Raw genomic sequence first — 106072 nt, 5'->3', positions numbered from 1 at the left:
AGAGAGCTTGGAAGTGGATCCTCCCCCAGTCTAGCTGTCCGACGAGCAACCAGCCCTAGCCAGCACCTTGCCTGCAGGCTTCATGAGCTAAGCTGTGCCCAGATTTCTGACCTCCAGAAACCGTGAGACAGTGTTTGTTGTTTCAGATCTCTACGTTTTGGGGTAACCTGTTATATAGAGCAGCTATCTAATACACAGATATATGTACGTGCACCACATCACGAGCAAGACATACACTCCCCTCCCCCCCAGAAAAACCCCACGTATGAGTACAGATGTCTACATCAAATCTTCAGGGTTAATTGTTGCATTGTCATTAATATTAAAACCTTCCAGGGGCAACCGGGTGGCTGAGTCTGTTGAGCGGCTGCCTTCAGCTCAGGTCCTGATCCAGGGGTCTTGCTCAGCAGAAAGCCTGCTTCTCTCCCTCTCCCTCTGCTCTCTCTCTAATAAATAAATAAGATCTTTTTAAAAAATATTAAAACCTTCCAAATTCTTCCAAAGTCAGAGGGAATCACTTGGCCTGAGGCAAGAGGAAAGGAGGGGTAAAGGCAGATGTCCTTCACTTTCAGATTTCTGAAGCCAGGAAGCTTGGCTTGTCCAACTCACCTCTGATGACTCTCCGTCTCCTCCCTAAAACTTAGCCTGTCTGGGGGAACTTTAAGTAACAGCCAAAGAGGTCTCTACCCTGCCTACTGTGGGACATATCATTTCTATTTCTAATTTAAGCTTTTAAGGATAATTTGAATTTGAATATCTTAAATGCATGAGAAGAATCAGCCTGCAAAACAGACTCCTCAATATTTCATTAACTCAGATCCAAGCCAAATTCCCCTGGACAATGCTTGCCTCCCCTTAGCCAGGCAAGTTGCAGGCATCAACGTGGAGAGGGGAGAGCTGGCCTCATCCTCTCCGCCCAGACCCAAAGCAATTACCCCTGCACCAGGTCCCACTAGCTTTAGGATTAACTCCATACCTCTGGTGATACATTTGAGTGTTCACTATCCTGAAGGCAATTAAAAAAAAAAAAAAAAAAAAGGACAAAAGCATTACCATAACTACAGTTTGTCTTTTTTTTTTTTTTTAGATCTTATTTATAACAGAGAGACAGAGAAAGCACAGCAGGCAAAGGGAGAAGCACGCTCCAAGCTGAGCAAGGACCCTGATGCGGGGCTTGACCCAAGACCCGAGGATCATGACCCAAGCTGAAGGCAGACACTTAACTCACTGAGCCACCCAGGTGCCCAACTAGAGTTTGTCTTAAAAAGAGCCCCACCATCCAAGGAAAAACCTGTATGGGTGCTGGTTCACCATAGGCACCTGGGCTCACCTTGGCTAAGTGTGGATCTCAGACAAGCTTGGAAACTGAGTGTGGGGAAGGGAGCATGAAAACAGTAGACCCTGAAGGGAGGGCCAGCAGCCTTGAAAGAGAAACTGGCCTCGGCGGAGCCAAGGGTCTGAGAGCCTGGGGTGAAGCTAAAGGGGTGAATGAAGGGGGCACACGGGAGGGGGCCGATTGGGAGGACAGCCTGCGTGGGGAGGACAGCCCAGCTCATCTGGAGCATCAGTTTCGGGACCGAAGGGGCCACCCTAGAGATTCGGAACGGTGTCCCCGGCCCTTCCCAGCACCGACACTGCCTGAAGTGGCCGGCATTGCTGGGGAGGGGGCTGCCCGGCCTGGCCCTACAGCTCCCACGTATGCAGCAGCACAGAAGCACAATGTGGCTGCACGTGGACAACAGTCACGAAAACTCACGCTGATCCTCCACAGCCAGACGACGGGGCATCGCACAAATGCCCCTGAGCACCCAGGTGCACACGGCCCAGAAGCCCGTGGGGACCCGCACCCGCATCCAGATCTGCGCTGGGTGCCCCAGAGCCTGGCTGGGGTGACAGCTGAGCCCCCAGGACCTCCCTGGAAAGGTGGGCCCTCTCGGAATAAGACAGAAAGGAACAGGAGGCTCCGTGGGAGGGACTTTCTAAAGAGCTCCCCTGTTGACCGCCCGGGAAGGGCATTTCCCTTCCAGCTTTAAGGATTAAGCACATCTCTGATGATACAAAGGAGTATCCCTGAGGCTTCCCGAAATGAAGCTGTTCAAAGCCTCTGAAGGGACCAGCTACTCACCTCCGCCCCCGCCCGACCCCAAACCCCAGGCTTGGAGCAGCACCCCCAAAAGAAAGGCTCTGGGACATCAAGAATAAGAACCCCGCAATGATTGTTTGCTCCCCTGGAAGCTGGTAAATAATTCAGGAGAAATGCTTTCTCCCGTTTTAATTAATCCACACAGAATTTCATCGGCAGACATGCACATTCACCCCGGCCAGGAAACAGCAGGTGCCGAGCCTCATTACCCAGCGCTTGATGCCGGGCTTGCAAATAGAGACTTCACAGGAAGAAACCCTCCATCGCACTGAAAGGATGAGGCTGCCCTGAGCAGGAGATCTGGGGGCTTCGGAAACACTGGGCCTCACTCCCCACCCCCTGTCTCACCCTCAGAGCAGAGTGGGGAGAGAAGGAAAGTCTCGCTCCCCTTCACCTGCAGAAGAGGCAAGGCGCACCTGCTGGTTCAATCCCCCCACCGCACCCCAGTCTGCGATCGTGGTGCAGCTGAGCCCAGAGAAGACATGCCTCGCTCAGCGTCGTTAGGCAGCTAGTAGGGGTAGAGCCAAGACCCACCCAGGTCTGTTTGCCACTGCAGATGTGAGAAAGGATGCCAGGCACTTGGTCAGGCCACCTTTTAGGGATTCCTGGTGATGTGGGACACAAAAGCAGAAGAGAAATTATGAAATTTCCTCACTATCTACAGCCCATGGACAAGTCCTTGAAACAGGCAGAGTGACCTTCCTCTAGGGACTCAGCTGCCTCGATGTTCATACTTTGCTGAGGGCAAAAGGCAATCCTAGCCCAACCCCCAGGACCCTGTAAGTCCATTTTAACCTATAAAAATTCCTTTGGAAACTTCTTTTATCTCTAACCCACCGAGATACATGTTGACAATCATCCCCCAAGCACATGACCCACCGATGTACATCTGAAGGGTCTCATGACTCTGGTTTTATTAGATGGTAATAAATGACCCTTTCCCCCACAGCAGCTTGCCCCCCTCAAGGTCCTGGGAACCTTGCTTCCAAAATTCCTTAAAGATTTACCCTCTCCCTAACCCCCTCCCAACTTGGAAGGATATGATGTTCCACTCCTCACGACCCCAGGGCAACTCTTTCTGCCCACGGGTTTTGTCCCTGTGCTTTAATAAAACCACCTTTTTGTACCAAAGATGTCTCCAGAATTCCTTCCTGGCCATCGGCGTCGAACCCTAACGTCTTCCCTACATCACTGGGAAGGTGCTGGCAAAGGTCATCCAAAAAAGTGACTGCCGAGTAACCCCTGAACTGAACCCAGGCACTCAGAAGCTCCTCCTGCCCCTCCTGTCCGTGGAATGTGGGTTCTGCTTCCCTCTCCTGCTCCCAGAGGCTTCTCCAAGGATAGTCTTGAGATCCAGATGTGGTGTTGAGGACATCTGTACACTATATATGACTGAACCCAGTTAAATATGGCAGGTGGGTACAGGGACCCATTCATCTTGCTGCCACCCAAGACAAACCTCTTATGGAGTTCCCTTTGCTTATTAAAACTGCCCCCTACCAACCTGGAGTGGCCTGCTTCTCTTTGGTTTCTCCCTGCCCTCCACATACAGGATGGCTTCAGATTACACCCCACAAGCTCCCTAGAGGGTTTCAGATCAACAAAGCGAAGGACAGCTCAGAAACAGCAGTGGCTGCTCACCAAGCACATTCACTCTCTGAATGGTGACCGCCCCCAAATGTATCCACTCCCTGAAACCTGTGCGTGGGTCCTTATTTGGAAAAAGAGTCTTTGCAGATGTCATTAAGCCAAGGTCTCAAGCTAATCCTAAATGATCCAGTTGGGCTTACATCCAACAAGCGTCCTTATAAGAGAAAGGCAGAGGGAGATTTGGGAGGGGGAAAGAGCCACGAGAAGACAGAGGCAGAGACTAGAGGGACTCAGCCACAGGCCAAGGACCACCTGGAGCCACCAGAGGCTGGAAGAAGCAGGAAAGGACCTCCCGGAGTCTTCAGATGGAGCGTGCCTCTACTGGCATGTTGCTTTGATGCCTGCCTTCCAGAACTGTGAGAGAATAAATTGCTGTTTCTTTAGGCCACGCAGGTTGGGATACTTCTTTATTGCAGCCCCAGGACAATAATGAGCCTCCCAGGCTCAGCCTCGTGAGAGGCCAGGAACGGCTGGACCCATGGTCATCCAATGGCGTGGGCGAGGGGCCCGCCTCGGCTGGGCAGCACCGAGAGAGAGGAGCCCACCAAGGGAAGGCAGGCTGGTGCTGAGCTCGGGGAAACGGAGAGGGGGACCCCTTTGAGGGGGTGCCAGGAGGCTGGAGGCAATGCTGCAGGGAACCGACCGGAACCCAGAAGGCCAGTGAGGCTGGATAAAATTTAGATGGGGTGGGAGCAAATCAGCCCAATTTCAGGATGGGCTGCTGCCATGCTCCACCATCTGGGAGCCACAGAGAGGGAACAGCAGGGACAGGCAGGTGTGCTCACGCATGCACGCACCTGTGTGACCACCTGCATGTGTGTGCGCATACACATGCAAGGAGGGCAGGGTACAGAATATCAGGGTATTAGGGGAAAGTCACCAAAAGAGTAATTTGACCTTCTTCTGGCACTTTGCCAAATGTACTTGATTTTTCTCACTTTTTTTTTTTAAGATTTATGTATTTGAGAGAGAGAGATCATGAGCAGGAAAGGGTAGAGGGAGAAGCAGACTCCCCACTGAGCAGGGAGCCAGATGGGGGACTCGATCCCAGGACCCCGGGATCATGACCTGAGCCGAAGGCAGCCGCTTAACTGACCGAGCCCCGCAGGCACCCCTTTGTCATATATTTTTGACAAAATATACAATTTTTGAATACTTTCAAAATTTTCTGAATCGAAATATGCAATTTCAGTCTATGGGAAACATTATGACAGTTCGCCCCTAAATATATCAGCGTACAAAATATAAGGACACCTTCATATACATAATCAATTATAAAGATAGTTTCATACATAATCAAAACGCTGTAATCATGCATTAGAGGGTTAACAATAATTTCATAATGTCGTCCAACGATCTACAGAATCATCTAATACTTCATCCATAGCCAAACGTTTAAAATTTCCCAAAAATATCTGTTACAACTACCTATTTTCAAACTGCTGTCTATTCCGGGTTTATGAATTTCATTTGATTACTCTTTAATCTCCTTTAGTCTGTAATAACATCCTCCCGTGTTTTAAAAAAAAAAAATGTTTTTGTTGAGCTGCGATTCACACAGCATTAACAATTTTAAAGTGTTCCATCCAGTGGCATTTAGTACATTCGCAACACTGTGCAATCATTTGACTTTTAAAATAAAAATTTTTTAATCGAGGGATTTTTTTTTCATCTTAAAAGTACTATGTACTCAATTAAAAATGCAATATATGCAAGCAGCATCAAGGGCAGGGTGTTTGACCCTGAAATCATTGAGACTGGAAGCCCCTGGAGCCCCCCACCCCCCACAGAAGCCCAGCCCCCCAGAATGTAGACAGCACCTTGCCCTAGATCCTTCTGCCTTCCTCTCTGGAAAACCCACTAGCCTTTGTCCCAAGCCGAGAATGCCACTGGGTAAAGATACGGTGAAGGAGCTCCTCAAACAACTCACTTAAAATATAAACGTCCTCGGGGCACCTGGGTGGCTCAGTGGTTGAGCATCTGTCTTCTGCTCAGGTCGTGATCCCAGGGTCCTGGGATCGAGTCCCACATCCCTGCAGGGAGCCTGCTTCTCCCTCTGCCTGTGTCTCTGCCTCTCTCTGTGTGTCTCTCATGAATAAATAAATTTAAAAATCTTAAAAAAAAAATATATATATATATATAAACGTCCTCAAAAGCCCTTAAGGCATGGAGGTGGGAATTCCAGTTTCCCCAAAGCTTTCCAGCCACATCCTCTGATGTTCCCTTGTCCTAATATCCAGGCTCGTACCCCAGCTGGGGGCATCCGGCTATGCTTGCATCCCTAGGACTCAGACCCAGCTGGTCCTTACCCCGAGCACCAGGTCTGCAGCAGCAAGAAATAGGAGGCTGAAATGGGTGGCTTCAAAGGTCCTGTGCAGCTGTGACATAATGTCGTCTGGTCTTAGACAGTGAAGTGCCCTGAACACCACGGGGTTTGAACGTCGCTGGAAAGGATGCCCAGTGGGAGGTCCGCTGTTCCCAGCACCAGAAAATGAGGCAGGATAGGGACAGACCCTTTGGCAGCTCACCTGCTGGATCCAGAGCTTGGGGGCCACAGGCCGGGGTGACCCCACCACCTTTCCCATCCCGACCCAGCCCTTCCAGACCCATCATCTCGGGATCCAGTGGCAAAATCCACTGTCAGGAAAGATCAGCAGCGGGTCAGTCTTGGTGTGCATTTACCCACGTGCTCCCTCTCCTGGGAGGGGAAGGCGAACGTGAGATTTCGTGCAAAGTGGCCTCCCCCCCCCCCCATTTCAGCCTCACTAAACAATGGGCATAATGACCCCGTGTAGGGGCCACTCTCTAGTGCTACAGAGAAAACTGAGGCTCCCCTCCCCAAAAGTTAAACTGCTTGCCCAGGATGTCATCTAGGAAGTGGCAGAGTATAATGTGAAGCCAGGTCTGCCTGTGTCTGAGTCCCCACAACCAAGTGGTGGTGAAGGAGCGCATCAGCCACCTCCATTCTGACTTTAGTCTGTATTTCCTGATCAAGTTCTCCTCTCCAGCTGATCTCCTAACTCAGGCAAAAGGCCCTGTGGGCAAAGTATCCAGTGGTGGGTGGGAAAGATAAAATCTATTCCCAGGAAATCAACAGAGGACTGAGCACCAAGTAGGAGCAAACAGCACTCAAACAGAAACTCAAGCCACAAGGATGGCCCAAGCCAGCAAGACCCCCGTGACTGTCCCCAAGACAACGATCAACCTGACTTTCACCGCCCGCCTGCACGTCCCCACTCACCTTGGTCCCGCACCGTCCTTATATAAACCTAGAAGTGTTTTCAGCACTTTGGGCACCGTCTTTGAGACGCTGTGCTCATGTGGGGGAGGCCTCACTGGAATAAATTCTTGTTTCCCCACGACTTGTCTCTCTGCCTGTGGATTTTGTCAGCGGCAAGAGGCGGAGCTCGGTCTGCCTGGGACCCCCCAGGGCCAGGTGCTCATGCTACAGTGGCACAAGGTGAGGGTCATCCCCTCAGCGGCCCTGAATGGCCACACCCCTTCCCACCCTGCTCCTGGACAAGGGACCCTCCCCACATCTGCTCCAGCAACAGGTGTCCCAGGAAACCTGGCGCCCCAGGGACTACGGGCCGAATGGTTTGCTGGAGAAGCAGCTCTGGAGCAAGGGCAGGTGGATGTGAGCAAGCTGATTTTCTCAGCTTATTGCTGATTCCATTCTGTCCTTATATCCTTCTGGATGCCCCACTGCCCCCTGCACGTCAGGAAGCTGCCCTCCACCTCAATAAAATCAACCCCCATCCTACCAAGTGAGAGAAGTCAGAGAGAGACCATATCCAACAGGACAGTTAATCTTAGAATCTTAAAAAAAAAAAAAAAAAAAAAAACTTAGAATCTTGGGTAAGAAGAGTCCACTGCAAGGTCAGTGCCCCTTATGCCCTCACCCACCCACCTGAGTGCAGACACTGGAGGGTGTTCAGGGAGGAACTGGTCTCCTCACTGCAGCGAAGAGGAAGAGACTTCCGGGCGCCTTTGTCTTTCGCATGTGGAGCTCCCAGGGGAAGCTTGGGAGACCGAGGTAGGATGGTAAGCCTCCCAAGACCCTCACCTGGGGCTTTTCAGTCCCCTCTGTCTGGCCCTATCATTCTCCACCCAGAGGAGGCATCTCAGAGCAGAAGGGATCTCTGTTGCCTCAGAACTCGGCCCCAGGTTAGGGCAGAAGAACTGAAGTCTCTCCTTCGGAGTGGGGCTCACCTGTGCCGGAGGACCCCCTGCCAAAGCCAGCCAGCGGCCTGCGGGATGAAGCTGCAGCAGTCACGGTCTCCCACAGGAGGAAGTAGGAGCCCCCAGCCTCTCTCCCTAACCGTCTGGGACCAAGCAGTTCTGCAATTATGGCAAGATGAGAAGTTATCAAAAGATAAAATCTATTCCCAGGAAATCAACAGAGGACTGAGCACCAAGTAGGAGCAAACCGCACAGAGCCTCGGGGACTCTCCAGCTAATGACATTATGTCATCAGCCCTCGGGGTGTAAGCAGCCCAGTCCAGAGAAGGCGGGAGGAAAGGCCCACACGGGGCCGGGGCCGGGGCGGTCACCGGTCACCGGAGCGGAGCCGATGCGCAGGCTCACTGCAAGGGCTCGGGGAGAGGTGTATGAATTTTTCTGGGTCAACCATAACAAATTAGAGGGCTTCAAACAACAGAAATGTGTCCTAACATGGTTCTGGGGGCCGGAAGTCTGAGATCAACGTGTCCACCAGGACCGGTTCCTTTGGGAGCACCAAGGGAGCATCTCTTCCCGGCCTCTCTCCTGGCTCCTAGGCGTCATTGGCAATCCTGGGCGTTTCCGTGGCTTGTGGCTCCATCACTCCCCCTCCCACTCCCGTCTCCGTCTTCGCACACCTTTCCCCTCTGTGTCTCCGTCTCAGATTCTCCTCCTTCCTCTTAGAAGAAACAGCCATCGGATTGGTGACCTCATCCTGAGATCCTCAAATTCATCTGCCAAGACCCTGTTTCCAAGCGAGGTCACATTCTCAGCTTCCAGGGGCCAGGATATGGAATATCTGAGGGGGAGGGAGGGACACCATTCAACCCACTCCAGAAAGGTAATAGGCTCATCCTGGAAAAGAGAGCAGGGAAATTCACCTAAGTCGCAGTGAGGACGGCCCAAGCTGGTTGGCAGCCGAGTCCTTCTGCGGCCAGGTGTTGAGGGAAGCCGTCACGCAGGTGCGGGGAGGGTCAAAGGACCTGGGTTCCCATGCTGTGTTCACGTAAGAAAACCCAGGGGAGGGAACCCTGGGTGGCACAGCAGTTTAGCGCCTGCCTTTGGCCCAGGGCGCGATCCTGGAGACCCGGGATCGAATCCCACGTCGGGCTCCCGGTGCATGGAGCCTGCTTCTCCCTCTGCCTGTGTCTCTGCCTCTCTCTCTCTCTCTCTCTCTCTCCCTCTCTGTGACTATCATAAATAAATAAAAATTTTAAAAAATTAAAAAAAAAAAAAAAAGAAAACCCAGGGGACCTCGGAGAGCACGCAGGGCCAGGAAAAGCCCCTGAATTCCTCCTCGGGCTAAGTGCTCTGCCGTATGGGGGGTGGCAGTGGATCAGGGCCCCTCCTTTGAGCCTATGTTTGGCCCTGTCGCCTCCTCGAGGCAACGTGCAGCCATGGTAAACATGCCCAGGCAAAAGTACACACATTCTTGTTCTCCCGCACTCTCTAGGAATAGTAGAGTTCGGGGGAAAACACAGACCCTTGGTTTCAAATGAGTTCGTGTATTGGTTTCAACTGTTACTTTCCAGCCTTCCTGTTTGTGTTTTCTTCTTAGGTCAAGGACAACAAGAGCTAAATGAATCATCCCTCCTGGAGCTTGTACGTTATTATGTTCTTAGGCAAAACCACTTTCAAAAGAGTAATATCTGGAAAGGTTTTCAATTTTCCACAAATTGAGTTATCAGTGCCTTCCAAGGAGGGAATGAAAGACAATCTGTGAACTCGGGGATTTAAATAGGAACATCTGAAAACGGCCACAAGCCACAGGCCCATGACAGATGCCTCGCACCAGCGCAGAGGAGATCGCGCAGAGGGAGCCAGGAGAGCCCAGCAGAAGCTTCGTGGCAAGGCAGAGGGGAAGTTCACAGTGCATTTGCATCTCCTCCCCCAGCTCAATTCCTCTTCCATCCGGGCCCCCTCAGCACCCGCCACACCAAAGGAGGCACCCACCTCCGGAGCGGGCCATCCAGAGCAGGGTGCCAAAGGACAGGAGCCCCATTTCCACACCTGCACATCTCTTTTCCTGCACGATTGCCAACAGCACAGTAATCCCTACGCACCCCCAGGCCGGAAAGAGACCGGGTCTGCCCGGTGCTTGTTAATCTTGCAAGTAGTGCAGGATTGGAAGGTTGGAGGCCTTGGCTGAAACTTTTGCTCAAGCCTTGGAACTTAATTTGAAGCTACTGGCTAAGGGCTTCTGGTGTTTGGTGACCAGGGACATGGAAACAAACAGAGGTGGACCTGGTCCAGCGGGGCCTCCACCTGCAGAGGAACCAGAGTCTGTCCTGGCTCACAGAAACCCTCCCCACCATCCTGTGCAATCGCACCCTATTTTCAGATGAGGAAATTCGGTCTCAAGAGAGTCCATGTGCTGCTTCCAGGCCCCCAGCAGGGACCAGAGCCCCGGTTCCTCCTCTGCCTGTAAGACTAAGCAAAAATCCCAGGAGGAAAGAAAGGAATTAATGAAGAGGGCGCCTGGCTCATGCTCCAGCACCCAGAGCTTTGCCTGGCCTTGGGCGATGTAGGACCTGCTAGATAGGACCTGCACCCCAGCTGTAGCCGATCCTAAATCCTGTTGGGTCATTAGGCAGATGCCACCTTATTCCACCTCAGCAGACCACGTTTGTATCCAACATTTGTCAAGCTCCCTGAGGTTCTGGGAGGGCAGGGCTCAACCACCTTTGCTCCCTAATGTATCACAGCTGCTTGGTATTTGCTGAATTTATCCCAGTGAGCGTGTCTTAAACCTATATTCATAGAGTTGGGAGGATTTTCCAATGACCTGGTTGCACTCCTTCACCTGTTCCTCCTTCTAACAAACAATGTACATTTAACAGGTAACTGTCCAAAGTTACAGGTGCCAGGTGAGGCTTCATGGGAATGACACCTGATATCTACCAAGCCACATGTCCGGTCTGCGGTCTGCGTTAGAAAGGAACTGTACGATGCCGTGGTGACGGACACGTGCCGTTGTGCGTTTGTCCAGACCCACAGATTCTTCAGCACCCAGCGAGCCCTGATGTTAACTGTGGGCTTCAGGCAGTGATGACGAGCCACGGCAGGTTCATCGATTGTAACAGATGTACCCCCAGGTGGGGAGGTTGATGGTGGGGAAGGTTGTGTATGGGAGGGGGCAGGGCAAGGAATATATAAGAACTCTCCACTCGGGACGCCTGGGTGGCTCAGCGGTTGAGCACCTGCCCCTGACTCAGGGCATGATCCTCCATCTCAGGATCAAGTCCCACATCGGGCTCCCTGCCTGGAGCCTGCTTCTCCCTCTGCCTATGTCTCTGTCTTTCATGAATAAATAAATATAATCTTTAAAAAAAAAAAAAGCACTCAATTTTGCTATCAACCTAAACTGCTCCAAAAAATTAACTTTTTTTTTTTAAGATTTTATTTATTTATTCATGAGAGACAGAGAAAGGCAGAGACATAGGCAGATGGAGAGGCAGGGGCCATGCAAGGAGCCCGATGAGGGACTTGATCCCGGAACCTCGGGATCATGCACTGAGCCAAAGGCTGATGCTCAACCACTGAGCCAGTCAGGCGTCCCATAAAAAATTAACTTGATTAAAATATTTTTTAAAATTTAAAGTAGGGCAGCCCGGGTATCTCAGCAGTTTAGGGCCGCCTTCAGCCCAGGGCCTGATCCTGGAGACCTGGGATCGAGTCCCACGTCGGGCTCCCTGCATGGAGCCTGCTTCTCCCTCTGCCTCTCTCTCTGTGTCTCTCATGAATAAATAAATGAAATCTTTTTAAAAAATTTTAAGTAAAACTTAATAAATTTATGAAATCAGTGAGTTTTTGTACAACCCGATTCTCGTGGTAGATGGGAGGACTCCCACATTTATGCCGTCCAACCTGCATTTGACAGACCCCCGTAGCACAAATCCTCAGGAAGAAAAGTCCAAGGGGCTCCAGGAGAGATGCACCAGGTGCTGGCTGGGGTGCTCGTGGTCAGGGTGCCAGGAAGGGGGTGCAGATACAAGGTGGGCGCCCAGGGCCCTTGCATTACTTTGCAGCCTGACTTCCGGTACCACAATCGTATGAGCCAATGGATTGGAAGTTACATCAAAATCCAGGCCATCAGCTTCACGTGGGCCCCTCCAGGAAGGAGTTTAGTAGAAAGCCCTGGCTCTGTCAGGACATAACCTTCTCCGCCAACAAACAACTGGGAGGGATGCCGACAACCAGGGCGTGCTCCCACCCTCAGAAGCCACAGCCCAGGGGTGCCTGGGGGGCTCAGCCGGTGAAGCATCTACCTTCGGCTCCAGTCATGATCCCAGGGTCCTGGGATCAAGTCCCATGTCGGGGTCCCTGCTCAGCGGAGAGTCTGCTTCTCCCTCTCCCTCTGCCCCCCACTCATGCTCGCTCTGTCTCTCTAGTGCTCTTCCTCTCTCAAATAAACAAGTAAAATATTTTAAAAAGAAGAAGAAGCCATAGTCCAGTTGAGGAAGAACAAGGAATTCCCGCTGGATCCACGTCTAGGGCTGCTGTGACAAACTGCCGCAAACCCACCGGCTTCCAACAACACAGATTTATTCTCCCGGAGCTCCGGCGGTCAGAAGTCTGAATTGGGTTTCACGGGGCTGACTCCAAGGTGTTGGCCAGGCTGTGTTCCTTCTGGAGGCTCTGAGGAGACGGTCTGTTCCTTGCCTTTTCCAGCTTCTAGAGGCCGTTTCTGGGCTCAGGGCCCCTTCTTGCGTCTTCAGCATCAGCAGTGCGAACTCCTACCCCTCTCTTCCCACCCCCTCCTTGCCTGGCTCTGAGCCTCCTGCCTCCCTCTGACAAGGACCCTGTGATTATGGGGGGCCCACCCAGATCCCCCAGGACGATCTTCGCATCTCAAGATCCTTAAACCTCATCACAGCTATGGAATCCCTTTCACAGGTCCTGGGATTTAGGACCACGGACGTTTTGGGGGGCCGTTATTCTGTGTACCACCTCCACCAACCTGACAGATTATATGGAGATGATTAATCTGACCCATTCTCAGCAAGGCCAAAAGGCCTCACAAGCCTTCAGCCTCAGCTGATTTTTGGCACCTCCTAGAACAGAGGCTCTCAGTGGGAGGGGGTAGGGACCATTTTGCCCCACAGGGGACATGTGACAATGTCTGGAGATACTTTTGGTTGTCACAACTTGGGTTGGGGGCAGTGGGGGTGCTTCTGACACCCAGCAGGGAGAGGCCAGGGATGCTCCAGGACACAGAATGATCCAGCCCAGATGGATCAAAGGGGCCAGGGCTGAGAAAACCTGCTCTAGAAATCAAGAAAAGGACACATTTGAAGGCAAGGCTCTAGGCCACGGGAGGGCAAGAGGCATCCCATGGCTCCGGGCCGGTCCCCAGAGCTCCCCTCCCGGGAAGGCACAGTGCTTGCACACTGCAGACACTCAAAGGCACGAAGGTACAAAGGTACGTTGTTGCTTTGAAAGATTTGTAATCTCGCTTTTTCCTTTGCATGAAATGAAATCCACTCTGGAGCACCCCGCCCCTCCTGCCCCTACCTCGGCGTCATTTGTCATCCTCACCCCCTGGGACACTGGCAGGGAGGGCAGTCAGATCTTCCATCAGCAGCCTCTATCATTTTTCCCCCTGTTTCCAAGCCCAAGTGTTAATACTCGCAGGCTTGACTGGTTTTAAATTGGCTTTACTGTGGATAGCTTGCCGTTTCCAATAACACAGAGAGACAAGTGGTAAAAAAAAAAAAAAATCTGCACAGAAGACCATAATTTGGGAGATGAAGCTGGACAAGACTTGAGTCAGCACATGCTGGACCCGCAGGCCCTCTGCACCTGCTCAGTGCCCCAGCCCTACGCTTAATTTCAGAGGCACCTGGGAAGTTTAAATAATTTACTCCTTCCTCGATGCTTCTGAAAGCTTCCTAGCCCACTCATTTGGTGATTAACATGAATCCCAAGTTCTACTGGACCGTCAATAAAACCGGGCTTCACGTGGGGCTATACTCCCCATATCCCAATAAGGCAATGTTTCCACAGGCTTCTCTGAGATGCTAAGCAATTAAATTCTGTTGGACTGGATCAAAGAAAAGAGATGCCATATGCTCTCAATTCAGCTTCTAGAATCCTGGTTAACCCAACAATGGAGTGGGCACCCAGACAAAGGCTATGGTGAGAGGTACCCAGGCCAAGCCTACCAGAGAGAAGCCTGTCCTGAGCTTGCTGTACCCCTACCTGCCCTCCTAGATGGGAGCCCCCACCTCTCTGTGCTTAGTTCTGATCCATAATATGGGGATACCTATCCCTCTCTCCAAACTCCTGTGCTGAGCTCTTGGGAGGCTCATTTCAGAATGCACTGGAAAAGGTCCTACAAATTGAGGTTATATAAATGTGAAGTCTTATTCCACAGATAAGGCAGGGCCTGGGGGCCTGACCCACACAGAATTTTAAGGAGAAAATGCAGCTCAAACCTGAACTTTTTTTTTTTAAGATTTTATTTTTTTATTTATTCATGAGAGACCCACAGAAAGAAGCAGAGACATAGGCAGAGGGAGAAGAAGGCTCCCCACAAGGAGCCCGACGTGGGACTCGATCCCAGGGTCCTGGGATCACAACCTGAGCCAAAGGCAGAGGCTCAATCACTGAGCCATCCAAGTGCCCCTCCTAACTGCAATTTTGTGACTTGCTCTTGCCATGGTATAAAACTTAACCTTGCCATTTTGCATCTTTGCATGATAGCGGGAATAAGCTTTGCTCCTTGGGGTGTGGGAAACAAAAGCAGAAGAGAAATTATGAAATTTCCTTACTACCTACAGCCCATGGACAAGTCCTTGAAACAGGCAGAGTGACTTGCCTCTAGGGACTCAGCTGCCTCGATGTTCATACTTTGCTGAGGGCAAAAGGCAATCCTAGCCCAACCCCCAGGACCCTATAAGTCCACTTTAACCTATAAAAATTCCTTTGGAAACTTCCTTTATCTCTAACCCACCAAGATACATGTTGACAATCATCCCCCAAGCATTTGACCCCGCATCTGAAGGGTCTCATGACTCCAGTTTTATTAGACGGTAATAAATGACCTTTCCCCAGACAGCTCGCCCCCTCAAGGTCCTGGGAGCCTTGCTTCCAAAATTCCTTAGAGACTTACCCTCTCCCTAACCCCCTCCCAACTTGAAAAGATATTATGGACCATGCCTCACGACCCCAGGGCAACTCTTTCTGCCCATGGTCTTGTCCCTGTGCTTTAATAAAACCACCTTTTTGTACCAAAGAGGTCTCGAGAATTCTTTCTTGGCCATTGGCTTCGAACCCTAACGTCTTTCCTACGTCACTTGCACTTGGGGTAAGGCACGTGTGTCTTAGCAAAGATAAAGCACAACGCCAATGTAAGCAGGAATGTCCCCCATATCTAACCAGTCAAAACCTAAGTCCTGGGATCCCTGGGTGGCACAGCGGTTTAGCGCCTGCCTTTGGCCCAGGGCGCGATCCTGGAGACCCGGGATCGAATCCCACATCGGGCTCCCGGTGCATGGAGCCTGCTTCTCCCTCTCCCTCTGCCTGTGTCTCTGCCTCTCTCTCTCTCTCTCTCTCTCCCTGTGACTATCATAAATAAATAAAAATTAAAAAAAAAAAAAAAACCTAAGTCCTGCCACCTTCCCCTGTGGCTGTGTGGTGCTCACACTGTAAGGGAGCAACGCCTTACCATCCCTTCATTACCAATATCTGCGTGAGTCAGAGCTGATGTCCAAATTTTCCCCAGGTTACCCTTGGTTGGGATTGGGAAGTGATGCATGTTTATAGGCGTGAGTTTAAAGGGGCCAATGAAAAGAAAACAAACCTGAAGATAGGAACAGAGGCTGGACAGGCCCACTATCTTGAAAACAAGTCACATCTGTATTCATAGATCAATACTTAATAGCCCAGCATGAATTCCATCAATAAATGCCCTATTCATTCGCTCCCCGCTGTGCTCCAGGGAATAGATCTTCTCGTGGTGTCCGGAATTTCATTTTCTGTAAACATTCTAAGACGTAAGACAGGAGTGGCTGTGTAAAACAACCTATCAGCGGCAGTCATGAAAGTATCTCAAATTTCAAAGTTCATCTCTTTTGCATGTGGCTATCCGACTGTCCCAGCGCCGCTTGTGGGAAAGACTATCCTTTCCCCGCTTGAATTGTCTTGGTACCTTTGTCAATTGACCAATAAATATAAGGATTTTTGGACTCCCTATTTACCATAAAGATAAGGATTTTTGGACTCTCAATTATTTTACATGGATCCACCCTTCTGCCATCACTGTACTGTCTTGATAACAGTTTCTTCAGTGTTAAGTCTCAAATAAAAAGGCAAAGTACCTCCAACTTTGTTTTCAAAACTGTTTTTGCTGATTCCAGGTTCTTTGTATTTCCCCACAAATCTTAAAGTCAACTTGTTGATTTCCACAAAAAATGTCCTGCTGAGATTTTGAGAGTGATTGCACTGAATTTTTAGATCGATGTGGTGAGAGTTGCCTTCTTGATGAGCCCAAATCTTCCAACCCATGAACGTGGAGATTTTTCCCATTTATTTACACCTTTAATTTCTCTCAAAACACCTGATAGTTTTCAGCAAATAAGAATTGCATTTTTTGTTAAATATATTACTGTTTTATTCCTTTTGATGGTATTGTGAATGAAATTGTATTACTTTCATCTGCAGATTGTCCAATATTAGTATACAAAATATATTTAGTTTCTACATAGTGATCTTGTATCCCAACCTTGCTAAATCCATTCCTTCTAGTAGCTTTATGCATCTCTGTGTGTGTTCTTGGTATTATTTATATATAAGATTATGTTAACTGTGGTAGTTTTGACAATCTGGATGTCCTTTTGGGGGAGAGGTCTTATTGCAGAAATGGCAAAGTGTACATTTTGCCTTGATCCTAATCTTAGAAAAAGAGCTTTCAATCTTTCGAATTAAGCATGACGTCAGTTGTGGGTTTTTCCATTGATGCCTCTATTAAGTTGAAGACACTCTTTATTCCTACTTCAATGAAAGTAATTTAGTTTTTGTCTCTTTGTTTTTAATCATGGTGTTGGATTTTGTCAAGTGCTTTTTATGTAATGTGAATGATCATGCAGTTTCTGTCCTTTATTTCTACGGTGTATTACTGTGGTATAATGAAAAATACATATAGGGGAGGGGGCTCCTGGCTGGCTCAGTTGGTGGAGCATGAAACTCTTGATCTTGGAGTTGTGAGTTCAAGCCCCACATTGGGTGCAGAGATTGGTTTAAAATCGTTTTTTTTTTTTTAAAGATTTTATTTATTTATTCACGAAAGAGAGAGAGAGAGAGGCAGAGACACAGGCAGAGGGAGAAGCAGACTCCATGCAGGGAACCCAACATGGGACTCGATCGCAGGTCTCCCGGATCAGGCCCTGGGTTGAAGGCGGTGCTAAACCACTGAGCCATCCGGGCTGCCCCTAGTTTAAAAATCTTTTTAAAAATACCTATATAGGTATATACATATACATATACATATACATATACATACACACACACACACAGCCTTTGTTCCTTGTTCCCAGCACAGAACTCCTAAAACCCTTGGAATTTCCTGAGTGCTAAGAATGTCTATCATTACCATAATGAGCCTCTTCAGATCATACCTGACATTATGCTAATGAGGTGACTCTAGGTGGGCCCCTTGCATAGCTTTAAGATGGAGGCTGGTTGCCAGAAGAACCAGCCACTTGATTAGATGATTGGAACTTCAGCCCTACCTCTTGCGCCTCCAACAGGGGTAGAGGAGCTGGAGGTTGATTAATCACCAATGCCAGTGACTTAGCCATGTCTACATAATAAAATCTTGATAAAAAACTCTTGTACAAAGTTCAGGGGGCTTCCAGGCTGGTGAACACATTGATGTCTAAGAGGGTAGCATGCCCGCCCGTGCCCACCTCTGCCCAGGAGGATGGGCACTGCCTCTCCCTGACAATCCCTCCCACCTTTGGGGGTTCTGAGTGCCCCACCTGGCAGAGGGCCCCAGAAAGGCCAAATCTACCAGCCCAACTACTGCCCCCCCCATCCCGGCTGTCTGGGAGTCGGGGAGCTGCCTTGTATGGCTTGGGGCAGGAAGGTGGGTCAGGGAGCCAGGTCACCAGGTCTTTGTGATGCCAAAAGAAAAGTGGAGGTGGGGTCGTCTTCTGCCTCAGCTCTTGGTGGAAGCCAGCCAGCAGGTGTGGCCGCTCCCTTGGTCCTGTTGCCTTGATGGCAGGGGAGCCCAGGCTTACCGAGGGGTGGGCCTGCCAGACCTCCAGCCCCCTAGCCCCTCATCCTCCTCGCCAAATAGAAAGAGATGGCTTTTGTACGTCTGAATCCATTTCAACAGCGTGCCTTTGGGGACAGATGCGTGTCCAGGACCTTGTCAGGGGTTCTCCAGGTGCAGCTTCTCCGTCTCCTGCGTGGTGGCCACACGGGGCGGCGGCCGGAGGGTGCCCATCTTGGCAGACCTGAGGGCTGAGAGTCCCAGACAACCAGGCTCAAACTGGAATGCGGGCAGTAAAGGGGAGAACTGCCCCAGGAGGCGGGAAGAGCTTGCAGGTGACTGCACAGTCTGGAAGAAGGCACCCAGCACACTGGGCCACAGACGCCGGCTCCCCGTCCAGCTCTAGACACCCAGATGCACCCTGGCAGTGGAGATGGGGGCTCCTGTGGGCTGCCCCCGCCAGGCGGCCAGGTTCTGCGACTCCCCTTCTGCCTTAGGCTGCAGAGCCAGGCCCACAGCAGCTCCCCGAGCCCCGCGGGCTAAGCCTGGGCTCCTGCGGGCCTCTGGACACAGGTGTCAGCGCCGACCTGCCGCCCTCAGCAGCCGGGTCTCCGAACCCCCACGCGGTGCCTTTCTGTTTACCAGCTCTTTCAATCCCAAAGTTGAATCTGCAAACACCTTACTCCAGCCACTTTGCCTTCTCGCTGTGTTGTGGTTTCTTTGGTGCTTGGGACTCCATGTGGTTTCTGTTTAAAAGGGTGTGTGTGAGCGTGTGTGTGTGTGCATGTGTGTGTGTGTGTGTGCACGCATGTGTGTGACTGCCTTTGCTGAAGAGTTGAATGTCATGTTTACCAATAAAAGTAGTACTTTTTTTATTTGCTGCTATGTGTGTGTGTGTGTGTGTGTGTGTGTGTGTGTGTGTGTCGCTGGGCATCAGCCACATCGGAGACCCTGGTCTGTTCTGCGGGGTTACCCACATGGACTGCATCACGGTGTATACCGAATGGGTGTGTGAATCCTGTCGTGTCTTTGTTTGCTTGCAACGGATAGGAAGAAGTGGCCAGCCAGGCCGTCCTTTTCTTAAGAGGGTTGGACATATTTATATATATATTTTTTGGTACCAAAAAGAGTGTACCTTGATCTGGTTACACTCAAAATTCTGACCTGACTAAGAAGGCTCTGGGCCTGGAAGTTTCATGAGGGGGGGATGGGGAGGAGAAACGGGGAGGACAAGAGCTTTGGACCAGTGCCAATGGCTGGCTTGATTTGTGTTTTTTAAATAAAAAGAAAAAAATCAAAAAAAAAAAAAAAATAAGAGGGTAGCATGCCCAGGTAGGACATGGAAGCTCCAAGCTTCTGTCCCATCTCACTCTTGTATATCGCTCCTATATGGCTATTCCTGAGTTGGGTCCTTTATAATAAAACTGCAATATTAAGTATAGCGTTGTACTGATCTTATGAGTGATTTCTAGTGAATTATCAAACCTGAGGGATGGGTTGTGGGAACCTCTGAATCTGTGCTCAGCAAGGCAGAAGTGTGGGAGCCTTGGGGACAGCCAAGACTTATGGCTGGGATCTGAAGTGGGGGCCATTTGGGACTGAGCCTTTAACTTATGGGGTCTGTGCTAACTCTGGGTACTTAGAGTCAGAATTGATTTGACTGTATGACATCCAGTTGATGTTGGAAAATTATTAGTGTTGGAAAATGACACACATTGATTTTTGGATGTTAAACTAATCTCGCATTCCTAGGATAAATCCCACTGGCCTATGGTGTGTAATCTTTCTTATATGTTTGTTTTACCTGGAGTCAGTCTGTTAGTATGTTGGCCTTTATGTTCATGAGGAATACTTAACTGTAGTTTTCTTGTGATGTCTTTGGGTTTGGTATCAGGGACATTGCGGCCCCATGGAATGAGTTGGATTCCAAATTATATTCTATTTATATTCTATATTATATTCCAATTTATATTCTATATTCTAAAATAATTTGATAATTTAAAGAGTTGATAAAATTCACAGATGAAATCGTCTGGGCCTGGAGATTTCTTTGTGGGAAGAGTTTTAATTAATTAAATTTCTTTATTTGCTATTGGTCCTTTCACATTTCCTAATTCTTCTTGAGTCAGTTACAGTGTCTTTCTAGGAGTTTGTTCTTTTTACCTGAGTGGTCAAATTCTCCTTCTCCTTCTAAGGTTAACTTTCATTCATATGCCATATATTTCAGGGGTGCCTGGGTGGCTCCAGTGGGTTAGGTGGGTTAAGTGGGGCTCTTCCTGAACCTGATGGGTTTTGATTGCTTTCAACTCAAAATAGTCTTCATACCAAAGTGGCTCATCTTGGGGAGACCTGCCCTTGGCCCCTACATCTATCACCCTATCATACATTTGAGATGGGTTTGGTATTTATAGAGGTACAAATAGAGGAAACTCTACGTATGCATACCTCTGCCCTGGAACATACAACACACTTCAGGTTACCTCACTGCAGTGGATTGGCTCTGTAGCAATAAGAAAAGTTTATAGACAGCTAAACATTGCATTCATTGTTCTACAGCCAGAAAACAAATAATGATGTACCACTAATGCGTTTCTTTTTCAAAGATTTATTTATTTATTTACTTATTTAATTATGATAAACAGAGAGAGAGAGAGAGAGAGAGAGAGGCAGAGACACAGGAGGAGGAAGAAGCAGGCTCCACGCCGGGAGCCCGACACGGGACTTGATCCTGGGACCCCAGGATCGTGCCTTGGGCCAAGGCAAGCGCCAAACCGCTGAGCCACCCAGGGATTCCCCCAGTAGTGTGCTTTTTAAAACAGGTTATTATGTGTGTAATTTTCTTTCTTACAAAAAGAAAAAAAAGAAAGGAAAGGAAGAAAGAAAGACAGACAGACAGACAGACAAAACTGGGGCACCTGGCTGGTTCAGTCAGTAGAGCACATGACTCTTGCTCTCAGGGCCATGAGTTCAAGCCCCACACTGGTGATAGAGCTTACTTAAAAAAAAATTAATAGTGTGAAAATTCATAACGGGAAACCTCACTAAAATGGAGTCAGGTTGTCCATTGTAGACCCAATAGGAAAGGATGAACAGGAGTGCAGGGTGGCTCAGTCAGTGAAGCATCTGCCTTCAGCTCAGGTCATGATCTCAGGGTCCTGGCATGGAGCCCTGAATTGGACTCCCTTGCTCGGTGGGGAAGTCCACTTCTCCCTCTGACTCTGGCTCCCCCTTATGCCCTCAATAGTTCTCTCTCAATTACTAAGTAAAATTTAAAAAGAAAAGGAAAGAAGAAAGAAAGGAAAGGAAAGGAAAGGAAAGGAAAGGAAAGGAAAGGAAAGGAAAGGAAAGGAAAGGAAAGGAAAGGAAAGGAAGAAAGAAAGAAAGAAAGAAGAAAGAAAGAAAGAAAGAAAGAAAGAAAGAAAGAAAGAAAAGAAAGAAAGAAAAGGAAAGGAAGAGTAGCACAAGTCCTCAGGAGAGTCAGCTACTACTTTATCAGGACCCCCCAGGAGGAAGGTTTCCTCCTCACCCAGCAACAACCCAGCCAATGAGAGACAGATACAGCCCAGCCAATGAGAGATCGTCACACCTCAGCCAATGAGAAGCCCCCATACATCTAATTCCCAGTTTACGCCAATGGACTTTTTGTTTACAACAGCCCTCCCAACGACCCCCTCTCCTCTATAAAAGAGCCTCCTCTCCTCTGTTCCGTGGACCTGCCTGTGGTACTGCTGGGCCTCGTGTGTCCTGTAAAGCAATTCTTTGCTCTTCCCAAATAAACCTGTCTTTTGCTGGTTAAAATGACTGGTTTTATTTATTTTTAAGGTTAACAAGAGCAGCAACAATCCATTGTGAGCTGGCTACTACTTATACATGAATGGCCCAGCCCAGAGACCACAGTACAAAGGCTGCTTAATTAGAAAGGATTTCATAGGTGACCATTATCAAGGCAATTCTTCCCTCTCTGTGCCAGAACGAGTGGTTTCTTACACTTTTAAGTGTAAAGCATGCTTTTGGACCTTTTTGCCTCCTTTAAGGACGTGGCTTCCGTCCTTTGATTCCAAGGAAATCCTTTTAGCAAGAAACTTGGCAAGAAGAGAAAACAAAACTTAAGGCTGCAGGAGTGGCTGGAATAGAAAGAAGGCAGGCGAGAGAAATTATGGGACATGGGGTGTGAAATGATGCATCTGATCAGATAATAAAATGGACTGGGGTCCTGTACCCCCAACAGATTTAGGTGAGTTAGCTTTGGGCAGAGTTGGGGTGGGGATCAGTTTGCACCAACATTTAGGACACAGAGGTGTGTTTCTGTGCTATAATTGGGAATTATGAAGATTTTCCCATCCGTGTCCTGCCTTTTAAATATTCTCTGAGGTTCCAGGCAGCCCCGGTGGTGCAGCGGTTTAGTGCTGCCTGCAGCCCAGGGCGTGATCCTGGAGACCCTGGGTCGAGTCCCACGTCGGGCTCCCTGCATGGAGCCTGCTTCTCCCTCTTCCTGTGTCTCTGCCTCTCTCTCTCTCTGCATCTCTATGAATAAATACATAAATAAATCTTTAAAAATAAATAAATATTCTCTGAGGTTCCTTCCATGTCTGCACCTTAGGATTCCAGGACTGCCCTCTGAATCTGCTGTTTCCATATTTTCAAAAGCATAATAGGACAATAACTATTCAGTCGCTAACTACTTACCCAGAGTCAGCTTATAGCTCAGATCTATACTAGTTGTAATATAATAAGAAATATATTTGGCCTTTGTTCCCAGTTGTAACACAGAGCTTGGAGATCCCCTAGGATATCCTGGGTGATAGAAGTGTCTTTTGTTATTCATATGAGCCCCTTTGAGCACTTCTGAGTTTATGGTAATGAGGATAATTAGGATGGGGTCCCTAGGTAGCCTTAGGATAGGCTGCTATCTGAAAGACCAAGTACTTACAACATGTGCCTGGTATGGTTAAGCACTTGGTATATAGTAGCGAAGTCTGTAAACAAAATTAGTCTTGGAAAGTCCAGTCTTGGAGGGCATGATGGCACTGTGTGAACATGCTGGAGCCCATCGAGGATATCAGTATTTAACATGAATAGATGCGAATAATCATGCCCTGTTTTTGCTATTTACCTTTCACTATTTACACTTTCTCTTTCAATGATTACCCTGATGTAAAAAGGAATTAAATGACAAAGCAGATCTCTCAGGAAAGGAAACAGACTGTATACCAAACACAGCGCACCTTATTTATTCTGCAAAGTAACGAGACAGGCCAAAACGGTGCCTAAGTCAGAGAGAGGGTTTGCTGGTGCCAAGGTGATGGCTGTAGAAGCTGCTTTTAGGCAACAGACTTGAGCGTTGGAAAGTTGAACAAGGCAAAAAGACCCATGGCGACCACCATGCTGACGACAAACAGGCTCATTATGCCATAGGCCCTAACTGACCAATGGGCTACTTACAACCAGGCACAGTTCCTGAGATTACCAAAAAAGGGAAAATCCCATTCATCCCCATCACATCCCCTCACTCCACCCTATAACTATAGCCCCTCACCACCTCCTCCTGGCAGTCTCTCCTCTGCTATCCTGCTTGCTGCTCCCTTGCTGTGTATTCAATACATTTCTATCTCTTTTGTTCTGCTTGGCGGAATTCTTTAGCTGGCACCACGGGTCCCCATCCAATCAGGATGCCCCATGATGACCTCCAGTCTAAAGCAAGTTCTGGATGCAGAATAAATCATTTCTCACAGAATAGAGCACACACAGTGTGGCTTTGGGTCCAGCTACCTTCAGGAGGAAAGAGAGTCCAGAAGCCCCTGCCTGGCTCCCTCTGACAGCCATATCAATTCGACAGACTACTTACCCAACATGCCAGCTGACAGCATTTGCTGTACTCCTCTTTTATTTGAATGGTTGTAACAACATAAAAGAAGTAGAGAAAAAAACATCTGCTTTTTTCTCAATATGCTCTCGCAGTGTCTACAAGATGAGTCATCAAAAGATTTTGCTTTCAGTTCATGTGACAATTATCCCAAAAGATCCCTTTTAAAATGTAAAATAGAAGGGGGAAAAAAGTCAAACAAGCTTAGAATATAAACAAAGAAGATTGAAGAATTGGGAATATCTGACAACATTTTAAAGAAGAAAAGAAAATAAGAGGACCTATGAATTGAAACGCAGTCAAAAAGAAATGCCCAAATGAGTCTCTTTTGGATTTGATGTCTCTAAAACGGCAATCAGTTTTTTCTTTAAATTATCTGTCTCTCTTCTCACAGAATTAGGGCAGAACTACTCCAGATAAAAACATCAAACCTTCCAGATTGAACAGTAGCTCAGAAAACCAGCAGTCACAACCAATGACACCAGTGGTCACAGACTGTCCAGACTATTTGTATACAAAGTTGAAAATCATGTCGTTTGAAAGCCACTGTAAAACATTATAGTTTCTTGGCCTACCAAATTAACAAAAACATACTTCCTAGTATTGAAATTTAATATATTATGGATCAACAGGAAGAAATCACACTCAAGAGAAGAATAAATGATAGATAATTGGGAGAAAATATTTGCAAAAGAAACATCTGGTAAAGGACTGTATTCAAAATATATTTTAAAAAACCCAAAAAACCAAAGACCCTACCGACACTTCACCAAAGAAGACAACAGATGGAAAATACAAAGATGAAAAGGTGCTCCTCATACTGTGTCCTCAGGGAAATGCAGTTTAATCTGCATTTAATCAACAATGAGATGCTGGTACACACCTAGCAGAATAGCCAAAACCCACAACACTGACACCACCAAATGCAGCTGAGGATGAGGAGCAGCAGGAACTTTGGTGCTGGTAGAGACTGCAAAATGGCGCAGCCACTTTGGAAGACAGTTGGTCACTTTCTTACAAAACTAACACACTCTTACCATATATTCCGGCAACTGTGCTTGTTGGGATTTAGCAAAGGAGTTGAAAATTTATGTCTACACGAAAACCTTCATAAGGATGTTTACAGAAGCTTTATTCATAATTTCAAAACCTAAGGTGCATACACCATGCTGGCAGGTAAACTGAGGCATAATAAATATGTTAAGAGTTTAACAAAAATCTGCTTGAACCCAGCAGCATCCGATCTAGCAGATAGAAAGGTGCTCTGAGGAGCTGTACAAAATGAAAGACTTTTATAGGCAGCAGGAAGCAGGAACAAGGGAGTTATAGCAAAAAAAAAAAAAAAAAAAAAGCAGGTTGGTTATTGCAAGGTTATTTTCCTTTAGGGGATGGTGCGGGTCCATCAGGCGATTCCTGATCGACTAGTTTAAGATTCCATTTCTGGGAGAGCTGAAACAGTAATGGTGAAGGTGACTTGGGACTTAGCATAAAGGAGTTCATTTGGGGCCTGGTCTGGTCTTGTTTTTAACAAACCAGACAAGGGAATATTATTCAGCGCTAAGAAGAAATGAGCTATCAAGCCATGAAAAGACATGGAGAAATCTTAAATGCATATGACTAGTTGAAGAAGCCAATAATGGAAAGGCTACAGACTGTGTGTTCCCAACTAACTACATGACATTCTGGAAAAGGCAGAAGTCTGAAGACAGTGAAAAGATCGGAGATTGCCAGCAGGGAGGATAAATAGGTTAGGGAAGGATAAAGAGGAGGAGCACAGGGGGTCTTTAGGACAGTGAAACTACTCCATGAAACTACTCCATATGACACTATGATGGTGGACACATGGTACATTTGCCCAAACCCACAGAATGTACAGGAAGGTGAACCCTCATGTGAACAATGGACTCTGGATGATGATGATGTATCAGTGGAGGTTCATTGATGGTAGCCAATGTGCCACTCCGGTGGCAATGTTGCTAGTGGGGACACGACGCATGAGTGGGGCGGGGTGTATGGGAAATCTCTGTACCTTCCTCTCAATTTTTTTTCTGAACCCAAATTAGGCTAGAAATTAAAGTCTATTTTTTATATCCAAAAATTAATACTAACCATCTATTTCTTAATTCAATAAAGTAAAACACTGTTAAAGAAACAAGCAAAAAGGAAATCACATAAAATTTTAAGAGTCAGAGTATTTCCATGGAACACGTTTCCATATTTCTTTAAGAAAATATAGACAGTTCTCTTCTTCAGAAATTGGAGTTGTAGAAAAGAGTTGTCTGTATATTACTTGCTGGGAACCTACCCAAAAGAACCCAGCCAAACAAGCCAAAGTAGTTATAGTTTAATGAGACATTAACTTTTCAAACCTAATTATCTCTTCTGTGTCCCACTCTATGGCTGGAATTTGATCCACTTTGCCCAAGACTCCCTTTTCTTGGAGGACCAGAAGTAACAGAAGTGGATACTTAGGTCATATTGATGAGGGAGCAGAAGGCAAGCTGAGGACAAAGCACAAGGTGACAGACACCCCGCAACCTCTCTCCCCCTCCCCACCCTGGGTGGGATAGGTGTGAAGTTCCTCCAGGAAAATCCCAACCGTCTTAATGCTTTGCTAGAGGGAAAAACAACCTTAGCTTGATAATAGTATCCTGAGGATCATCCTTAGCATATCAAAGTCCTTTTGGACACTTCCCTTTTTCCTCACCTCCTCCAACTCCCAGGTATATAATCAGCCATATCTCACAACCCCAGGGCAGCGCCTCTTTCTGCCCATGGGTCCTGTCCCCGTGTTTTAATAAAATCACCTTTCTGCACCAAAGATGTCTAAAGAATTTTCTTGGCCATTGGCTCCAGACCTCACTGATATTCCAAAGCTGCATCAATATTACAAAGAATATTTTTTTCAATTACAAAATGAGTGTCCCAAAGGGCGCCTGGCTGGCTCAGTTGGTAGAGCATGTGACTCTTGATCTCGGGGTCATGAGTTTGAGCCTCACATTGGGTGCAGACTTGACTTAAAAAAAAAAGGTGGGGTGCCTGGGTGGCTCAGTAGTTGAGCATCTGCCTTTGGCTCAGGTCGTGATCGAGTCCCACATCAGGCTCCCTATAGGGAGCCTGCTTCTCCCTCTGCCTATGTCTCTGCCTCTCTCTCTGTGTCTTTCATGAATAAATTTTTAAAATCTTAAAAAAAAAAAAAAAAGAAAAGAAAGAATAAAAAGGTGTTGGGGCACCTGGCTGGCTCAGTTGGTTAAGCGTCAGACTCTTGATTTTTGGCTCAGGTCGTGATCTCAGGGTTCTGGGATCAAGCCTTGCATTGGGCTCTGCACTTAGTGCAGTCTGCTTGGGCTTCTCTCTCTTCCTCTGCTCTGCCCCTCTCCTTGATCATACTCTCTCTAAAATTAAAAAATTAAATTTTAAAAAGGCGTTAAAAACGTGTTAAAAACAAAATAAAAAACCACAAATCAGTGTCTCAATTCGAGGAAATAAGACACACATAGTCTGTTTAAATGCTTTGATTTGTAATTAAACATGATTCAAGAACAGCAGTGAGGTTTCTAGAATCATTCAAATCCTTGCTATCCTGTTTTTTGACATTTGTTCAAATGAGGCAGGCCTAGAAACGGGTTCAGGACAGATCATCGTTCTTGAGGACAATTCTAAAGTCCCCTGATACGAAGCCTTCCTGGGAAGTGTCAGGATGGGGGAAATTTGGAGAGTCCCACCTATTAAAGTCAGGCTTATAGTTACTTCTCAAGTACAAGCAAGGCAGAGCGATTCTAAGGATTGTGACCCTAAAAGAAACGTCTGACATTAAACCGGGGGGCCAGTTCATTTCAAGACCTTTCCCACTGTAGGCTTTCCTCTATCATTAGTGAGGAAGAAAAACTATCCCAACCCTGTGTATAAGACCCTTCTGAACACTGCTTTGGGCTTACACGTGACAGGATTAGCACAGCAGGCCTGAGACCACTGTCCCTGGAAGGCCGCCTGCAGACTTGCACGCAGGCTCTCGGAGCATTTCTAGCCACCGGTTAACTGGTAAGGGCGGCTCCCTGTGCCCCGTTGGGGCAAACCATGTGGTCTCTCTGAGGGTCTGGCATCTCCAGATGTGCCAGGCGGAGAGAGCCCGTGTGACCTGCACCCAGTGGAAACCTGGGGGGCTGTGTTGCTGGTGGGCTCCGGGGCAGGAACACTGCACACGTTCTTGCTGCTGGAAGAGGGAGCTCTTTGCGTTCCCTCAGGGGGAGAGGGCATCAGCCACCTCCATTCTGACTTTATTCTGTACTTTCTAATTAAGTTCTCCTCTCCAGCTGATCTAACTCGGGCTAAAGGCCCTGTGGGCAAAGCATCCCACAGAGGAACTGGAACTACCTGCCCTGAGCCAGCAAGACCTCCCTTGACTGACCCTAAGACAAGGATCAACCTGACCTTCACCGCCCACCTGCACATCCCCACCCACCTTTGTCCCACACCATCCTTATATAAACCTAGAAGTGTTTTCAGCACTTTGGGCACAGTCTTTGAGACGTTGTCTTCATGTGGGGGAGGCCTCATTGGAATAAATTCCTTTCTTGTTTCCCACCACTCATCTCTCTGGCTTTGGGTTTTGTCAGTGGCAAGAGGCTGAGCCTGGTCTGTTTGGGACCCCCCAGGGCCAGGTGCTCGTGCACCCCTGCACCCTGCTACAAGGCGAAGGAGAGTGTAAGGAAGCCTGTGCCTGGGTTCCTCCAGAGTCTGCCTGGCTCTTTGTCCCGTGATCCATCCTTATCATGTCACCATAATTAACCCGAGCCATGAGTACACTGATAAGCTAAATCCCGTAATTCCTTCCAGTAAATCTTCCAATTTAGGGGTGGCCCTGCGGTCCTCCAAAACACAAGCACTTATGCAGTTCCCCTCAGTTTTTCATTATTTTTAATTGTAGTAAAACACACATAAGAGGATCCCTGGGTAGCTCAGCAGTTTGGCGCCTGCCTTTGGCCCAGGGCGCGATCCTGGAGTCCGGGATCGAGTCCCACGTCAGGCTCCCGGCATGGAGCCTGCTTCTCCCTCCTCCTGTGTCTGACTCTCTCTCTCTATGTCTATCATAAATAAATAAATAAATAAATAAATAAATAAATAAATAAATCTTTTTAAAAAACTACACACACACACATAAAATGTACCACGTTAACCATTTTGATGTGCATAGTTCAGCGGCATTAAGTACATTTACATTGTGCAACCATCACCACTGTCCAAACACAGAACTCTTACCTTCCCCAGAGGACACACTATACACATTGTCAAAAAAACAAAACAAAAACAAAATTCAACGAGTGAATTTGAAGATCCACTTGGCTTTATTAAGAGATGCACGAATCAAGCAGCATCTTGTCGCCATACCAAGTAGAGAGTTGCACAAAGGAAGATTTGTATAGGAAGGAGGGTAGGAAAAGAAAGTTGTTAGAGGAAAAAAAAAAAAGGAAAGGACTGTTTGAGGCAAGATCACCTTCCCTTAACGGAGGGGCAGTGGGTCTTACCACGCAGATTCCCTTATCTTCTTCTGTGGTTTGGAGAAGGCCCACGTAATGGATCACCTCACTGATGCTGATCAGAAAATTCCTGACCGTTCAAACGACACTGCAAGGAACTTAGGTACTAAGTCCAGATTTGGTGACTTGGCTTAAGTGACACCATTTTGGGCCTATGGTTTTCTAACACCGTTAAACACATTTCCTTGTTCCTCTACCCACCCAGGCCCTGGCAACTACTATTCTTTCTGTCTCTATGAATTTGACTGTTTTAGGTATTTGACGCACATGGAATTATACAGTATTTATCTTTTGTGACAGGCATGTCTCACTTAGCCTGGGGTTCTCGAGGTGCATCCGTGCTGTAGGTGTCAGCGCTTCACACCTTTGCATGACTGGATAATACTCCACTGCGTGAACAGACCAATTTTGTTTATTCACTCATCTGCCGATGGGCACCTGGGATGCTGCCACCTTTCGGCAACTGTAAAAAATACTGCTATTAACGTGATAGTACAAGTATCCCTTTAAGTTCATGCTTCCAATAGTTTTGGGTACATTCCCCAAAATGGAACTGCTGGATCATACAGTAAATTCTAGTTTTAGTTTTTTCTGTAACCACCTTGTTTTCCATAGAGGCTGAGCTATTTTATGTTGTCAAAAGTATGGGTATGAGAAGACTCTGGGGTGTGGAAAATTCTTCATGCTAGTGGAGAAGACATTTGTGATTCAGTCAAGGTCGTTCAAGGTCCCACCAAATTTCAATATATACCTTATTAAATTTTCGATTAAAGAGCAGTACACCCATATTTATGCACACACACCCCCATGTGAAAGCAAGCTAATACTTTTACTTTGCACAGATAAGAAGATAAAATTATTTGACAGAGTGTACAAGTATAAAAATTAAACTCTTTATTTCATTGTCACATTTTAACTCAAATATGAAAAAAACTTAAAAGATGAGCTTATTGTTACCCATCATCTAAAGATCCCGCCAAGATCAACACTATTTAGAGACATTAAAAAAAAAAAAAAAACTGAGTAAAACCAAAATTCTGGGAAACACAATGTGAGTACAGAACTTTGAGTATGATTGTATGTATCTGTGGGATGCAGTCATGTTTTTGACTATGAATCTCATCCTATTTCATTTCCTTCTTGACAGAGTTACCAGGAATCCTCCTAGTGGAGACAATATGCTACAGCTTTCTTGGAGGATAGTATGCTGTGTCATTAACAGAAGCTACTTAACCTCTTGCCAGCCTCGTTTTGCAGATCCATTATGAGCAAATGGAGCAAGAGCCCAGGAGAAGGAGTGATGTGGGAATGCAGGGCCCACTGTGAGCTTAAATATAAGAGAGTTTAAGCCTGGTATGATAAGCAGCCTCGTAAGATGGTCCAGAGAGGATCCCTGACTCCTGGTGCTAACCCCTTGTGTAATCCCATCCAGAACTAGTGACTTGCATCTAACAAAGAGAATATAGCAAAAGTGATGGGATGTCACTTTTGAGATTAAGTTACAAAAGACTGTGACTTCTGTCTTGCTAGCATTCTCTGGCTTTTCTTGCTTGCTTTCTTTGACGAAGACAGCTTTTATGTTGTGAGCTGCCCTGTAACAAGGAACAGAGGGTGGCCTTTGGCCAACAGCCACAAGAAACGGAGATCCTTAACCAGCAGCCTGCGAGGAGCTGACTCCCGCCAACAACTGCAAGAGTGAGCTGAGAAGTGGGTCCTTTCCCAGTTGAGCCCAGCCCAGCTTTGGGACATATCCTGACCCGAGGATCTAGCCTAGTGACACTGATTCCTGACTCATGGAACTGTGAGAGTGTTTGTCATTTTAAATAGCTAAGTGTTGGGGTCATCTGTTATACCATGATAGAAAACACACCTGGGTAAGCAGTCATGTGCTTACAGAGACAATAAAACCACTTGTATTAATTCTGCAATAGCATTTACAAATTATTTATACAGGATCAACAACAACTGAGTTTATCTATCTCAACTTTGAAAAAGAAAACCAAAACTTTATACTACCTGGAACAAGAGTTTGGTGCTCCACACAAACTAAATTTCTCTAAGGAGTCTAGGTAACTACAGTTTCCTGACTCCCTGCAGTACATGCCATCAAGTCTGAAAATCACATGCTACTGAATTTCTTCAGATTTGTAGGCCAACTATAAAAATCTCCAAATTTCTATTAGGTTTAAAAAAAAAGGGATCCCTGGGTGGCACAGCGGTTTGGCACCTGCCTTTGGCCCAGGGCGCGATCCTGGAGACCCGGGATCAAATCCCACGTCGGGCTCCCGGTGCATGGAGCCTGCTTCTCCCTCTGCCTGTGTCTCTACCTCTCTCTCTCTCTCTCTGTGTGACTATCATAAATAAATAAAAATAAAAAAATAAAAAAAAATTAAAAAAAAAATAGAAAACAAGGTATTAGCTGTCCTCCTGGCTGAATTTACCTTGCCGTAAAACTCATCATTTGTACAGGTAAATATCTTAGGTAAAAGTGAGCTCTCCCATTCATAAGAAATGTCCAAATAGGCAAATCCAGAGACAGACAGGAGAGTAGTGTTTGCTAGTGCCAGGCCAGACAACGGGGGATGACTGCTAAAAGGCAGGGGTTTCTTTCTGGGGTGATGAAAATGTTCTAGAATTAGATCATGGTGATGGCAGTACAATCCTGTGAATATACTTAAGAAGAAACATTAAATTGTACACTTCAAAATGGTGAATTTCATGGTTTCTGAATTATATGTCGATTAGAAAGAATTTGTAAAGCAAGCTCCTACAGAGGAAAGTGAACATGTCCATTTAAACATCCCCCCAGACAGTTATGCTGCATCCCCAGACACACATGAGGAATGGTGTCTGCTCTGTGACAGACAGCAACCTGCAACCACGCAACAGCTTACATGTACCCCTTCCCCTTTTTTTGCATTGCATCTTCTAGGAAAATACTAGCAAAAATCCTCTCTGGTAAATATGTGTTGTTGTTATTGTTTTAAAAGAGTTTTTGTTCGTTTACATGTTAGATTCATTTTTAAAACTTTAGACAATTTTTAACTCATTTTATAATAATTAGCTACTCCTTGCTACAAATGACAAGGTAGGAAAACTCATCAAACCAAAATGTTAAAGAAGGAAGAAAGTGCAAACCTTTTCAAAGATTCCACTAAGGCATCTCACAATTTATTGAAATGTCGTTCACAGACACATACGTGGGGTGGGCATATGCTCCCTATTACTACATAGTAGCACACACCCCATGCCCAGCAAGAATCTTCATCTGCCATACGGCCTAGTGTTCTGAATCAGGGCAGGATCTTTCAATGAGAACAGGAGGGCGAAGAAAACATTTACACTCTAGAACATGATTATAAGGAACTCGACACATAGGAATCGAAAAACATTATCTCTGAACGATTATAACTGACAGAACAAGTTTCCCTTATTCTGCTTGTTTTAAATAGATAATATCTGTAAACTTGAACACCAACCCTGGCAGATTGAGCAGTCTTAATTCTCTGATCTTCCTTCCTGAACAACATCCAACACTCCGCGGAAAGGAAAGGTGGCTTCTTCAGCCGAGTTTTCGCTCCGTCACGCCACCAGAAGCTGCGCCCCACCTCTTGGGCGCCCCGGGGTCAAATGCTTCGGTAGTCAGAGCCCCGGGCCACGATGGCGGCGGCGGCCCACTCCACGGAGAAAAACGAAATGGTCCCAAAGAACCCAAATATCACCATAACCAGGAGTTGCCAGTGAAGGAGAAGGTAGTTACTGTAGAAGAATGCCACGGCCGCACAGATGGACTGAGAAGAAACAAAACAGGTCAGAAGATGCGCACAGAGGACCCCACCGTGCCCCAGCGAGCCCTGCCACCCTCGGCACCGCCCAGAGGGAACTCTGTCAGTCACCAGCTCACAAACGTGCAAAGGCCAGCAACCATCAAGCAAGCGGCAATCTGATATTGAAAACAGTATTTTGTGGGGCGCCTGGGGGGCTCAATCAGTTAAGCATCTGACTTTGGCTCAGGTCCTGATCTCAGGGTCTTGGGATCGAGCCCCACATCAGGCTCCCTGCTCAGCAGGGGGAGTCTGCTTCTCCCTCTGTCCCTCCCCCAGGTCATGCATGCCCACTTGCTCTCTGTCTCAAATAAATAAAATCTTTAAAAATAAATAGATCAAATAGGATTTTGTGAGAAACTCGGTAATGAAATAACATCACCCGGCCAGAAACCTGCTTATCTACAGGACGAAGGGACTCTGGTACTTAGACAGGAAGGCTCTAATCTGAGCACTGAGACCAGAATGGAAAATCTCTTACACAGCAGGGGAAAGAAAATCACACCCCTCACTGCTTCTGAAGTCCAATCAGAAACGCTTTAAAGGATGCCCCGACTCTCATTTGGGAACAATCAAGAACACAATGTTGGCGTACCTGCACAAATTTGAAGACTGCAAAGGCTGGCGCACTGTCTTCAGAGTAGAGAAACCCTAAGATACTAAGCAGCTGGGTATTGAAGCAGCTGTCCCCAAGGCCCAACAAGAAGCTGCAGAAGATGGCAACTTCTTTGCTGCAGAAGAGGAAAATGAACTTAGAAAGAGTACTCTTAACAATATTTGTTAGAGCCATCTCAAATATAAAAGCAACTCCCCCATGAGAGCATTTCACTCACACGTTATAAACACTAAGAAACAAGAAGAAATACCAGACTCCATGGAGTAACAATTTATGCTCAAACGCACTCACCGTGACAGTCTGAGCAAACTCTGGTCTATGAACTATCTGGGAGCAGACAATGGGTTCGGGCAGGGCCACCCTTGCATGGTGGATCTGGACATAAATTCTACATCTATAATGAATTGGAGTGGAGTGCAAGAAAGTAAGATCCTCAAAACGGACATAACCAACTGTGAATGGACGGGACGGCCTACCCTCTCCTCACTGTTCTTCACTGCTCAGAATGCAGACCTATAAAATCTGCTCATCAGATACTTATATGCTCTGTCATAGATCAACAAAAAACACTCAGTGGGCTGAAAGGTTAAAATCGACAATTACAAAAATAACTTGGGATTCTCTATGAGCTCCTACTTAAACTAATTCTGGCTTATTCATTTAACATTTGACAGATGACCTTATAGAGAGAACAGACTTTCAGAAAATGATTAACTGCTCCATTCTGAATATCTAGCCACCCATTACCTCCCACCCTTCTTTAAATTACTAGAAAAATGACAGTCACTATACCTGGATTTGATGTAAGCACTGCTATCAGTTCCTTCAACAGGAGCAATAGGGGCATCCCCAGGCATATTGAGAAATATCAAATAAAAAGCTACAAAATGCACCAGGATGCCCAACAACACAACTGGATTTCTACCAAAACGATTATTCTTGCTCAGCAGGCCAAAGAGGCTTCCACCTACAGAACCAACGAAGTAGAGAAGAGAAAAACCCAAGGCCAGATTAATAAATCAAAATTTTGGTTCTCTGAAAAAAAAAAAATTTATTTTTTTTATTTTTTTTTTGAAAAAAAAAATTAAAATGGAAAAGCCAACAATTAATTTAATCAAGGGATATTAAAAATAAAAAATAACCATTGAAGCAGAAGAAATGTTAAAAATCAGAACAGACTTCTGGGTCAGAGGGGTAACAAGGAATGGATTTACCACCTGCCAAAAAAAGTTATACCAAAAATCTGAAGCAGTAATTTTGAAGATACAAGATACCAGACAACAAAGGGCAATAATCTCTCAGAGAGGAAGTGAAGGAGGTGAGCCCAGCTGCAGGTCTAGAGAGAAGTTGAGCTGGGCTGAAGGTGGGCAGGTGGACCCATAGGCCCTGAGTGGAGGACATGGGGCTGAGAGTCCAAGGATACCTAGGTGGCTACAGAGTTCCAGAATGGGCTATCAGAAAGGAAAGCTGCACAGAGACAATTCTAGAAATCTACAGCTCTGAGGCTTCCCTAAGTGCTGATTGGCACATACTGTGAGTAAATTAACAGAGGCCCGAGAAAGAACAGTCCAGCAGGATTAGATGTATTAGTGCCACGCTCTGGGCTGGGAAAAGTGCCTCATCCCCCTGGCCAGACAGGAAATCTTATGACTCACAGGCACTGTGCACAGAACGGTCTTCCCTCAACAGCAAGGAAGATTTAGCCCTCGTCTGAGCACTTCTCTGGTCCTGTCCAACAAACCTTAAAAGCAAGCCCTGAAAGAGTCATACTGTTTCCAAGTAAATGAACTGTAGCCAAGAATAAAGCTCACGAATATTTATAAGAATACAAAAATGTCCAGCACCCCACTAGGTGAAGTTCACAAAGTCTGGTATCTCAAAGTACCTTCTTTGCCTAGTACCTCAGGCAAAGAAGCAGGAAAGCAGGCTCCGTTATGAGGAGAAAAAGCAGGCAAATGTGGAGTTATTATATGACCCAGCAATTCCAGTGCTAGTTATATATCCAAAGGAAGTGAACACACACCTTCACATAAAAAAAATATATATATACATATGTGTTCACAGCAGCATTATTTATAATGGCCAAAAAGTGGAAACAACCCAAATGTTCATCAAATGATGGACGGATAAATAAAATGTAATATATCTGTACAATTAAATATTGTCTACTGATAAAAAAAATGTATTTTTTAAAGTATGTTTTAAAGAAATGAACATTTCTTTTTTTAAAGAAAGCACATTAGCAGTTGCCTGCAGAAGGGCAAGAAAAATGTACTAAAATTAGATTGTAGGGATGACTCACAACCTGTGACTATATTAAAAAACACTGACCCATACATACACTTTAAGGGGGTGATGTATATGGCATGTGAGTTACATTTCAATAAAGTTGTAAAAAATTTTAAAAACAACCCAGAACGATTACAGATACTAGAATGGGCAAAAACATCACAATAATTACTGTAACCATATTCTACATAAACACCTGGTACGGTTCCAGGTGTGGGCAATAAAGCAGGGAAAGAAAAGGCTGTCTGCTCTTGTCAACATGCTGATCACCGCGGGCCACTCCAAGGGTCCTAGGAGGGTTTATTGTCTATGTTCTCCCCTAAGGCCAGAAGCTCCATGTGGGCAGGGAGTCTCAGTTATACAATGGAGGCATAAGTATGTGATGAATTGGTAAGTTCCTCCTACAGGATGGTGTCCAACACACTGTTCCAGGGATCGAGCCAGTGTGGCTGAAGGATGAATACCTGCACGCATGGTGCTGAGCGCCATGAGTGGGACGAAATGTTCAATTACTACATTGTACACCCGAAACTAATATCATGCTGCATGTTAACTAACTGGAATTTGAAAAAAAAACATTAAAAAAAAAAAAAAGAATACCTAATGTGGTACAGTAAAAATCCATGTTGGTCTTTGCCTTGTCCCTCCTCCTCCCTGGCACAGAGCTCCTAGGACCCTGGGAATGTCCTCAGTGACAGGCGTGTCTTCTGTTTGTTCTCTATTACTCTTTCCCAACCATACCAGAGCTTATGCAAATGAGGTGATTGCTGAGGGGGTTTAGGGGTGGACTAGCTAGCTTCAGGATGGCTGCTGGTTGCCAGAAGGACCAAGATTTACTTAGAGGGTTGGAACCCTCAGTCCCAGCCCCTAAGCTCAGGGCAGGGGAGAGGGTTGGAGATTGAGTTCAATCGCCATTGGCCAATGATCTCATCAACTTTGCCTCTGTAATGAAATGTCCATAACAACCCCTAAATGATGGGTTTGGGAGAGCTACCCTGATTGGTTGGTTGAACATATCCACATACTGGGAGGGTAATATATCCTGACTCCACGGGGACACAGGTTCCTGTACTCGGGACCCTTCTGGACTCTGCCGTATGTGCCTCCATCTGGCTGTTCACTTGTATTCTTTATAATGAGCTTTAACAGTAAATATAGCATTTTCCTAGGGGTTTATGGGAACCTACAAATTCGTAGCCAAGTCAGACAGAAATGTAGGTAGCCTGGGGACCTGGGATTCTTGGCAAGTGGCATCTGAAGTGAGGGCATCTTTATGGGACTGAGAGACCTTGGGCCTATGAAGTCTGACAGAAACTCCAATACTTAGAAGTTCGAAGTGACTTGTCTCACTGGACCTCCAGCTTGTGTCAGAGATTCAGAAGATACTTTCCCTAAGTATTTTAAGAAAAATGCTGGAAGAGACTGTATGTTTTCCTATGTATGGTTTTGTCTGTGAATTATATGGCAAACATAGTTTTCTTAGAATGATGATCATAAAAAAAGACATACCTGTCTGGGTGAAAATAAGCAAGGTAATTAAAATTCAAGGGTAAAGAGGTGAAGTACACTTACAATATCTATAACTACAACAAAGTGATTTCATGCAAAAACGCTTTTTTAACAAACCTAAGATTTCTCCAATGCCAATGAAAATGCCAGAAAGTCCAATGAGGCTCTTCTCTTCTGTTCCAAATTTATTTACAGCACCAATACACGTTCCGTAGACACCAGAAAAGAAAGTCAATTCCAGACCTAAGGAAAAAAATCAGATTTAATTATACATTCACAATCTCCATTCCTGGTTTTTCCTCATGGCTAGCAGAATTATATATGTACACAATAAAATTCATTCAGCCTGACATGTTACTCCCCCCAAGCAGATCAGTTTTATGCTATCTAGCTGATGAAATGGAATTAACTTCAAGATGGCAGTTGCCATGTATTTCAGATAAAAATACACAACTCAAATAAGCAAAGACGGAAGAGTGTCTTTGCTCTCTGTCTTAACTCTTCTGTTAAGTCCTTTGGGCACCTGGGTGTCTTCAGTAGGTTAAGCACCCAACTCTTGATTTCAGCTCAGGTCATGATCTCAGGGTCCTGGGATCAAGCCCCACATGGAGCTCCACGCTTACTGTGGAGTCTGCTTGAGATATTCTCTCTCCCTGCCCCGCCCCCGTCCCCCTCCAGAGACACACACACATGCTGTCTCTTTCAAATACATAAATTAATCTTAAAAAACAAAAACGATTCTCTGCGTGGAGATGGGATGGACAGAGGGCAGTACATATGTAAAGTCTGTACTAGTGATTTCTAAAGTGTTTGTTGCCCTTATTAACAGCTCTCTAAGATTAATAGGAATGTAGGTTTGGCAAACCAACGCATACCATTCACCTTGCTCAAAGGCACAATGTTTTCGTTAAACTCTTTTTCCCAGAAAAATAAATTTTAAAAATTAGGGTTAAAAAATTAAGGCCAATCAGTATTAGATCTTCTACATTCCTCAAGGCTACAAAAACTTTCTGAATTTTAAAGATGTTTACCATTTTTTCTATTTCTCAAAAAAAGATGCTCATACCTATAAGGCAAATAAAGGCAAAAGTAATTGCTGGCACATTATAGCACTTTTTTCCCTTAACACTTATTTTTTAATTTACTTTTTTTTCTTAACACTTTTAAAAAAGAAACCAATCTCCTAATCATTCTGAAGATCTGAGAGTGCTCCAATGACCCAGGGTAAACCACAGAGCTCATTCCACTTCATTAGGAAGTATATGAATCTATAAAAACTTACAAGGTTACTCAGGATTATTTTCTGTAGTGTTCTATTTTGCCCTAAAGTCATCAGTTGTGCCTCCCAGGGTTCAACCCTTGTGCAGAATCCTCCTACACTGAACTTGGGCTGGCCCTGTGATGTGTTTTAACCAATGAAATGCAGAGTGATACTAGGCTCATGCCAGGGCTAAGCCTAAAGAAAATCTGGTAGTTTCTCCTTTTGCCCTTTCTCCTTTTGCACTTGGCCTCTAAGCCATCTGGCCTTCCCGCCAGGTTGGAAGGAAGGGATCATGTGGGAGGGGGTCATGCAGCCACAGAGACAACGTAGACACAGAGACAGAGAGACCCCCAGCCTTGCACTTGACCCCTTCAGACATGCAATTGGAACTATAGGGACATTGTGGCCCCAGCTGCCTCTAATAGCACCCATAAGAAACCTCGATTAAGACCATCAGAGCCACTCAGCTGAGCCCTGTCAGTACACAGAACTATGGGAAAGAATCATGCAGTGGTTGTTTTCCACCCTTTGTCATAAAGTAGCCACAGAAAACCCCATCATTAATCCCATTACCTGTATAAGCAGTTGTAATGCTAAGGAGGAGCATCTCCTTGGTGACACACAGCTTAAGAGATTTTCCTGTAAGAAAGAAAACAATTCAGGAGTGCTTAATTAGATCGTACTTAAACAAAAATCCTAAAACATTTACTTAACCCGGACACCCCTTGTCAGTAACGCCCGTAGACAAGTACAGTGGCACTGAGGTTAAGGATTCAGATGCTGAAGGGATGAACAAAATCTGCCCTGTAAATAATGTGTTTATTTCAACTGCTTCAATACATTCTAGAGTGGCCTTTCCCCCACCATATTCTCCAGCTTGAATTAAAAGAAAAACAAAAACTAAAAACCATGGAATAGAGAAAAGAAATAGAATCAAATAAAACATGACTCTTTCAACAGACTTGACCAAGGGTTAGCCTAAAGGAGTCCATGGCTGGCAAAGCAATAACATCTCAGAGGAACGAGAGGGCACAGAGCGACTTGAAGACTGGACTCCAGATCGTCACCGAGGGAGCTTGCTGACCGCACAGAGGCCGCCACACCATTTCCTGTGATTCTCAGTTCTCTGGATCTGAGGACCGAAACTTCAGTTCTGCATATTTGCTTATGACTACTTTAACATCTGTTTTTATGCTGTTCGATATGGTGGAAATCAGCAAAGGAAAATGCATGTCTAAAAACTGCACATTTTAACTGTCTCTTTGAACCTGCTTACATTTCATAATTTAAGGCCAGATTTAAACTACTCCTAAGTGAATAGTGGATCCAGGTTTTAGTTCTTGCTCAACTGCTGACTACAGAAGTTACACAAGACACAAATGCTCTGTCCTGAATTTCGCCACATGCAGAAGAGGGTATTTTTTTTATCTAACCTCACTGAAATGTAGTAAGACTAAATGCAGTATGACATTTTCACCATTTTCACGAAAAAATATATGACCAATATGAAGCTTATTTTTATTTTTTTAAAGATTCTATTTATTTATTTGAGAGAAAGAGAGTGAGAGAGAGCACAAGCAGGGGAAGGAGAAGCAGGCTCCCCACTGAGCAGGGACCCTGATGTCGGGCTCAATCCCAGGACTCTGGGATCATGATCTGAGCCAAAGGCACCTGACTGAGCCACCTAGGCACCCCTGGTCAATACAAAGTTTAAAACAATATTTTTAATTTTAAAAAATGACATTAGCAAACCATGTTTGTTTTTGGATAATCAGAAGATTTTGTTTTATAGATTTTATTTATTTATTCATGAGAGACAGAGAGAGAGAGAGAGAGAGGCAGAGACACAGGCAGAGGGAGAAGCAGGCTCCATGCAGGGAGCCTGACGTGGTACTTGATCCCAGGTCTCCAGGATCAGGCCCTGGGCTGAAGGCGGTGCTAAACCACTGAGCCACCTGGGCTGCCTGATAATGGGAAGATTTACAAAAAGAAATTTTAAAACAATCTAGAATAATACTATCATGGTGACTACCTATCGTCATACATTCATCCAAACCCATAAAATGTACACCAAGAGTGAACCCTCATGTTAAACTGTGGACTCTGGGTGGTGATGCGATGTGTGAATGTAGCAGGGACATCAACTGTAACAAATGCGCCACTCTGGTGGGGGAGGCTGTGCATGTGTGAGGGGCAAGGGAGCATTGGAGAACTCTCTTCCTCAATTTTGTTGTGAATCCACAACAGCTCTAAAAAGATGACAGAAACAACAACACAACATCATCTAGGTACAGAAATAGACAAAATGATCCTAAAATTCATACAGAAATTCAAGGGGCCCATCGTAGCCAAAACGATCTTGAAAAAGAACAAAGTTGGAAGGTCACACTTTCCAACTTCAAAGTTTGATAGTCATCAGCGGAGCATGGTACCAGCGTAAGGACAGACACATGCATCTAGAAATAAACTCTTACATTTACAGTCAATTGATTTTAGACAAGAGAATCAGCACAATTCAATGGGGAAGATCAGTCTTTTCAGCAGGACAACAAGGTGGCACGGGCAGAGGAATGCAGTTGGACTCCTACCTCACAACATACACAACAATGAACTCAGAATAGATCCCAGACCTAAATGTCAGAGTGGAAACTAAAACTCTTAGAAGAAAACAGGAGCAAATCTTTGTGATCCAGGGCCAAGCAGGACCTCAGGACAACAAAAACACATGCACAAGGTAAAAATCAAAAGGTAAATCAGTCTTCTTCAAAAATTTAGAACTTCTGTGTTTTAGGAGATACTATCCAGAAAATGAAAAGCCAACCTAAGGAATGAGAGAAAATATTTGCAAATCCTATATGAGACTCCTATCTAGAATATATAAAGAATGTTTACAACTCCATAATAAAATGACAACCCATAAAAAATGGGCAAAGGACTCGAGTAGATAGTTCTCTAGAGACATGATGCAGATGACCACAAGCACGTGAAAATCTCCACACCCTTATCCATCAGGAAAATGCCAATCAAAACCATGAGACACCACTTTACACCCACGGGGACAGCCAGAATCAGAAAGACAGATAAGGACTCAAGGAGGTGGAGAAACCGGAACCTTCAGACACGGCTGCTGGGAGCGTAAAATGGTGCAGCCACTCGGGAAAACATTTGCTGGTTCCTCAGAAGCTTAAACAGCGACCACAGACAGAGCAATCCCATGACTCCTGGATACACACACAGAGATGTGCAGATGTACATCCACACAAAAACCTGTACATGGATGTTCACAGCAGCATTATTCATGATGCCTACAAACACTCCATTCTTTGTAACATGCCATAACATGGATAAGCCTCAAAACCACGACCATAAAACCAAATCCTAAGAGGAACAAGTCACAAAAAAGCACGTATAGCACAATTCCATGTATATAAAATAATATCCAGGACAGGAGAGGCAAGTCAAAAGACAGAAAGTGGGTTAATGGATGCCTAGGGTGAGGGATCGGGGTAGTGGAGAAAATGGGAAGTGAATGTTAATGGGTATAGTAATCTCTTCTGGGGTGAAGAGCAAGTCCTATAATTGACTGTAGTGATGAATGCCCAACCCTGTGAATATACTAAATGCCAACGAGTTGTACACTTAGATTGTACAGTCTGTGAATTACATTCAATAAACCTATTCTATTAAGAGAAAAAGTATAATCTAACAGTTTAATGGATCTCCTTCCAGACTTAAAAAAAAACTTAATAGAAAAATTCATTATATATACTATTTTAAAATTTGTTTTCACATAATAAATATTTTCTAACATTCATCAAGATCATTTTAATGGCTAGAATAATCTCTTGTATAGATGCACTGATGCCTTGTTATGAAATATTTCAATTACTTTCAGTTTCTCACTAATACAGACATCTTAGCCATTAAATCTTGACAAAAATTCTTAATTATTTCCTGAGGATAATCCTATTAGTGGAATTGCCAGGATAAAGGCACAAACATTTCTAAGGCTTCTGATATTTGCTGACAGATTGCTCTTCAGAAAATAATATAAATATATCTTCCTATCAGAAATGTGGTCTTATGCCTGTAAGTACATACTCCTGATAACATGGCCAATTATTTTTATCTTTTAAAATTTGATGGAAAACTTTCAAATTTCCATTTCTCATTCTTAAGCAAATGTCTTCCCTATCATTTTAAGTCTATTAGGTTGTTGTTGTTAAGATTTTATTTATTTATTCATGAGAGACAGAGGCAGAGACACAGGCAGAAGAAGAAGCAGGCTCCCCACAGCGGGCCTGATGTGGAACTCGATCCCAGAAGCCTGGGATCACATCCTGAGCTGAAGATGCTCAACCGCTGAGCCATCCAGGTGTCCCCCATAGGTTGTTTTGACAGACGTTTTATATTTTAAGCAACCAAAGGGCACCTTTTCTCTTAATGTTTGCGTAAGTTGCTTTTACAAGGCTTTTCTCTAACCGGTTTCTTGGATTACTTTTCTAGTTTCATTTTTACATTGAATCCACTTGGAATGCAAGAAGATATAACGTTCGAGTCTATTTTCCTATACACTCCACTCCCTAACTTTACTTAAGAATCTCTTTTATTGTATTTGTAGTATTATGGACATGGGCCTGATTCTAGAAACCAGTTCCACTGCTCTTTGTATTCCAAAGTGTTCAAATGAATTCATGATAAACGTTAATATTTATTAAAGGAAAGTTCTCCTTTTCAAAAACTCTCTTGGCTGTTCTCAGTTATTTTTTTAAAAAGATTTTTCTATTTATTTATTCATGAAAGACAGAAAGAGAGAGAGGCAGAGACACAGGCAGAGGGTGAAGCAGGCTCCATGCAGGGAGCCCGACGTGGGACTTGACCCCAGGACTCCAGGATCACACCCTGGGCTGAAGGCGGTGCCAAACTGCTGAGCCACGTGGGCTGCCCCTATTCTCAGTTATTCTTCCAGATGAACTTCAAAATTGTTTCCTCAAGACCAAAAAATAAATTTTTAAAAATTTTCTAGAATTGGAGCACCTGGGTGGCTCCGTGGGTAAAGCATCTGCCTTTGGCTCAGGTCATGATCTTGGGGTCTTGGGATCAAGCCCCAAGGAGGGATCCCTGCTCAGCAGGAGTCTGCTACTTCCCTCTGCTTGCACGTGCACCCATTCTCTCTCTCCCTCTCCCAAACAATAAAATCTTAAATTTTTTTTCTAGAATCCCATCAAACATATGCATTTGGTTAAAAAATGAAGTGCTCTTGGGATGCCTGGGTAGCTCAGTGGTTAAGCATCTGCCTTCGGCTCAGGGCATGATTCTGGAGTCCTGGGATGGAGCTCCACATCGGGCTCCCTGCGTGGAGCCTGCTTCTCCCTCTGCCTGCATCTCTGCCTCTTTCTCTGTCTCTCATGAATAAAATCTTAAAAAAAAAAAAAAAGAAATGACGTGCTTTTCAGATAATCAGGAGCCTTTTCTATACAACATGCACTACAGCATCAACAGAGGGAATGTGACGATTAATAAAAAATGAAACACAGCCCCCCACCCCACAGACAGATTATTTAAAGCTTGGACAGTCTGCTTCCTGTCTTCTCTTTGGCTTGTTACCTCATTACCTCACACTCCTCCCAAGGGCCCAGGAACCAGCTCCTAAATTTTCCTGCCCTGTAGCACCTTACACAACTTGCTTCTTTGGCTGTTCCTTCTTTCTCCCCATTCAAACTAGATGGTTCAACATCCTATCACTCCAGCACCCAGTGGAGCAACCAACTAGTTCTATGATGAAACCATGCGGCCTCTGCTGTGTTAGTGCCTCATTTTACAGAAAGAGAAGTTGAGACGAAGTTCATACATCCAGGAAGGACATCCTGAATCTGGTTAGTATGAACAGGCAGCCAGGGAGATCGGGGGTTTGGTAGTGGTGTCCGAAGGGTGCATCAAGCCTTACCAAGGCTGGACGGATCATTTCATAAAACTGGAGGTCATCAATCTCCCTTTCCCTGACTCCGTGCTCACCAAGTAAGCCAACGTGGTTTTCTAGACCAAGAACGGAACACCAAGAAGGGAAAAATCTATGAAGGGGCTCACTAAAAAATATTAAACACCATCATAAATAGCTAAATTGAGATTTCTGTGGTTTGTTTCGCTTGAGCCCTTTGGTCCCTCTGATCAATAATTGACTTGTGACAAATGCGTTTCTAGGCCTGCAAAGCTCAAAGCTGGACCTTTGACTGTGGTGACCTCCCATCTTGTTGGGAGACAGTCTGGCTACATCCTTTTAATTATAGTGTATCATTATGAATGTGTTCTGGAAACATGAGAAATACATATAATAAAAGCCTGATTATGGGACAGCTGAGTGGCTCAGTGGTTGAGCATCTGCCTTTGGCTCAGGGCATGATCCCCGGGTCCTGGGATCGAGTTCCGCATCAGGCTCCCTACAGGCAGTCTGCTTCTTTTGCCTATGTCTCTGCCTCTCTCTGTGTGTCTCTCATGAATAAATAAAATCTTTAAAAAAAAAATCTGATTAAACAGCCCAAACAATAATATACTATACATTGGGAACTCAAGACTACCACACCCATAAGCATTTTCTAGAAAATGAGACTACAGGAATTATTGGCTAGAAGTTGGGTCCTTTTTGTCATCTGACTTAGGCCATGGCTGCTTAGAACAAGAATTGGCACTCTAGCCCAAGGCAACCTATTATAGTCTAGCCACAAGCACAGAAGTGTATAAGGCCCAGGAGCCTAACTGAAACAACATGACCCCAAAAAACTGCATCCCACTAGATAGTGATCAGATTCTCTCTCCTTGGGAGACAAAGAGACTAAGAGAAGCAAAGAACTGGCCCATATCAGGCCTTATGAGAACTGGAAGCCATGCTTGCCAGTTTCAGAAGGAAACAAGATGGCCATAATGGGAATCGCTGGCCTGGCCTGTCACAGTTTGGGCTCAAGTCCCACCTTAGCCATGTACTAGCTATTTGCCCCTGGGTAGATAATTTCTCTAAGCCTCAAACTTCTCTTCTATAAAATGAAGAGAATGGTAGGCCTGTGTTCTAGGACACTTACAGAGTGGTTTTGAGAATAATACAAAAGAAACGTGGAGGGAGGTTTAGCGAGGAAGAACCCTCCACAGACAAGCCCAGCTGTTCTTCCCAGTGAGTTCTAAGGAGATGGTTTGTGTGTCCTCACTGGCTGGTGTAAATTAGCTCCAGCCCCCAAGCTCTCCACACCTCCCTGGACCTCCCTCACAGGGCCCTAGGCCAGGCAGTCAGGGTACCATCCGTCCTGTGCGGCCCCCAGTTACAGAGACACTGACTGAGAAAACTACTGCCCTGCAGTGGGGCATACCTGAAAACACGAAAACCCTGGGGGATCGTCAATCCAGAGTTACCAGGGAAGGGGGTAAAGGCAAACGCTGCAGGTGTTCCTGAACAGGTCTCGCATTTCAGGCACAGAAAATACTTACTAAAGGCATCTACTGCTTTTCCCATAGTGCTCTGGGCAGACCTGAAAAAGTAAAACAAAAAGTGTTTTCCTCTGAAAACTGAAAAGAGAACAAAAATGCGATATTTTCATTGACATTCATCAAAGTTCTGTTCCCTGCATAGTCTGGCAAATATTTCCACTGCCTGCAATGCTCCTTGCTCCAGGGTGTCCCGATGGGACCCTGTCCTGGCTTCAGAGAATGAGGTGAAAGTGCCACCTGTGTGGCTCTTTATTAACAAACACCATTCTCTCATACCAAGTTGACAGCACAGATGCATGCCTGTCCTCTGCAGAAAGGATACTTCTGGCAGAACAGAAATCTCCTCCACCCTGCTATTCTCATACTGTAAAAACAGCTTATAAGAACTCCATTTCCCTCTATTCTGACTCCTTCAAAACTAAGTTGTGCAGTGTGAAAACTCTTCAAAAGCAATACCAGCACCTGTGCTCCAAGGCTGGGTGCCAGAGAAGCTACAGGTCAAAAACATGGGCTTCAGGGTCTGTGCTGTGCTTTGCCACTTACCAATCATATGGTTTTAGACAAGTTACTTCATGCCTCTAAGTTTCACTTCCCCGTTTATAAAATAGGGGCACTATCATGTAACTGGAAGAATTTAAGGAGGCCATGTAGTTTATGTATAGTTGTTAACTACGATTATGGTAAAGATATATATTTTTAAAATATTTTATTTATTGATAGAACGAGAGAGAGAGCAGGAGCACTAGGAGAAGCAGATGGAGAGGGAGAGGCAGACTCTCTGCAGAGCAGGAAGTCGAATGCGGGACTCGATCCAGGACCCTGGGGTCACGACCTGAGCCGAAGGCAGACACCCAACCCACTGAGCCATCCAGGTGCCCCAGTAAAGACATTTTTTAAAAGATTACAGCCAATAGGGTAATACTCATTCCTCTGCCATCTTTACATACTACTATTCACAAAAAAGAAAAAAAAAAGAAACCTCATGGAGATACAGGTGACTTATATATATGAATTAGCGACACAAAAAGGTAGTCTGTTTTAACCAATAGGAAAACCCTTTCTTCCTCACCATAAAAACTCACGTTTTCCCTGGAAGCAAAAACTCTAGACTCCAAGTAACCGACAGTACTCTTGTAGTTGGGATAGAATCAGGCGTAGGATTGTAGTATTTTACGTTTCGGACCCCAGATAAATAAGTAGAAACTGTTTTATATACTCTATAGACTATTAAAATACAATCAAGCCAGCCAGAAATCAGGTGCAAATCACTCCCAATTCAATTCAGTGAGATATTAAAGGGAACCATTTCTAGAATCCTACTAGATGGTCCCTGAGGCCTGCAAGGATGGAGGGGGCAGAGTAAGATCACTGTCAATCCCTCCCAAGCCCTCTTAACACCCTCCCATCTCACTCCTAGCTTACCTCTTTAAGGTCTCAACTTTGAAGGGTAGCAGAAGGTGCCACCACAAACATGCCACTTTGGTATATGGATTATGTGAAGCTGCAGGCACTCGAAAAACAGCAAATGTGGGGACAGGCTTTCTCTAAATCCCCTCATCTGCCTCAAGACAGATCCTCCAAAAGGAACTCAACTGTTATACATCACCTCTGGGAGTTTCATCAAACAGGAAAGATTGACTCTTGTCACAAGAGAGGAGACCAGACATCAACAGTGTGTCACAAACTATCACATTTCCCATCTAGTCTCCTAAGGGTCTATTCATCTTTCCAACAAATCATCTACTCTCCCGTAAGAGGCCTACATCCCTCTTCCCCTTTCCCTGTTTAGATGGCATATAAAATCTAAATTCTAAGCCATCTGGAGAATTACTCATTTTCCCCTGGGTTTCCTTCATGTATACATGAGGCATAAGTGCTAATAAACCTCTGGGTACTTTTTCCCTCCTTAATCTTTATTACAGGGGTCTCGATTAAGAACATAGGAGAGTGAAGGGAAAACAAAGTGTTTTTTAAAAGATTTTATTTATTTATTCATGAGAGACACACAGAGAGAAAGAAGCAGAGACACAGGCAGGGGGAGAAGCAGGCCCCATGCAGGGAGCCCAACATGGGACTTGATCCCGGGTCTCCAGGATCACACCCCGGGCCAAAGGCGGTGCTAAACCTCTGAGCCATCCGGGCTGCCCAAGAGAGTGAAGGGAAAATTATCTTTCGTCCCCTACAACCTAAATGTTACCTCCTCTCTTTCTCTCCCTCTGCCTCTATCTCAAGACCCTGAGATCGTAACCTGAGCCAGAAATCAAGAGTCAAATGCTCAACTAAGCCACCCAGATGCCTCCCTTAGATGGCTTCTAATCACACTAAGAATAGAAGCTGCAGGGACACATGGGTGGCTCAGTGGTTGAGCGGCTGCCTTCAGCTCAGGGCGTGATCCCAGGGTCCTGGAATTGAGTCCCACCCACGTCAGGGTCCCTGCAGGGAGCCTGCTTCTTCCTTTGCCTGTGTTTCTGCCTCTCTCTGTGTCTCTCATGAATAAATGAATAAAATCTTTAAAAAAGAAGAGAAGCTGCTGTCCTGCCATAGTCCTGCTCCCAGAACTAACTCTCTACTGCAGATGATCCTACTTCCACTCCCTCCCTGTGCTGAGTCCCACGGCCTCCCTGCAGCCCTGGCACTCACCACACTCCTTCCCACCACCTGGCCTTGGCAATGGCCTCAGTGAGCCACCTAGCCCTCCATCACCTCCCCTCCTTAACACTTACTTTGCAGTTGTACATGTGTATTGTCTATACCCCCTCTAAAATTAAGTGGCACAAGAACGGGGACTTATCTGTCTTGTTCACTGCTGTACCCCTCAGGTTTAGAAGGGGGCTGGCACAGAGTCTGCACTATTTATAGAATAAAAACAAGGAAGCTTCAAGTCTGGGAAACAATTCAGGAAGAGAATATACTAAAAGGACTGAGCAATACTCCTCAGCACTGTACCTTATCAGTTATATGATCCACTGTCTATCCACAAAGTTCCTTGAAAACAAGGATGGGCTGTTTTTGCACAGCACCAACATCTGACATTTACTAAACCAACAGGTATTTTAATTTTTGCTGAATCTGTGATATTCCTCTTCAAAGATTCCTTTCCCAATATTTGTTAGTTTACATTATATATATATTATATATATACATTATATATACGTATCATCTTAATACATATAAATACGTATCATCTTAATACATATACATATATACAAACACATTTAACCAAAGATTAACACCTCTCTTTTGCTTTAATTTTGAATGCTTAATGATCCCATAGCCAGACAATTTTAGGCCTTTTTGAGAATGACAAGGCAGCACAGAATGCTCAATGCTATTTTAACAATAAATAAAAAGCTATAATGGATGCCTGGATGGCTCAGTGGTTGAGCATCTGCCTTCAGCTTAGGTTGTGATCCCAGGGTCCTGGGAATGAGTCCCACATCAGGCTCCTTGCGGGGAGCCTGCTTCTCCCTCTGCCTGTGTCTGCCTCTCTCTCTGTGTCTCTCATAAATAAATAAATAAAATCTTAAAAAAAAAAAAAAAAAGGCTATAACTTCATCTTCACAATTTACTGATTCACAAAGCAAAACAAAACTGTCAAAGATTTCTCATTCCCCGTTCCTCAGACCTCGATACTACCCGCAAAGAAATCATCTGTGATGTTTTAGTTTTACTTATAATTAAAATAGGCTCAAGGTAATGCACAGTGTTTTTGAAGAATAGAGCACTGTATACCTGTTTCCCCATTTGGACTACTCTGGAAGAGCATCCATGTAGGTTAGTGAAAAAACCCATCGCAGTACAGAAGGGCACGGGTGTGACTGAGGATCTTCTGTGACAGCTGTGCATAGCCCTGTCACTCACCTCTACCACATGCATGGAGACATCTTAGGGCTGGATCAGAAAAACCGTAACTAAGGACAAAGACTGTCTTCTATTTAACTCTATAAGCCCGTTTCTTTGTATATTAAAGCACACAGGAGGCCAGCTGAATTGAAAGAAGAAACTGAGGCCCAGAGAATTAAGGGGATTATGGCTAATGTCCAGGGTCTGACAACGTGTCAGCCACAACCTGGGGGTCTGGCTCAGATCTCCTGTAAGCTTTCCCCTGCCTCTCCCTTCTTTTCCCTTCTTCCGCCCCACAGCTCCCCATCTTCTTTCTCATATGACTGGCTTTAAAACCTCTCCCTCAGGGCGCCTGCCTGGCTCAGTCAGTAGAGGCTGCAACTTTTTTTTTTTTTTTTTAAAGATTTTATTTATTGAGAGATAGAAAGAGAGAGCACCCATGCATGTGTGTGTGCATGAAGGGGGTAGGTAGAGAGAAAATCTTCAGCAGATCCCCCCTCCCCGCTGAGCAAGGAGCCCAAGGAGGGGCTCGATCCCATGACCCTGAGATCATGACCTGAGCTGAAATCAAGAGTCGGATGTTGAACCCCTTAGCTGGCTGAGCCACCCAGGGGCCCTAAGCCTGCGACTCTTAATCTCAGGGTTGTCAGTTCGAGCCCCACGATGGGTGTGGAACCTACTTAAAATAAATAAATATAAACAAAGCTTTTTCCTAATGTCTGCCCAATCCTGGATGAGTTAGGGCCACAAAGGGTTAGTAATCTCTACACTACATCCACTCAGAATATATTTTCAAATAAAAAGGAATGTTGCCAACTTCTTACTCATTGACTTCCAGGTCCTGGTCATCAGAAGACTCATCTTCTCCCAAGACATTTTCAGAATCTGGCTGTCGAATGAGAAAGAAAAGAACTGTCCCCACAAGGCTAATCACTGTCAGGGCAATAAACACTGTTCTTCGATCACTCTCTGGAGGAAGAAAAAAAAAAAAAAAAAGCAGATAGCACTGGACACGCAAACAATTCCAGACTTAGCATATGTTCAGAGGTGGTTTAACACCATCCTAGAATTTCCTTGTTAAATGTTTACTTTATTGCATTAGTGAAAATCTCAAACAAGAAACACCACCACCCAGAATACCTCCACCTTTGTCTTAGAGTTAAAGAAATACTAATAAGCCAAAAGAAAAACAGCACAATAAAGTAATCATTCTTTTAACCAAAGAAGCATACAGACAAAACAAGGGTTCAAAAGTCTAACAGGTGGGCAGCCCGAGTGGTTTAGCAGTTTAGTGCCACCTTCAGCCCAGGGCCTGATCCTGGAGACCCGGGATCAAGTCCCATGTCGGGCTCCCTTCATGGAGCCTGCTTTTCCCTCCACCTGGGCCTCTGCCTGCCTCTCTGTGTCTCTCATGAAAAAATAAAATCTTAAAAAAAAAAAAGTCTAACAAGTGACTGCTCATACATAGCATAACCTTCTCTTCTACCTTGAGATGCCGCCTGAAGTGTAGTCGTAAACTAAAACCCTAGCTTAATAACAGAAGAGAAAAAGTTACTAAACACTGAAATCTGAGAGGACTTAAGGCAGCAAGGTTCATTAGGACCATCTGAACAGAGCAATAATGGATATTTTTAGAGAAACTATTATTATCCTTTGAAATGTGTGAATAAAGCGAAGTGAGTAACACAAACCTGATATTTGAGTTTTTCCTTGCCAAGCAAAATATATGTAGAGATTTCCAAAGAATAAGCTGGAGGAAGAAAAGGAAGAATAGAATGCTGAGGGTTTATTTCTATATTTATAGTCTTTACAGCAGTTTTTCCATCATTTGTTAAAGAAAGAAATTTTTAAAGCATATGTGACTTTAAAAGTATCTACCTGTCTTAGATCATTTAAAAGTATCGACTCCACCCTCTTCTGAAAAAATGACCCAGATGGAATTGTTTCCTTCCACGTGATGGTGACCTGATTCAGAACCACCCTTCAAAGACTTGACTCGCTTTGAAACATGTGATTTATTGGCACCTGGAAATGACTACTTGGAAACAAGGTTATGCTACTTCTCAAAGGCTATATTTTAAAGAATCTATGGGGAGAGGGAATCCATGATTCAGTTACCTGCATCTAATTAGATACTTTAGCATACTTTCCCAGAGAAGGAATCATTCACTTACACTCTGGTTTCTTAATATACACCCCCTTACAGATGAAACATCCGCATTTATAAAGATATATTAATACCACAATTTTAGGCAATATCCACAAGGATAAATCCTCAGGACAGATACGATGACAGAATGACAGTTTTTGTTTTTCACTTAGGATATATATAATATGCTGTATCATTCAGCATTGATGGAATTAATCTCACTTTTTTTTTTAAGCTCACTTATTTTTAAGTAGTCTCTACACCCAATGTGGGGCTCGAACTCATGACCCTGAGATCAAGAGTCATATGCTGCCCTGACTGAGTCAGCCAGGCACCCCTCACTTTTAAATTTTAATATATTCATTAGTAACTACCAGGTGCAGCTCAGTGGGAAGGATGTGGTCTTTGGAATCCAGATAAGGATGGTTTAAATCAGATCAGTTACTTCACTTTTAAGCCTCTGTTTTCTCATCTGCAGAACACAGATAATACTACTACTGGTCTCATGAGGCAGTGAGGATTACTGAGATTTAGTAATGAAGCCAAAAGTCCCTGCCTGAAACATAGCAGATGCTAAGTACGTTATGGTTAACATTTTTTTCTCCTTACTAATCATGAGTCCCAGTAAGGCAGATCCATGCATTTCATGCAATTCTGTAAAACGTTAAATCTGCATCATATGCAGCTAGGGACTCAAGTTACCAAACACGGAAGACAGGAATTTTCAACACAACAAAGATCTAAAAAAATGCTGGGACAAAAGAATTAAAGAAAAGACTGAGCTGCAGAAGGATTATTACCTAGATTGTAAGAGTGCCCAGAAAATTCCACTGTTTCTCCCAATTGTGTGCTCATCTGAATTTATTGTCAGGCAATTTCCTTGTGCTGTCCAAAGCACTGAAATTCAAACCAAAAGTTTGTCAAGGGAATGAAATCACTTAGCTTCACACACTAAACACACGATATTCTTAAATAAATTCCAGAACACAGAGAAAATAAACATCGAGATGCTTACCGGCAGCTGCAATTCCAATGAAAACAGAAGCTGTGTAGAAGGACCATGGGAGAGGCTGGATAAAAACGGCAATGTACATGCTAAAATGTAACAGGTCAACGCATTACGGTCAAACAATACCTCATACAGAATGCCAATTATGCCTTCTAGGAATCGATTCTGAGGATTCCCTTTTTTTAAAAGTCAACCTGTAAATGACTTCTCCAGTGTTGCGGGGGCAGGGGGGACAAATTTCACCTACTCATTTCTTAATTCACTATTCTGAATTTGCGAGATCGGACATGGAACAAAGGTTTGCCATGGGCCTTTGCCAATAGTTCAGCACGTGCTGGGACTGTAGTTCTATGACCCAGAAAAAAAGCTTAAATTATCTCAGTTGAGGGCGGCCCGGGTGGCTCAGCGGTTTAGTGCCACCTTCAGCCCAGGGCGTGATCCTGGAGACAGGGGATCAAGTCCCACGTCAGGCTCCCTCCATGGAGCCTGCTTCTCCCTCTGCTTGTGTCTCTGCCTCTCTCTCTTTCTCATGAAAAAATAAAATTTTTAAAAAGTTTATCTAAAAAAATAAAAAAATAAAAATAACAAAGTTTATCTCTGTTGCATTCCTGTTAATCAATTTGATACAAAATAAGATTATTCCATGGGAAATCTAAATTTTTTCAACTCTCATAGAAAGAGATTTTGAGATGCTATTCTTATTAATAGTAAAATCACAGCAAGTATGCACACACGCCATCACATTAAAACAATATGGTAATACCTGGGCATCAAAGAGAGAACCAAATCCCTAAAATACTGCCTGCATTTGGGACACCTCGGTGGCTCAGCAGTTGAGCATCTGCCTTCGGCTCAGGGCATAATCCTGGAGTCCCACATCAGGCTCCCTGCATGGAGCCTGCTTCTCCCTCTGCCTCTGCCTCTCTCTCTCTGTGTATCTCTCATGAATAAATAAAATCTTTAAAAAAAAATACTGCCTGTATTCTATTCAATCCAAGTCAGCAAATATATATATATATATATATATATATATATATATTTTTTTTTTTTTTTTTCGTTTAAGTAATCTCTGCACCCAATGTGGGGCTTGAAACTACAACCTGGAGATCAAAAGTCATGTGCCTTTTCGACTGAGCCAGGCACACACCCCCAAGTCAGCAATTTCTTATGAAAAGTTTACTATATGCTTGAAAGGCGCTGAGGGTGTTTGAATTAAATTAAAGAAAATCACACTACTCACCTGTAAAATAAACCACTTGCAAACATAGAGAGCTGAGGTCCTACAATGGCCACCACTGATGGTGTAATCAAATTGGAAGCAGAGAACACTCCATAAATAATTGCCATGCTGTACATATAAAACATTAAAAGGAAAAAACAAAACTCTTGAATCATGGTCTCAAAAGTGCATTTTTTTCAAATATATTTAGCGTCTATAGATTTTTCTTTGCCATAAGCATTGATTTCTTTAGCCAGAATTAACAATAATGCTATCAGTAAGCTGAACCCTACGCTGAAGCTTTCACTTACACAAAATCCTGAAGTCTCATCAAATTTCCCTTTGAATCAGCTTGCCTTGGACAATACGCTTTTAGTGAACAAGTAAATTATGACCGCTAACATATAACATGTAACAAACACGGAGCCAACTGTTTTATGTATGTTTTCTTTATTAAACCTGACAGTTCTATGAAATTTTATTATTATCACCCTTACTCTACAGAAAAGAAAACTGAAACACAGAGGCGTTAAGTTACTTGCCAAAGGTCTTGCCAAAGCTAGAGAGCTGGTGAATGGTGGAGCCAGGATCCTATCCCTGGTAATCTCACTCCAGAGGCTCTAGTCAACCAGTCTGCTCTACTAACTTAGCTTACAACTCCTGCCAACTGCATGAAACTTCAGTTACAAATAACAAGCACAGGGTTATCACTTGCTTAAGCCAGAGCTTACTTAACTCAACCTAATGGTCTCACTTGAACATTATTTGGCTACTACAGACCCAGCCCTCGTACGTATGTCTCGTAGCAAAGTGTGACTAAGACCACTGTGAGGGTCCTGAATTCATTTACTAGATGCTATTTACAAACCCAAAGTAAATTATTCTTTGGCTTCCATGATCCTTTTAAATAGTAAACATTCTTTGGAATTGGAAGACAAAGCTCTACAAAAAACAAAAACAACAACAACAAAAAAAACTGTGGTATTATTAATCGTCTAAAAAAAAAAAAACAAAACCCAGAGGTTAGCATCCCTCTATTCTCAAATGTCATATACAAGATTAGGTTTAGGATACGTAACAAAGAACCAAATAAGAGCTGTGGGGAAAGAGGGATTGGTCAGCATCTTATAGTTAATGACAGAGAAATTAAGAAACCCGTGTTTATAGCCATGTGTGCATTACATTCCCAGCTTCAATCATATGTACTGACTCATGAAGGCCTTTTAGCTCTTCATTTTCTCTATGTCTAAAACTGGGACAAAACATGTCAACAAAAATCTAAAAGCTCCTGGTGACAGTATGTTAATCGTTACAAAATTACAAAGACGGGAGGACTGAATGTTTCAAGAACCCTATAAAACATGCTCTGTTTAGAACTGAGAAGATGTAATTATGACAATACTTGGGTGTTTGTTAAATGCCAGGCACTGTGCCAAGAGCTTTATATGCATTATCTGAGCAAGGAAACGGGGCTCAGAGAAGCCACTGGCCTAACGCAACACGGTCTTATGTCCCGAAACCAGGATTCCAAACCCGGTGTTTAATTCCTCATGAAATCTAAACTCATCACCGTGATTGCGTTCTCCCAAGCGGCCCAGATGTGGAGACAAGACAACTCCTAATTCAACCACAGTATTAAGGCTGGAGATTCTGAAGATTTGGGGGGACTACTATCATACATGAAGTAAAACCAACCATAGAGTACAATACCTGGTATATCCACTGCCATGAAAATCTGTGCTATTTAAGCTCCTGATGACGGTTTGCTGCGTGGAAGACAGAGCTCATCAGTGAAAACATTCTGCAGTCTCCCTCCCCATCCCCACCAAAGTTTGTCTCCGAGGACGGAGAAGGAAGCACCTGGCAAAGTGAAAATCAAGATACTCCCTGCCTCCCGTTGGAAAGTCAGCTAGGAGACAAGCAGCACTAGACAACAGGAAAGGGGCAAACCGAGGGCCGGGGAGCGCGGAAAGCTGGGCTGTAGCTACGCCTTGAGGCTTCCTTCTCAATTGTCCCAGCACTAACGTGGACCTTAATGCAGGCACGAAATGACAGGTCAACCTGCAGACCCCAAGTCAGGTCAGAGGAATAAGCGGTAACTGCTCGACACCCCGACCCGATGCAATATTTACTACAAACCGTCTGACACGTGAAACCGAACTGAAGCACAGAAAGCCAGGACAGGCAGGTGGGAAGATAGAAGGTGAATTTCAGCGCGCTGCTAGGTACGATGACTGTTTATTATTGGGGTTTTTTTTTTGGGGGGGGTGGGGAGAGGCGTTAGGAGAGGCACTTCGGAAGACGGAGAACAAATCCCAACTCACCGCCACATTCCCACAAGTTTGAAAGGCGGTGAACATAAACATAAAGGCAACTCCTAAAATAATAATGTTGAAAAGCTTTTTGGATTCCGGGGACATTGTGGCTCGGGCTGGGCCGGAGGTCAGCAGCTCCTCGGGGCGAAGCCGCTGACGATCCTGGGGAGGGAGACGAGGCGGTGACAAGAGGCGGCAGATGCACGGGCCAGGCTGCCAAGCGGTGCGCGTCCAGCTCCCGGAGCAGAACCGCGGCCCGAGAGTGGACTCCTCGCCACGGCGGCTAGGACATTCCTAGGACCCGATCCGAGCAGGGGCAGACCTGCCGCCCCGAGACGCGCCAACCACTTCGCGGCTCCAGGTGGAAGGGCCTGCCCGACGCAGGAGGGGGCCAAAGACGAGGTACAGCGGCCGGAGCGGCCCCGCCCGCCCGGCCGGCCCTGACTCACCACGGGTCAGGCGACCCGGTCACCTGACCGCAGCCTCCGCGCCCGCCGCTCGGCCCGCTGGGAAATGTAGTCCCGCGCCGCCCGAGGCACGCAGGCGCGCCGTGACGGGGGGAGCGGGGCCGAGCCCGCGCGCCCCAGCGGGGGAGGGGCTATTAAGCGGACCCCGGCGGAGGAGTGGGGAAGCGCGGGGAGGGAGCCCGGCGATGTCGCAGCGGGGTCCGAGAACGCTGGAGACCGCGGGACAAACGGGGGGGCGGGGAGGGAGGAAAAGTACCCCCCCTGGTAGGGGCGGGAACCTTCCGCGGAGGCCCGAGCAGAAAAGCTGCGTGGAGCTCGGATACGGCCATGAAAAGAAGGCGGGGCCTGGAAGGGGAGCGCTTCCTGTTCCTCCTGCGGGAACAGCGCCCGTGCGGCCTCGCAGCCGGAAAGAGCGTTTCGCGGGCTTTCCAACTGCCCGCAAATTCCGCTCCCCCCTCCCAGCCACAGTGACTCCGCGCTTTTCGGCCCGCCCGCCGGGCTCTGCGCAGGCGCGTCGGGCAGGGGCGGGGCGCGTGGCCGCGGAGTTGCGGGGCGGGGAGGGGCGAGCCAATCAGGGGATTCATTTCCGGGTGGCGCGGGCGCCATTTTGTGAGGAGGGATATAAACGGGCGCCAGGGCCGGCCGCCCGCCCAGTTGTTTCTGTGGTGGAGTCGGCGGCTGCGGCGGTTCGCTCGCCTTTTCCGTCCACCGCGCCCGGTCCGGCCTCTCCCAGCGTCTCAACCGCGCGGAAGCCAACTGCCAGAGGCGCGGCGTCGAGCCGGGCTAGTGTGGGGAAACCGCCGCCTCAGCCGAGCGCGCGGGCCCGCCCAGGGCGTTACTCGGTCGGCGCGCAGTCGCGGCCCCCGGCCGGCGCTCCAGAGCCATGAGTTACGGTCGCCCGCCTCCCGATGTGGAGGGCATGACCTCCCTCAAGGTGGACAACCTGACCTACCGCACCTCGCCCGACACCCTGAGGCGCGTGTTCGAGAAGTACGGGCGCGTCGGCGACGTGTACATCCCGCGGGACCGCTACACCAAGGAGTCCCGCGGCTTCGCCTTCGTCCGCTTCCACGACAAGCGCGACGCCGAGGACGCCATGGACGCCATGGACGGGGCGGTGCTGGACGGCCGCGAGCTGCGGGTGCAGATGGCGCGCTACGGCCGCCCGCCGGACTCGCACCACAGCCGCCGGGGCCCGCCGCCCCGCCGCTACGGGGGCGGGGGCTACGGGCGCCGGAGCCGCAGGTAAGCGAGCCGGGGGCACAAAGGTCCGCGCGGACACGTGGCGGCGGCGGCGGGCGGGCGGGCGGCGGGCGCGGGGCCGTGGCAGGCGGCCGGGAAATGGCGCCCGGGCGGCGCGGTAATGGCGGCGGGGCGGGCGCAGCACGCGGGCGGGGCGCGGCCCTGGCCCCGATGGCCGCCCTGACTGACTCTCGCCCGCCCGCCCGCAGCCCTCGGCGACGCCGCCGCAGCCGCTCCCGGAGTCGGAGCCGCTCCCGGTCCCGCAGCCGCTCCCGCTACAGCCGCTCCAAGTCTCGCTCCCGCACTCGCTCGAGGTCGCGGTCCACGTCCAAGTCCAGGTCGGCGCGAAGGTCCAAGTCCAAGTCGTCGTCGGTGTCCAGGTCTCGCTCGCGCTCCCGGTCCCGGTCCCGGTCCCGGAGTCCTCCGCCCGTGTCCAAGAGGGAGTCCAAGTCCAGGTCGCGCTCCAAGAGCCCCCCCAAGTCTCCCGAGGAGGAAGGAGCGGTGTCCTCTTAAGCGAATGGTAATGTCAATGGGGATCCGAGACGCACGGACTCGAACTCAGATGGGGTGTGCAGGAGCTTGTTATGATCCGTGTTAATATAAAGTGGCTCCTGGTGTCGGGAGTGCGGCTGTGAGCTAACTCAGCTTTGGGAGTAATACTGAAGAGAGGGGTCTGCAGAGAGGATGTGCATAAAGCTTAGATATTAATGGCTGTTTCGTAAACTGTTTGAGACCTATTAATGAAAATGACTATTTCTTGCTGTTTTTATCCAACGTCTGCATTTTCCCCTTTAAAGCTGCGGTCTCCTGTTTGATAAAAGAATATTGGCCAGTATTGCAGATTTTAACTGATTTGGCTGATCCTCCAGGGACCAGTTTCTGTGGGCGTGTATTGGAGCAGGTTTGTCTTTAAATGTTAAAGATGCACTATCCTCTTAGCGAAAACGATCAGTTCAACTATTGTTGTACTGACTGGGACTTCATATTCTAACGGATGTGGCAAACGAATTGCAAAAAAGAAGCAATGAACTTTTGGAACCCCAAAAAAGTTTACAGGTATTGCACTGGGTGGGGAAAGGATAGTGTGTCTTTAACTCTCAAATTGTTTGGTCCTATTTTTTAAAAGGAAAGGGCCCTAAGTAGCTCAGATATTCTCAATTGCCAAATGTTTCATTTGAAAACTAAAGATTTATCTTAAAATAGACTGATTTTCTGATTTCAAGTTGTTTTTGTTTGGATACCGTCCTTTTTCTTTTTTTTTTCTTTCTTTTTTTTTCCCCCTTTTCCTTTTTCCCCCCCTTATCATTTTTCACCTTGGTTATTTGGCCAAGATTGCATAAACACAAATTTGTAAAAGCGGATGGTAGCCTTTGTGAAAATTTCCTAATTGGGCCTTTAAAAAACTGATAATGGCTGGGTGGAACCTTTCCGTAACCTACTTGTTTCACCAGAGCCTTAGTAAGTACATGCCTGAAACTGAAACCATGTGCACTTTCAGTCACTTCACAGTAATGGAGGGTAAACTGAACTTTTCTCTTTTCAAACCTAGATGGGTCAACAAGCAACATAACAGAAGACTTGGGGGAGAAGGACCACACACTCAGTCCATCGAAGAGTCCTTGGAACAAGCAACTGGCTATTGAAAAGGTTATTTTGTAACATTTTGTCTAACTTTTTACTTGTTTTAAGCTTTGCCTCAGGTGGCAAACTTCATTTTATGTGCCATTTTGTTGCTGTTATTCAAATTTCTTGTAATTTAGTGAGGTGAACGACTTCAGATTTCATTATTGGCTTGGATATTTGAGGTAAATTTTCCTTTTTGTTTATATAGTGCTGACTTTTTTTGTTTGAAATTAAACAGATTGGTAACCTAATTTGTGGCCTCCTGACTTTTAAGGAAACGTGTGCAGCCATTACACACAGCCTAAAGCTGTCAAGAGATTGACTCAACATTGCCTTCATTCCTTAAAATTAAAAACCTACAAAAGTCGGTGTAAATTTGTTTGTATATGTTATTTACCTTCAGATCTAAATGGTAATCTGAACCCAAATTTGTATAAAGACTTTTCAGGTGAAAAGACTTGATTTTTTGAAAGGATTGTTTACCAAACACAATTCTAATCTCTTCTCTTGTGTATTTTTGTGCACTAGGCGCAGTTGTGTAGCAGTTGAGTAATGCTGGTTAGCTGTTAAGGTGGCGTGTTGCAGTGCAGAGTGCTTGGCTGTTTCCTGTTTTCTCCTGATTGCTCCTGTGTAAAGATGCCTTGTCGTGCAGAAACAAATGGCTGTCCAGTTTATTAAAATGCCTGACAACTGCACTTCCAGTCACCCGGGCCTTGCATATAAATAACGGAGCATACAGTGAGCACATCTAGCTGATGATAAATACACCTTTTTTTCCCCCCTACCCCCAAAATGGTAAATCTGATCATCTTCATGTATGAACTTAAAATACGGAAAATGTTAAGGAAGCAAAATGGTTTGTAACTTTGTAAGTACTTATAACATGGTGTATCTTTTTGCTCATGAAAATTCTGTACTATAACCATTGTTTCTGTAGTTTAATTAAAACGTTTTCTTGGTGTTAGCTTTTCTCAGAATATGTCTTGGTCTTTTTTCCCCCTCCCTTTATTTGAAAGACCTGTGACCTGTGCAATTTACCTTGTGAATTGTTACTGACTGTACAGTATGAAGGTGAAATGTTTGGTAGTTGACTTTTTTTTCCCCCTTAAGTTAAAGTGGAAATGCCATTTCAGCACCCATAACCCCTAAAATCAATGCTCTAGGGTAGCACTTCTCTTGAGGTTGTGGATACTCCCTTCTTAGCCTGTTTTTATTTTTTTAAAGAACAGCCCAAGTCGTTTTTTGTTTGTTTTCTTACAGGCGTGTTAATTTTTGTTTTCATGGCTTTGTAACCCACAAGTGTTGTCTAGGTGACCCATCACAAAATCTTTAAAGCTGACAGATTTGGACCATCTTCAAATCCAATGGGTTTTTTTTGTACGCCCAAGAAGTTAAAGTGGTCTGAGTCTAGTTGGCATGCCAGGTTGCTAATTAGTATTGACGTCGTCCCAGAACAGCCTGTATGTAGGTGGTAATTCAGAGACTGTCCTTTGCAAAGGAGATGACCAGCATTTCAACCGTATGTCTTCCTGGAAGGGCAGATTCTGCTATATCTTCCTTGTCTGCATCAAAAGACTCCAGAGGAATGTGGACACATTTCATATCCCACTTGTAGAGCAAAGCTTCAAGTGACCAGTCAGCACTGAGAAAAAAAAATAAATTGTTTTTTTAAAATCATGCTTTTCCTGTTTTGCTTCAGATACATTTTCATTTTGTCCTTAAAGTAGATTATTGCATGAGGAGTAAAGTTTTAATAAAATTGAGAGAGTAAACCAAGATGGTGCAGGCTTACCTTCTCACCTGGTAAGTAGACCACAGTTGGACTTTGGGGTTCTTCTGCATCAGAAAGTAGACTGTAGTTAAGATGTCTTCAAAATCTGGGAAGAGAGGACTCCTTAAATGGATTTGTACATATCCCCTCTTTAGCCAAATGTAGTATTGAAAAACAAAAAATTTATTACCTTCTGGTTCAAAGAACACATCAGATGCAAGAATAATATCTTGTGGTGGTAGAGCCAGAAGATCCTGAGACACATGGCCCCATGTCAGTCCAATGACACGCACCTGTGGCAGGTTATTCATTTCACAGCTTTGCCGGCAGATCTCTAGACAGTAAGGCATCTCTGAACTGTCTGACAGGATTACTTCAGCACCACATTTTGCAGCCATAATTCCTGGAAGGCTCACTCCAGCTCCAATCTAATAAATTTATTAAAGGCTAGCATTTCAAAGTCCTGCTTAGCATTTCAGGGAATTTAGGATCTTAGTTTGCCTAAGTACAGCGTCCATGAGGAGCTTGTCATAATCTATAAAATGTGCCACAATGAAGTATTGCTTTACTAGATGAAGCTTAAGCTTTTCAATTGTAGAACTTGGGGGATTCCTCTTAATTGGCTGGGAAGGTTAATTCCCATACAGGGCCCTGTATTCTGCAACTGACAGTATCGCTTTCAAAGTCTGTATCTGGCAGCTTAATTGCTTAATAAGCCCTAGGTAGTTTGGGACACATGTTCTGTCATTTTCAGTTCTCTTAGTTGTCTATAAAGGAGCTCCTAATTATAGGACATGGGGTCTCAAGGTTTGAGGAGTGACTTGCATGCACACCTGGCCATTACGGTTGTTACTACCAATTTTAACTGCTTTCATGTGGCTATAACTTGACAGGTCTGCAACATGGCTTCCTACAAGGGATTTTCTAGTTGGGCCTTCAAAGTGACTAAGGAATAACCAAAGAATGCCTTTATTAAGTATTGTCTCTTTGCTTAAAACATAAACTTCCCATTTTCCAGTTCTGAGGATAAGCATAGAGATTCTCAATCTTCTCTCCAAATTGCCACTGATGGGGGATCACTGGGTGGCTCAGTGGTTGAGTGCCTGCCTTCCGCCCAGGGCGTGATCCTGGAGACCCGAGATCAAGTCCCACATCAGGCTCCCTGCGTGGAGCCTGCTTCTCCCCTCTGCCTATGTCTCTGCCCCTCTCAATGTCTCTCATGAATGAATAAGTAAAATCTTGTAAAAAATAAATTGCCACTGATACTCAGGCCAGAAGTGCACCAAGTGCCTTCACACTGCTCATTTATTTACATGGTTTTGCAAAAGTTAAGAGGTGTTACTAAGTTTTGGATTTATCCTCAGCCTTCAGATTTAAGTCTTGTACCGTTTCTGCAAACTTGACAATTTCTCCAACCCTTTAGCAGGTTCCTGTCAGGTGGAGTGAGAGAAAGCTTGGGATACTCAAGATTTCCAAAAATGGAAAAGGCTACTTTATAAGAAACTGCATATGTCACAGACCCCCAATTACCCTACTGGGTCACCCTGGAAAGATTGCCTTAATGACTGCTTCCATGCCAAGATTCTAGAACTAAAATTAGTCAACGGGCTTCACTTAGAATAATGGTCAGCATAATGTAAAGGGCCAGATATTTTAGTCTCGATGGGACTCCTGTGGTCTCTGGTACATGTTCTTATTTTAAACAACCTAAAATGTAAAAAGCATTCTTCACTCAAGACTTACAAGTTGGTCAAATCACCCAATTTAAAAATATTTAAACAAAAGTAACAAGCACATAGACTTAAATCTGAACAGGATTTCAGGAAACCTCAAGAGCACTTGTACCTCTAAGACAGCCTTGCCCGGCAGAGATCTTCTGTGAAACCACAGGTACTGAGCCAGGACCACCGCACAGGGCCAAACATACATCCCATATTGGAGATGGAGGACCTGAAAAGAATTTTTTGTATGCCAAAAATAACTCATCTGCTGGCAGCTGGAATATTTTACAGTTAGAATGCCCAACACTGGCATCTATCACAAAAATGACAGTTCCCTGCTCTCTAGTTCACATCCCAGGAGGTATATGAAACTGCAATACCCTGTGATAAGCACTCTTCATACCCTCATTCGTTCAACAAACATTCATCCAGGGACTTGAGTGGTTTAGTGGGCTAAGGATGTAACCTAGGTTAAGGGTGTAAGGCTCGTAGAATACAGACATCCTACTGGGAAAAGACAAGCCATAAGTAAGCAAATACATTTTTCATTGGTGATAATGCTAACAAACACGAAAACGTGATGTGAGATAGTGGGGGCAGGAAGGGGTGGGGAGACAGTGACCACAAGCTGGCTGTCCTAGATAGGGAGAATGATACAGGTAAAGGCCCTGAAGCAGGAACTAAAAAGCCTCTGGCTGGACCACAGAGGGCGCCGACTGCTGGAGGCAGGGAGGCAGGGTTGTGGTAGGTTGGAGGGAAGGCAGAGACCAGACCAATGGGGTCTTGCAGGCCATGGGAAGTTCAGCTTTTATTGTAAGGCAGTTAAGAATGTATAGGGACGCTTGGGTGGCTCAGTGGTAGAGCGTCTGCTTCAGCTGGGGGCATGATCCCAGTGTCCGGGGGTTGAGTCCCACATCGGCTCCCTGCGGGGAGCCTGGCTCTCCCTCTGTGTCTCATGAAAAAATAAATATTTTTTTTTAAATGTATCTGGGGCTTATAATCAAGCATTGGTTTGGTATGCTAATGAGAGACAATGAGGCTGGGAAGACTTTCAACAAGTTTGAGTGCAGCTCAGTCCTGGACTCAGGAAGGCAGGCAGCTTACACAGCCTTTGAAGAGAATCGGGAGAGCATGGTATTTAGGGAGGCAAAAAAACGGCTCACACCTTGGCAATGAGCCTGCCTGAGTTCAAGCGCGGGATGTGTAACTTACTGTGTGACTGCACCCTGCCTATGCTTGTTTCCTCACCTGCAAAGCACTATCTCCTCGGGTGACTTGGAAGACTCAGTGCTAACCTAGTATATAGCACCCAGCACAAAACAGTCAAGGTGAGCGGTTCCTAAACTGCAAAACTGCAAGTCTTTCCGTTTTCTAGAGCAGAGGGTGCTGCTAGTGGATTGGTTGGAAAGGCTGCTGAAGTGGTAAAAGCATCAAAGGCGAAGGAACTGAAGGTCCAAATTCAAGCAGTCAATTCACTCAACAAAAATATTAGTGCCCTGGAACACCTGGGTGGCTCAGTGGTTGAGCATCTGCCTTCAGCTTAGGTCAGGATCCCTGGGTTCTGGGATCCAGCCCGGCCCTAGGGGAGCCTGCTTCTCCTCTGCCTGTGTCTCTGCCTCTCTCTCTCCATTTCTCATGGATAAATACATAAAATTAAAAAAAAAAAATTAGTGCATGGGCACTGGTACTAAGTGTAGCAAGTGCAGCCTGAATAAAACACCTGCCTTGGTAGATTTTACCCCAGATACAATAAAGGATATCCAACCAAAGCAGCGAGTTTGCAAGATTTGGGTGTAAAAGGGTCTTTATTCTCACAGGGACTATTTCCACCTCCTAAACTTGGAAAGAGATCCCAGTGGGGTATTTCAACACGAAGGCATTTAAAAAAACACCAGAAATGGTTTTCGCTTGAGACTTCACCTCCTCTTAGGCGGTTGTTTTTTTTTTTTTTTTGTCTTTAAATGGTTTCTGCTCATGCCTCCCTCATTAGACTGCTGTGAACGTCGAAACACTGCTACCTCCAAATACTTTAAAAATCCGGATGCATAAGGTATTACTTCTATTATTACTGATTATAGAGTTTGGGGACAGCTGTGAGCTGAAAGGAGCAAGTGACGGTCGGCCCAAGAAACTTTATTTGGACAGTGAAGGTGGACTCTCCGATCCTTGGTAAAGCTGAACTAAGAAGCCCTTTAACAAGACCAAAGGAAGCATTTGGTGTCCAAATGCTCCTTTTCTGGCAGGGCCCCCCCCCCCCAAGTGTCTTACTTAGGAGACTGCCAAGGGCTTCACACCGCAGACCTCCCCGCCCTGAAGACCATCGCCCCAACCCTCCCGACGCCGCGAGGTCGGCTGGACCCGCTCCCGCCCCGGGCGCTCCCGCAGAGGACCCGAGGCGCCCCCCGGCGGCACCCGCCGCACGCACCTGCGGGACGCGGACCTCCAGCACGGCCCCCTCTGCCCCCAGGCCCGGCTCCTCCGAGAACCGAAAGCGCTGGGCCCGGGCCGCATGCCCTCGGAGGTCACGCTCGCCCAGCGGGGAGTCGGGGGCCCCCGGGCCGGCCGGGAGCAGCGACGAGCGCCGGGCTGCCAGGCTGCGCGCGCGGGAAACCCCGAGGCCGGCTGGGGCCGTCTCACTGGCGCCACGTGGCCCTTCGCGGCCCCCGTCGGGTCGGGGCAACTCGACAGGAAGGGCGGGGAAAGCAGCCCTCGGGCGGGGATGCGGCCACGCGGTGAGAAGACACGGGGACGCCAGGCAAGACGGACACACGGAAGACAGGCGGCCTCGGCCGCTCGCCCGCCGGAAACGGGCCGCCGGCGAAGCGCCTCGCCCCCGGAAGTGACGCGCAGACCGGAAGCGGGCGCGGGAGAGGCGGGGCCGCAGTGAGGCGGCTCCTCGTTCGGCGCGACCTTCCCAACATGGCGGAGAGCCGGCGAGTGTGAGGGCGGACCCCAGAGGCGCCCGGACCAATGGCTCACCGCGAGAGGCCGGGGGGCGGGGAAGACGGCAGCCGCGTGCCCAACCCGAGGCCCGGGAGGTGGTTGGGGAGTGAATTTTCTGGAAGGCGACTTTAAAGGCGCCAGGCCGGAGCGAAGGGCGTTTGGGCGCCGCCGCCGCCGCCGCCGCCGCCGCCGCCGCCGCCGCCGCCGCCGCCGCCGCCGCCGCCGCCGCCGCCGCCGCCGCCGCCGCCGCCGCCGCCGCCGCCCGGGTCGGGGAGGGGGCGCGTTGCAAGTAGGAAGCGAGGCGCTCCGAGGTCGTCGCGGGAGCAGCTGGGGACCCCCCGCAGGATGAACCACAAGAGCAAGAAGCGCATCCGCGAGGCCAAGCGGAGTGCGCGGCCGGAGCTCAAGGACTCGCTGGACTGGACCCGTCACAACTACTACGAGAGCTTCTCGCTGAACCCGGCGGCCGTGGCGGTGAGTGGGCCGGGGTGGCGGGGTGGCGGGGTGGCGGGGTCGCGGGCACCTCCGGACGGCTGCGCCCCGCCCCGCCCCCGCCGGTGCCCAGCGCGGCAGCCCCGGGTCCCCAGGGGCTCGCCCGCGGCCCGCGGAGGTCGGGGTCCTCGGGCCCGGGCTCCAGGGCGGCCCCCTTCCTCCCGCGCCGCCGCCCGGCCGCCCGGAGGCTGACCCCGTTGGCCGTGGAGGCCCACGAGTGGGAGATAAGAAGCCGTTTCCCCTGGTGGGGCGGCGCTGGGTGCGACGTGTCAGTCCACTCGCAGGTCCTCGTGCCTCCCCGCCCCCCTCCACGTCCCCAAGGTAAGCCAGAACGAGAATCTGGCTCCTTAGGTATGTCACTGCTATTTAATCCTGGGGGACGCCCTTTGCTGCCGCCGGACTTTTTTTTTTTTTTTTTTTTTAACTGGATAGGTCTTTTCTGATTCTCTCAGGATAACGTGGAAAGGGCAGACGCCTTACAGCTGTCGGTGGAAGAATTTGTGGAGCGCTATGAACGACCCTACAAGCCCGTGGTTCTGCTGAACGCCCAAGAGGGCTGGTCTGCGCAGGAGAAGTGGACCCTGGAGCGCCTGAAAAGGAAGTACCGGAACCAGAAGTTCAAGTGTGGTGAGGATAACGACGGCTACTCCGTGAAGATGAAGATGAAATACTACATCGAGTACATGGAGAGCACTCGGGATGACAGCCCCCTCTACATCTTTGACAGCAGCTACGGTGAACACCCTAAAAGAAGGAAACTTCTGGAGGACTACAAAGTGCCCAAGTTTTTCACCGATGACCTCTTCCAGTATGCTGGGGAGAAACGCAGGCCGCCTTACAGGTGAAGTTGCCTGGCAGTGAGGCCGTTACAGTCTAACGTACAAGTCTAACTTAGTGTGTGTCACCTGAGCTCAGTCAGCTGATCTTTCTCCGTAGCAGTGAGTGGTTCTCCTTGGCTGCACATGAAGCTTATTTAGGGGGGTGACTGCTGCCTGCGCAGGTCCTACAGCCACAGACTGGTTTCACTGGTCTGGGTTGCCACTTGGGCATCAGGATTTCTGAAGGCTCCCCAGGTGACTCAAACGTGCGACCAAAGTTAAACTAACACTCATCTTTGAGGGAAGTTTTAATAGTTAAAGCCCAGCAGTAATAAGCCACATCAGTGATTTTTTTTTTTTTTTCATTTTTCTGTTATGGAGCGTTTCAGACGTTCAGCGTTTCTGCGTAGCAGGATTTTTGTAGTACCTGAAATAAAGAGCACATTGGGGGCACTTGGGTGGCTCAGTTGGTTAAGTGCTTGTCTTCAGCTCAGGGCATGATCTCAGGGTCCTGGGATCCAGCCCCACGTTGGGCTCTGCACTCAGTGGGAAATCTTCTGTCTCCCCCTGCTTGTTCTGTCTCTCTAATAAATAAAAATCTTAAAAAAAAACATATAGAACTAAGAACTTGTGATTTTGTAGTATGTGAACAGTTAAGTTACTCTTTGTATCTTGGTTGTTTCCACTCCTTAGGTGGTTTGTGATGGGGCCACCACGCTCTGGAACCGGAATTCACATCGACCCTCTAGGAACCAGTGCCTGGAATGCCTTAGTTCAGGGCCACAAGCGCTGGTGCCTGTTTCCTACCAGCACGCCTAGGGAGCTCATCAAGGTGACCCGTGAAGAAGGAGGGAACCAGCAAGATGAAGCCATTACCTGGTTTAGTATCATTCATCCCCGGACACAGCTTCCTACTTGGCCACCTGAATTCAAACCCCTGGAAATCTTACAAAAACCAGGAGAGACTGTCTTTGTACCAGGTATAGATGAAATGAGAAGAAGTACATTCTTTGATTTCATTTTTTTGTCATTTGGGGGCACAAGGGTATATATAGAAGGAATCAAACAAGTCCATCTGCGTGCTGATTCTTAATGAACTCCCTAATGCCCAGCTTGGACAGTGATGTGCTGCTGTGTTGTCAAGTGGTTAGGGGGCTACTGTCCCATTTTTCTTGTAACCTGCAGATATGGTGCCTATTGATAAACTTTATGTGAGGATTATATTCATTTTTATGCCTAGCAGTTTTCTGGTGTCCCTGTGGATGTGCAGTGACTTGTGCATATTTCTGTAAATTGAGTTTTCAATACAGTGTGGCACTGGCCAGTTGAGCCAGGAAATAACTTGGGGCCAATGCAGCAAGTCCCACACTTGAAAACTGTTAGTTTTGGTAGATTAAGTATTAAGAGCAAGGGTATTTAATTTTTCTTTTAATATTTTATTTATTTATTTATGAGAGACAGAGAGAGGCAGAGACACAGGCAGAGGGAGAAGCAGGGGGGAGGAGGGCGGGGGGTGGAGGCGAATGGGTGACGGGCACTGACGGGGGCACTTGACGGGATGAGCACTGGGTGTTATTCTGTATGTTGGTAAATTGAACACCAATAAAAAATAAATTTATTATTAAAAAAAAAAAAAAAAAAAAGAGGGAGAAGCAGGCTCCCTGCAGGGAACCCAATGTGGGACTTGATCCCACGACCCTGGGATCACGACCTGAGCTAATGGCAGACACTTAACCACTGAGCCACCCAGTGCCCCACAAGGCTATTTGGTATTATAGGAGGTAGGTGTTCTCCTCTTAGAAGCCAAAGAACTTGCTGCCTTTACAGTTTTGATCACCGTTTTGAATTAAAAGGGGTCAACACACTTTTTCTGTGAAGGGCAGAGAGTAAATATTTTAAGCACCGTGGACCAGACAGCATCTGTTCCAACTGCTCAGCTCTGCCTGTGGAGCAGAAAAGCAGCCGTAGACAGTCCAGAAATGAACAGGCATGGCTGTGCTCCAGTAGAACTTTATATAAATTGCTTGTGATTCCTGGATCAGGAGAACCATTGACCACTCTGGGTCTGATGTTTCTGAGTGTCTATTCATCTCACCTATAGATAGGAATCCTCTATTCATGAAGCTTATGTTATTTGTGGTTGTGTATAGACCCAAACCCTGCTTAACTGTTTCCTCGTTGGATTTCAGGAGGCTGGTGGCACGTCGTCCTTAATCTCGACACCACCATTGCCATCACCCAGAATTTTGCCAGCAGCACCAATTTCCCTGTTGTATGGCACAAGACGGTAAGAGGGAGACCAAAGTTATCGAGGAAATGGTATAGGTGAGAGACATTTTTTTCTCATTTCTGCTTTGTTCCAATTCCTACCCCAGAGGTGAAGTGGAAGGAGTCCACTGCTGCAGTAACGTGTGCTGATCTTAGGCCTGGGAGAGCTGGGGTACAAAAGCTCACGGGCAGAGGAGAGTGGGTCCAAGGTCAGGACTAGTTGTCAGGATGCTTGCCAGCCTCGAGGTGTGACAGGCTAAGACTCTGCATGTTTGATCAGTCAGTCAAAACGTGGTCATAATTGGGATTGGTCCTCATTTTCTGTTTCTTTTTTGTTTTCTGCTTTGGTTTTGTTTTGTTTTCCCCAAAGCTAGCGCTAGCAAAGGAAGCCATTTTGTTTGGGTTTTATTTTGGTTCGTTCTTTTTCTTACTCAGAAGCATTATCCCCCTTTGAACTTATTACCTTCAGTTCTTGTGAGTGAGGTGACTGCCCTGGAGACTTAGCTCCTCTGTTTATCCACAGAACAGATACAGCACGGGCAGCGGCAGTGCAAGCCACCCCCAGCCACCCCGTGCCACTGTGTCCCAACCCTGACCTGGAGGGACCAGCTCTCGGGGTAAGAGAGGGATCCTGGCTTGGTCAGTGCTCAGCCTCCCTGCTGAGAGGGCCAGCAAGGGTGGTGGCTTTGTTCTCCCCGGACTCTCGGGCACCTGAGGCCCACTTACTCCATCCCATAGGCCGCTGTGTGCTATGATAGGGTCATTTTAAAGGCCTTAACCATACAGCTGGTCTTTTGTCCCTGGTTAGAGTGGATGCCAAATCAGGTCCCTAAGGGGAGGGCTGCTGCCTCTGAAAGTCCAGTTCAGTTTTATCTTCAAGTGAGGGGGACCCTCTCTGTTGCTTGGCACTTCTTGTTTCTCACAAACCTAATTGTTGCTACTCTTACGAATAGAATTTAACCAAGCCCAACGGCAGTCACTCAGTGCTGTGTCGTGGAAAGGAAGGGTTTTAAAAATCAGCTAGGAAAGGTTCAGGAAAAAAAAAAACAACAACAACAAGGAAGAGAGACTCTTTCTCCCAGGTGGGGGAAAAATAAAATAAGACTAACTCAGGGCAACTTTGCCTCACACGTTGGCAGCATGGCTGGCTCCTATGCGAAGGTCGTAGTAACTTGTGTGCAGCTAGTTCGCCTTTCAGAAAAGCCTGAGCAGCATGTTTAGGGCTTTTGTTCCCAGCCTGTGGATTCGTGTGTCCTCACCACTGTCCAGCACCCATTCTGAGCCAGGGCACCTGACATTCCCAGGTGCTTCTGAGAGAGACAGGCCTCAGCGTTGAGTCCGGGTTGTTGTGCGCGGGCTTCATTGCCGGTCCCAGCACTGGGAACAATGTTTCTTGTCTCTCAGGATCTTGAAGCAAGAGCACCCTGAGTTGGCGGTCCTGGCCGACTCTGTTGACCTTCAGGAATCCACAGGAATTGCCTCGGACAGCTCCAGTGACTCCTCCAGCTCCTCCAGCTCCAGCTCGTCGGACTCGGACTCCGAGGTGAGGCCTTGCTTCCTTCCCAGGCCTTCGGGGCAAGGCACCCCAGAAAAACCAGTGGTGGCTCTCCCTCCTGTCTGGGAAGGAGAGAAGCGTGAACGTTTTCCGCTTTCTTCCAAGAACTTCAACCGCCACCATCTCTGCCACGTGGTGAATTTTAGCCGTATTATAGCCTTGTGTGTGTGCACACATGCGCATATCCTTGCAGTAGCCTCAAGAGGTAAAAGGAGTACTTGGGGATTTCGTTAAGTGAACCGCCCAGGATCACATAGCTTGTGAACGGCAGTATGGGGGTTCGAACTTGGAGCATTGTCACCTCAAAGCTCATGTTGAGAATCGTCCCTGTGGGTGTCAGTTGTAAGCCTGGCAGCTCAGCAGATTCAGTGGCTTGTTAGAAGCTAACGTCATATTGGGGAAGAGGAACCTGTGCCCTTAGCAGATGAAATAAATTCCTGTCATAGCACTTTGCATAATCGGTTGATTTGGGGTTTTGCCAGGGGGCAAGTGGGGGGTGAATGTTACATGCTGTTACTTCTTGCTTCCCCCCCTTGGGGTCTGTGCAGGTGCAGTCAGAGTACACAATGCAATCTCCAAATGCTGTTTGTAAAATGTTCTTGAGCCTGTGCCTTGATTTCAAACAATCCCTCTGTTGGAGACTGCTGGAAAGACACCTGGCACCTGAGGGAAGTTGCAGTGTTTGGGGAGGAACACCAGAGGGAGATGGATATTTGGACTGTGTTGCAGAGCTGTCATAAACGGCCGCTTCACTCTGGGAGGGCCCGGACAGCATTTGTGCTATCTCTCGAGGTTGGATGTTTACAGACAAAATGGGTTGCATCTAATTGAGTTCCTGTTTTTTTCCCGTGTCCAGTGTGAGTCTGGGTCTGAAGGTGATGGCACAATGCACCGCAGGAAGAAGCGGAGGACGTGCAGCATGATGGGAAATGGGGACACCACCTCCCAGGATGACTGTGTGAGCAAAGAACGCAGCTCCTCCAGGTGACCACGCACAGCTGTTGTCTGTGTAGAAGGACATGCCCCCAGCGAGGGGCAGGGCCCTGGGGAGGGCAGCCTTCTGAAGCTGCAGACAAGGGGAGGGCCGGAGAAAGCCAGAGAACGAGGATGCCCTCGGAATAGGAGTCCGTTCACTTAGCATTTGCTGCAGTAGCTTCTTTCTCTGCTACCAATGCAAAGTAATGTGGCTTATTTTATGCATAAAGGCAAGAATCTATGTGGATGGTGCCAAGGAAACCCTTAACATTATTTAATAAAAATTCAATCCATTTTACATCCTTGAAACTTTTGTCCTTGGAGAATCCCAGAACCTCCCCTGTGGTGTTGTGGGAAAGCAGTGACTCCACTGGTGTGTACCCTCGATGGGGAAGTGGTGGTTACGGCCTAAGTGAAGGTACCCAGTGTCTCCTGAGAGCCTGAGGTGTGGCCTCCTGCTTTTCCCCCCACTTGCCATTGTTGCTTTGAGCACTCACATCAAGTGAGGCAGGGCAGCCGTGAAGAGCTCAGTTATAGGAGGCTTTTGTCACATTTCCCGTGTCTCTTGATTTGCACCAGATTGGGTCTAAATAAGTTAAAACTCACAAAGTTAGTGAAGTAGTCCCTCTGCCAGCATGTGCCCTTGCAGGGGTACATGATGGGCTTACAGTGAGGTCTGGAGCCAGAGCCCCTTCTCATGTGCGAGCCGCAGTGTGCCAGGCAGTGGCGGTCAGCAGGAGGGTCCCGGGGGGAGTTCAGTACTGAAGCTTGTGCGGCTCCCAGTGTCTGAAGGCCTGGCCTGCCTGCCGCGGGTGGCGTTCCTGCTGTGTTCTTTGTGTGTGTGAGCAGCTGGCTGTTTTCTCACCTGTCTGAGGAAAGCTGGGGACCTGCATGCCTTGCTGTTCGTTGTCCTCTTTCTCCGCAGTCAGGCTAGAATTCTGCAGGAAGTTCAGGTGTCCTAGTCACAGGAATTGATGGGACTAGACTATGCATTTCTGAACCTGGTTCTCTTCACAGCCGTTGTTAGATTTCTCTTGTTGCTTTTTAAAGATTTTTCTGTTATAAATTCCCCCCACCGGCAAAATGTGCCTTTGTAACGTATAAGGAAAGGGTTTAGGGACAGCCCTGCCCTGAGTTGCACACAGGGTCCTGGGGTTCTGCTTTAACATTGCCTTCCAGCTTCGCACCGGCTGTGCTGTCTACATGCTGATTACAGGCAGTTGTACTTTCCTTGGCAGGATTAGGGACACTTGTGGAGGCCGGGCTCACCCCTGAGCAAATAAAGAGACTCTCCCTGAGGTGGCTCCTGTGTACGCTGTTGGCGGCCACCTGACTCAGTTTTCACGTCTTCTGCTCCCACCTTCTCCTTTGTCTTCTTTGAATTTGGATAATCCTTCTCTGGTCCAAGCTTCTGTCTTCGGTCAAATGCTGTTTTTACTGCTTACTAAGAATAGATGGTCAAGAAGTGTCAAAACTCAGCAAGCTCAGTGAAACATGAAACACTGAAGGCTGCCGTGCTGTTGGGTGAGGAGGCCTATGCTGTCTCCCTTACACCACGACCTCGAGGCTGCAGGGCTGAGATCCCTTGAGTATCTCACTGCGTGTGATAACCTCCCGACGTAGGTAAGGAACCTCTGCTCTCCGAGAGCCGGCTGTGCACAAGCAGGCCCCGAAGGGTGAGTGGACTCGGATTCGTGTGTGAGCCAATTACACATAAAAAGTGCCGCGCATGTGCCACTTCCCTGTCACTGTCCCAAAGCCACACTCCCTGGCAGTGACCCAGCCAGCAAGTGCAGTGCTGCTCACTGCTGCGAGCGCTGTCTTTGGACACATTTCCTTCTTACCACCATCAGAGAGGCTCTTAAATTTAAGCAGTGTGTTCGAATAGTGTATTTTGGGGGAGGGATGACATATCAGGGTTTTTGTTTAGGAACAGTATGGGAATGGTGTTTGGTGTGTTTTATCACAGAATTTAAATTATGAATAGGGCCAACTTCTAACAGATGTGTCCTGTTCTTTCCTACCATGTGATCCATAAGGCAGCAGCTCTCTGTAAGAGACTTCACGATTAGTGCCCTTATTTGTTTGACCAGCAGACGAGAGGTGGGTGGCTTGTGCTACATGTCTGGAAATAAATCCATATATGGTGCTTCCAGTCTTTGGGATCTGTTTAGGATTCTAATAACTCTGGTATGAATACTTGGGATTGACCAGCAGTTTCCATTACTTGCTCTCTCAACTCACCTGCTTGCCTTAATTGGTCCCTAAGTTCATCTAAATTTAAATAAAAGTAAGGGGGGGGCTTGTCAAGGATATTTCCAGTGGAGAGGACTGAGCAGCATGTCCTGTGTAGGGAGTGTAGGTAAAGGCATTAGCAGCCAGAGGGCAGCAGGAGCTCTCACTGGGGAGTGTCTGGGAGGAGCAGAGGAGTGTGTGCAGACATCCTGGAGTTGTATGGTTCCTCCCTCAACATGGGTATAATCTGGGGAATTCAGATCTCTTCTGTACAAAAGTCCTATTTTTAACAGACTGATTATCATTTCATGACACTACCTCAGTCACGTGGCTTTCCTCTAGGAGGCTGATCCCTTATTTTGCCATAGTCAGTTCTCATTTGCGTTCTCAAATGCCAATCCAGATGTGTGGCCAGATTGGATGGAAAACATCCACTGCCTTCATCGGTGTTGGTGCCTGTCACCTGCCCCAAAGTGCTGCTCTCCTCTTCCCCACCAGGCTACAGGGGCTCAGGCTCTTGCTTCCAGGGTCTGTTTGGGTCTGCATAAACTCAGACCCCAAATTTATCATTTCTTTGTGTTAGCAATGGTGTTCCTCCGTCTCCTTTTTCAAATTTTCTTGCCATCTTCCAAAATGGTTTTTTCTTTTCCCTATATTGCTAAGGGGCTGTCACACCTTCTCAAATCCATACCAACTTCTCTCTGAACTTCAGTTTAGAGAAGAAAAAAAAAAATCTAAAGGCCATTTGCCGCCAGGGGGCGTGGTAGGACACTTTTACAGTGGATGGGATGCTGAGGTTAGAAGTTTGAATTGGAGAGATGAGCCTTCCCCAGAGGCCAACGGTGTTCCTGTTTGAACATATCCAGAAATGAGGGCTCCAGCCCATCTGACAGGCCCGCAGTCACCTCACCGGAAAGCATCTGGATCACACGGGTTACATGCTGCCATTCGGCTCTTACCACCCCGTGAGTGACCGTGGGGCAGGGCAGTCTTTGTTTTAGCTAGGCCAGAGATTCAATACATCCCCCCTGCCCACCCCCCAGCCCCCGCCCCTTTTATCGTCCCTGTGGCCCAGCCAAGCACACCATTATGGAAATAAAGCAGGGGTGAGTTGGGGAAACCGTGACAGAGGAGTGCCGTGATGACTGGATGCTGGGGATGAAGTAGGAAATGGGAACCAGGGGCCCATCTGTTCTGGAGTTAACCTTTTAACCCACCTGGCCTGAGCTCCCCCTTTGAGTGGTGTCAACAGCTTAGTAAGGGCAAGGACACGACATGAAACTTCTTAGGGATTCTTCTCCCAACTGAAAACCAACAAGCTGGCTCCTGGAAGAAGGGCTCTTGGACCAGGAGCTACTGAGCTACAGCCTGTGTTTGAGTGCCAGGCACTGTCCTAGGTGCTGGAGATGCAGCAGTGACAAGCCCAGGTCCCCCTCCTTATGGAGCTGAAAGACTGAGTGCGCCATGCATGGTTCCCAAGGGTCGCTGGTCAGAGTAGGTGGAGTCAGGCACATCCATTTCCACGACCAGAAAAGTAAGTTCAGACCTTACTAAATTCAGGTTTATGAGACCTTCATTAAAGAACATAATTAACATCATAGCTATGTTCTCAGCTTAGTGTTTGGTTTCTCTCTAAATTAGCTGAAGATATTTAAGGATTGGCAAGAAAGTTGCTGGTATAAGTGCTTTATGAAGTTACTAGAGGTTCAGCCTGGATATGATTTAGGACTTTAGACAAGAGTGTGAGATGGAATAGGAGTTTTCCAGTAAATGTTGTAAAAAGTGCTTTCTAGGACGTAGGCGTGTACGTGCTCAGCTATAGGTTCCTTGAATTGTGTGTAGCGTTTCCACAAATAAGTTGTCATGTGCGTGCTGGGTACTGCTGATGGTTTCCTGTGGAGTCTGGTGTCTCCTCACACTCCCCCCTCCCTGCCTTCTGTCAAGATGTTCCACTGATGTTACATTATATACAGCAAAACGAGATGAACCTCGCACCCCAGCCCCCTTGGGTGGCGGCTCTTGACTTTTGTCTCATCATCCTTAGTTCAAAAACTTGAGACATCTAGCCCCCACTGAATGTCCCATGAGAACTGGCCCGGCCTGCTGTCTCCAAGGGGACTGGACACTGCAGAAGAATTGGGACTGTGCCGAGTCCTTGTGCCTCTTGCAGCTGTCACCGAGACACCCAGCAGCCTGCTGCGCCTGCTTTCATCTCGCCGGGGGCTTCGCCACCGGATGCCTGTGGCTCTGCCATTTGATTGATATTTTTAACTTTCACTTGGATGAAACTTGTTCATCATTTTAAATAAAGCAACTTGATTTGGAGTTGGGTTTTTTTTTTTCCCTGTTCTTGTTTCTTTTCATTATTCATCTGATAGTGAATACAGAATGTAACTAAGTTAGTACAACGGGCCCTCTTAAAAGTATACTTTCAAACAGTGAAGGCAGGGGACAAAAAAGAAGGCCCTCTTTGGCTGACAGTCACCCCCATCCCGGGGGTGGGGGTGGGGGGCAAAGGCCGTAGCCAAGACAGGAGCCCATTCCACATTTTATAGCTACAGGGCATTTTTCATGAACCACCACTGAAATTCCTTGTGCTGGCACCCCTGACTATGATGTGAAGCGGCAGGACCAAACTCCCCCTCTTCCTGGAAGCCTGCAGTCCTAACTGGAGCTCAAGAGGAAGCCTGAGCACTTACCGGCGTCTTCCACTTAAACAGCTGTCCATCTAGCTTCCTGGCTTACACCAGCTATCAGCTCAGGCACTGTAATTTTTCCAAAAGCAATAAATGTATCCTAAGCAGAAACTGGCACCCTGATTTTTCAACTGGTACCTGACAAACTTTGCCCTGTGTTTACTGGAAATGGGAAAGACGATTTTTTGGTTACAGCATAATTTATCTCAAACACCGTGTTCGGCCACAGAGCCCTGGAAGGATCTGGAGAAACAAAACCAGTAAACTTCTCTTCATTCCACCCTCCCATACACGGAGGATTACTCCCAGAGAAGTCAGTAGGGGCCCCTGAAGCTGAATTCCAGAAAGCAGCAGCCTTTGGGGGGCAGCCACGTTCCGGGGAGGCTTGTGTTGGAGGCTGCTGGTCTCAGGCCGGAAGGGGCATTCGCCTGCCAGGAACTGGAAGTGTCCCCCCCGCCGCCCCCAAAAATGCTGTGGCCGAGAGTCAGCGGGGTTCACGTTCGCTGTTCGCCGTCTTACAGGCCAGTCGGGTGCCCGGGTTTGGGTGAGCCTGCCCGGCCTGCGGGCCTCCGCGTCCCCCCACTGCGCTCCCAGAGGGCTGGAGGCGCGGAGATGATGCTGAAAGCGACCAGAAGCGAGGGGCGCCCGAGAAAGAGCGTTTCGAGCAGGTTTTCCAAACCAATCTGAGCGCAAAGCGCCAGGCCGGCCCGGGGCGGGGCGGCGCGGGCCTCCTCCGGCCTCGGGAGCGCCGCCCGGGGGTCGGGGGCGCGGGGGGCGGGGCGCGGCGGGGGCTCCGCCCCGGGGCGGGGCGCGGGCGGGGCGCGGCGGGCTCCCTCGGGGTCCCCGCGGGCGGGCACTCGGGCGGCCGCGGCGCGATGGAGGCGCCGGCCGAGCTGCTGGCCGCGCTGCCCGCGCTGGCCACGGCGCTGGCGCTGCTGCTCGCCTGGCTGCTGGTGCGGCGCGGGGGGGCCGCCAGCCCGGAGCCCGCGCCCCCGGCCGAGGCCCGCGGGACCCCCGCACCGCCCGGCCCCTGCGCCCCGGAGCCCGCGGCCGCGCCGGAGGGCCCGGGGCAGCCCGAGGGCCCGGGGGAGCTCGCGGCGGCGCCGGCGGAGGCGGAGGAGCAGGCCGCTGAGGCCCCGCAGGTACGACCCGGCCCTCCCGGGCGCCCCCCCCCCCCCGGGGCCCGCGCCCCCTCCCCCCGGCTCGGGCGGGGCCGGGGACCGGGCCCCACTGCCCCCCCCCCCCCCCGCCCCGGGGAGCGCCGAGCCCGCGAGCAAACTCGCGAGCATCCTCCCCCAGAAGTGCCGGCAGCGCCGAGCCCGCGTGAGTTGTGTGCTGCGTCCTGCTGGGGGTCCGCTCCCCGCTCCCCGCTCCCCGCTCCCGGCTCGGGGCACACCCACCCCTCGCCCTGCACCCCTCCGGCCCACGGCGGCCCGCATCCACGTGCATGCGGCTTGTTTCAAGGTCTGCAGTAATGAGAGTTGTCTCGATAACGAAAAAACAGTCATACTTTGAAAGAAAAGGAAAAAAAAAAAGAAAAGGAAAGGAAAGCTGCCTTTTCTTGGGAAGCCAGTGTGAAATCCAGACTCCAGAGCGCATAGGGCGGGGCGGCGGAAAGAGGCCTGGCACAAATGCAGTCATTTTTATTGTCACACGTGCTTTGGCACTTTTCCCCTGGGGTTGCAGATAAGCCTGGCCTGGATGGGGCAGAGGAGCAAGATACAGCCCGGCTGAGCACCCCCAAACCGCCCCTCCTGCTTCTGCCCCACACTCACTCCCTACGGTCCATCATCAGCTCCGTTCTGACCACTTGCCTGGCTTCAGGACATCTAGAGAGATGTGCACTCATCCCCCCCAGCCCCATACACTTTTTCCAGGGCTTCTCTTCACATTCAAAACCTACTTGCCAGGCATGAGACCCACATTTCCAGGATTTGAGCACCCTTGACCCCTACAGGCTACCACCCAGGGCCCTGAGTCCGTCGGATCCGAATGCCTTGTTCTTACTCCCAATCCCCTCTTCTTGCACTGGAGGAGGCCTGGAGCAGTTGAAGCCATGAGCGCTGCTCTGGTGCCTTGTCCGTGTGTCCACAGCGCCCTACTGAATTTTGCTGGAAACAATGGTTTACACTGCAGAGAACCCTTGAAGGGAGAAGGCAGTGAGGCTGGGCCAAGGCTTTTCTCTTTGCTGAGTAAGTGTGCGGGACCCCTCTGAGCAGGCGCTTTGTTTGACAAGTGGGTGACTAATTGTGTCATTAGAGCCGATTCTAACCAGCCTGAGGAGGGCTGTTGTATTCCAGGGAGGACAGACTGCTCTAGTGGAGGCCCAGTTGCTCCTGCTCACCTGGCCCATGGTGACCGCAGGTAGGGTTCGGGCCTGTGCTGATATGTTAGGTTCGCTCCCAGGTTTGGGATCCCGCCTGCGCTCACAGCCTCCTGGGAGAGCAGAGAGGAATGGGCCTTTCTCAGGAGCCATTTGCTCTCAACCAGCCCTGCCCTACCGTTTACACAGTGCCCTTTCCCACCCAGCAGCAAGTTCTAGATTGAAGTCTGCGATGCCTGTTAGTGGCGCTCAGTAGGGTCTTGATCCTCTGGGTTACAGCACTCCTGAGAGGGCTTTCTATGAGGCCTGTGGGCCCTCAGCAGTTCGAGATCTGGTGGGATGGGGTCAATGTTTTTGGTCCCGAGCAGCCCCAGCACAATCTGCCTCTGTCAGGAAGACGCTCTTCCTGTGGGGGTGCGTGGGTGCTTGGAAGGACAAAGCACGTCACAGGGGTTCACGTGCAGGGCAGCTGCCAGATGACTCTGAGAGTCGAGTCTTGTGTCCTTACTCCCGTGCAACATCCTGTCCCAAGACCGTCCCAATGTAAGGGTTATTTTTAAGTCCATATCCTCACTCAGGACTCTGGCCCTTCCCTTGTGGGTTCGGATCCCCGATCCTTGCTGAGTTGCTGAGCTCCCCCCTCAACTCCAGCTGGCAAATGCTAAATCATGGCTGGGCCTCAGGCCCTAGGGTCACGTGCCGGGTTGGGGGACACATACCCCTGCCCCCTACTACTCTGCCTTCCCAGTGGAGAGATTACCCCTGAAAGAAGCTGCTAAGAAATTATCTGGAAATGCACAGGGGCATTTTCTAGAGCAGGTCTCACTGCTTTTTTCTGATTATCATATTGGGTAGAAGGACCCTGGGGAAATGAGGCTGAGGGGTGGGGGCGGGGGGTGGGCAGCCACCTTGCCTGACTAGTGGTGCTTCTTCTGATCCAATCATCTTTCTGCCCTGCCAGGCCTGGGAGGCCCAGGGCAGCTGCTGCCTCTGATTCACAAAGCTGATTATTGAGAAGGATCCCGAGCCCAGGGAAGCAGCCTTCCACTGTGGCTGCGGGTCACTGGGAAGGGTCCCCACGGTGCTGTGGGACAAAGTAGCATAGTGAACTGAGACACTGGGCAGCCACTGAAGAAACGGGGAAATGGGGGGGTGATCAGCCGGCCAGGTCGGGGAGGCTAAGCAGAGGGCAGAGCTCTATTAGTAGAACCTCTTTCTTGTCATGTCTCCTAGGGGTGCGTGTGGGGGTGGGCAGTCTGAGGAAGCATGACAGGCATGCCCCCCCCCCCCCAACGAAGATTCATGGCCAACAATGTCACAAAAATAAGAGCTGGTCCCTTTTAAGTCCAGGAAACAGTGCTTTTTGGTGATGTGTAGGTTGTGATTTTAGGATCGCCACGCTTCTTATCTAATGGAGGTGTGGATTCCAGCCAGGCTATGTCATAGGATTCCCAAACTGTGGTCAAGGTGAAGGTCAAGGGTCCCCCGAATAGTACTAGAATTAAGTCGGTGCCATAACTCAGACTTCTTGGCACTCGGATCCTCCCTCTCTCTGGTCAGCAACCGACTAGACACAGTATCACCAAACACAGAAGAGGCAGGGAGACCTGTCTCAGCTGAAAACTAAAGAGACAAGACGGACAAACGCGGTGCATGATCCTTGAATGGGATTGGGGTCCCCACGGTGCTGTGGGACAAAGTAGCATAGTGAACTGAGACACTGGGCAGCCACTGAAGAAACAGGGAAATGGGGGGGTGATTGGGGCGGGGTGCGGAGCATCCTGCAGGTAACTTGCAGATCTGTACAGAAACATCTTGCAGATAACTGGGATATGTTTCAAATGAACCGGTTATCAGATCATTTTGTTGTCTCGATGCTCAATTTCTTGCGTGTGATGCTGGCGTTGTGCTTCTGTAGACCCGTGGCCTTGTCCTTAGGGAGATTGCTGTGTGCCCAAATGTTCAGGGAGGACCCGTCATGATTCTAATAGTTACACGTACACGCCCACACAAGAGAATGGCAAAATGGCAAAATGTTAACAACTGGTGAATCTAGGTGAAGGACGTACAAGTGTTCATTGTTTTATTCTTCCGATTTTCCTGTAGGTTTGGAATTTCTCAAAGTACAGGGCTGGAGAATACACTTGCGGTGATGAGCGCCAAGAAGTGTATAAAATTGTTGAAACATTATATTGTTTGCCTGAAGCTTTTATACCACTATATATTCATTATACATGAAAAAAAAAAAAAATACAGTGTTGGGAAAAGAAACCCAGTGGGGAATTTCTCAGGAAAGGGCTTGGTTTCTCAGGCCCTCTGGCTGTGTCGGTCTGATTGGGCTGCGCAGCCTCACCCGGGTGTCCTCACTGCAGCTGGGCCCTGGTTCACCTTCTGGAGTTATCCTGCTGTTAGGTCTACAGCGTGTCTCCTACCCTCACCATCCTTGTCGCCACAGGTCTCCCCACCCCGACCCCTACAGAGGCCGCAGAGTGATTTAGGAGCAGGTGACTCCCCTCCCCCGCCGTCCATCCTGACCTTCATGATGCCAACGTGTCCCCACTTTCTGTTCGCTTAACAAAAGGCAAAGAAGCCAGTGAGTGAAGGGCCAAATAGGGAGTTGGCAGTTGTTCATATCAGTTTGGAATCCTGTCTCCGTCGGCTCGGGCTGCTATAACAAAATACCAGAGACTGGGAGACCTAAACGGTAGACATGTCCTTCTCCCAGCTCCGGAGGTTGGCAAGTCTAAGATCAAGGTGCCAGCTAATTCGGTTCCCAGGAAGAGCCCGCTTCCTGGCTTTCTGTGTCCTCACGTGGTGGTGGACAGAGAGCTCCCTGGTCTCTTCCTCTTCTTATAAGGACAATAATCCCATCCTGGGGGCCCCTACTCTCAGGACCTCATGTAACCCTAGTTACCTCAAAAGGCCCCACCTCTAAAAACCATCACACTGGGGCTTCTCGGGCTTCGACATAGAAATTTGGGGAGGATACAGACATTCAGTCTGTAATAGGTCTAGTGATTTACTGCAAAGGACACTGGAAATAGCCCACACATCCATTAATTAGGACATTGGATTAATTAGCAAGTTGGTAGAAATATGTAAGGAAAAGCACAGAACACAAAACAGTGTGTTCACGGTAATTACAGTGATGAACATCACCAAAGAGAGGACGATGCACAGAGCTGCAAACAAGAGTTCAGTGTTCAGCAGTGCAAGAGAGTATTTTATGCAAAGTCGTTTCAGCTCATATTTTTTTTTTCCCATGTGAGAAAGAAGTCCAGGGACTTTCCTCGTGGCTAAACTTTGTTCTTTCTTCCCGAAGTAGTCTTGTTGGCACCCAGAAAATTTAGCTGTCGGTTAGAATTTTCTACTCTGTGGGAAGTAATAAATTTTTAAAGAACATACCTTAAGGAGAAAGCTGCCTAGCTCTGCAGGGTTAGAAAGAAGACGCGGAGCATGCGCCCTTTTACACAGACCCTGTTTGTTGCTCTGTTCTTTCCCGGACCGTCGGCCTAAGCCAGAGTGTGGGAGGGCTGAGTCGGCCCTAGACCGTGGGTGGATGTGCCTCCTGAGAAACGCCCAGTTCCCGGTGGCTGAGGCATTTTGGGAGCAACCTGAGTCCAGCCACGCTTGGTTTGCCACCGTTAGGGACAGATGAATGAACCAGGACTTTGTTTTGGGGCGTTTTTTTTTTTTTTTAAGATTTTATTTATTTATTCATGAGAGACACAGAGAGAGGCAGAGACATAGGCAGAGGGAGAAGCAGGCTCCCTGCAGGGACCCTGATGTGGGGCTCAATCCCAGGACCCTGGGATCATGACCTGAGCCAAAAGCAGATGTTCAAACACTGAGCCACTCAGGTGCCCCTGAACCAGGACTTTGATGGGGTTCAGAAATCTCCTAAAAGGGGCGCTCTGTATGGACTGAGCATCTTGCTGGGATTGCTAGTCCTGGCTGCTTGGTCAGAGCCAAGAAAGAGGTCTGGGATGCTGCACCAGGGTGCTCCTGCCCTCCTACCTGGCAGGGAAGAAGGATCGGTCAGGTTCTCCTGGCCATAGTGGGTGAAAGAGCAAATGAGATTAACTGGTCCAAAGGAAACCCAGTATGAGAATCCATGGTACCTGTTTACCTAATATTTTTCCTCCAGGGGCACCTGGGTGGCTTGGTCAGTTAACTGCCCATCTTTGGCTCAGGTCTGATCCCAGGGTCCTGGGATCGAGCCCCACATCCAGTTCCCTGCTCAGCGGGGAGCCCACTTCACCTTCTCTTTTTTGCCACTCCCCCTGCTTGTGCTCTCTCTCTTTCTCTGTCAAATAAATAAATAAAATCTTTTAAAAAAATTGTGACTATTCTGAATAGTCATAAGACTTGGGGGAAGCCATATAACCTCAGTTTCCCCAAACTGAAAGGATTGAACTAAAATGAGCTCTGACCTCTCCTAGAGCTCTCTGCAATCCATGCTTATCTGCTTTCCAGTTACCACCTTCTGTTTCAAGGCCTGTGCGTGCAGGGGTGGGTGTGTGCATGTGTGTGCCCGCATCTGGTATTTGCAAGTAGGAACTCCTTGCATCATTATTAACGCTTCGGCCAACCTGACCTCTGGTTGAGACAACCCTGGGCACATTCTCAGCCAAAACCTCATTCTGGGACCTTGGTATTAAGAGTGTTTCTCCCGGCCAGATGCTTCTGTGCCAAGGACTCAGAATCTGAGATCAATCCCAAGACAAGCAAATACCTCCAGCGCAGTGGTGTCCTGTGAAGATCAGTAAACCCTACTCTGGGGTCAAGCCATTCTTATCTTTATTCTTCCTAAAGTCTTGCCAGTTTCTGTGGTCATGGTTGAGGGCTCCTTAGAGACTTTTTTTTTTTTTTTAAGATTTTATTTATTTATTTGTGAGATACAGAGAGAGAGAGAGAGAGGCAGAGACACAGGCAGAGGGAGAAGCAAGCTCCATGCAGGGAGCCCGACGTGGGACTCCAGGATCACGCCCAGGGCCGAAGGCGGTGCTAAACCGCTGCGCCACCCAGGGATCTCCTCCTTAGAGACTTTAAACACTGCTCACCTGTCTTCTGTTGTTATCCTTAAAGTTGGTCATGGTCAGAGTTCTTCTTCAGCCTGGTTGGCCCCGAACACGGTGGTCTCATGTCCCCCGCCCCCATCGTTCTGGTCACAGCAGTCCGTGAGCTCTCCGCCCTATGCTCAAGCGTCTCCATTTATCACCACCACCACCACCACCACCACCACCCCCCCCCGCCCCAAAATGTAGACACTAAAATTCCACCTAATCCTTGCTGATAAGGGGAGAATGCACATCACTGCCCCGGGGTGGTTTTTTACGAAGCATTTGATGCCCTCCAAATCCTCTTTGTAGGAACAATGCCAAAAACCATTAATCTGATAGGATTGGATCTGGCATGCTTGGCCATCTGAGCAAGAGAGTGTGCCTAGGGCTTATGAATGTGCCCTCAATTGGGATATGAGGTTGGAGTCCAGGATGGCCCTTTTCGTCTGGACGGCTGAACTTGGCCCCCAGCCTGGCTCCTCCTTGCCCCGGGGCGCTGTGTGCTGGCACCGGGAACACCAGATCTCAATCTCTCCGCCCCTCTCCCCCAGCCCCAACTCAGGAGTCCACGTCTTACCCAGGACTCTTGCTTTGTTCTTTGTCCGTGCTGGAAACACTCATGCTCCTATCAAGTGGAGGACTCACTTCTAGACCTGTCTTCCAGAACACGCTGGCCTCTGCCCTTCCCCTGATCCATAGCTGATGGTGCCCAGCCGCTCCCTGAGCCCCACCTCATGTGGCCGGCTGCCTCCTCGACACCTGCCCGGGGTGGTCCAGTGAGCCCCTGAGACCACCGTGAGGCCACCCTGTCTGTTAAGACTGTTCTGGACACGTTCCCCCCAGAGACCAGCCCCATGTTTATAACATGGAAGCCACAGCCACATTCTCCTGCTCCAAGCCGTGTGGTGGCCTCCGTCACATACAGAATAAATTCCGAACTCTTACCACGGCCCCAGTGGCCGGCTCTGCCTCCTGTCCCAGCTGTCCCCTCGCCCCCTCCAGCACAGCCACAGTGGCCTTCCCAGTGCTCAGACGCACCGGGCCTGCACCTCCTCCGGAGCCTTGGAACAGGCTCTGGGCCCTGCCGAGCAGACCCTTCCTGGCCTAGACTCTCACACAATGGCTCCTCTTCACCTTTCAAGTGTCTGTGTCCACGAGCACCTTCGAGGATACAAACTGGCAATTCATCAAAGGTTTTATCAGCTAGAATTTTGTCTTGGGGCAAAGGACATCAGATCGGTGGTTTTCTTACATTTTTTTTAAAAGCGCTAGATCTGTTTTGTTCTTCTTCAAGCCTAGATGGAAGTCCAGTGCATAAAGCAAAAGCAGAACTTCCTTGGGGTGGGGTGGGGAGCGGATCTTGGGCCCTATATTCCCACCCCCCCTTCTTACAGCAATCCCTTTGGTCGCCCCCACAGAGCTCCAGGATAAAAACGAAGCTCAAAACCATCCTTGCCAGGTCCTGTGAACCTCAGAGGACCCCACCCAGACAGAGGAGGGAGGGGGACCCAGAGGTGAACGGGGAAGGGCAGACCATGTGCCCAAGGCCTTGGTCCCAAGGGTGACCCTAAGTTCCAGCCCACCTGCCCATGGCACCCCCCCCCCCCCCCCCCCCCCCCCCCCCCGCCATGGGCTGGAGAGGAAAGCACCTCCCTGGAGGCATTAGAGACCCTGACCTCACGGACTCCAGAAGCCCAAGAACCTCAAAGGCCGGGGATTATTTGAATTGAACACGGCAGCTGTCATTTTAGAGTTTTCGTGGGAAAAAGCCATCGTAAGGCTAGTATTTTAAGATGTTCTCGGAGCAAATGAGTTGCAGGAGATTAAGTAAGGTCAAGGACATGGTGCCGTATCGGGCACCAAGTGATTGGCAGGAGCGTGGAGAATGAGGGTGTGTCCAGACTTTTCCAGGCGGGTGGTGGCGGTTGAGAAGTCAAAGCGGAGAGGAAGCAGCAGGCGTGGATCCCCATTCCCAGGCCGTGACGAAGTGTCCAGGATGCTGTGACCGCAGAGAAAAACTGGCGAGTTGAGAGGGGCCAGTTTAGGATAAGAAGACGTCAGTCCGTTGTCTCGGGGGATGCGCCTTATCCCGCTGCAAATATGGATTTAGAGGGTTGGCTGGAGCGTCCTCTGCCTGGAGCTGTCACTTAGGCGTGCGGTGGCTGAGCTGTTAGACACGCGGGTGGAGGGAGCCGCCGTGACCTCTGCCAGCCTGCCCTCCCCCCCACCAGCCTGCACAGGCGCCCCGGGAGCTGGCGCCAGCTCTGCGCCCTCTGCTCGCCCGCAGCTGCTCCCCTCCGAATGCAAAAGATGAACAGCCTGATTGCCTAATGGAATCTTTCTGGAATGGGGGTTGGCGGGGGAAGAGCCCTGTCAGAGCCTCTCTGCCTGCAGTGGGAGCCGGGCAGCAGCCCCTGCACCCTGCTCGTTCTGGGTGCCCACCCCAGAAACCTGCTGCAGACGTGGTGCAGGTGGATGGGGCCTGGCCCAGGCCGCGGAGAAGCCGTGGGGGATCGTGCAGGCCCCTTGAGAGCTCCCTGCTCTCCCTGTTGGCTGCTGCAGGGGAGGGAGGGACAGACGTCCCCGTGGAGGTGGACCCGTGGGCCTCTAAAATCACCCTGGGTTATCCAGGGGGCCTGTTGCGGCACGGCCAGGCTCAGCCATGGTGCTGGTCACAGGGGCCAAGCAGGTCCTGTGTGCAGGCCCCGGGGCCGAGCCATCTCCTCAGAGAGACGGAAAGATCTCTGCTTCTCTGTCTGTGCCTGCCCCCCCACCCTCTCCCTGCCTCCCTCCCTCCCTCCCTCCCCTGCTCAGCGCCCTGCATCAGGCCTGGCTGGGCCAGGGCGGCCATAAATGGCAATGTGCTGCCCGCAGGCTCGCGCTGGCTCCGAGAAGCCTCCCCCCTTGGCCTCTGGGAGCCCCTGGCCCCCGTGCTCTGCCTCCCCCGAGCCGTCCCTCCACTGGAGGAAAAGGCGGATTTGGAGAAGTGTGTCGGGACCCGGCAAGTGAGAACTTGGGCCCTGTCCAGTAGTGGGATGCCGGGACTCTGGTCAGGGAGGTGATGGGCTTGGGTCCCGGCCGAGACCGCTCTGGGGACCAGCCAGGATGACGGTAGCTGTCTCAGAGGGCGTCACCCATTCACAGCCTCACGAAGCTCACTTCCTTTCCTTAGAGCACGGTGTGTTGGTTTGCTCGGGCTGCCGTAACACCGGCCTGCAGACCCGGCGGCTTAGAACACCGACGTGCATTGTTTCCAGAACTGTGAGGTCCAGGCGCGGGCAGGGCCGGTCTCTCCCGGGACCTCTCTGACCCTGGCCTGCCGGTGCCGCCTTCTCGCCACGTCCTCATGACACCCCTGGTGTCTCTCGCATGTGTCCCCTTCTTACACATCTCTTTGAAGGACACCGCTCAGATTGGGTTGGGACCCACCCTCGCTGGCCTCACTTTAACTTAATTCCTTCTTCAAAGGCCTTCTCTCCAAATGTAGTCACAGTCTGAAGTACCAGCGGTTTGGACCTCAGCTTGTGATTTTGGGAAAGACACAGTCCAGCCCACAACACACAAGGACCGTGCAGCTCGCTCAGGACCACGGGGACCAGTGGTGACATCTGGCTGGCTTGCGATCAGCGCTCTGAGCAGCTGTGTGGTTGTGCTGCAGCCCAGCTCCGTGGGAAAGCAAGCCCAAGGGTGGAACTCCAGACCTCGAGACCCCCAGGGGATTGCCTGTGGCCAGGGGCAGCCAGCCCTTCGCAGATTCATTCAACAAACACGGAGCCGATGGCCAGAGTTCCTTAACCTCCCAAGTCAGGCCTGACATCTCTCACCTGCACTTTTTTTTTTTTTAATTTTATTTATTTATTCATGAGAGATACAGAGAAAGAGGCAGAGGGAGAAGCAGGCTCCACGCAGGGAGCCCGACGTGGGACTCGATTCCGGGACTCCAGGATCACACCCCAGGCCCAAGGCAGGTGCTAAACCGCTGAGCCACCCGGGAATCCCCTCTCCCCTGCACTTTGAAAACGCTTCTTGGAGTTTCTCCTGCCTCTGATCTTGCCCTCATTACCCCATTCCACTTCCTGCTCCAAAAATGCCAGCCTCTTCCTCTTTCTCCCCATTTAAAAGCTGCTGGGAGCCCACTGTCACCTTGTCCTCTCACAGAGATGGGGAGGCCAAGGTGGAGTGGCCTTGGAACAACTACAGCCAGGGTCCTCTCCGAACCCTGGGACCAGAGCTCCCTGGGACCAGAGCTCCCTTCTCCCCAAACAGAGTCCGGCCATGGGTCACAACTGCATGCTGCTCCGTTGCAGGAGGGGGTCTGTCCTGAGGCAGTGCCCCATCCCCCACTTCCACCTCACACCCCACACCCCACACCCCACCCCTGGGCCCACAGGCTTCCAGGGGCATCCTCCAAAGGAAGGGGGTTTCTGTACAGACAGAAAATGAGTGGCCAATTCAGCACTGTTTTCCAAACTTCACAAAATCTAAAAAACAAACAAACAAACAAAAAAACTCTTTTAAATTGCATCCCTGTATATAAAGCCACAGAAGCACACCAGAAATGTTATAAATCGGTATCTCTCTCTACCAGACACATAACACTATTTATCTTCCATTTAATTCTGGGATGCAGGGGTATCCCCAAAGTCTTGGTGTAGTTTTAGGTTTTAATAACTTGAGAAGTGTAAATGCTACAAACCTACAGCACACGTCCGTTGAATATTTACTTATTTAAATTCTTCTTATGCTTAGCTACCTGACATTTGAATGCCAAGTTTTCCATTTTAATTCCTTGTGTGTGCCAGAGTCTGGATGGGTGGGCAGGGGGACGAGTCCTCTCCCCCGGGCACCTTGGTGAGCTGGCCAACCTCCGTTAACGTGATGTCCAGGCTGTCAGGTGTGCATCAAATCCTCGCAAGATCGAAAGGCTGGAATCACAAATGCGATCCCTCAGTTACTGAAGCTCAGGCCATGAGTATTGTTTTCAAAGTCCAAAAATCAACTACAGCCATATCTAGCACCAGACTGTGGTAATTACATGAATTTGGATGAGAAACATCAATATATTTAACATGTAAATAGCCTCTCCAGTGTCGTTTTCTTGCTATGTTTGTAGCATTCATGCTTCTGAAATTATTAAAGCTGAAAATCACACTAAGACCTGGGTCGCACATTTTTTTAAAATACCGGTAGCAACCTCTCAATTGCTTTCATAACCCGCCAACGGGAGAACAGCTACAGCTTAAGAAGCAAAAAATAAAAAAAATAAAATAAAATAAGAAGCAGCACACTAAAAATAAATAAATAAATAAATAAATAAATAAATAAATAAATAAATAAGCAGCACACTTCAAAAGTCCAGTGCAAGATTCAAAGGTAGAGCAGCCTCTCCCCGGGAGGGTGTTGGCAGGTCAGCCTTTGCTGGGTGTCCCTTGGGGATAGTGGGGTGTGCCTCAGGTCTTGATTTTCTCACCGTGCACGGCAGTTATTTGTGCAGATGTCTTCCCAACTGGATCATGAGCTCCTTGAGGAAGGGACTGTGCTCGTATCTCTTTTATCTTTGTGTCCGTCACACGTAATGGGAGAATCGACCGCCTCTCTAGTCTCAATATTGGGCTTATTTCTGGGGTCCAGCCCTGAACAGGTTAAGGGCTGTTTGTCTCTCTTTTTTCTCCTCTTCCTTAAAACACACACACACACACACACACACACAAAACCCACTGACTTCACAGTTCAGATACCCCTGTGTAGCATTTTAAAAATATGTCAAGAGTAATTCATGCATATTCATGCATATTATTAGAAAATCCAAATATACTGAAATGAATCAAATGAACAGAGAAGCGCTGCCCTTCCCCCAGAGGTAGCCCTTCCCCCCAAAGGTAGCCACTGCTAACAGTGCCTTGCGTGTCCTTCCAGAAAACATTTCCTCAGCGTTTGGAGCGTGTATGTGCATCTCCATTCTTACATTTATACCAAGAAGGTTGCCCCTCTCACACTGTGCTGCTTCTTGCTGCTTCCTCTTGGTAACTTGTCCTGATGCATTTCTCACATCAGTCTGTACCGTTGCCTGCTTTTTAAAGCACTGTCTTGGGGACGCCGGGTGGCTCAGCGGTTGAGCGTCTGCCTTGGGCTCAGGTCGTGATCCCAGGGTCCTGGGATGGAGTCCTGCATCGAGGTCCCTGCAGGGAGCCTGCTTCTCCCTCTGCCTGTGTCTGCCTGTCTCTGTGTCTCTCATGAAAAAAATAAATAAAATCTTTAAAATAAATAAAAGCACTTTGTTGCATGGCGTATCCACATTGTGATATATTTAACCTGTTAACATTGTGCCGCACACATTAGCCAAATATATTTAACTCTAATATATTTAACTCAAAGTCATGAACATGTCATCGTTTCCAGTTTGGCTTCTTTTCTGCTGCACATAATCAGAGTCCTTGTATAAAAACCTGAACAGCTGGTTTTCCAGTCCAGAGCAGATCCCTAGAAGTAGGTTTGCTGGGTCAAAGGGGTGTCTCCTTTTCCTGCCTCCCCTGAAGAGTCCTGCCCCCCTCCCCACAGCCACAAAGACGCTTTGCTGTGCAAAATCCAGGGGGCATCTGGACAAGCCCCACGTACTGACCGGCGGTGCTCAGGGCAGCGTGGCTCACATCTCGATGGTGCAGAGCTTGATGGACGCTGCTAAGAGGAGAAGTCCTGCTCCTGCCTCCTGCCCAGCTCCTCCTGGCTGCACTTTGTGTGATCCAGAGAGCAAGAAAATGACAGGCAACTCAAGGCCTCTCAGGGTTTGCCACTCATGACCTGCTGTTGGGCTTGTGCAAACTTGCAGGCCAGCTTCGCTCGCTCTGTTCTATGAGGGAGCCTGCTGCCAGCCCCTCCGAGCTCCTGCGGAGGCTGTACCCCTGGGAACTGAGTCCCAAAGGCCTGAGCGTGCCGCCCTCTCGACGCAGGCGGCTCACTCCTGTGTGTGCTTCCCTCTCGTCAACCTGCGGGTTTGTGCCTATTGGCTTCCCGTCACAGTTCCCCGGGTCCCTTGTCCCCACCACGCCCTCAGTCCCTGTGGCTGGAGGATCCGCACATCCCAGTACCCCCCGGCATTCCTGCAGGTTGAAGTCACTCCTTCCTCCCAAGAAGGCCATCTTGGGACACTCCTTCCAGCCATCCGTTTATTGAGTCCATTTGAGGGAGAGCGCTGGGCCTGAAGGAGGTGGAGCTCCAGTTTGGGGAAGATAGATGCTGAAACTGTTAGGGGTAGAAACGCAGTGCCAGGGGCATCAGGGTGGCTTAGTTGGTTAAGCTTCTGTCTTCGGCTCAGTTCATGATCTCAGGATCCTGGGATCGAGCCCTACGTTGGGCTCCCAGCTCAGTGAGGAGTCTGCTTCTCCCTCTGCCTCTGCCCCCTGCTCATGCTCTCTCTCAAATAAATAAAAATCTTAAAAAATATATTTTTCTCAAAAAAAAAAAAGAAGAAGAAAAGAAATGAGGTACCAGGAAGCAGAGGTGGAGTCTGCACTCACCAGCACAGCTTCTCTGTGACAGCCCCGCCGAGGTGGGCCCCAGGTGCCAGCCTTCCCCCGGTGCCCCTCCCTGGTCCTATCGGCTAGAGTGGCAGGTGGGGGTCCCCAGTCCCCTTACCAAAATGGCATCCAAAGGCTTTGACAAGGGCAGCCCGGGTGGCTCAGCGGTTTAGCACCACCTTCAGCCCAGGGCGTGACCCTGGAGTCCTGGGATCGAGTCCCACGTCGGGCTCCCTGCATGGAGCCTGCTTCTCCCTCTGCCTGTGTCTCTGCCTCTCTCTCTCTGTGTCTCTCATGAATAAATACATAAAATCTTTAAAAAACAAACAAACAAAGGCTTTGACAAACACCCACCTGGAAGGGGTGAAAGGACTGAGGTTCAAAGGTCAAAAGCACAGCTCCCCAGCCAACAGACTCCCCCTTGTCCTCTTGGCCACACAGCGTTTTCATGGAGATTATGTGGATTCCACCAGCTGGTTGATGGTGGCCCCCACGGGGGTCCTCCTGGCCTCACCCAAAGAACAGGCACCCGTGCTGTGTGGTCATGCTGGCCCTCAGCGGCCCCTTCCTCTCCTGATGTTCCGCCCACCGCTGCCCCATCTCCCGGAGGAGGGCCCTGGCTTCTGGTCCCCCCACTGCTGCGACACATCCCTCCGGCCAGTGGGCCAGGGTCAGGTCGCTTTCACCGAGGGGTCAGGCACCTGGATGACCCTATCAGAGTGAGCCACCCCGAGCTCTGGGCCCCAGGTACTGAGTCTCTCCTTGTCTTGCAGGAAGAGGAGCCAGAGCTGGAGCCGGAGCCACAGCCAGAGCCACAGCCGGAGCCGCAGCCAGAGCCGGAGCAGGATGACCCGGAGGGACCAGCCCAAGCAGGGCCTGAGGAAGAGGACGGTGAGTGGGACCCGGCCTCCAGGTGCAACCCCCGGCCCTGTCACCTTGGCTCTTTCTGTCCCCTCTTTCCTGTCTCTAAACTGTGAGTTGTCTTCCAATACGGAGGACCCATCATGCCAGAAAACCAAGCACCCTGACCTTCCACTTCCTGCCGCACCTCCTAGCTCTGCTCCCAACACTGTGCATTTCAGTTTCTCACTGAACGTCTCCCTTATGGAGACAAAAGCCACTCACAGGCCGTTGCCCAGGTGTTCTGCACGGCGAAGGCCCCATGGGAGGAGATGCCGGATTTCCAAGCAGCTCAAGTACCTGGCCAGCCCTCCCAGCCCTCAGACCCTGGCCGGCCAGGGGGAGGGGGCAGGAGTGACCCTGAGCATGAAGGAAACTGGCCAGTTTGGAAGGAAACTGAGCAGGTGGAAGGCAGTGGGGTTGCCCTGGGCACCCACGGGGGCCAGTGCCCTGAACAGACAGAGAGCCAAACGCGGTGTGGGTTTCTGCTGGGTCCTGTCGTGTTTTATTGCTTTAAAGCAAGCAACAAGAAAGCAGCATGTCCACATTTGTTAAATCTATATGCAAAGTATGTGGAGGACTTAATACTTGTACTCTTGTGTGTGTTTGAAATACTTTATAATTTTTTTAAAAAGCGAGACTGTTGCCGTGACTTTCAGCCGACTGCTGGCAGGGGCAGTGGAAAGAGTGGGTTGCAGGAATGCAATGACCTCGGCTGGTGTGGGTGTGTGGGCGGGCGGCCGGCTGCGCTGGGGGGCCCACAGCTCCCCCTGAGGTCCCGCAGGTCCAGGCTCCTGTCAGTGCTGCCTCAGAAGAACAGGGTAGGGCAGGCAGCTGTAGAGGCTCGGGGCTGGTTCTCCCCAATCATCTGCAGGTTTAGAGACGCATGGCACCTGCGCCTGGGGTCTGTCCCTGCCTCGTGCCCCTCTCCCCCCACAGGCAGCTGCAGGGATGCCGGAAGTCAGGATCCTGTTAGTGACTCGGGGACCCAGGAGCTGTGGCTGCTAGAGGCCCTGCCGTGGCAGCTAAAGGCCCTGGCCAGGACAAGGGGAGGCTCACCAGCCTCCCACCCAGCCATGGGCCTTGTCATGGGCCCTCCGTCCTTATCTGACTGCTGTCCCCGGACACCCCCCATCCCCCAGCCGCCTCCTGTGAGCTCTGACAAGGCGAGGGAGGGGAGGTTTAGGGCCCCAGCTGTCAGAGGAAAAGAGGCGTGGGCCCCCAGCCCCTCTGCCGTGAGCAGAGCAGCTCAGCTCTCGGGCTAATTGATTAGTGTCGCCAAGATGCCCTCCCTAAGCGACTTGGTGATTCACAGAAGGCTACAAGAGGAAGTCCTGCTCCCGGGAGGCTCTCACGTTGAAACCTCCTGGTCTAGCAAAATTGGATGCGACTGTGGATCACTTGGTACACCACATGTGATGTGATTAAGTGAAAGGCTTTTCTGCCTGGCCCGGAAAACATAAAACTAATCAGGCCTGCCCCCTAAATTGAAACCTTGAGTAGTGCCCAGCTGGCAGAATTTTTTGTTTTATTTTTCTAAAACATAGCAACACAGTGACCTTGATGTTGAGGTTAATTGGTTTTCTTTGTCCGTTGCCTCTTCTCGAGGTCCAGAATCGAGTGTTGGTGCGTTGGCTGTGAGCTCATTCTGAGACCGCAGCTCTGTGTCAGGCTTTTTTTTCCCCCGCCTCTCTGGCAGGCTTTTTGGAGCTTTCGGGATAACCAGGGACCCAAGCCCCTCCGACAGCAGCTCTGAATTACTCAGCAAAGTGCCCAGATCCCCAGATGCAGGCAGTCCATACCCGGTGCTGTTGGAAGCTCCTGGTTCTGCAGGCCCGCAGGGAATGGTACTTTCCAGCCCTTTGCTGGTCAACCTGAGCAGAGCTCAGCCTGGAGAAAGAGCTGGCCGGTGGGGGCCGGGGTCTCTGGTGAGAGGGGGTGGGAATGGGTTCCCGGGTCTCTGCACCAAGCCTCATCTCACCCAGAAGAAGAATGAAGGCCCCTCAGGATGATCCGGCCCCTTTCTCCGCCACCCAGTGCCACTGGCCTCCTTGCTTTGCTGGATCGGTCTCCCCAGACACCGCAGGGCTTGCTCCCTCTCAACTACCACCTGTAAATCCCCTCCTGATGCCACCCCCAGCCTACCCCCAGGGAAACTTCCAAGCAGCCCCCTGGCTGCCCCACTCCCCTGTCCTTTCTGCAGAGCACTCGCGACCAACTTCTAACTGTATTTTACTTATCTTTGCTTGCTATATGTTTTATTCACTGCTAAGTCCCCAGCACCTCGCACAGTGCTCACTAAATATTTGCAGAAAGAATGAAGAGCAAATGAACTCTTGTACAGATGTAGTAACTTCTTCCTAAGGCAAAGCTTCAGCCCCTGGGCAGTTAGCCGGGGTGAGGGAGCCACAAGGGGACTGTGCCCTGGGAACCGGCCAGCATTCTCCTCCTGGGCGAGGCTTTGGAGAGAACAGGGCCCTCATCACATGACATTTGGGTTCTGAGTCTGCATCCAGAACCTTCTTCCTTCAGCCCAGAGAGAACCCTGAATCCAAAGGGCTACGGCCTCCACCCTGGACCCACATCAGCTTGTCTAATCAAGCGGGACAGGTGCCAGCTGGAGGTCAGGGTGGCCTGGGGCAGGATGCGGAGGTGTTCGAGATTCCTGACATTGGAGTGGCAGAGAGGTACACTCTCTAGAACAGGACTGAAAAGGACTCCGTGTGTGGGAGGGTGATTTGCTGGCCTTCGCACTTCCCTCACTCAATTCTGTACGCCTTAGTGGAAACTAGACAAAACCAGCCATTCAGTCCCTGTCCTGGGGACGGCCAGGGGCTGCCTGCCCTCCACCTGCTGGGCTGAAAGACCACTTAAAGGCATCGCTTTCCAAGGGGACTCTCTCCTCCCGGATGCTCAGCCCAGGGCTATGCCCTGCAGCACTTTTCTCCTCCGCCCTGCAGCCCGTGCCTGTGTGCCCAGCACCTGCCCTCGCTCCCTGTCACTCCGCTTCTCTGCCCAGACCTCTGAGGTGCCCGCCTAAGGCCTCGAGATGGTTTGTGTGTTCTCAGGCAGGTTGGAGTCCGTTCTCTGGGACTGGCAGGTCCCTATTCAGTAACATGTACCGGTTTTGATGCCCAAATTCCAAACAGTGTAAAAAACGCTACATCCCTCCCGTGCCCTACTGTAGGCTGGATGCATTGTTTCAGATTTCTAATAACCGGCGGGCACCCCAAGCCCCAGAACCCAGAGGATCTCAGCAGAGCGCTCAGGAGTCCCTGTGCCTCCCGGGGGCCTCGGGCCCAAGGAGATGCAGGGGACGTGGCCATCACACAGCAGTGATGGGGGGCTTCAGAGACGAGGGTAAAGCATCCCCCAGACAGCAACTCGGCGGGAGCCTTTGCCGGAGAGGGGCAGCCAGGCAGCTCTGTGGGCAGCTCAGCCGGGTCTTGGGGGGGCCATCACTGGCTGGGTAGAGCTTCAGGCACCATGTGAGGAGGGGGACTGATTTCTCTCCAGCTGCTTCATCTTTGTCCCTGTATCCCCATTTCAAGTTCCAAAGAGCTCCTAAGCTGCCATGGGATTTCACAGAGTGTGGGAGGAAGCCCTGCCGGGTGGAGACAAAAGGTCTCAAGCTCCTGAGCCTGGCAGCCCAGCCCATGGGGTGGATGCAGGAGGATGGGGCTGGGCAGCCAGCCCTTGGAGCCAGCAAAAGGGAACGAGGACCTGAGCCTGTGGGAGGCCCCCCTGCGCTCAAGGCCTGCACCGGCTCTGACCCTGACCCGTCTCCTCTCTGCAGGGGGAGAGGTCTTCTCCTTTAAATACAGCCCGGGGAAGCTGCGGGGGAACCAGTACAGGAAGATGATGACCAAAGAGGAGCTGGAGGAGGAGCAGAGGTAGGCTGCACACCTTCCCTGCGGGAGCCCCCCCCCCACGCCGTCCTGCCCTGCCCTGCCCTGCCCTGCCCTCCCCTCGGGAGGGGGGAGCCAAGCTGAGCAGGAGAGGAGGCCTGCCTCTGGCCTGCCTCCTGCCCCACCCCCGCTACTCCTTTATTTTGCTTTTCGGGGTTCTGTCCTGCTCCACCAGCCTCGGTCTCCGGTTTCCCTGGAGACGGGCCCCTTGGGGAGCCCGGGAAGAGGGCAGGGCGGCTGAGCCCCTCCCCTGCCCGCCTCGCCCCACGAGCCGCCCGGGAGGAGCCTGGAGCAGAGCCGGCTGTTCCCTCACACGTACAGTTCATGACAAAACCGATCCATCACTTGGGGACAGGGTGTGATTCTTCCTGCTCATCCGCTCGGCAGCTCCCCTGCCCCCTCGCCCGGCGTCGGCGCTCGGTTTGTTCTGCTCCACGGAGCTCCCACACAACTGCAGCCGCCTAGCTTCTCAGCTGTAGGACTGCCCCCCCACACCCCGCCGGGCACCCACTGCACGCCGCGGGCCTCCGTCCCCGAGTCCTCTCCGCTCCAGCCCGCCGGGGTGCTGAGGAACACCCTGGAGGCAGCAGGACAGCTGTGCCAGGCCACGGGAGAGAAAGGTGGTCGGACTCCGGTGGTCCCCCCACGACCCCCCGGTTCAAACTGGAGTCTCAACGGGAGCCCAGGCTCGGAGGCTTGTGGTGACCCCCGCCTGCTCCTTAGCACAGGCTGGGGTCCTAGGGTCACAGAGGACAGGAGGGCTGCTTATTCGAATGCACAACTCAGCCACCCTTTTGGTGCCGCTGGTCAAGCCACTCAGGGTCCCTCGAAAGTCAGAGCCGCTCTGCCCAGACCCCCATTTGCCCTCCTGCAGCTGCCACCAGCTCTTCCAAACCTGGCCTGGAAGGCTCTTCCCCTGGGGCGGAGGGGTGGCAGCCTGGGCCCAGCCTGAGGAAGATCCTGAGCAGGGGAAGGTGGCCTCCAGGGGAGCCCCCGGCCCCCCCCACTCGGTGCTGGTGACACTGCCTCTGGGTGTGACCCAGTTTGCTGCCTTTATATTTCAGGATTGAGCTGACCTCTGACCTCACTTCCCTGTAGCAAGTTCCTTAGGTCCTGAGCCACACATATTCTTGCAAATCCTTTTGGTAAGGAGATTGACTTCTCAGACCAGTGGTGCTTCCCTCCTCCTGTCTGTTAACGTGTCCCCAACACGACTGGCGCGGTCTAAACCTCCCCCCTCCGCCGCCTCCATCACCAGTTGATACGTTGTGTGCACGGCGCGGTCTCGCTCTCCGCCAGCACGGGGGTCGCTGTGTGACCGGGTCCCTCTGTCCCGGCTGCGGGGTTCTGGGAGCCCAGCGGACACAAGTCCCTGGTGGGCCTCGTGGACCGGCTGGTGGGGAGCTAGCGCCCCCTTGTGAGGCTGGGGCAGAGCTGTCGTCCCTCAGGGGAACTGCTGGGTGTCCCCCTGCCACTTCATCCCGAGCTGTGGGACAGGCAGGTTGTTCTGGTCAGAGGAAGGGGTGGCGGAGACAGCGCTGTTCAGTAAGCTCAGAGTGACCGGAACAAGGCCACTCTTTGGTTTTCCCGTTGCAATGGAGACCACGTGGTGCAGAGGGCCCAACAGAGTCAGTATCGGGCCCTTTACAGGAAACGTTTGCAGGCCCTGGATTAAGGATGGGGAGCGCTGGGTGCACCTGCGATCCCGCGAAGGTCCCCGTGGACGGAGCCAGGTGCTCGGGCAGGTGCCTGTGGATGTGAGGAGTCAGTGAAACCAGAAGGACCGGTTAGGGACAGATGCCAGGCCTCAGGCGGGGGTAGGGGGTGTCAGGTCTCCAGGGTTATGGGGCTCAGAGCAGGCACCCCAGAAAGAGGGAGGGGAAGGGAAAGTCCCTTCTCTGTTATGTTTAGACAGCAGACCCTGCATCGCCCAGGAAGGTCTTTCCCGCCAGGGTCTTGGGGGGCCTCTGGGGCACCGAGTCACACTTGGCTACTCCGTGGGGTGGAGACTGTGCCCCAGGGCAGCTCTTGGGGTAAAGGAGGAGATCTCCTCTGCTTGTCTGCAGGCTGTGCCCCAACTTGAGATGAAGGGGTTAGTGGACTTCATGGCCCTTAAACACACGTTCCCCACAGAGTGGAGCTGGAGTTCACGTTCATTTTCATTCCTGTCCTTCCCCAGCATGCTCCTCACGGCTGCTGCACGCATCTGCCTGCTGCCTCCTGCCCCTGCATGCGCCCCCGGCCAGCTCACGTGGCACTGCATGGGGCCCCGTGACTCGCACACCTCTTGCAGCTGCTTCTGTCCCTCTCGTGGTGATGCTTGGGGTTGCAGAGGCTGGCGAGTTTGGCTCTGTCTCTCCATCTACAGCTCGGTAGTTCCCGTGTGGCCCCGGGAGAGCCGGCGGGTGCAAGCTCGTTCTGGTCCCAGCTCGTCCCAGCTCGGTCTAGGAAACTGCCCTGGAATTCTAGTATGAAAAAGAACACGTATATTATCGTCAAATCACTAAAGCCACAGGCCGGCCAAGTATGCTCTCTTCTTTGCCTGTCAAATTCTTTCCGACCGAACTCTGCCTGTTTCTAATCCCTTTCCTGGCACTCTGGGTCCCAGTTGAGTTGCAAGCTAGTTCACCAAAAAATGCTGCAAATCCCTGACTTTAACTCAGCCACCAGAGCAGTGGTATCCAGAGCCCAAATCCTTAGCGGTCACATGGTCCAACATCCCCTAAAGCCTCACTTTACAAATAATTTTCAGGGCCTAGCACTTAGGAAGCAGGACTAAAATCAAGACCCCAGATCATTCCTCTGCGTGTTTCAGTGGACAGTCCCACCCTTGGAATTGCTCGTAGATTCAGGTTCCTTGGGCACAAGAGGCAGATAAATGGTCAAGGTTCCAAATCCAGAGCTGGTGGCTGCCTAAGGAAGACTCTGCTCGGTCACTGCCTGCCCCCTCCGCCAGGCCTTCTCCTGGGGCCCAGGGCTCACAGGCGTCCCTGGCGTTGCCACGCCTGCCTGGCTGGAGGAGGGTGCCTTCCCACCGCAGCTTCTCTGGGAGGTGCCACGTCCAGCCTCAGTGTGGCTGGGACAATGGGCTTTGCAGGCTGCTGACTGTGCCTCCAGCTCCCAGAGCTAGTGAAGCTGGGGAGCTTGGCAGGAAAAAGCACCCCCGTCCCCTCCTCTCCTGTGTGCCGTCTGTTCTTCCCACCTCCTGGTCCAGAGGACAGTGTAGACCAGGCTGGCTCTGATAGATGGGAACCTGGGATCCCAGCGCCCCCGCTCCATTCTGAAGGTCCACAGAACGTCCTGACCTTTCTGGAAAAGGACACGACTCTGGTGGAAGGTGCTTGGTGCAGCAGAGCAGGCGAGGGTGGGAGGCGGCCTGGGATGGGAGCCCAGGCTGTGGGACATTCTGGCATCCACAACCTGGTGAGTCCGCGAAGGATTTGCCGGTATGAATGTCTAGAAACACGCGTGACTCTGACCTCCAGAAGAGGGCGCCGGAGGGACAAATTGAGGGCCTGCGTTCCCTGGAGACTGCGAGCTTCTGGGTGTCATTTAGAAAAGGTGCGCGTGCATCCTAGGGTGCTAGTGTCCCCAGAGGCAACAAAACCCCACCAGCGGGAACAGGAAATAGTCGAGTGTGACAGGACAACCTCATTGGGGGTGGGGGGGCAAAGGTCAGAAGCACCCAGTATGTGACCTAGAGTCGGCCCCGCCTCCCCACCCAGGGTCCGGGTCCCCCCCCCCCCCATGCCTCCCGGACTCAGGACTCAGAATGGGGTTTGGCAGGCTGCTGAGGGCCAGTGCTGGGTCAGGCGGGCTCTGGGGAACAGTGTCCTGCTGTAGCCTGGCTTCTGCAATCCCAAACATCCTCCTCCTCATCCCCATTTCCCCCTTCCTCCCCCACCATCCGTGTAAGATGGAAGAAGTAAAATAAATGATCTTTTCTCCCTATTTCTCTTTACAGAACCGAAGAATAATGAAGTTATCATTAGCCTCCTGCTAAAGGCTTTTCCTTTTGGCACCTAAAAAGCTTGAGAGATAAAATGGAAATCCCCAGAGCGGAGCCATGCAGGCTCCCGGGTGCCTCTGGCCTGCACAAATGTGCTGGGACCCAGCCCCTCCATCAGGACCTGTCCCTCAGCGGGGAGGGTGCCGGGAGCGCCTTGGCCCCCCGGGGTAGATGCTCCCCCGTTGGTGTGGATTGCTTGGTTAAGCAAGGGTTTCGTAGACTTGGATTTGTCTTATCACCGTACCCTGCTTTCCCCTCGCCCTTCACACCTGTGCTATCACCAATGGCAGCCACCTTGTCATTTTAAAACCAGCAGAGCTTCGCCCCCACCCCGCCTTTTCCTTCACTGGAGCCAAATTGTGAAAGACTCTGAGGCCTGCCAGACCAACGAGGCAAAGCTCCTGTGCTGGCTAGCTGGCTCAGGGATGGTGGACGTCCTCCTTTCCCTGGGGGCCCACTTCCCTCTTTCCATTGGGGGGGCTCAGGTGTTGGGGGTGAGAGAGGAGAGTCGCAGCGGCAGCAGTCCTATTACTGGCCCCACAGCGGGGAACCAGCGCCAGCTATCGATTTGTGTGGCCCTTAGACTTCATTTAGAGGAGGCTTGAATCCGCCCCTCTTGTGGCTTGAGAGGCCTTTTCACTGACGGCTCTTCCCAGCGCAGCCGAACCTCCACCTCCGCTTTGGCAGAAGCAATAAGACTAGTTTGCTTGAAATAGGTTTCTTGACGATTATGCCTTTTCCTAGAAGGTTTCGTAGGTAAGTTAGAATTTCACCAGATAAACGAGGTCAGCCCCAGACCCGTTTCTTGGAATTTTATATTGGACAATATTTATACTATACCAGCCTAATCTGCAGTTTTTAGATGTGTTGGTTAAAACAGATTTTTTTTTAAAGCCTAAGTTTATAGAAAAATTTGTTCCATTTAATGGAAGGCCGGGATGCCACCCCCTGGGCCATGTTACATTCCCAGCCACCTTCTCCTCTGGTCCTAAAATCTTAGGTTCAGAGGCGTAGTGCAGAAAGGGCACCGTGTGCAAGCCTCATCGAGCCACGGGACGAGTAGACCTACCCTGGTTAGCACGCGTGTCCCCACGCAGCAATAACAGCAGCCTCGTCCAGGCTGGGATCTTACTGATACAGTAAGTAGGTGACTCCCTCCAGGGTAGTTCCCTAACTAGTTAGTTGTCTGGAATCCTGAACGTGGCTTGTAGGCACCAAGCCTCATCATGTACTCCCGATGGCTTGGATCTGTGTGTTCAGCCTTTGTTCAGCCCAATAAACTTTGAGTAGATGACCTCGGTTACTGTGTGTTTTTTCAGTTTTGCTGTGTTTTTAAGAAACAGTCCCCTCTGAACCCATTAAAACATGAGCTCGCTCTCGTTTTGATGCCTGTTACTCTCTAGCAGAGGAGGAGTCCTAGGTCTACCCCAATGCCCAAGTGCCACAGCCATCAAAAATACCTGAGAATCTGTGTGCATGTGAGGTGGGGGTGGGGGGTTGTGATTCCATCCAAGTTGCTCAGCACACACACAGCCTTTCAATTCACAGTGCTTTCTTCGGACTGTAGGGTACAGAACACCTACGGCCGGCTCCTTCTCCTCCACACAGGAAAACAGACTAGAAATCGCATTCCCAGGGTGACCAAGAGAGGCTGGGATTTGGGACTTCAGTATTTGAGTTTCTAGATGCAGCTCTAGCCAGAAAGCCAACTTCTGGTCGAGAAATACGGGGTCACCGCAGAAGGAATCCATTGGGACACACATAAGACCAGACACTGGGACCCCACGCCGCCCCAGGCAGCATTATGGGTGCTGGGTGGCCTGGCAGTCATTCCAAAGCCCTGCCACGGGGGACACACGGTGTGTGTATGCAGGGAGGGGCCGAGAGGGCCAGGTACGGGGTGCAGCTGTCCACAAAAACCACAGAAACCAGAGGCCAGCTGTGCTGACGGCACCGCAGATGGAGCGGAACGGGCGAGCCCCAGGCCACAGCTGCCCTCTGGGCTTGTGCCCCGTGCCCCACCCTTGCACCCTGTGCCCCACCCTTGCAAAATGTTTGCGCACCTGGGAGTTGTCCTGTGCCGGTCAGATGGTGTGGCCGAGCCTCATAAAGATAAATACTTGGGTCCCAGCTGCCCATCCAGCGTGGGCCAGCTCTGTGGTGGAGGGACGGCCCCCCCGCTGGCCATAAGGTATGTGGGCAGAGCAGGAGCAGGCGCCCCTTCCTCCGAGCAAGGAGACCCCGTGGGCACCTCCGCCCACACCCGCTTCTCAGCTGCTAATGCTTTCTGCCCTCACCCCTCACAACTGAGGCTGCTAACACGTTCCTTCATGGGCTCGCTCTCAGGCCACTTAACAGAAGGGGCCTCCCCCCATAGCCGCCCTCCCCCAGGACGTGCCAAGTCAACACTCGAAAGGGGGCCCCAGGGAAACCTAAGCATCTGCCTTTGGCTCAGGTTGTGACCCCGGGGTCCTGGGATCGAGTCCCACATCGGGCTCCCTGCAGGGAGCTTCTCCTTCTGCCTGTGTCTCTGCCTCTCTCTGTGTCTCTCATGAATAAATAAAATCTTTTGAATTTTTTTTTTTTAAATTTTTTTTTTTTTTTTTTTTTTTATTTATGATAGTCACAGAGAGAGAGAGAGAGAGAGAGGCAGAGACACAGGCAGAGGGAGAAGCAGGCTCCATGCACCGGGAGCCCGATGTGGGATTCGATCCCGGGTCTCCAGGATCGCGCCCTGGGCCAAAGGCAAGCGCCAAACCACTGCGCCACCCAGGGATCCCTAAATAAAATCTTTTGAAAGAGAGAAAGAGAAAAAAGAAAGGAAAAGAAAAAAGAAAGAGGGCCCCTGGGGGAAACAGAGGCACAGGATCCCACACGGTCACTTGGGTCCCCAGACCTGTGGGGCAGAACCAAGACTTAGAGCCCCCTTTTAGGACCTTCCAGCGGAGGTGGTTCGGCCAAGCCAGCTAGTGGGTTTTGAGTGGGTTTTGCTTCTGTTTGACCTTCTCCTTCCTGGAAGGCAGGCACAGCAGCGGCCGAGAGCAGGGTCCCAGCCCTGGCGTGCTCGGCGTCCCGCACCCTGCGCTGGAGCACCTTCTTCCTCTCTCCTCTCTTCCCCACAGAGTGCAGAAGGAGCAGCTGGCGGCTATCTTCAAGCTCATGAAGGAGAACAAGGAGACGTTTGGGGAGATGTCCGACGGCGACGTGCAGGAGCAGCTCCGGCTGTACGACATGTAGGCCGCCTGGCCCGCGAGGCCCTGTCCCTTGCCGGCCCGCTGCAGCAGGCCGTCCCTCCGCCTACGTAGCCTTAGAGGCGTATCACACACAGATTGCGCGGTTCCCACAATTTAGGCCTCATTTTACAGGAATCGGGATCGTTGTCTTCAGAGTTCGACTTGTTTGCTAAGAGAATGCTCCCCTGCTGCTCGCGCCCATGCAGTTACGGAAGCTTCCAGAAAGCCTTCTGAGGCAGATTGAGGGCGCGGCGTTGTTAGACTGGACACCCAGGCAGCAGGACCCATTGCCCGTCTCCCCCATAGCACCCCTGAATCCTTTCCACACCAAGTGCCCGGCAGGGGGTGGGGGTGGGGACCGTGCCAGGGGCACCCAGCTGCTGCCTGGGCCGGCTCTGAGCGTCCTTTTAGCAAAAACTCTAACTCAACACCCACCTTCCGTGCTGGAACAGATCAGTGTTCTCAGAGTTGAGACCCCCCCGAGAGCTTCTCCCATTTAAGCGTGAGACTTCCTTCACCCACGAGGAAGGCAGGCTCATTTGAGTTATTGTGCACCCAGAACAGACGCTCGCTGCTAGAGAGCAGTCAAGGCTGCGACATGGTGCCCACCCTTAGGGGGACTATGGTCACCCAGAGAAAACGCGCATATGCGCACGAAGGGAGCATCTCCCCAGACAGGGTGCAGTCAAACCCCAAGGTGACCTGACGAGACAGTGTCTGGGAGGCCTTCGGGGGTCAGTCCCCTTCCAGGGGTCAGCCAGCATGGGATGATGCAAATGCAGCAGCTCCCTGGGCTGCACGGGCCCTGGTTTCTGTTCACCCCATTAGCAGGGAAACTCATAGCATGCAGAGTTGGGGCGGGGGCATCTGCTAAAGAGAGGACCTATGAAGTTCTTACCAATATTTTGTATTTGCTGAAATAAAGCTAAGTCAACACAATGAACTCAAAGAAGCCGTGGCGTTTTGCGCACCTCACATTAGTGATGGCAGGGGCGGAGTTACTCTCCCTCCATCCTCCTGCTCGCTACTACAATTTTCCTCGGGGACCTCCCGTCTGTTGCTAGAATTCCTTTTTGCTTCCTTGTCCACAGTCCCCACAGGAGGAGGGTCTGCTCTCTGTTCTGTCCAAGTGTCGGTGGTTCTTTCTTTTTAAAAAATTATGTCACTGTTTTTTTTTTT

At 49.2% G+C, this 106072-nt stretch overlaps 5 protein-coding genes across 17 annotated transcripts; 3 read left to right on the top strand and 2 right to left on the bottom strand.

Moving 5' to 3' along the window:
- Window positions 1-32779: 32779 nt before the first annotated feature.
- MFSD11 (major facilitator superfamily domain containing 11) lies at window positions 32780-57581 on the bottom strand. The gene is made up of 13 exons (XM_041724034.1): window positions 57147-57581; window positions 56533-56588; window positions 54844-54951; window positions 53610-53689; window positions 53395-53491; window positions 52137-52195; window positions 51270-51414; window positions 46603-46643; window positions 39703-39768; window positions 37986-38111; window positions 34863-35037; window positions 34050-34185; window positions 32780-33421 (listed from the first exon to the last, which is right to left on the bottom strand). The coding sequence occupies exons 1-13, from the start codon at window positions 57240-57242 to the stop codon at window positions 33257-33259; spliced, it is 1350 nt and encodes a 449-aa protein (XP_041579968.1). The 5' UTR covers window positions 57243-57581; the 3' UTR covers window positions 32780-33256.
- A 674-nt stretch (window positions 57582-58255) lies between these two features.
- Window positions 58256-61433, top strand: SRSF2 (serine and arginine rich splicing factor 2). Of its 8 annotated transcripts, none has more exons than XR_005982992.1 (4): window positions 58256-58849; window positions 59056-59366; window positions 59644-59747; window positions 60396-61433. XR_005982992.1 is itself a non-coding variant. In XM_041724042.1 (3 exons), the coding sequence occupies exons 1-2, from the start codon at window positions 58488-58490 to the stop codon at window positions 59357-59359; spliced, it is 666 nt and encodes a 221-aa protein (XP_041579976.1). In that variant the 5' UTR covers window positions 58256-58487; the 3' UTR covers window positions 59360-59366; window positions 59644-61433. The 8 variants fall into 8 exon arrangements, 3 of the variants coding, with proteins under 3 accessions (XP_041579976.1, XP_041579977.1, XP_041579975.1); XR_005982993.1 differs by lacking the exon at window positions 59644-59747 and having other exon boundaries at window positions 58257-58849; window positions 60396-60493; window positions 60998-61433; XR_005982991.1 differs by having other exon boundaries at window positions 58257-58849; window positions 59056-59747; window positions 60396-60493; window positions 60998-61433.
- Window positions 61434-61714: 281 nt separating this feature from the next.
- METTL23 (methyltransferase like 23) lies at window positions 61715-66804 on the bottom strand. Of its 4 annotated transcripts, none has more exons than XM_041724037.1 (5): window positions 66387-66804; window positions 64086-64190; window positions 62431-62668; window positions 62262-62346; window positions 61715-62111 (listed from the first exon to the last, which is right to left on the bottom strand). In XM_041724037.1, exons 2-5 carry the CDS (start codon window positions 64167-64169, stop codon window positions 61946-61948), a joined length of 573 nt encoding a protein of 190 aa, XP_041579971.1. In that variant the 5' UTR covers window positions 64170-64190; window positions 66387-66804; the 3' UTR covers window positions 61715-61945. The 4 variants fall into 4 exon arrangements, with proteins under 4 accessions (XP_041579971.1, XP_041579972.1, XP_041579973.1 ...); XM_041724038.1 differs by having other exon boundaries at window positions 62431-62533; window positions 66387-66802; XM_041724039.1 differs by lacking the exon at window positions 66387-66804 and having other exon boundaries at window positions 62431-62574.
- Window positions 66805-67132: 328 nt separating this feature from the next.
- JMJD6 (jumonji domain containing 6, arginine demethylase and lysine hydroxylase) lies at window positions 67133-77572 on the top strand. 2 transcript variants are annotated; one of them, XR_005982988.1, is made up of 7 exons: window positions 67133-67378; window positions 67849-68237; window positions 68908-69194; window positions 70404-70539; window positions 71006-71099; window positions 71887-72025; window positions 72894-73021. XR_005982988.1 is itself a non-coding variant. In XM_041724036.1 (7 exons), exons 1-7 carry the CDS (start codon window positions 67250-67252, stop codon window positions 74285-74287), a joined length of 1245 nt encoding a protein of 414 aa, XP_041579970.1. In that variant the 5' UTR covers window positions 67135-67249; the 3' UTR covers window positions 74288-77572. The 2 variants fall into 2 exon arrangements, 1 of the variants encoding a protein (XP_041579970.1); XM_041724036.1 differs by lacking the exon at window positions 71006-71099 and adding an exon at window positions 74251-77572 and having other exon boundaries at window positions 67135-67378.
- A 1202-nt stretch (window positions 77573-78774) lies between these two features.
- On the top strand, window positions 78775-105836 carry MXRA7 (matrix remodeling associated 7). 2 transcript variants are annotated; one of them, XM_041724981.1, is made up of 5 exons: window positions 78775-79085; window positions 93617-93734; window positions 97540-97636; window positions 97827-97966; window positions 100020-100042. In XM_041724981.1, exons 1-5 carry the CDS (start codon window positions 78819-78821, stop codon window positions 100025-100027), a joined length of 630 nt encoding a protein of 209 aa, XP_041580915.1. In that variant the 5' UTR covers window positions 78775-78818; the 3' UTR covers window positions 100028-100042. The 2 variants fall into 2 exon arrangements, with proteins under 2 accessions (XP_041580915.1, XP_041580916.1); XM_041724982.1 differs by lacking the exons at window positions 97827-97966; window positions 100020-100042 and adding an exon at window positions 104783-105836 and having other exon boundaries at window positions 78790-79085.
- Window positions 105837-106072: the final 236 nt, after the last annotated feature.

The sequence above is a fragment of the Vulpes lagopus genome, chromosome 12 (genome assembly GCF_018345385.1).
Source record: "Vulpes lagopus strain Blue_001 chromosome 12, ASM1834538v1, whole genome shotgun sequence".
NCBI classification, from domain to species: Eukaryota; Metazoa; Chordata; class Mammalia; order Carnivora; family Canidae; genus Vulpes; species Vulpes lagopus.
The sequence above is the reverse complement of the archived record's forward strand: the minus strand, read 5'-3'. Positions and strand labels throughout refer to the sequence as shown.

Excerpts from the sequence above, each read along its gene's own strand:
- MFSD11 (XM_041724034.1), bottom strand. The coding sequence starts at position 57,242 with ATGTCCCCGGAATCCAAAAAGCTTTTCAACATTATTATTTTAGGAGTT. Across the intron at positions 38,112-39,702 it reads CATTACAACTGCTTATACAG|GTCTGGAATTGACTTTCTTT; the intron begins GTAATGGGATTA and ends TTTTTTCCTTAG. Across the intron at positions 33,422-34,049 it reads CAGTCTTCAAATTTGTGCAG|TCCATCTGTGCGGCCGTGGC; the intron begins GTACGCCAACAT and ends GTTTCTTCTCAG.
- SRSF2 (XM_041724042.1), top strand. The coding sequence starts at position 58,488 with ATGAGTTACGGTCGCCCGCCTCCCGATGTGGAGGGCATGACCTCCCTC. Across the intron at positions 58,850-59,055 it reads TACGGGCGCCGGAGCCGCAG|CCCTCGGCGACGCCGCCGCA; the intron begins GTAAGCGAGCCG and ends GCCCGCCCGCAG.
- METTL23 (XM_041724037.1), bottom strand. The coding sequence starts at position 64,169 with ATGTATGTTTGGCCCTGTGCGGTGGTCCTGGCTCAGTACCTGTGGTTT. Across the intron at positions 62,669-64,085 it reads CGGGCAAGGCTGTCTTAGAG|ATTGGAGCTGGAGTGAGCCT; the intron begins GTACAAGTGCTC and ends TAAATTTATTAG. Across the intron at positions 62,112-62,261 it reads TCTACTTACCAGGTGAGAAG|TGCTGACTGGTCACTTGAAG; the intron begins GTAAGCCTGCAC and ends TTTTTTTCTCAG.
- JMJD6 (XM_041724036.1), top strand. The coding sequence starts at position 67,250 with ATGAACCACAAGAGCAAGAAGCGCATCCGCGAGGCCAAGCGGAGTGCG. Across the intron at positions 70,540-71,886 it reads TTATCGAGGAAATGGTATAG|GATCTTGAAGCAAGAGCACC; the intron begins GTGAGAGACATT and ends CTTGTCTCTCAG. Across the intron at positions 73,022-74,250 it reads AAAGAACGCAGCTCCTCCAG|GATTAGGGACACTTGTGGAG; the intron begins GTGACCACGCAC and ends TTTCCTTGGCAG.
- MXRA7 (XM_041724981.1), top strand. The coding sequence starts at position 78,819 with ATGGAGGCGCCGGCCGAGCTGCTGGCCGCGCTGCCCGCGCTGGCCACG. Across the intron at positions 79,086-93,616 it reads AGGCCGCTGAGGCCCCGCAG|GAAGAGGAGCCAGAGCTGGA; the intron begins GTACGACCCGGC and ends CTTGTCTTGCAG. Across the intron at positions 93,735-97,539 it reads AGGGCCTGAGGAAGAGGACG|GGGGAGAGGTCTTCTCCTTT; the intron begins GTGAGTGGGACC and ends TCCTCTCTGCAG.